Here is a 144179-nt window from a genome sequence, read left to right on the forward strand (position 1 = left end):
ACAGGCTTAGGTTTCTCCCAAGTTGTTTTGCTCTTTCTTTTCTTTTTGCTTTTCCATTTTTCTAATACCTTTTAAAAAAATACAGAGCAGAGATATGGAAATTATTTCTAATAGTGTCTAAACTAAAACAACTGATAACATACAAATATAAACGTTCATAAGAGACTACTATGAAGAATTACATGCCAATAAATTGGATAACTTAGGAAAAATGGATAAATTTCTAGAAAAATTCAACCTAAAACTGAATCATAAAGTAATAGAAAATCTGAACAGATTAATAATTAGTAAGAAGTATGGATCCATAATCAAAACATCCCCAAAAAGAAAGGGCCAGGACCAGATGGTTTCACTGGTGAATTCTACCAAACATTTAAAGAAGAATTAACACCAAAAAAAACTACAGGACACTTATCTCTGATGAATATAGATGCAAAAATTCTTAACAAAATACTAGCAAACGGTGGGATTTATTCCTGGGATGCAAGAATGATTCAAGATATGTAAATCAATAAATGTTATATACCACATTATTAAAATGAAAAATAAAACTAATATGATCATCTCAGTAGATACAGAAAAAGCATTTGACAAAACTCAGTATCCTTCCATGACAAAAACTCTCAATAAATTGGGTACAGAAGGAATGTACCTCAAAATAATAAAGGCCATATATATGATAAGCCCACAGCTAAAATCACACTCAGCAATGAAAGGCTGAAAGCTTTTCTTCTAAGATCAGGAAGAAGACTAGGGTGCCCACTGTCACCACTTTTATTCAACATAGTACTGGAAGTTCCAGCCAGAGCACTTAGGCAAGACAAAGAAAAGGCATCCAGATTGGAAAGGAAGAGGAAAAGTTACAGATGATATGATCTTGTATATAGAAAAATCCTAAAGACTCCATAAAAGTACTGTTAGAACTAATAAATAATTTCATAAAGTTGCAGGATACAAATTGACAGAGAAAGTCAGTTTGTTGTGTTCATATATGCTAAGAACTATCTGAAAAAGAAATAAAGAACACAGTCCCACTTACAATAGCATCAAAAACAATAAAATACTTAGCAATAAATTTAACCAAGGAGGTGAAGGATCTCTACTTTGAAAACTGTAAGACATTGATGAAAGAAACTGAATAAGACACAAATAATGGAAAGGTATCCTGTGTTCATGAGTTAGAAGAATATTGTTAAAATGTCCATGCTACCCAAAGTGTTCTACATATTCAGTGTGATCCCTATCAAAATTCCGGTGGCATTTTTCATAGAAATAGCACAGACAATGCTAAAATTCATGCGGAGTTGCAGAAGACTCCAAACCGCCAAAGCAATCCTGAGAAAGAGGAACAAAGCTGATGCATCCCACTTGCTGATTTCAAATTTATTACAAAGTCATAGTAATCAAAACAGTGGGGTACTGGCATAAAAATAGACACATAGATCAACGGAACAGAATCAAGAACCCAGAAATAAATCATGCATATACCATCAACTATAATGGAGCCAAGAATACAACTTTTTTAATAAATGTTGCTGGGAAAACTGGATAGTCACATGCAGAAGAACGAAATTCGACCCCTATCTTACAACATACACAAAAATTAACTTGAAACAAGTTAAAGACTCAAATGTGAGACCGAAAACCAAAAAAATTCCTAAAAGAAAACAGGGAAAATGTTCCTTGACATTGGTCTTGGCAATGAATTTTTGGATATGACACCAAGAGCACAGGCAACAGAAACGAAAATAAACCAGTGGGACTACATCACAGTAAAGGAAATAATTAACAAAATAAAAAGCAAACCTAAGGAATGGAAGAAAATATTTTCAAACCACTTATCTGATAAGGGGTTAATATCCAAAATATATATGGAACTCATAAAACTCAATAGCAAAAAACCAACAATTGAATTAAAAACTTGGCAGAAGGGGGCTTCCCTGGTGGCGCAGTGGTTGAGAGTCCGCCTGCCAATGCAGGGGACACGGCTTCGCGCCCCGGTCCGGGATTATCCCACATGCCGTGGAGCGGCTAGGCCCGTGAGCCATGGCCGCTGAGCCTGCGTGTCCGGAGCCTGTGCTCCGCAACGGGAGAGGCCACAGCAGTGAGAGGCCCGCGTACAGCAAAAATAAATAATTAATTAAATAAATAAAGATGGAAAGTTGGGGGAAAAAAAAAAAAAACCTTTGCAGAGGATCTGAATAGAAATTTTTCCAAAGAAGACATACAGATGGCCAAGAGTTACGTGAAAAGATGTTCAACATCACTAATCATCAGGCAAATGCAAATCAAAACCACAATGAGATCACCCCACACCTATTAGAATGGCTGTTATCAAAAAGGTAGGAGATAAGTGTTAGCAAGGATGTGGAGAAAAGGGAACCCTCATGCACCGTTGGTGGGGATGTAAATTGGTACAGCCACTATGGAAAACAGTATGGAGGTTCCACAAAAAATTAAAAATAGAACTACTGTATGATCCATCAATTCTACTTCTGGGTATATATCCATAGGAAATGTAATCACTATCTCGAAGAGATATCTGCACCCCCATGTTCACTGCAGCTTTATTCACAATAGCTAAGACATGGAAATAACCTAAATATCCATCAATGGATGAATGGATAAATAAGATGTGATATAGATACACAATGGAATATTATTCAGCCATAAAAAGGAAATACTACTATTTGCAACAACATGGATGGACCTTGAGGGCATTATGTTAAGTGAAATAAGTCAGACAAAGACACATACTATATCATCTCACTTACATGTGGAATCTAAAAAAAACTGAACTCATAGAAACAGAGAGTAGAATCGTGGTTGCCTGGGGTCTGAAGGTTGGGGGAAATGGTGAGATGTTGCTCAAATGGTATAAATTTCCAATTTTAAGTTGAATAACTCGTGGGGATCTAACATATAACCTAGTGACTATAGCTAACAATATTGTATAGTTGAAAGTTGCTAAGAGAGTAGATCCTAAACGTTCTCATAGCACATATACAAAAAAGGTAATTATACGAGTTTATAGAAATGTTAATTAACTCTACTGCAGTAATCATTTTGCAATATATACTCCTATCAAATCATCACATTATATACCTTAAACTTAGAATATGTTCTATACCAAAAAAATAAATCCAGCAATTCAACTTCTGGGTATAGAGAGAAATGAAAACATATGTCCACAAAAAAATTTGTACATAGATATTCATAGCAACATTACTCATAATAGCCAAAAAGTGGGAATAATACAAATATCCATCAACTTATAAATGGATAAATAAAATATGATATGTCCCTATAATATTATTTGGCAACAAAAAGGAATGACATACTAATACCTGCTACAACATGAATAAGCCTCAGAAACATTAGGCTAAGTGAAAGAAGTCAGACACCAAAGACCAGATATTATATGATTCCATTTATGTGAAATGTTTATAAAAGGCAAATCCATAGAGACAAAAAGTAGATTAGTGGTTGTCTATGCCTGTGGTGGGAATGGGGAGTACTAGAAATGGACAAGAAGTTTCTTTGGTGGATAATAGAAATGTTCAAAAATTAGATTTGGGTGATGGTTTAACAACTGTGAAAATATACTAACAACCATTGAATTGTATACTTTTAACAGATGAATTATATGGTTTGTAAAATCATATGTCAATAAAGCTATTTTAAAAATAAGGCAAAGGGGGCTTCCCTGGTGGTGCAGTGGAATCCACCTGCCAATGCAGGGGGCATGGGTTCGAGCCCTGGTCCGGGAGGATCCCACATGCCACGGAGCCACTGGGCCCGTGCGCCACGGCTGCTGAGCCTGCGCTCTGGAGCCCGTGAGCCACAGCTGCCAAGCCCACGTGCCACAACTACTGAAGCCTGCGTGCTTAGAGCCCGTGCTCCACAAGAAGAGAAGCCACCGCAATGAGAAGCCTGTGCACTGCAACAAAGAGTAGAAGCCAGCACACAGCAATGAAGACCCAATGCAGCCAAAAATAAATAAATTTAAAAAAAAAATAAGGCAAAGGTTTGGTGGAGGAGGCATATACGATATATAAGGACACTTTTTTTTTCTTAAAGGATGAGAGGAATATATGTGGTGATATGGCATGATAAGGAGGAAGGAACCAGAGTGGAGAGAGAAAAAATAATAAAATGCAAAGGAATAATAAGGCTGACAAGTCATAGACAACATACACCAGACTAAGGTCAAGAATTAATTTGGAGAAGGAGAGGCATGGACAAGAGTAAGGACTTCCTTCCTTCTGAGGCAATATATGGAGATGAGCTTGTAGATTAAAAAGGAAAGGGGAAGAAAAGTGAGAGTGTTTATATTTCATGGCCTATGATTTTGAGTCATTTAGAAGACCAAGTAACACATTTGAGTAATAAATTTGGTAACTTCAGGAGGATGGTGATGGGTCAGACAACAAATGGGAAGAATAAAAAGGAAAGCTGATGAAATGAGTAAACTGATTTTAGAGACATTAGGGCTTAGCTGAGTTTAAATAAAAACTTGTAAAGCACTTAATCATCAAAGTTATACATTTTTATCCAGCAGCTCTAGCTTTCCATGAAACAGAAGCAGAAAAAATTGATGGGTTAACTGCTTGTAAACCTGTATTTGAACTGGTAGAGTACAGGTGCCTACTAAGGTTAGATGTAAAAGTGCAGATTTAATCAGGTATAAAAAACTCAACCACTGTTTTGGATATGGTTATCACAAACTAAGGGCAAATCTGAAGATGTAAAACATATTTTAGAAAAAGGATTTCACTGTAGTTAATCAGGATTAGACTTAAGTCATTGAAATTCAATTTTTAAAGCTTACTGAGCCTCTCTGAGATCTTGGAAGTGGTGCTAAGCTTGGTAATGCTTCCTTCCTTATCAAATGGAAATCGCAGAAAAACTGGGAGCCACTTAGCGCTCTACCAAATGGATTCCAAGGAGGTACAGAAGGAAGTCTGGAGCAGTGCTTTCCTAAGCAGCACATCTGAACACAGGGATGGTTGCTGAATATGCATATTCCTGGGTCCTTACTCAGAAACATTGTGAAATCACACTCTGGGGGTACAGCCCAGACAGTCTATACATTTAACCAAGTATAAAGGTGATGCTGATGTTAGAATGGTGAAGTTTGTCCAACCTATTAAGAATTTAAGCTGAAAATGGTGATGATGGGAAAAAGATCAGTCAAATAATTTAAAGGGGGTGGCAGGGTGGAGAATAATCTTAAATGGTTTGGCAAAATGCTTAAGTTCCTGAAAGATGTTTTCTGGACTCCACTGTTTGGTATGATTAGCTCTTCAACTTCCTAATTCAAACGTTTTCTTCAAATGCATTAATAAACTGGTAATTCCACGAAAGAGAGTTTATTTACCGCATGGGAAAAACTAAAAGAGCTATAAACAGATGTGAAAGGAAGAGAATAACCAGATCTCACAGGAAACAAAATCGGGTAGTAAATGTCCGTCAAATGTCGTTGCTCCTTCTCTGCTTAAAGGAGGATGAAGTTGCACACTGAAGCCCTAATTACCTTGCCTTACCGGACCAGAGTCATGGAATGTCAAACTCTAACATCAGTTCATAATGCCACGGCGAACTTCGAACGTGACGATTAATGCTTTATTTTACAAAGATGGTCTCATAAGGCTTCCTAGGAAGCATTTTATCTGGGTTGTTTTATGTTAACTACGACTTTAGTTTTACCTTAAAACTAACATTCTCTCCTTCCTCTCACCCACCCCGCCCACCAAAATTTCAAACTGCAAAAGTTTCCTGTGGATTGTGTCCCTCCCCCTAACACGCACAGACTCACAGAAACTTTTGGACACACAGAAACTTTTGGACACTGCCCTCCTAGGCCCCCAAACTCTCCGCAAATCCAGCGAAGCCTCCCCAGGGCCATCCTTATACCCGGCTCTGCCCTCGAGTCCCGAGGCTCGGCCTCCTCCCCTTTCCCCAGCAGTCCCGAAAGTCCGGTCGGGTCGGGACTGGGCGGGGTAGGGCGGGACAGGCCTGCTCCATTGGGGCCAGGCACGTGGGGGGAAGCGGATAGGTCCGGTTCGGCTTGCTAAAAGGCCGCCGCGTTTCGACGCTGCCTCTGTTCCAGGAAGTATGTATCTACTTTACAAGCTAAGTTTGGCCCGAACTGGCGTTTGGAAGCAACAAGAAAAACTTTTCAAAACTTTTTTGTCCAGCTTCTTTTCCCCCGACGCCTAGTTCCCTGATGGTCCGCCCCAGGGCCAAGTTCCGGACGTCCCCTCCCCTTTTCCCTCCCCGCCTCCGGTGAGGCGTGCGGAGCCACCGCCCCCAGTGTCGGCTCGGACGCGTGGGTGGGCGAGCACCGGGTGGCCGTCTCGGCGGAAACCGTTGGCCTCCTCGGCGCCTGCCCGGCGGCAGCATGGACTACCTGACCACGTTCACGGGGAAGAGCGGGCGCCTTCTGCGAGGCACAGCCAACCGCCTGCGGGGGTTCGTGGGTGGCGGCGAAGCCCGGCAGGTGCGCTTCGAGGATTACCTGAGGGAGCCCGCACAAGGGGACCCCGGGTGCGGGTCCCCGCCCCACCGGCCCCCGGCGCCGTCCAGCCCGGAGGGACCCGGTGAGCCCAGCCTTCCTTCGCGTCCCGCGCGGCCGACCCGGGCTGAGGGCGGGGGGAGGCGGAGGTGTGGGCGCTGCGCTGGGGGCGCGGCCCCGCGGGCCGCCGGCGTGAACGGGGTGGGCGGGGGGCGGGGGGCGCAGGCCCGGCGTTGGCAGGTGTTCCGGGCCGGGATGGCTGCGGGACCGGGGCGAGGAGCGGAGGACTCGCTCTGCTCTGGGGACGGAAGACTTGCTCGTGTCTGCGTCGTAGCTCTTCCTGCTCTGCTCTTCCTGCTTTCTTCACCTATGCTCGACTTTCCTTACCCCGCCAACTGTTTCAAGGGTAGGATCCCTTCGTTTTTCCCTCCCCGTGAGAGGTGAATGTTGAACCAATTGTGACGCTCAAGTTTTCCCTCTTAGAAATCATTAAGAACGCTGTGCTTGACTTGGGTTTGGTTTGGGTCATTGTTTTTATTTGATATTTGCCAACTGTTAGAATTCACATAAGCACTTAATACGGCTTTGGAAAAGAAAATGTTTAGCGTACACGGGAACCCAGTGGATTTTTGTGTCGTGTATTTTGAAAGGTTGCGTGTTGTCTTGAGGTGGCAGACCCTGGAAACTTTCCTCAGTTATCATTCTACTGCCTGTTAAGTTTTCTTTCGTCATTGTGGCGTTGTACTGCCCTTTAAGAAACGAAATCAGTCATAATGACAGGATATTGATATCTTACGGAATTTTTAAAAGCACTTGCTGAAGCGGTATTTGCATCATGCATATGGTAACTTCTCCAATGTCGTTGGCTTCCCCTGAGTTAATAAGTGGCAGACCTCTCCTAATCATATTTTATTCTTGTTACCTTTTTTAATATGCATTTTGGTGTTATGAGAGTAAATTATGTGAGTATTAGTTTAGAAAATAAAGAAAAGTACAAAGAATATAAAATCTATCCATAACCCACATCCTAACATTCATTTTAAAGCACTGAAACTGTGAGGACATCTGTTGATTGTGTGTGTGTGTGTGTGTGTGTGTAATTTAAGCTTTGAAGAAACTTGAATATTAAAATGTAATTTTAGCATGGTCCCTTTTATTAATTTTTCTTCACTTTACGTAATATCTTTTCTTCACAACTCTTGTTTATGGAATTAGAAAAATGAAAAAGGGGATACTTGGTTTCTGCTTTGAAGGATATTAATCAGATGCAGAATCCTCTTAAAGGTGGGACCAGGGATGAGCACTAGAACTTTCAAGTGTTTGAATAAAGGATTTTTTTTTTTATGAGACCTCAGTTGACTAATTGCAAACAGTTGAAATGTGACCAGCCTCTAGGTAGATGAAGAACTGAGAAATATGTGGTGAACTTAACCTGGAAAGGGATATGATGAATAATTTAACAAATATGCCCAAATATATACATCTGATTCATTGATTCAGAAACATTTATTGAGCACACTGCTATATCAAACACTCTCCTTCAGAGTTACAGCTTCAAAATACTATACAAATTCCTCTTCTGTTGAAGCTGCCTTATGAGCTCATGGCACTTTCTTTAATATTCATGGTGCCCCCAAATCTCTGACACAAGTTAGAAAGGCCTTGTGATGTCAGTTTATGACCAAGGTCAGTGGACAGGCACTTCTAGCATTAACTAGCTGAAAGAATTTGTATAAATTACTTAATCTCTTTGGGTGTATATTTTCTTGTTTTAAATGAGGTTGATTGGATGATCTCAAAGGTTCTCAACTCTGGAGCTCTTTTTTTCATTTGGAACAGAATTAGTGAAAATGATAGATGGTAAAGCTACAAATTAAATAGCATTTGGGGTTAAAAACATTGTAAGTCTATAAAGTTATGCCTACAGAGTTCTGAAGGTAGTTCAAAAGATGAATGCCCCAGCAATAACTTGATTACCCCCTCCCACTCTTAGAATAAGTATAGCTTCCTCAGTTGACTCCTTTGAGAGGCAGCATGTATACATACAGGTAAAAAATAAATGGTTCTTCATTAATTTCTAGGCAGCCTTTGCTTAAAATGAGAACTCTTTTCTTGGCAGCTGCCTACCAGATAGGTTTTGGGTATAGGGTTTTTCTTTACATTTGTGTCCTTTGGAACGAGTATTTGTTAGTCTGTTTAAAGGATTTCTTCTACTCTTTCTGCTTGTGACTACCTTTATTTTAGATTTTTATAACAGCTGCTTAAGTTCCCTGTTATTTGTCACCCTTTCCTTCAGTTCTTTAAAATGTCCTGTGTGTTGTAGCAATATATATTGTGCAGACACTTCTACACTTGTAGATCGGCTACACTCCAGGACTCCATTTGTTGTTTGTGATCTTACCCCTCACCATTTCATGTTCAGTAAAGATGCTGATAAAATAGTTTTACCATTGACAGTTTAAGGATGGACCAGATAAAACTTTGGTCGTATGTTTCTGATTTTAACTTTCTATAAACAAACTGCTTACCTGACAGTGTTAACTGATGCCTTCACTCCTCTCCAAGGTGGCTGCTTTTGCTTTTACCAGTTTTCAGTGTTTGCTGACTCCAACATTATAGTCCTCTCAGGAAAATCTAATTGGGACTTAGACACATTAAGGAGCTTATCACACCATTGCTCTAGTTAATAACAATTACAAAGAAGACACACTATGACACAAGTTTTGCTCCTGCTTAAAGAGTGAATTATGTTTTGATTCAAAAAAATTTTTAGACCTTGAGTATAGATCAGCTTTGGAGGCATCACCATAAGCCTGTATTGGGTAACCTTTAAAAGTAGTCAGTTACTAGATCACATGGTAATAAGTGAAAAAATTTAACGTATTTAGAGTTTCAACTTAATTGTAGCATAGTTTTTATCATAAACTTCCCTGTTATGTCAACTCTATTCTCCCACTTGGTGACAGTATACTTTAAATACATCTCACTCCTATTTGAAGTTTCTTTTCATTTACTTTTACCAATTAAAACAGTATCTTTTGGGGAAATGACAAGAATAAGAGTGGCTAAGAACATTTTCTATGGAGCAGGCACTAGCAGATATTTTTATTTAATCCTAATAACAACTCTGTGAGATAGGTACTATTATTATCCCATTTTCCTGACAAAGAATCTGGGCCAGACAAAGAAATAAGGGATATAGAATACATTTGAGTGTTATCTTCCTATTTCTAAGAGTTATGTCAGACAGGAAAAGTGAGAAGAATGCAAAACTCTATCATGTGTGATGTTAAAGTTAAAACAAGTTAAATTAGCTAAAGGATAAGATGGATAGTCACTGAAATTTCTTTAGAATCAGAAGGATATTAAAATGAGATGAAAACATAAAATCCGAGTAAGGTGTAAGAAAACTTAGATATATTTTAGGTTGGAAATTGCAGATGCAGATTGTCTGGAAGAGTTAGATAATAGTTATCTTGAACCCAGAGAAGACCAAGTGCCTGTATAGGATTTGGAGTACCAGTTGTTACTATTAATAAAACAACTCATGGTGCTGGTCACTCATGGAAGAGGATAACCCTAGATGTCTGCAGTCTTAGTCTCATATCCTAAGGTGAGGGGGAGAAGAATCTCTTCTTGATAAACAACCTCAATCTGCTCTGATGGTAACTCCAACTAAGTTTGAGGTCTTAATATTGTTTCCTTTGTCCATTGGTTCTCAAGCATGAAGTAGATTTGTCCATTTTAGAATTGCTGCTCACCTCACAGGATGGCTGAACTCAAGGCTTTTATATTATGTGTGTTTTAGGACAAAACTGCCTCTGAGTAGTTGAGGCTACAATAAAGCAATGAGTCTCAGACTTTAATGTGCCTCAGAATGACCCAAAGGCTTGTTAAAAATGTTGGACCCCTCCTCTAGAGTTTCTGATGAGCCAGGACCCATTATTTGCATTTCTAACAACTTCTAAAGTAATGCCAATGCTGCTGATCTGGGGACCACACTTTGAGAATCACTGCTTTCTTTAGTGGGTAAGTCTTTTACCCTTGTTAAGGTTAGAAGTAAATATGGAAATGATGAAATTTGTTAAATGCTTAGTATTTTTGTATTAAGTTTAGGAATAATCAGTGTATTTGGTCTTTAAAATATTTGTCATATTTCAGAGAATTAGGCCTATTAGAGTACATACAAATTAGTCTAAGAATCTAATTGAAGATGAATACTTATGTAATTGTTTTTTGAGTGATTTTAAGTTAAAAGGTGCAAGTATTTGGCTAAATTTTGAAACTATTGGAATGTTTAAGAGAACTTAACATTCATTATATTTAAAACTTTATTGTAATATATTTACTAGAGTTAAGTTTTTAGAAAGGTTTTCTTGTTAGAGGCAATTAAAGTGTTTACGATAGTAGATGTATAAATACAATCTAGTATATATATGTGAGAGAATTTAATTACTCATTTGTATTTAAGGATATTTAGTTTGTTTTCTGTTTGAGTTGATTAACTATCAAAAGCACCTTAGAAAGAGTGTTAAATTTATTAGTTTTATAAATAGAATACACTTATAGTTGAAGGCTTAAAGGAAAACTAGATTTTTATATTTGTACTTCAATAAATCAAACATTAATTAAAAAGTAAAGTAACTGCAAATAGTTTTTTTCTGTATTTATAAAGACTCCTTAATGGCCATCAGCAAACTTACATTAAGAGACTCTTGATACATTTTTTTGAATGAATGAATATTAGTACAAAAAAGGGGCATGTTTTAAGACCAAATTAATGTATTAGAGAAAGGCCAAAAATTAGCCTTTGTTTTCTAGCAATCAGTGAAAAAGGGAAATGTGATCAGACATAAATCACAGTGTCACTAAGATAAAGATAAACCTGTTGCTTAGGCGGGTAAGAAAAACACAACTTTTCCTGATAGAATAAAGAGAAAAAATTATCATGGAATTCTAATATAGCAAAAAGTGTCCTCGTCATCTTTATAGTAAATACAGATTCTAATTTCAAAAAGCTATTTTTTAACACCATTCTTTAATGTGGTTCAGTGGTGTGACAACAAAATGCAAGATAGTAAAAACGGTTCTGTACAGGACGAAAACAGTTAACCCAAATATGCAGTTATCTGATGGTTTGTCTTAACTGAGGGGTAGGTGCTAGATTATAAACTTTGGTAAAACTAATGCATGCTAACTATGAAGAAGTCATACATAACAAAGATTAAAGCTTAAAAGCCACCTCCAATCCAACTATATAGTGATGTCATTAATGTTAGGGTAGGCGTTATTGTTAAGATCTGTTTTATGAATATATACGTATAAAATGATGGATAGATGGTTAGAGGGAAAGAGTGACTGAAAGATATTTGTTTGCCTTGAGAAAGTATTTCCTAAATGGTGTGTCTAAAGTTAAGCAGAATCTGCAAAAATATTAAGAGACTGGTATTATTGTTACATTCTTGTTTCAGTTTTAGGTGGGGTTTCTTTAACTCTTGGAGGTAACATGAGCAGTGTCATCTCCCATATTTCTTCTCCCCACCTCCTGATATTTATTACATTGTATTTACAATTCTCATACTTATATAGCGCTGTCATACTTACACCAGTCACAAATAGTTCTTCCACTACATAATTGTTGAGTACTCCCTGCTACTCCTTTGATCATTCCTAGAGTTTTTATTTTGATAATTCGGTATAATTTCATTCTTATGGCATTGAATAATGTTTCAGTAAAGAGGTCTTAAGCAAGCTAGACTGTTTTCTTTCTCCCCTAGTAGGTGATTTGCTTCTTATGCATGAATTCCTGAAGAACTTTTATTTTCCAAGCATTTTAATTTAACCAGGAGCAGAAACAGGAATGACTAGATGTGTGTGCACAGGTATGTGTATGTGTAATAGCCTTTTAGAGGGTAGTCACTATATGGAACAGCCCTGGTCTTGAGATAGAAGGAAAAAAGACCTTAGAAGTTTAATGTTGGGTCTTAACACTTCTACCTGAAAGACTCATGGTTTCTGTTCACGTTTCCTTGGGAAAAGCAAGTCACGTAGCCAAGTCTGACATCAGTGGGATGGTACAGTGTATTTTATATTCCTCCCCAGGGAGGAATACAGAGTATTTAGTAACTGTAAGGTAGTCTATCACAGTGACTACCTTAGAAAACAATTAGTTTGACAGAGATTTGAAGATGCTAGTGTTACTGTCACGGGTAGGGAATTGTATAAGGAAGCCTGTTTCTTCTGTCAGTTATTCAGTCTGCAAGTTTAATCCTTTCAAAAGCTCTACTAACAGTCCTTCTCAAATTTATTGTGGATGCAACAGTGAATCAGTAGTTATGGAGTGAAACCCGAGATCCTGCCTTCACAGTAAGCTCCCAGGTGATGCCAATGCTGCTGGTCCTTGGAACACAATTTTAAATAGCAAGGCTCTATAGCACTCTGTATCATGGATCTTTTCACTTAGAAGTGAGCCACACACAACACAAAAATTCCTTGGCTGGGTAGAGGAAAGGAGCATTAAAGGGGAACAAAAAACAGGTTAGAGACCAAGGAGTGTGAGATGTTACCAAATAAAAGGAAAGGTGAGCATTGATAAGGAATTAGTTGGGTGCTTCATAAAGTTCAAATAAAATAAAATTGAAAAAGACTATCAAATTTGCCCTTTAGTTTATTCTCCTTTGCAGGTTTAGGGAACTGGGAAGACAGAAGACATTGCAGTACATTGTGGAATCAGTAGGAGGTGATGGAGTAAAGACAGTGAAATTAGACTCTTATTTCCAAAAGTTTAACTATGAAAAGAAGCAGAAACATAGGCCGATATCTAGAGGAGGATGGTTACAAAGTTCAATAAAAATTGAGGGATATTTTTTAAAGTTTATTTTTGTTTTGACTATGGATAAGCAGTCAATGGCAAGTGAAAGGTTGAAAATACAGGCATTTTTTCCTGTACTACTTCACTATAGATGGGATCAGTTAATTAGAAAAACAGTAATCAGCATTTTTTTTAGTTTAGAAGATGCTTTTCAAAGTTTAAAATCTATATTATTGTGTTTGAAAATATTGACTCCCAGCTCAATATTTTTATTTATTTTTATTTTATTGTTTTAACATCTCTATTGGAGTATAATTGCTTTACAATGGTGGTTAGTTTCTGCTTTATAACAAAGTGAGTAAGCTATACATATGCATACATCCCCATACCTCCTCCATCTTGCGTCTCCCTCCCACCCTCCCTATTCCACCCCTCTAGGTGGTCACAAAGCACCGAACTGATCACCCTGTTCTATGCGGCTGCTTCCTACTACCTATCTGTTTTACATTTGGTATTATATATACGTCCATGTCACTCTCACTTCATCCCAGCTTGCCTTTCCCCCTCCCCATGTACTCAAGTCCATTCTCTACATCTGCGTCTTTGTTCCTGTCCTGCTCCTAGGTTCTTCAGAACCATTTTAAATTTTTTTTTAGATTCATATATGTGTGTTAGCATACGGTATTTGTTTCTCTCTTTCTGACTGACTTCACTCTGTATGACAGACTCTAGGTCCATCCACCTCAGTACAGATAACTCAATTTTGTTTCTTTCTATGGCTGAGTAATATTCCATTGTATATATGCGCCACATCTTCTTTATCCATTCATCTGTCGATGGACACTTAGGTTGCTTCCATGTCCTGGCTATTGTAAATAGAGCTGCAGTGAACATTGTGGTACATGACTCTTTATGAATTATGGTTTTCTCAGGGTATATGCCCAATACTGGGATTGCTGGGTATTATGGTAGTTCTATTTTTAGTTTTTTAAGGAACCTCCATACTGTTCTCCATAGTGACTGTATCAATTTACATTCCCACCAACAGTGCAAGAGGGTTGCCTTTTCTCCACACTCTCTCCGGCATTTATTGTTTCTGGATTGTCTGATGATGGCCATTCTGACAGGTGTGAGGTGATACCTCATTGTGGTCTGGATTTTTTAATGATGGCCATTCTAACTGGTGTGAGGTTTCCTCATTGTGGTTTTGCTTTGCATTTCTCTAATGATTAGTGATGTTGAGCATCCTTTCATGTGTTTGTTGGCAATCTGTATATCTTCTTTGGAGAAATGTCTATTTAGGTCTACTGCCCATTTTTGGATTGGGTTGTTTGTTTTTTTGATATTGAGTTGCATGAGCTGCTTGTAAATTTTGGAGATTAATCCTTTGTCAGTTGCTTCATTTGCAGATATTTTCTCCCATTCTGAGGGTTGTTTTTTCGTCTTGTTTATGGTTTCCTTTACTGTGCAAAAGCTTTTAAGTTTCATTAGGTCCCATTTGTTTATTTTTGGTTTTATTTCCATTTCTCTAGGAGGTGGGTCAAAAAGGATCTAGCTGTGATTTATGTCATAAAGTGTTCTGCCTGTGTTTTCCTCTGTGAGTTTTATAGTGTCTGGCCTTACATTTAGGTGTTTAATCCATTTTGAGTTTATTTTTGTGTATGGTGTTAGGGAGTGTTCTAATTTCACTCTTTTACATGTAGCTCTCCAGTTTTCCCAGCACCACTTATTGAAGAGGCTGTCTTTTCTCCATTGTATATTCTTGCCTCCTTTATCAAAAATAAGGTGACCATGTGTGTGTTGGGCTTATCTCTGGGCTTTCTATCCTGTTCCATTGATCTATATTTGTGTTTTTGTGCCAGTAACATACTGTCTTGATTACTGTAGCTTTGTAGTATACTCTGAAGTCCAGGAGCCTGATTCCTCCAGCTCTGTTTTTCTTCCTCAAGATTGCTTTGGCCATTCGGGGTCTTTTGTGTTGCCATACAAACTGTGAAACTTTTTTTTCTAGTTCTGTGAAAAATGCCATTGGTAGTTTGATAGGAATTGCATTGAATCTGTATATTGCTTTGGGTACTGTAGTCATTTTCACAATGTGGATTCTTCCAATCCAAGAACATGGTATATCTCTCCATCTGTCTGTATCATCTTTAATTTCTTTCGCGAGTGTCTTATAGTTTTCTGCATACAGGTCTTTTATCTCCTTAGGTAGGTTTATTCCTAGGTATTTTATTCTTTTTGTTGCAGTGGTAAATGGGAATGTTTCCTTCATTTCTCTTTCAGATTTTTCATCATTAGTGTACAGGAATGCAAGAGATTTCTGTGCATTCATTTTGTATCCTGCTCCTTTAACAAATTCATTGATTAGCTCTAGAGTTTTTCAGTAGAGTCTTTAGGATTCTCTATGTATAGTGTCATGTCATCTGCAAACAGTGACAGCTTTACATCTTCTTTTCTGATTTGGATTCCTTTTATTTCTTTTTCTTCTCTGATTGCTGTGGCTAAAATTTCCAAAACTGTGTTGAATAACCGTGGTGAGAGTGGGTAACCTTGTCTTGTTCCTGATCTTAGTGAAAATGATTTCAGTTTTTCACCATTGAGAATGATGTTGGCTGTGGGTTTATCATATATGGCCTTTATTATGTTGAGGTAAGTTCCCTCTATGCCTACTTTCTGGAGGGTTTTTATCATAAATGGGTGTTGAATTTTGTCAGGAGTTTTTTCTGCATCTATTGAGATGGTCATATGGTTTTTATCCTTCAGTTTGTTAATATGGTGTATTACATTGATTGAATTGCGTATACTGAGGAATCCTTGCATTCCTAGGATAAACCCCACTTGATCATGGTGTATGATCCTTTTAATGTGCTGTTGGATTCTGTTTCCTAGTATTTTGTTGAGGATCTTTGCATCTATGTTCATCAGTGATATTGGCCTGTAGTTTTCTTTCTTTGTGACATCCTTGCCTGGTTTTGGTATCAAGGTGATGGTGGCCTCGTAGAATGAGTTTGGGAGTGTTCCTCCCTCTGCTATATTTTGGAAGAATTTGAGAAGGATAGGTGTTAGCTCTTCTCTAAATGTTTGATAGAACTCACCTGTGAAGCCATCTGGTTCTGGGCTTTTGTTTGTTGGAAGATTTTTTTTATTTTTTTATTTTTTTATTTTTATTTTTTTTTGCGGTACGCAGGCCTCTCACTGCTGTGGCCTCTCCCGTTGCGGAGCACAGGCTCAGCGGCCATGGATCACGGGCCCAGCCACCCTGCGGCATGTGGAATCCTTCCGGACCAGGGTGTTGGAAGATTTTTAATCTCATTCTCAATTTCAGTGCTTGTGATTGGTCTGTTTATGTTTTCTGTTCCTTCCTGGTTCAGTCTTGGAAGATTACACCTTTCTAAGAATTTGTCCATTTCTTCCAGGTTGTCCATTTTATTGGCATAGAGTTGCTTGTAGTACTCTCTCATGATCCTTTGTGTTTCTGCAGTGTCAGTTGTTACTTCTGCTTTTTCATTTCTAACTCTATTGATTTGAGTCTTCTCCCTTTTTTTCTTGATGAGTCTGGCTAAAGGTTTATCAATTTTGTTTATCTTCTCAAAGAAGCAGCTTTTAGTTTTATTGATCTTTGCTATCGTTTCCTTCATTTCTTTTTCATTTATTTCTGATCTGATCTTTATAATTTCTTTCCTTCTGCTAACTTTGGGTGTTTTTTTTTGTTCTTCTTTCTCTAATTGCTTTAGGTGTAAGGTTAGGTTGTTTATGTGAGATTTTTCTTGTTTCTTGACGTAGGATTGTATTGCTATAAACTTCCCTCTTAGAACTGCTTTTGCTGCATCACATAGGTTTCGGGTCATCGTGTTTTCATTGGCATTTGTTTCTAGGTATTTTATGATTTCTTCTTTGATTTCTTCAGTGACCTCTTGGTTATTAAGTAATGTATTGTTTAGCCTCCATGTGTTCGTATTTTTTACAGATTTTTTTTTCCTGTAATTGACATCTAGTCTCATAGCATTGTGGCCAGAAAAGAGACTTGATACAATTTCAATTTTCTTAAATTTACCAAGGCTTCATTTCTGACCCAGGATGTCATCTATCCTGGAGAATGTTCCATGAGCACTTGAGCAGAAAGTGTATTCTGTTGATTTTGGATGGAATGTCCTTTATCAGTTAACTTCCATCTTATTTAATGTATCATTTAAAGCTTGTGTTTCCTTATTTATTTTCATTTTGGATGATCTGTCCATTGGTGAAAGTTAGATGGTAAAGTCCCCTACTATGGTTGTGTTACTGTCAATTTCCCCTTTTATGTCTGTTAGCATTTGTCTTATGTATTGAGGTGCTCCCATGTTGGGTGCATAAATATTTACAATTGTTATATCTTCTTCTTGCATTGATCCCTTGATCATTATGTAGTGTCCTTCTTTGTCTCTTGTAATACTCCTTATTTTAAAGTCGATTTTGTCTGATAAGAGAATTGCTACTCCAGCTTTCTTTTGATTTCCATTTGCATGGAGTATCTTTTCTATCCCCTCACTTTCAGTCTGTATGTGTCCCTAGGTCTGAAGTGGGCCTCTTGTAGACAGCATATATACGGGTCTTGTTTTTGTATCTGTTTAGCCAGTCTATGTCTTTTGGCTGGAGCATTTAATCCACTTACATTTAAGGTGGTTATCGATATGTATGTTCCTATTACCATTTTCTTAATTGTTTTGGGTTTGTTATTGTAGGTGTTTTCCTTCTCTTGTGTTTCCTGCCGAGAGAAGTTGCTTTAGCATTTGTTGTAAAGCTGGTTTGGTGGTGTTGAATTCTCTTAGCTTTTGCTTGTCTGTAAAGGTTTTAATTTCTCCATCGAATCTGAATGAGATCCTTGCTGGGTAGAGTAATCTTGGTTGTAGGTTTTTCCCTTTCATCACTTTAAATATGTCCTGCCACTCCCTTCTGGCTTGCAGAGTTTCTGCTGAAAGATCAGCTGTTAACCTTATGGGGATTCCCTTGTATGTTATTTGTTGTTTTTCCTTTGTTGCTTTTAATATTTGTTCTTTGTATTTAATTTTTGATAGTTTGATATTTTTTTTTGCGGTACACGGGCCTCTCACTGCCGTGGCCCCTCCCGTTGCGGAGCACAGGCTCCAGACGCGCAGGCCCAGCGGCCATGGCTCACAGGCCTAGCCGCTCCGCGGCATGTGGGATCCTCCCGGACCAGACCATGGTATGAACCCGTGTCCCCGGCATCAGCAGGCGTACTCTCAACCACTGCGCCACCAGGGAAGCCCCGATAGTTTGATTATTATGTGTCTTTGCATGTTTCTCCTTGGATTTATCCTGTACAGGATTCTCTGCGCTTCCTGGACCTGATCGACTCTTTCCTTTCCTATGTTAGGGAAGTTTTCACTATAATCTCTTCAAATATTTTCTCAGTTCCTTTCTTTTTCTCTTCTTCTTCTGGGACCCCTATAATTCAAATGTTGGCACGTGTAATGTTGTCCCAGAGGTGTCTGAGACTGTGCTCAATTCTTTTTTGTTTATTCTGCTCTGCAGTAGTTATTTCCATTATTTTATCTTCCAGTTCACTTTTCCATTCTTCTGCCTCAGTTATTCTGCTATTGATCCCTTCTAGAGAATTTTAAATTTCATTTATTGTGTGGTTCATCATTGTTTGCTCTTTAGTTCTTCTAGATACTTGTTCAGCGTTTCTTGTATTTTCTCCATTCTATTTCCAAGATTTTGGATCATCTTTACTATCCTTATGCTTAATTCTTTTTCAGGTAAACTGCCTATTTCCTCTTCATTTGTTTGGTCTGGTGGGTTTTTACCTTGCTCCTTCATCTGCTGTGTGTTTCTCCGTCTTCTCATTTTGCTTAACTTACTGTGTTTGGGGTTTCCTTTTTGCAACCTGCAGGTTCCTAGGTCCCGTTATTTTTGGTGTCTGCCCCCAGTGGGTAAGGTTGGTTCAGTAGGTTGTGTAGGCTTCCTGCTGGATGGGACTGGTGCCTGTGTTCAGGTGGACGAGGCTGGATCTTGTCTTTCTGGTGGGCAGGACTGCGTCTGGTGGTGTGTTTTGGGGTGTCTGCGAACTTGTTACGATTTTAGGCAGACTCTCTTCTAATGGGTGGAGTTGTGTTCCTGTGTTGCTAGTTGTTTGGCATAGGGTGTCCAGCACTGTAGCTTGCTGGTCGTTGAGTGGAGCTGGGTCTTCACGTTGAGATGGAGATCTCTGGGAGAGCTTTCACCATTTGATATTACGTGGAGCAGGGAGGTGTCTGGTGGACCAATGTCCTGAACTCAGCTCTCCCACCTCAGAGGCACAGGCCTGACACCTGGCCGGAGCACCAATACCCTATCAGCCACATGACTCAGAAGAAAAAGGAGGGAGGGAGGGAGAGAAAGAAAAAATGGAAGAAAGAGAAAAGAAAAAGTTATTTGAATAAAAAATATAAAATAATTATTAAAAGTAAAAAAATTAAAATGTAATAAAAAAAGAAAAAAAAAGAAAGAAGAGAGCAACCAAACCAAAAGACAAATCCACCAATAATAACAAGAGCTAAAAACTATACTAAGAAAACCCCCCAAAAATGGACAGACAGAACCCTAGGACAATTGGTAAGAGCAAAGCTATACAGACAGAATCACACAAAGAAGCATACACATACACAGTCACAAAAAGAGAAAAAGGAAAAAAATATATATATCATTGCTCCCAAAGTCCACCATCTCAATTTTGGGTTGATTCATTTTCTATTCAGGTACTCCACAGATGCAGGGTGCACATCAGGTTGATTGTGGAGATCTAATTCGCTGCTCCTGAGGCTGCATGGAGAGATTTCCCTTTCTCTTCTTTGTTCGCACAGCTCTTGGGGTTCAGCTTTGGATTTGGCCCTGCCTCTGCGTGTATGTCGCCTGAGGGTGTCTATTCTTCGTTCAGACCGGACGGGGTTAAAGTAGCAGCTGATTTAAGGGGCTCTGGCTCACTCAGGCTGGGGGGACTGAGGGGTACGGAGTGCGGGGTGAGCCTGCGGCGGCAGAGGCCAGCATGACGTTGCAGCAGCCTGAGGTGCACCATGTGTTCTCCCAGGGAAGTTGTCCCTGGATCACGGGACCCTGGCAGTGGCGGGCTGCACAGGCTCCCAGGAGGGAATGTGTGGATAGGGACCTGTGCTTGCACACAGGCTTCTTGGTGGCTGCAGCAGCAGCCTTAGCATTTCATGCCCATCTCTGGTGTCCATGCTGATAGCTGCAGCTCGCACCCATCTCTGGAGCTCATTTAGGTGGTGCTCTGAATCCCCTCTCCTTGTGCACCCCGAAACAATGGTCTCTTGCCTCTTAGGCAGGTGCAGACTTTTTCCCAGACTCCCTCCCAGCTAGCTGTGGCACACTAGCCCCCTTCAGGCTGTGTTCACGCAGCCAACCCCAGTCCTCTCCCTGGGATCCAACCAAAGCTGGAGCCTCAGCTCCCAGCCCCCTCCTGCCCCGGTAGGTGAGCAGACAAGCCTCTTGGGCTGGTGAGTGCTGGTTGTCACCGATCCTTTGTGCGTTGATCTCTTTGTTTTGCCCTCTGCACCCCTGTTGCTGTGCTCTCCTCCGTGGCTCCGAAGCTTCTCCCCACCGCCACCCCCCATCTCTGCCAGTGAAGGGGCTTCCTAGTGTGTGGAAACTTTTCCTCCTTCACAGCTCCCTCCCCGAGGTGCAGGTCCTGTCCCTATTCTGTTGTCTCTGTTTTTTCTTCTTTTTTTTTGCCCTTTCCAGGTACGTGCGAGTTTCTTTCCTTTGGGAGGTCTGAGGTCTTCTGCCAGCATTCCGTAGGTGTTCTGTAGGAGCTGTTCCACATGTAGATGTATTTCTGATGTATTTGTGTGGAGGAAGGTGATCACCACGTCTTACTCTTCTGCCATCTTGAATGTCTATGTCAGTTTTTTTTTTTTTTTTTTTTTTTTTTTTGCTGTACGCGGGCCTCTCACTGTTGTGGCCTCCCCCGTCGCGGAGCACAGGCTCCGGACGCGCAGGCCCAGCGGCCATGGCTCACGGGCCCAGCCGCTCCGCGGCACGCAGGATCCTTCCGGACCGGGGCACGAACCCGTGTCCCCTGCATCGGCAGGCGGACTCTCAACCACTGCGCCACCAGGGAAGCCCTATGTCAGATTTTTAAATCATCAAACTTTTTATCAGTAGCTACTACCAAAATTACAATATTCATTTATACTAGGTGTCTTTTCGTATATTAAAACCTCATACAGTTTTCATTGTTGGTTTTCAGCCTTGCTTTCTTCTTCCAGTTTGCCTTTCCCATTCTATTACCAACATGATTTTTAATTTAAAGTCTGATACTGCTTTCTCAGTTCTCTACTTAAAAATCTTTTGGGACTTCTCTGTCTGGTAATAGCAAGCTAGGTAATTCAGACTGTCCTGCTCAGAACAATTTAAAAAGCTGGGCCAGGGCTTCCCTGGTGGCGCAGTGGTTGAGAGTCCGCCTGCTGATGCAGGGGACACGGGTTCGTGCCCCGGTCTGGGAGGATCCCACATGCCGCGGAGCGGCTGGGCCCGTGAGCCATGGCCACTGAGCCTGCGCGTCCGGAGCCTGTGCCCCGCGACGGGAGAGGCCACAACAGTGAGAGGCCCGCGTACAGCAAAAAAAAAAAAAAAAAAAAGCTGGGCCAGTCATTAAAAAGTCTACAAATAACAAATCCTGGAGAGGATGTGGAGAAAAGGGAACTCTCCTATGCTGTTGGTGGGAGTGTAAATTGGTGCAGCCACTGTGGAAAACAGTATGACGTTTACTTAGTAAACTAAAAATAGAGTTGTCGTATGATCCAGCAATCTGACTCCTGGGCATATATCCGGTAAAAACACTAATTTTGAAAGATACATGCACCCCAGTGTTCACAGCAGCACTATTTACAATAGCCAAGACATGGAAGCAACATAAATGCCTATCGACAGATGAATGGATAAAGATGTGGTATATATGCCCAATAAAATACTACTAAGCCATAAAAAAGAATGAAATAATGCCATTTGCAGCAACTTGGATGGACCTAGAGATTATGATACTAAGTGAACTAAGTCAGAAAGAGAAAGACAAATACCATATGATATTGCTTATATGTGGAATCTAAAATATGATACAAATGAACTTATATACAAAACAGAGGCAGACTCATAGGCTTAGAAAACAAACGTATGGTTACCAAAGGGTAAGGGAAGTGGGGGAGGGACAAAGTAGGAGTTTGGGATTAGCAGACATAAACTACTATATATAAAATAGATAAACAAGGTCCTACTGTATAGCACAGGGAACTGTATTCAATATCCTGTAATAAACCACAATGGAAAAGAATATGAAAATGAATATGTATATATATGTATAACTAAAACACTTTCCTGTATATCAGAAACTAACACAATATTGTAAATAAACTATACTTCAATTATAAATAAATAAATAGCTGAGTGAAAACAAAACAAATTTTATTGAGGGTATTAGAATGCTAACTGATATGACTAGATTAGGATCTGAGTGCTGACAGAGGCCCAAGGAGGAGCAGCTCCAATTTGGGATTGCTTTTTTTCTCTGGGGGTTGTGTTGATTCCAGAAGCAGCAGCTGAGAGATTGAGGTGCTTTTGGTAGCCTGTTGGGTATAAGGAGACAGGGACAGAGTACAAGACCCACCACAGGAGAGGGGTGAGCTCCTCTCACTTAGGACCCCAAAATGCTGTACCTTAGGATACAGAAAAACTGAAGTGGCTAGGCTCTCATAGGATGGTAGCTCAGCTTTAAATTATCATTCCTGCAACTGCATTAGTAAGATCTCGTATTGCTAGTGTCCTCAAGTATTTGGCAGAAACAAACATCTTTTCTGGAGAAATACAGCTTTCTTTGTGTCAAATTCTGTCTATAGACCATTTTTCAAATTTAGTATCCACTATATAAAATATAATTAGGCACCTGACAAGATAGCAGAAAAAACAAGAAAATAGAAACAGACCCACAGGAACTCTGTATCTTGTAGTTATCAGATTTAAAATAGCTGTGTTGAGAATGTTGAGCTAATTAAGAGTTTTGTAGTGGTACAAACTATAAAAAAGAAAAATGGATATTCTAAAATTGAAAAATGTAATTTTTTAGATTAATGTAATTTAAAGGTCTTAATTAGGATCTTTGTGGATGAAGTTAACAGCAAATTAGCGACTACAGAAGAGAGAATTAGTGAATTGAAAGATAGGTCAGAAGAAAATATCCAGAATAAAGAGAGAGGGACAAAAAAATGGAAAATAAAGGAGGGGGCAAGCTTAATACAAAATATAATTAGAAGTTCTTGGGACTTCCCTGGTGGCACAACGCAGGGGATATGGGTTCAATCCCTGTCCGGGAAGATCCCACATGCCACGGAGCAACTAAGCCCATGCGCCACAACTACTGAGCCTCCGCTCTAGAGCCCATGAGCCACAACTGCTGAGCCCACACATCACAACTGCTGAGCCTGCACACCACAACCACTGAAGCCCGTGCACCCTAGAGCCCATGCACCACAACTACTGAGCTCACGCGCCGCAATTACTGAAGCCCGGTTGCTCTAGGGCCCACGTGCTGCAGCTACTGAGCCTACATGTCACTCCGCAACAAGAGAAGCCACTTCAATGAGAAGCCTGCGCACCACAACGAAGAGTAGCCCCTGCTTGCCACAACTGGAGAAAGCCCATGCCCAGCAATGAAGACCCAACACAGCCAAAAAAGAAAAAAATGATTTAATTAGAAGTTATAATGTGTGTATATTTGAGTCCCCAAATGAAAGGAGAGAAGGGGGGCAAAAGTATTATTTAATGAGAGAATGGCTGAAAACTCCAAGACTGATGAAATACTTTAATTCACAGATTCAAGCATCCCTACAGGCCCCTAGTGGAATCAATACAAATCTTACTAAAGATGAAAAATCTTAAAAGCAATCAGAACAAGTAGTCAGTGATGTAGTGATAAGATTGACAGTTGATTTCTCAACAGAAACAGTGGAAACTAAATGGCAGGGGAAAATACCTACCAGCTTAGAATCCATCCCCTGTGAAATTACCCAGAGCTGCAATTAAAATGGTAAATATGAGGGCAAAACTAAATGAATGTTGACTGTCTAGAAAAATAATAATGTCTCACAGTGTTTTTAAATACACATACATGTAATTAAAGTATGTAATAACAATTGCATATAAGTCTTGGTAAAGGCCCATAGTTTCTAACATCCTTACATTATCCAGAAAGATGATAAAAGTGCTAATTAATATTAGATAGTGAAAAATTAGTAATTTAGGCTGTAATCTATGGGATGACCACTAATATAATAGTTAAAGAGTATGTCAAACTTTAAGGCAAAAAATATTGTAAGAAAAGTTTCAATATACCGGGAAGATGGAATCTAAAACAATTAGTAGGTGTTCAGTTCTTAATTTGTATGAACCTAATACCACAGTTTCAAAATATAGAAAGCAAAGTAAGGAGACTTAGGAGGACCTGAATAACCCGCAATCATAGTGGGAGATTTTAACAGTAAGAATAAGCATGCAGAAGCAGACCAATATGGATGTAGAAGATTTGAACAACAAAATCAGCAAACTTAATCTCATGGATGTGGAGATAGGAGTGTGTGTGTGTATGTATGCATATCCACACATACACACAAACACGCATATAACACTACAGTACAGAATACACATTCTTTTCAAGCACGTATGGAGCATTTACTAAATTTATATGTGATTATAGAGCAAGTTGCAACGAATTTTATAGGTTTTAACTATTTAAGAGTATTTTTTTCACCACAGTACAATTAAGCTAGAAATCAGTAACCAAAATATAAAAATTTTAAATTGTCATAGATTGGCAAATTAAGCAATATTCTCTAAATAGCAAAAGAAGAAATAGGGTAAAAGCCATAAAATATTTTGGATGGAATTATTAAAATACAGTGTATCAAAACTTGTAGGATGCAGTCTAGATGGGAATTTCTTGTTTTAGATTACATATATTAAGTTTTTGCTTCTGGTAATGATGGAGTAAAATCTAACTCCCTGCTCTTTCCACTATACCAGATAATTATATCTCAGGGAAAGTCATATATATTCATTTATTTATCAGATATTTATTGAACACCTACTATATGTCATGCTTACTACTGTATTAGGTGCTGGGTATATAGCATTGTTTCTCAGCCTCAGCAGTGTTGACATTGTGACATTGTTATTTTTGGGGGGGGGACTGTTGTGTTCATTGTTTAGCACACAATGTTTAGCAGTATCCACAGCCTATACCCATTAGATGCCAGTAATACCCCTTCATTTTGATAACCAAAATTGTGCCTTGGTTTTCTCAGTTGTAAAATGGGGATAATAATGATACCCACTTTATAAGGTTGATTAATTAGGTAAGACAGTAAGTAAATATAAAGTCCTTAGAACAGTGCCTGGAATATGCTAGGCACTTGGTAAATGTTAACTATTATTTTGATTGTCAAATATCTATGCATTTCTAAACTGTAATAATTTTTGTAAAGAAGAAAAATAGGACCTCTCCTTTCCATACTCCCAATCTAGATTCATGTTTGCTGGCAACTGTCTTTAAAAGGGTATTATAAAGTTACCATGTAAGAGAGGGTATTATAAGGTTACCAAGTAAGAGACGGGACTAGGTAACAGCTGTGATCACTTTCAACTCTCAAGTATTGTGATTATATTTTCATATTGATAGAAAAGAATGATCAGAGTATTTCATTGTACTCTGGTACTTATATTTGTGAATACATGTTTTAATATTGGTTATTAAAATAATTTTAGAACTATTTTTATAATAAATATTATTACAATATATTTTACAATTTTAAATTATTAAAGTAAATACTTTCAATTTGTTTGAAACTTTAAACTGCAGAAAACTGGTATATTAGTTTTTTTGCTCTGAACTGCACTCCATGGCGAACTTTTGAAAATGGTAGTGCAGTTGCAAACTTAATTGTGATTAAATGTTTAATGAACTCTTTAACGGATTGAAAAACTACTGTTAGACAAATAAGTATAGACTAATGTTTACGCCTGAAATCAATTAAGAAGGGATATATATTACTAGTTAAAAGTAATCTGTAATTGTATTTTGCATTGCTTTTAAATTGCAAAATGAGGAAAGTGTTTTTGGCTCCTGCTGTTTATGAAATAGCAGAAATAAATTAATTTTTAAAATTTATTTAAAAGTAGTTTTAATGTTTTATCACAAAAAATCAAATTCACATATATGCTGTTCATTGGAGAAAATATTAGAATATAGTGATAAGCAAAAATATTGTCTTTCACTAAGAATTGTACCATTTTGCATTCTCACCATACCTTTAGAAAAATGCCTCTTTTTCTACAGCCAGACGGTATATATATATTTTTTTCCTTTGTCCACTTTTCTTTTAAAAAAAATGGCTATAAGAATTGTGGCAGTTCTAGGTACAGTTCAAGTTGTAGCTTCAAAACATTAGTTCATTCAAATGTGATGCTTACCTTGTGTCAGGCTCTTTGTTAGGCACTGAGAAGTCGTCGTAAACAAAGCAAGCACGGTGTTTTATAGGTTACAGTTTAGTGGGAGAGATTTAAAAAGAAACTTTAAACTGTGCCAGATGCTGTGAAGGAGACAAAGATGTTCTGTGACTAATAACAGAGATCTGGCTTAGCCTGGGTGATCAGGAAGGTTTTAGGACAGCCTTTTTAAATATTGCAGAGCTAACTGACTTCTTTCGGATTCAGACTTGATTATTAATACTATTTTTGTTATTGTTAATGCTTCATTAGAACCATTCACCCAACTGAGCTAATTAGATATATATAAGCAAACTCTAGTATGGTCAAAATGTCAATTAAGATTGGATAGGTGGGGCTTCCCTGGTGGCGCAGTGGTTGAGAGTCCACCTGCCGATGCAGGGGACACAGGTTCGTGCCCCGGTCCGGGAAGATCCCACATGCCGCAGAGCGGCTGGTCCCGTGAGCCATGGCCGCTGAGCCTGAGCGTCCGGAGCCTGTGCTCCGCAACGGGCGAGACCACAGCACTGAGAGGCCCGCGTACTGCAAAAAAAAAAAAAAAAAAGATTGGATAGGTGGAGAACAATGAAGTAGATATTTTCCAGATTCTTTAGGCTTAGGTAGAACTAATTTTTCTTTGAAAATTACTGTTTTAATCTTACAAAAATTGAGTGTGAGTATAGCATTTTGCTGTGTTTACTATCTTACTCAGTTTTGAGTTTTTTATTAGTTTTTTAGAGATTGATTTTATTTAAAATTGTTTAGATAGGAGTGGTATTTTATCAGTTCAGTGCAATCTGTTACATGAAGTATAGATGAGAAGATTAACATTAGTACAAAATTTAAACTAAAACAGATACCATAAACTTGGTAATGATGTGTTCAAGTGAAATGTCTTGATAAGCAAGTGAAAAATAGTTGGCACTCTATCTGAAATGAAGTGCATAAAAGTATGTTTGTATATGAAAGAGTATCTTAATCTACTTCATGGTATATGTAAGGAATTCAGTAATTTAATACAATTCCATAGAGACGACTCTGTCTTTTACTATGATTGTAGAAGTAGAGACACTGTGAAGATTAATGTTACATATTTCAGACTTGGTTTGGTTAAAATCTTCAAATATAGTTTTATTATAATCAGGTTAGATGTGTTGAAAGATATGGCCCTTAATTTACTTTTTAATACCTTCCTTTCAGCTGACAGTTACTTAGGTTTTGAATTGACTTCCAGTTATTAATAGTGTTTCATACTGGTCAGTTCGTAAAGCAAGCAGGAAGGAAGTACATTTGCTTATTTTGATACTCGGTTGTATTTTAGAGTGGAGAATCCTAAGTAGCAAGCTGTATTATTGGTGAATCCAGTAGATACCTGCCCAGTGAGCTCTATTTAGCAGTCCTTGACATTACTGTGAAAGGAAAATGAATTTAATAGGGTTTTGCATCATTTTTTTTTCAGACACTGGCCAAAAGAAGACCCTAGACAAGAAAGATGGGAGAAGAATGTCTTTTCAGAAACCCAAAGGGACTACTGAATATACTGTAAGTTATTTGTTTTGAAAAAGCTGATTTCTCTTTGTGATAGTCTTATTTGAGACATTCTTTGCTTATGCTGTAAATAAGACAAAGGTTCCTAATTGCCTTATTTTAAAAATCTGTACACCACTTTCGATAACTGTTTTACTAATAATAATGATACTTCAGTTCTTAACTGTATTTTAGGATTTTTTTTCCTTAAAGAAAAATGTTATTAAGTGTGATATAAACATAATTATTCTAGCAAATTTAACAAAATGATAATTTACTTGGAGTTAAAGTTCCTGTGGTACAATAATTTTTTATTAGGTTAGACTTTTAGGGAAATATTTACTTTTTTAGAAATGTGATCTTCATTATATTCCCAGCAGTGCTAACGATAATGAAAATGGCAGATAGAATATGGAAAAAACAAGTTGATATTAATTTTCCAGAATAACCTCTTACATTAGATTATTTGCACTGATTTATGGCTAAGTTTCTATGTTCTTGAAATGACCCTCAAATTTCCTTGCATTCAGCTTTCCACATTTCTGGTTACTATGGAAAACTGAAATGAGATATGTACTTTAGTCTGTGATGTGCTGCTTCTTTGATTGAATGTAAATGTTGTTAGATAATTTTAACATGTTAAAAATCTGTTATTTTAACTGAGCTTAATTTGTGTTATTTTATGTTTTTCTAATATGTTATTGTAACTGTATTAAGAAGAAAATAGCAAGTTGAAACAATTTATACATTTTTGTCATCATGAAGTCTTCCAATCTTGGTTTGAGTCTTGATTATTTTTCATAAATTCTAAAAATTGAACAAATTATCAAAACCTTGAGTTATACTTTATTTTCATATACTGTATAATTGACAGTTTGAGATTTTAAGTATTTTAAAAAGGTTTGAAACCAGATAATTTAAGGTAGAATTATATTTACTACTATCAAAAGAATCTCCTCTTAAATATATTATAAACTTGAGTGTGCTTGTACCTTCTCTGCATGATTGAGAAATTTGAGAATATAAATTCAGACAGTAAAATATTGAGTAATGTAGTTTGATGTATTCATTAGTGTTTATTAAGACATAAGAATGTAGGCATGAGGCATAAGATGTTATCTACATATGTAATCCTGTGGTTTTGAAGAATTACAAAAGTTTAGTTGGTTTTGAATTCAGGAGTTTACCAATTTTTTTCTTGTAATTCAATAAAACTTGTGTTATCGGTAGCAAATTTAAATTTAAATTAAGAACCATTATTTTGGGCAAAGGTTAATTGAAACTTGGCCATTTGTATCCTTGGGTTCTGCATCAACGGATTCAGCCAACCATGGATGGAAATATTTGGGGAAAAAAAATTCCAGAAAGTTCCGAAAAGCAAAACTTGAATTTCCCTTACTGGCCACTATTTGCATACATTGTATTAGGTATTATAAGTAATCTAGAGATGATTTAATGTATATGGAGGATGTGTGTAGGTTATATGCAAATAACTATGCCATTTTATATAAGGGACTTAAGCACCCATGGATTTTGATATCTGTGGGGATCCTGGAACAAATCCCCTGGGATACTGAGGAATTACTATATATTTTTTCTTATGTTATAAATGACCTTTGGGAAATAATCAGTTACTGATAAGAAAAGTTATAAAACATCCTCTAGGAGATCTTTGTTTTCATTTTTTATCCCTTTGTTTATTCCCAATGCCATATCCTAAAGAAAGAAACAGATGTGTTTCTAAAACTAAGATATTACTGTCTTCTATTCTTATTATAATTTGTAAAATCTTCGTATAATATCTTTATATAAGGTACATAACATGATTTTTGTATTTGGGAAAAATATATTTTTCTATATTTCTTTTGAAATCTTTTAATATCACAGTGTACTCTCAACATTTACTTATTCTAAAATATTTATGGTTTAGCTTAAATGTATTTCCAGACCACCTAAATATAGTATAAATTAGTCATTGTACCTTAGATAGCTTTAAAGTTAAAATCATACATATATATTACATATGTGTTTATATATGCACATACACGCCTAGTTTTTAACTATAAAATTACTTTCAGTAGGATCAAGTAGACCTTGAAAATGCTATACATAACCATTTTCTTCCTAGTTAATTTAATATCCCTGTACCATTCTACCGAAAGCCTTGTCCAAGGTCACTAATGATTTTCTAATTATCAAACCTGGTGGCTTTTTCTTTGTTGTTGCATAACACTTACTGTTCCTTCTTTCTGGTTTTACTTGCCTTCTCAATGTTCTTTAATGTATCTTTCAGTGAGGATCTGTGAATGGATAATCAGGCAGCGTCTGAAAAGTCTTCATTGCACCCTCATTCCTGGTAGTTGAGCTGCCTATAGATTATTAGGTTAACAGTTATTTTCTGTCAGCACTTTGAATGTAGTTATCTATTATCTTATGCCCTTCTGTTGCATTTTTATTTTTGTTCATTTCTAGGCAGTCTTCTTTTTTTAGATTGTTTTTTGAAGTTTACTTCTTGTCCTTACAGTTCTATAGTGCCACTGTGATGAGTCTAGATTCAGACAAATTTTTATCTTACTTATTGTGTTTCTTTACTCTAAGGAATCATGCCATTCATAAATTCTGGAAAATTATCAGCCATTATTTCTTTGATATATACTCTCCCTTCTCAATTTATTCTTGAAACTAATTGTACTACATTTTGCTATCATTATGCTTCATTGCCCTGTTCTTGCTAACATTTTGACTGTATCTTACACCTCTTTCACTGGTTGTTCTGCTCTTGTTGATTCCAAATGTGAGTAGTTCCTTGTATCTTTTCACTTTCCCATTTACATTCTGCAACTTGGAGAGCTTAAGAACTTTACTGTATGAAGTAAGACCCAAACTTTTTTCTATTTCTGCCTTTCTAGATGCTTACATTTCCTACCACCACTTCATATGTAACAAATTATAGCAAACCTTTTACCAATTTTTTCTTCATCCTTGCCTAATGCTTTATTTTCTTGTTTCCATTTTCCTTCAATCTGTTGTCCATCCAGGTTGGAATTTTTGGATTTAGCATCAGTTGATCATTAATGTTTGCACCTCTGACGTAATACAACTACTGCTCTATTACAACCTCATTCAATCCATTCCTGTCTTCTCTTGAGTCTTATCTGAAAATCTTATACCTTTATCTCTTTCTTTACATTTGTATGACCTTAAAGATGATCTGCTGCTGTAGTATTACATTGGTTTTTCTGCATCCATTCTCTTGTGTCATTAATCATAGACCTGTAGCCACTAATCGAAGATGCCACTCGGCCTAACTTCCTTGCTTCATATTGGTGTTTTTATTACTTTCATTACCACAACTGATAGGATCATTGTGAAGATGAAATGTGTGTTAATTAATATGAACTTTGTAAACTTCCAGATGTTTCTGCAAAGTAAAATTGGTTTATAGAGAGCTTTTACATACATTTTCTCAATGAGGTAGGTGACATACCATCTCATGTCATAGATGAGAAAGTGTGCATGGAAGAAGAGAGCAGAGCTGGATTATTAGTCTGTGTCTTTGGCATCAATTTGGTTTTACAAAACTATTAAAGAAAAAAAATATATTTATTGTTTTGGTTTTTTTTACCCCCACATACATATCTACTTTTCCTGATTTTCGAAGTCTTTTACAGTCTAATTCAAAATGCCCTTTCAATCTCATCCTTTTTTGAGATTTGGCTCTACTTACCTTCCTAAAATCCTAAATTCATGAGTGTACCCTGGATGGTTTAGGAGAAAGAGATAGTATCCCGCAAATGTGTTTTGTTCTTTTCTGTCTCCTGATATGTCAGTTCTGTTCTCTTCACTTTGAATGTTCTTCCCTTCTCTCTACTTCTCAAATTCCTGCCCCTTCTTCAAGATAGCTTTAGGGCTTCCCTGGTGGCGCAGTGGTTGAGAGTCCGCCTGCCGATGCAGGGGACACGGGTTCGTGCCCCGGTCTGGGAGGATCCCACGTGCCGCGGAGCGGCTGGGCCCGTGAGCCATGGCCGCTGGGCCTGTGCGTCCGGAGCCTGTGCTCCGCAACGGGAGAGGCCACAACAGTGAGAGGCCCACATAACGCAAAAAAAAAAAAAAAGATAGCTTTAAATCTTTTCCATAAAGTCTTTCTTGGACAATTTGGAGCAAATATGCTGTTGCTCTGTCTGCTCAGAGCTTCTGTTGCATTTGTTGTTTCATTTAAATTGCTCTTTATCTTTTATATAACCTTTTTTGTCTTTCTTATTTTCTAACTAGATTGTAAATCCCTTATGCACTAAAACCACTTTGTTGGACTTTATCATTCTCTACAGAGATGCTTTATGTATAGAGAACTCTGAAGGAATACATTGATCAAATGACTTTTTCTTTCAGGATAATTGACAATTAAATCCCATGATTTAAGATTTCTATAAATATGATCATTAAAATATACTGATTCAAAAACATATTCCTCAGCTTTGGTTCAAATATATTTTCTAATTTATCTATTTAAATGGCAGATTATGTAAAGATCATTAGAAACAGCACTTTAAGTTTAATACAGGCATACTTTGCTAAAGTAAAATTCGCTTCTAGAAGTTACATATGTTTTACAAACTATATTTTAAAATCTTTGTAAAATAAAAATCACTTATTTGTGTTTTGAAAATTATATTTTGTATTTTGAAATTGCTTGAAGTAGAGGCCTACATGTAATTGTGATGTATTATGATAAAGCATATACTCTGTATCATAATAGGTTGAGATCAGTTGCTAACAAACACAAAATTTGTCAAGTTATCCTATCTCTAAAGATGGAAATACCAGTTATTAGTCAAATGTAAAATTGGTCCATAGACATATTAATGATCATTAAATCTCATGGTTTAGTTTTTCTGTTTTAACAGATTTTCTTTTTCTCTTAAACAGGTTGAATCAAGGGATTCTTTGAATAGTATAGCCCTGAAATTTGATACAACGCCCAACGAACTTGTTCAGTTAAATAAGTTATTCTCCCGAGCAGTTGTTACTGGACAGGTATCTTTTTTTTAATGCATTGATGGTTAGAAGCAGCATCAGTTGTAAGACAAAAAGTATCCATTGCAATATAGTTAATTTAAGAAGAGTAATTTTATGCATACTTTGAACAAATCACATTGGTTCTAGGAACAGAAAATTAAATGTCACTTATATCCATGTGAATTTTTCTTAATACATATTGAAAATAACTGTTGTCTTTTCAAATATAGTTTTAAAGAGCTTTAAAAAATATTCAAAGCAGTACATGTACCTGATAAAAAATTCAAACTTTTTTAAAGGTAGTTTATCTCAGACTTACAGTTTCCTTTTCCAGAAGCAACCACAGTTACCAATATGTATCCCCTTCCAAAAATATTCTAGCCTTTCTTTCTTCTTTAAAAAAAAATAAATAACTTTGATTCTGGAAAAATGTTCTATTTAAGCATAACTCAATCTCAGATTTTTTCATGTATGTAAAGTATTGCACTCTATTAATATATAGGCATGCCTTGGATATATTTTGGATTTGGTTCCAGACCACTGCAGTAAAGCAGATATCACAATAAAGCGAGTCATAGAATTATTTAGTTTCCTAGTGTGTATAAAAGTTATATTTACACTACACTGTAGTCTGCTAAGTGTGCAATAGCATTATGTCTAAAAAAAGTACATACCTTGGGCTTCCCTGGTGGCACAGTAGTTGAGAGTCCACCTGCCGATGCAGGGGACACGGGTTCGTGCCCTGGTCCGGGAAGATCCCACATGCCGCGGAGCGGCTGGGCCCGTGAGCCATGGCCACTGAGCCTGCGCGTTGGAGCCTGTGGTCTGCAACGGGAGAGGCCACAACAGTAAGAGGCCCACATACCGCAAAAAAAAAAAAAAAAAAAAAAAAAGTACATACCTTAATTTAAAAGTACTTTATTGCTAAAAAATGGTAACCATCATCTGAGCTTTCAGAGAGTCATAATCTTTTTGCAGCAGTCACTAAGCACAGATCACCATAACAAATATAATAATAATGAAAAGTTTGAAATATTGGAAGAATCACCAAAATGTAACCCAGAGACAGGAAGTGAGCAAATGCAGTCGAAAAATGGCACTGATAGACTTGCTTGACACAGGGTTGCCACAATCTTTCAGTTTGTAAAAAACGCAGTAACTGCGAAGTCCAATAAGGTGACACAATAAAACGACGTGTGCCTGTATTATGGTTTGACCAAGCACAGTAAGCTTTAGACTTTCTACTTTGTTGCTATTGTAAACATTGCTCTAGGAAACACTCTTGTTTGTTTCTCTTTTTCTTTATATGCACGTATATCTATGAAGTCAAGTCCTAGAAGTAAAATGGTTCAGTTAAAGGATATGTGCATTTTAAGTTTTGCTGGCTGTTGACAAATTGTCCTTTAAGAGGAACACCCATAATTTATAAGAATTACTGTTTCCCTTCACTGTTGCCCACAGTCTGTGTTATCAAACTTATCTAAATTAAATATCTTTTTAAAAATTTTGTTAGTTATTTCAGTAATAAACATTCTTTTAATCTGAAGGTTTTAATTTTTAAAATTTATTTCTGAAGATCATTGTTAATGGTGCTTGCTTAGAGAATACCATCTGATGATTAATATTTTAGTTTGACTAAATCTTTATGTGAATATTTTCTTCCAGGTTTTATATGTTCCTGATCCTGAATATGTCTCCAGTGTTGAGAGCTCCCCGTCTCTAAGCCCCATAAGTCCTCTGTCACCAACATCATCCGAGGCAGAACTTGATAAGACCACTGTAAGTTTCCCTTCTTTTCAAAGCTATCAAGAAATGTCACAGTATTTGTATATATCATCATTTTTTTAATCCTACTTTGCCTATGGCTTGAACGAAATTTTACTTTTTTAGTTTGTTAATTAAATTTGTAAATCCCAGTTTTTAAAGTGAAACATTAAATCAGACAGCTTAAATTGATCACTGTTGGTGGTAGTAGTAATCCAATGATATTCATCAGCCCTTTTATAAATATATAATAATTTAACTAAGAAAGGAATTTTACTTAACAAACATGAGTGTATCATGATAGGAAGTCCATGTCCAATTTGATTTTTATTTGAGTTTCTGTGAATGTTTATATAATACTTAAAACTCTAGAGTTCATTTTTGGCACACTTTAAAAAAATAATTTATGGGGACTTCCCTGGCAGTCCAGTGGTTAAGGCTTCGCACTTCCACTGCAGGGGGCACGGGTTCGATCCCTGGTCGGGGAACTAAGATCCCACATCCCACTGCCAAAGAAAAAAAAAAAGAAAAAAAATTATTATCTTAGTTGTTCTTTAGAATATTAATTCGGAGTAACTAATAGTATATTAATCTATTATTTTCTATTATTTATTAATTTATCTAGCATTTTAAAGGAATAGATGTTCTATATGTTACATTTTACAAATGAATTCCAAGGAAAAAAACTTTATTTAATACTTTTGATTAAAATCCCTCTGACAGGAATTATGTTTTTTTGTGCCTTTCCTGTGTAAAGTAATACTAATCATAATTTCCCATTTTCATAATGACCCAGTGATTATGTTTACATGTAAAAGGTTATTTCTCCATTAACTGGCTAGACTCCTGTGAGAGATTCTTCTGTGTTGCTGTGCTGATTTTAGGAGACATCCTTTTCTCTGCCCTAATTTGCACTCAAAGTTTAGGATACCAAATGGCATACTGGTAACAAAACACAAATTATTAATGTTAATTTGCCTATAAATTATTAGGAATTATTAGTTCCTAAGCTCTAGTATTAGACTAGTTCCATTTCTCTCATGGAGTAAAGGACATGATATTATTAATAACTATTTGTTTCCTTGCCTAGGGACTTTTTTCTGTGCGTTTGTGGTGAGGGAGGGAGGGAGGGAGAAATGGGGTCTTTTTCAAATGTTTTATTTGTTGGCTATCTTATAAAAATGACAACTACTTTAGAATTCAGCTACATGAAAGGAATATATTACATTTATTCTCATCATCGACGAAAATGGAAGTCAGTTTCTAATGATACTGGACCAAACGATTACTGGACCTTTTTGAACATGGCCATGCCATTTTCCCATGGGACTTAACAAAGAGATATATTCATAAGGGGCAATGACAAAGGAGAGCAGTGTAGCCTTTGGTTAATTTAGCTTGTGTTCCATACCCTAAAGCAAAATTGTGAAAAGCTAGACTACTTACCTGAATTAGGATTCCAACACGGATAGTCTGAGTCCAGAGCCCATGTTTTTTTACTAGCACTTTATAGCTAGAAATTGATAGCTCAGAAACTACTATTGATTAGTAAATAATTGGACCCAACCCAAAAAGATAAGTAATATTCAATCATTGTGAGTGTAGTAAAACCTGTCACTTTTGCACTATCATCATCTTGTAAAATTTTTTTAATCTAACATTCTTTTGTAAATATAAAAACCTTTTTTGTTTGTTTACCTCCTTTGATTTCTCCTCTCTGCATCTTAAATTTATTTATTATGCTAATGCTATTTTAGGCTAGAACTACTAGTGTGATATATTTAGGATGGAATTCAGAGGAAAAAAATTTTAAATAAATAATATGGAAAAGTGAAATGGTTTTAAATACTTTTAAATTTCTGCTTATGTTACTATACTCCACTGAAAGATGGGCTAGCAGTTGTATTCTCTTTAATATAAAACACTCTTTAGTATACTCTAATAAATCTAAACGATAATAAAAGTAGAGTACTTATAATGTGGTAAGAAAATATAATTTTGAAATTATATTTCATGGTAGTAAGAAAATATAATTTTGAAAACAAATACTACTAAGAGATTCTATGGAAGGCCTAGAAGGTCTTACAGGAGAAAATATATAGAGCATTAATAGAGTTTAGGCACATTAAAAGCTTCTTTTTAAGCATAGGCAATTATTCTGCTACAGTTACTATTAACATTAAAAAATACTTACTATGCATTTATTAATGAGGAAACTAAGGCATAGAGAGAATGAGTAATTTACACAAGGTCACATACTTAATGAGTGGTAGAGCTGAGATTTAAACCCTGACAGTCTACATCCAGGTTTTGTGTTATATTCTTAACCACTTTTTGAACTAATTGATGAAAGGGTAAGGATTAGCAGTACAGATTCTCTGTGACTGAGACATACAATCTAAAATTAAAATATATGTGTCCCAAATTGTAGAAACTAGAAAGTTTGTAGTAAAGAGCTATGTGGAAGTAATGTAGCACATTTTTGCTTACCAAAGCAAAAATAAAAGTAAAGCAGATAATCGGAAGTATTGCTTAAAATGATTAAAAGGTGAACAAAAGCATTGCTTTTTTTTTCTCAATATTTAAGATTCTCTGGACTTTTTAATATGTTGTTCTTCTGTTTATGTAACTTAAAAAAATATTATTTGCCTGTATTAATTTCCTAGGATTGCTGTAACAAAGGATTACAAAATGGGTGGTTTAAATCAGAAACTTACCTCACAGTTCTGGAGGCTAGGTGTCTGGAATCAAGATGTTGGCAAGCACCTTGTGGGGAAGGATCCTTCCTTGCCTCTTCTAGCATCTGGTGTTGGCCCACAGTCCTTGTCATTCCTTGTCTTGTTGGACAGATTACTCCAGTTTCTGCCTTTGTAGTCACATGGCTGTCTTCTTGTGTGTTTGTGTCTTCACATAGTGGTCTCCTCTTCAGATAAGGAAACCAATTAAATTGGATTAAGGGTCCACTCTACTCCTCCTGTGTGACTTCAGCTTAACTCACTTCATCTGTGAAAAGCTGATTTCCAAATAAGATCGCATTCTGAGGTGTAGGGGGTTAGGACTTCAGCATATCTTCTTGGGTGACACAGTGAAGTGTCATAACGTTGCCTTTTATAAAATTTCAAGAGAACCACATTGTTTAGTCAGGGAACTTTAGAAGATTTTCTAACTCTAGTCAAATAAGGTTTTTTTTAAAAAGACATTCAGTGACTATTCTCTGTACATATAGATGAGAAAATATATAAAAGAGTGATGTTAATTTCTTACAGGCTTTTGGGGATCTTGAGAATATTTGTGAAATCTAATAAAATAAACCTCCCTCTATTTTAATCATACTAATCACATAATTCATTGACATCCTGAACTTATATACCTAAAAACAGACACTAAAGTAATAGCACACATGCAAGAAGTTAAAAAAATTTTAGTTAGAAATATCAGTATAGTTTGAAGAGATTAAATATAGCATATGCTTCAGAAATTGTTCTCACATGTGCCATCCTTAAACTAGTCACAAACATGCCTCTCCCCTCTTTCCCTTCTTCCTTACTTCCACCTCCTTCCTCTCTCTCTCTGTGTATAATATTATATATTTAAACTTAAAATAAATTTAAAATCACTAAAATATATAATATATAAAATATATTTTATCTGATATATAACATATAAATTATAATTTTAAATTTCATGCTTTTAAACCTAAATTTTCATATGTGATTGTATATACTTTATTATATAATAAACATAAGCTTATATATTACATATTATATTAAAATAAAGTTAAACAACTATAAATGCCGTATGTATAAATAACACATGAATTATATGTTACCTATATATCGTATAATATAATTTAGCTTTGGTGCTTTTAAACTTAAATACCAGCAGTTTATTAGGGAATTATAATTTTTTAATATGTGCTTTTTAAATGATGGTGCTATAATTATACCTTAGTTTTACATTCTTAGAACAAAATTTTATATTTGAAATATGTGAAAATATAAAACTTCATAGTAGGACTTTGTATTTATATAGATTTTAGGAAAGCATTTCTTTATATAGAAGAAATTTCTATATTTGTAACATCACAAATAAATAGTTAAATTACTGGGTGAGAGTTTTCTTCTAGATTCTGAAAGCAAGCATTGTTCTCATAATTAGAATTTAAAAATTGATCCTTCTTTGCTTTTTAACCTGGTTGCTAAAAAGCTGAGTGCCAGATCCAAAACTCCAAGTACAACACTTAAAATTGCATTTTATTTTTTCTTCACTCTGATATTTTTATTTTTTATTTGTATTGTATTTTATTCTGTATGTTTGTTTTAAGAGCCTCAAATTCTTAAGAAGTGGAGTTTAAATAAATTCTGAGAGTGATAGTTAAACATAACAATTTATAGGAAGTAAATGGTACCCATCATATTTATTGGATTGAGTGAAGAAACATAATATATATTGCTTTAAAAATAAACATTTTATTTTAGATTATATATTATATATGTTGTATGAAATAAATATAAATGTTGGTATTTCTGTGCCTGTATGGTTTTTCCTCCTCAAATTTTGTATGCCTTACCTACATGTTACCAAAGAACATTTCTACATATTTTCAATCACTAAAGAACAAAAACTCCATAAAGCCAAGGCAACATGGGAAAAGGAGAGTTTGGAGTTGCTAATTAGCTTATGGTAATGATTTATAATAATACTCTACAAATTATATAATATTTAATCATATTGTACAAAAAAGATGACCATAAGTCAACCGTTTTTGGGTCACTTGTCATAGCATTGCTTTCCTTTTGCACATTTGAACAATTGAGGTGACAATTGAGGCTTGGTAAATAAATGTTTATAATCCTATGTTTTTAAGGACCTTTCCATCCCTAGTGGCTAAAACAAAATTGCACAAAGAAGCTTCAGAAAGCACTCAAATAAGCTTATTCAAATCACCTTAAGAAACAGAATCTGTAAATTCAGAGAGATACAGAGATACTGATACTTTGGATCATGTACATGTATGTAAGTTAAAATGAGGTCTGATTTCTCTGAACAACTTTGATCTTTTTTAAAGAAATACTCTTTTGTGCTATACTTTGAGCATTCATTAAGCTAATCTCATGTATTCTTTTTTTTTTTTTTTTTTAATTAGTTTCTGCTTTATAACAAAGTGAATCAGTCATACATATACATCTGTTCCCACATCCCCTCCCTCATGCATCTCCCTCCCTCCCACCCTCCCCATCCCACCCCTCCAGGCGGTCACAAAGCACCGAGCTGATCTCCCTGTGCTCTGCGGCTGCTTCCCACTATCTATCTACCTTACGTTTGGTAGTGTATATATGTCCATGCCTCTCTTTCCCTTTGTCACAGCTTCCCCTTCCCCTTCCCCATATCCTCAAGTCCATTCTCAAGTAGGTCTGTGTCTTTATTCCCGTTTTACCCCTAGGTTCTTCATGACATTTTTTTTTTTTTAATTCCATATATATGTGTTAGCATACGGTATTTGTCTTTCTCTTTCTGACTTACTTCACTCTGTATGACAGACTCTAGGTCTATCCACCTCATTACAAATAGCTCAGTTTCGTTTCTTTTTATGGCTGAGTAATATTCCATTGTATATATGTGCCACATCTTCTTTATCCATTCATCCGATGATGGACACTTAGGTTGTTTCCAGCTCCGGGCTATTGTGAATAGAGCTGCAATGAACATTTTGGTACATGTCTCTTTTTGAATTATGGTTTTCTCAGGGTATATGCCTAGTAGTGGGATTGCTGGGTCATATGGTAGTTCTATTTTTAGTTTTTTAAGGAACCTCCATACTGTTCTCCATAGTGGCTGTACCAATTCACATTCCCACCAGCAGTGCAAGAGTGTTCCCTTTTCTCCACACCCTCTCCAGCATTTATTGTTTCTAGATTTCTTGATGATGGCCATTCTGACTGGTGTGAGATGATATCTCATTGTAGTTTTGATTTGCATTTCTCTAATGATTAATGATGTTGAGCATTCTTTCATGTGTTTGTTGGCAGTCTGTATATCTTCTTTGGAGAAATGCGTATTTAAGTCTTCTGCCCATTTTTGGATTGGGTTGTTTGTTTTTTTGCTATTGAGCTGCATGAGCTGTTTATAAATTTTGGAGATTAATCCTTTGTCAGTTGCTTCATTTGCAAATATTTTCTCCCATTCTGAGGGTTGTCTTTTGGTCTTGTTTATGGTTTCCTTTGCTGTGCAAAAGCTTTGAAGTTTCATTAGGTCCCATTTGTTTATCTTTGTTTTTATTTCCATTTCTCTAGGAGGTGGGTCCAAAAGGATCTTGCTGTGATTTATGTCATAGAGTGTTCTACCTATGTTTTCCTCTAAGAGTTTGATAGTGTCTGGCCTTACATTTAGGTCTTTAATCCATTTTGAGCTTATTTTTGTGTATGGTGTTAGGGAATGATCTAATCTCATACTTTTACATGTCCCTGTCCAGTTTTCCCAGCACCACTTATTGAAGAGGCTGTCCTTTCTCCACTGTACATTCCTGCCTCCTTTATCAAAGATAAGTTGGCCATATGTGCGTGGGTTTATCTCTGGGCTTTCTATCCTGATCCACTGATCTATCTTTCTGTTTTTATGCCAGTACCACACTGTCTTAATTACTGTAGCTTTGTAGTATAGTCTGAAGTCAGGCAGCCTGATTCCTCCAGCTCCGTTTTTCGTTCTCAAAATTGCTTTGGCTATTCGGGGTCTTTTGTTTTTCCAAACAAATTTTGAAATTTTTTGTTCTACTTCTGTGAAAAATGCCAGTGGTAGTTTGATAGGGATTGCATTGAATCTGTAGATTGCTTTGGGTAGTAGAGTCATTTTCACAATATTGATTCTTCCAATCCAGGAGCATGGTATATCTCTCCATCTATTTATATCATCTTTAATTTCTTTCATCAGTGTCTTATAATTTTCTGCATACAGGTCTTTTGTCTCCTTAGGTACGTTTATTCCTAGATATTTTATTCTTTTTGTTGCAATGGTAAATGGGAGTGTTTTCTTGATTTCATTTTCAGATTTTTCGTCATTAGTGTACAGGAATGCCAGAGATTTCTGTGCATTAATTTTGTATCCTGCTACTTTACCAAATTCATTGATTAGCTCTAGTAGTTTTTCGGTAGCATCTTTAGGATTCTCTATGTATAGTATCATGTCATCTGCAAACAGTGACAGCTTTACTTCTTCTTTTCCAATTTGGATTCCTTTTATTTCCTTTTCTTCTCTGATTGCTGTGGCTAAAACTTCCAAAACTATGTTGAATAAGAGTGGTGAGAGTGGGCAGCCTTGTCTTGTTCCTGATCTTAGTGGAAATGGTTTCAGTTTTTCACCATTGAGGACAATGTTGGCTGTGGGTTTGTCATATATGGCCTTTATTATGTTGAGGAAAGTTCCCTCTATGCCTACTTTCTGCAGGGTTTTTATCATAAATGGGTGTTGAATTTTGTCGAAAGCTTTCTCTGCATCTATTGAGATGATCATATGGTTTTTCTCCTTCAACTTGTTAATATGGTGTATCACATTGATTGATTTGCGTATATTGAAGAATCCTTGCATTCCTGGAATAAACCCCACTTGATCATGGTGTATGATCCTTTTAATGTGCTGTTGGATTCTGTTTGCTAGTATTTTGTTGAGGATTTTTGCATCTATGTTCATCAGTGATATTGGCCTGTAGTTTTCTTTCTTTGTGACATCCTTGCCTGGTTTTGGTATCAAGGTGATGGTGGCCTCGTAGAATGAGTTTGGGAGTGTTCCTTCCTCTGATATTGTTTGGAAGAGCTTGAGAAGGATGGGTGTTAGCTCTTCTCTAAATGTTTGATAGAATTCGCCTGTGAAGCCATCTGGTCCTGGGCTTTTGTTTGATGGAAGATTTTTAATCACAGTTTCAATTTCAGTGCTTGTGATTGGTCTATTCATATTTTCTATTTCTTTCTGAGTCAGTCTTGGTAGGTTGTGCATTTCTAAGAATTTGTCCATTTCTTCCAGGTTGTCCATTTTATTGGCATAGAGTTGCTTATAGTAATCTCTCATGATCTTTTGTATTTCTGCAGTGTCAGTTGTTACTTCTCCTTTTTCATTTCTAATTCTACTGATTTGAGTCTTCTCCCTTCTTTTCTTGATGAGTCTGGCTAATGGTTTGTCAATTTTGTTTATCTTCTCAAAGAACCAGCTTTTAGTTTGGTTGATCTTTGCTATCGTTTCCTTCATTTCTTTTTCATTTATTTCTGATCTGATCTTTATGATTTCTTTCCTTCTGCTAACTTTGGGGGTTTTTTGTTCTTCTTTCTCTAATTGCTTTAGGTGCAGGGTCAGGTTGTTTACTCGAAATGTTTCCTGTTTCTTAAGGTGGGATTGTATTGCTATAAACTTCCCCCTTAGAACTGCTTTTGCTGCGTCCCATAGGTTTTGGGTCGTCGTGTCTCCATTGTCATTTGTTTCTAAGTATTTCTTAATTTCCTCTTTGATTTCTTCAGTGATCACTTCATTATTGAGTAGTGTATTGTTTAGCCTCCATGTGTTTGTATTTTTTACAGATCTTTTCCTGTAATTGATGTCTAGTCTCATAGCATTGTGGTCGGAAAAGATACTTGATACAATTTCAATTTTCTTAAATTTACCAAGGCTTGATTTGTGACCCAAGATATGATCTATCCTGGAGAATGTTCCATGAGCACTTGAGAAAAATGTGTATTCTATTGTTTTTGGGTGGAATGTCCTATAAATATCAATTAAGTCCATCTTGTTTAATGTATCATTTAAAGCTTGTGTTTCCTTATTTATTTTCATTTTGGATGATCTGTCCATTGGTGAAAGTGGGGTGTTAAAGTCCCCTACTATGATTGTGTTACTGTCGATTTCCCCTTTTATGGCTGTTAGTATTTGCCTTATGTATTGAGGTGCTCCTATGTTGGGTACATGAATATTTACAATTGTTATATCTTCTTCTTGGATCGATCCCTTTATCGTTATGTAGTTCTTTGTCTCTTCTAATAGTCTTTATTTTAAAGTCTATTTTGTCTGATATAAGAATTGCTACTCCAGCTTTCTTTTGATTTCCATTTGCATGGAATATCTTTTTCCATCCCCTTACTTTCAATCTGTATGTGTCTCTAGGTCTGAAGTGGGTCTCTTGTAGACAGCATATATATGGGTCTTGTTTTTGTATCCATTCAGCCACTCTGTGTCTTTTGGTGGGAGCATTTAGTCCATTTACATTTAAGGTAATTATTGATATGTATGTTCCTATTCCCATTTCCTTAATGGCTTTGGGTTCGTTATTGTAGGTATAGTCCTTCTGTTGTGTTTCTCATGTATTCTTTTTAATAGGATTACTTTGACAAGTTGGGATTGCTATTGATACTGAGTTGTAGAATTTGAGACTTTGAGGGAACCTCAGAGATCATGTTGTTTTATGAGGTATATGTTTAAGGAAAATATTTGACAATGTACCCTGATACAGTTTCTGTGAGTAATATGGTTATTTAGTAGATACTGTTGTCACCTGATTTGGGAGTGACTGAACAGCCATAGACAAAATTTGTGTATTGCTTTGTGCCAGCTTGCAGGGGGCCCTCTGATGGCTCTGTATTGGCTTTTTTTTTTTTCCCCTCTGCACGCAATCATTTAGAAGAATGTTTGAAATGGAAAGCATATAGTAGTGCAGTTAAGCTCACTAGTTCATGTGTTGGCAACATGGGTTTTCATCTCAGCTTTATCTTACTCATTGGGCAAGTTACTGAATTTGGCCAAGCATACGTTTCCTTAAAAATTAAGGTAATAGTATATACCTTATGAGTGATTTGAAAATGAAATGGTCTTTATTAATATACTTAAATATAAAGGTATTCATAAATATCAATTAATATTATTATTAATGTCCCTTATTTAATTATCTGTACTAAATGAATTTATATATGATATAAAACTCTTAGATACAGTAACTACCAGAGACCACAGGATGAATGTAAAGTTATTAGTTTGCATCACAAAATGAAAAGATTGATAATGCTATAACAGTGTCATGCAGCTGTTAAAATATAATTCCATTTTAGGTTTTTTAAAAATATAATTATATCAAATGTAGCTATTTTGCAGTGTTCTGAACTGGTCTACCTTCAAAAAATGTCTGTTGAGTATCTGCCCAAGTGCTTGGGATTCAGCCCTATGTTTTAGGAAGGGTATATGAAATTTAGAAAGGAAGTCTAAAAATTCTGTCCTATATAGGACAGTATTTAAGGAATTAGATCCATTTATTAGAGTAGAAAAAGTTATGTTAAAATTTGATAGTTCTTTTCAAGTATCTCAAAGTCTGTGAGACTGAAGAGGGAGCAGTCTTGTTTATTATTTCAAAAGGCCAAATCATAACTATTAGGTATTAATTACAAAGTGGCAGATTTTAGTTCAAAGCTCTGAAGAACCTTGCTACTATGAAAACTATTATATAAGGCATTGTACATTTACTTATAAGGTATGAAATGCCTCTGTGGAGGTATTTAAAACAAAGATTAAAAGGCATCTGTCTAACCTTCCTACATTTGTACAGAATATTGAACTTTGGGAAAACTATGAGAACTTGGATAGAAAAAATTTTAAGTGAAATCTAACATTTTTAAAGATTAAGAATATAAGCAGCAAACTATAGAAAAGCACCAGGGATACCTGTGACTTTGTCCCCAATAGAACTCACATATTTTCAAATCAATTTAGAGTTGTTGTAGATATCACAGAATGTTGTTTATGGCCATGTACTTCAAAATTATCGTTATGAGTCATCACTAATCTTGTTATTTAATGTATTAATAAAGAAGCATATATATCTATAAATAAATATATCTCTGATTAAAAAGTGTTTTGATAATTGTTTCAATATAATTGTTTTTCTTTGTAATTCTATATTTATTTTGAGTATTCAAAAAAAAACATTCTGAAAAGGAGGTCTGTAGGCTTCACTGTGGGAATGGTCCATGGCATCAAAAAAGTTAAGAACCTATGATCTAACTAATTAATACTTTGTAAAATGGTACTGATAAATTCTTTATAGCTTGAGATTTTAACAGGCTCTTCAATGAGTGGATTCTGCTGAATTCCTAGGTTTCACAGACAAGCACTCACCTTTTCTCTGCTCCCAGCACCTGAGGGATATATTAAATGATCAGGACCAGTGATTTGATTCAGGAGCAACTGAATGCGTATGTGTGTGTGTACATACACACACAAACACACACACACACACATATATTATAACCAGTATATATATATTCCCATTAAAAAAATCATTGAAAATGTAAGTGTAAGCTGTATTAGAGGTCTTTACCAAATGTGAAAGAAGTGACATTCTTTCCCATATTTTTTTACATAAAAATGTTTTGAGCTGATCTACAGAATGTGATGAGAAGGAAAAACACTTACTGGGGAGAGCTATTCATTTGCATTTAAAAGTGTGCTTAGTTTTATTTGGTTCTCTGAAGTGTCTTTATCTTTTTTTTTTTTTTTTTTTAAAGAATCCTGATGTAGTCCACCCAAAAGAAGAAACTCTCTCATCTGCTTTTACTGGTATTCGACCTGCACGAGTTGTATCTTCAGCTTCTGAGGAGGAAGAAGCATTTACTGAGAAATTTCTTAAAATTAATTGCAGATATATTACCAGTGGCAAGGTAATGGATAAAACTTTAGAAAAAACTTTTAATCATTTTTTATTTATTACTAAAATATGACAGTTTTGCATTTACATTTTTAGTCATCAGCATCAGCACATGATGATCAATTTAAAATAATCTTGTGAAATAGGCAGTCCTATTCCTTCTTCACAGGAAAAAAAAAAAACTTTCAGAAAAGGTTAATGAGTCCAGGGTTTCTCTATCCTGGCTAGAATTCAAACCCAGTTTGAATCTGTGTTTTATCTACCACATGTTGCTACTTTTCTAAAGCAGAGAACTTCTAGTCTGCAAAGGGAATTATAGTAAAGTACAATAGTGTTCAAAATAAACTCCAGGTGTTGCTAAGAAAGTAATTATAGTATGATACCCACTTGAGAAGTCACACGTGAGAACCATTTCTTTATAGTCGTAATTCATAAATTATGGGTATTTGAAATAGGTGTTTAGTGCTATAAATTTCCCCCTATGTACTGTTTTAACTGAATCCACAGTCTTGATATGTTGTATTTTCATTTTCTTTCAGTTCATAATACTTTCTCTTTATTTCTTTTTTGGCCCATGGAATATTTAGAAGTTTTTTAGTTTCCAAATATTTGGTATTTTTCAAGATATCTTTCTGTTACTGATTTCTAATGTTTTTCCATGTGGTTAGAGAACATACTACTATTTGTAGGCTTAACGTTTATGGTGCAAAATGTATTATATCTTGATACATGTTACATGTGCACTTGGAAAGAATGTGTATTCTGCTGTTGTTGGGAGAAATAGTTTATAAATGTCAATTAAACCAAGTTGAGTGTTACTATTGATTTTCTGTCTTTTTGTTCTATCAATTATTGACAGAAGGATGTTGAAATACCTCTATAATTGTGGTTTTGTCTATTTCCCCTTCTAGTTCTGTCAGGTTTTTTTTGTGTATTTTGAAACTCTGTGGTTAGGTATAAAAATGTTTTGGATTCTTATATTGTCTTGATGAATTGACTTGTTTAATTATGAATGACTATTCTTGGTAAAACTCTTTGCTATGAAATCTGCTTTGATGGATACAAATGTAGTCACTTAGCTTCTGTTCAGTTAGTGTTAACTTGATTTATCTCTTCCATTTTTTTACTTTTAGACTGTGTCTTATACTTAAAGTGGGTTTCCATAGTTTACATCAGAACTTACTCTTTGTGTCGTACATTCTATGGGTTTTGAGGAATGTATGATGACATGTATCCAACATTACAGTATCATGCAAAATAGTTTCATTGTCTCCCAAATCCTCTGTGCTCTGTCTGTTCATCCATCCCTTCCTCCGGACTCCTGGAAACTACTGATCTTTTTGCTGTCTCCATAGTTTTGCCTTTTACACAGTGTCATGCAGTTAGAATCATAAAGTATGATTGAATGATTTCAGAGTGGTTTCTTTCACTTAGCAGTATGCATTTAAGAGCCTTCCATATCTTTCATGGCTTGACAGCTCATTTGTTTTTTATCGCTGTGGATGTACAGTACAACAGTTTATCTATTCACCTACTGAAGGGCATCTTGGTTGCTTCCAAGTTTGGACACTTATGAAGATAGCTGCTATAGACATTAATATGCAGGTTTTGTATAAGTTTTTATTTCCTTTGGTTGAATACTAAGGCATGTGATGGTTAGGTCGTGTGGTAAGACTGTGTTTAGCTCTGTAAGAAACTACCAAACTGCCTTCCAAAAGTGGCTGTGTTATTTTCCATTCCTGCCAGCAGTCACTGAGAGTTGCTGTTTCTCCACATCCTCACCAGCATTCACTGTGGTCAGTGTTTTAGATTTTAGTTATGCTTATTGGTCTTTAGTGGTAACTCATTTAATTTACATTTCCCTAATGACTTATGATACTGAGCATCTTTTCATTTGCTTATTTGCTATTCATATAGCTTTGGCATTTTCTTTAATTTTTAAAGATATTTTCACAGGGCATAGAATTTTAGGTTGACAGGGTTTTCTTTTCCTTTCAGAACTTTAAAGATGTTTCTTTCAAATCTCTACTGTTTTCTGGCTTGCACTGTTTCTGAAGAGAAGTCTTCTATTATTTTTGTATTTGGTGTGCTGTATAAAATATATTTTTTTCTTTGTTTGCATTTAAGATGATGTCTTTATCACTGATTTTGAGCAAGTTGATTATTTTTTTAAATTTTATTATTATTTTTTTACATATATATTCTTTTTACAATTCTTTTCCCATTTAGGTTATTACAGAATATTGAGCAGAGTTCCCTGTGGTATACAGTGTTGGTTATCTATTTTAAATATAGTACAGATCACTTCCAAACTCCCAGTCTATCCCTCCCTCCCCACCTTTCCCCCCTGGTAACCATAAGTTTGTTCTCTGTGTCTGTGAGTCTGTTCTGTTTTGTAAATAAGTTCATTTGTATCTTTTTTTTTTTTTAGATTCCGCATATAAGCAATATATATTTGTCTTTCTCTGTCTGACTTACTTCACTTAGTATGATAATCTCCAGGTCCATCCATGTTGCTGCAGACGGCATTATTTCATTCTTTTTAATGGCTGAGTAATATTCCATTGTATATGAGTACCACATCTTCTTTATCCGTTCATCTGTTGATGCACATTTAGGTTGCTTCCATGTCTTGGCTGTTGTAAACAGTGCTGCAGTGATCATTGGGGTGCTGCATGTATCTTTTCAAACCATGTTTTTCTCCAGATATATGCCCAGTAGTGGGATTGCTGGATCATATAGTAGCTCTGTTTTTACTTTTTTGAGGAACCTCCATACTGTTCTCCATAGTGCCAATTTACATTCCCACCAACAGTGTAGGAGGGTTCCCTTTTCTCCACACCCTCTCCAGCATTTACTGTTTGTAGATTTTTTTGGTGATGGCCATTCTGACTGGTGTGAGGAGATATCTCACTGTAGTTTTGATTTGCATTTCTCTAATAATTAGCAATGTTGAGCATCTTTTCACGTGCCTTTGACCATCTCTATGTCTTCTTTGGAGAAATGTCTGTTTAGGTCTTCTGCCCATTTTTTGATTGGGTTGTTTTTGTTTTTTTGATATTGTGGAGCAGTTTAATTATGATGTGCCTTGGTGTGTGTTTCATATTTGTTTTCCTTGGGGTTCGTTCAGCTTCTTGGATCTGTAGGTTTATAGTTTTCATCAAATTTGAAAAAATTTTGGCCATATTTCTTCAAATGTTTTTTCTCCCCCATTCTCTCCTCTTCTTTGGAAACTCCAGTTACGCATATTTTAGGTTGCTTGATGTTGTGCTTCATAGCTTACTGATACTCTGCTCTTTTTTTTTCCTCTCTCTCCATTTTGGACAATTTCAATTGCTGTATCTTGAAGTTCAGTAATTTATTTTTCTGCCAAATCTAATCTGGTATTCTATCCAGTGTATTTTTCACCTCTAAGTTTAAACTGGGTCGCTTATGTCTCCCACGTCCCTACTTACCATGCAAAATCTTTCTTCTGTATTCTTGAATATATGGACTATAGTTAAAATAATTGTTTTAATGTCTTTTTCTGCCAATTCTTTTCTCTCTTCCACTTTTGGGTTTGTTTCAGTTAATTGATTTTTGTTATTGCTGTGAGCCATATTTTCCTGTTTGTTTGCATGCCTAGTAATTTTTAATTGGATACCAGATATTATGGATTTTATCTTGTTGGGTGCTGGATATTTTTGTATTTCTATACATATTCTTGCACATTTTTCTGTGACACGGTTGTTTCTTGGAAACAGCTTCATCGTATCATGGCTTGCTTTTAAGTTTTGTTAGGCATGACCAGAGCAGCTTTTAAGTCTTTAACTAGTTTTCCCCTTACTGAGACAATACCCTTCTGAGTATTGAGGTGCTGTAAATTACAAGGGTTTTTTCTCTGGTTGGTGAGAACACAAACTATTTCTGACTCTGTGGACTCTAGGGAGTGTTTTCTCAGCTTCTTTGAGTGCTTTTTTTCTCATCCTTGGATAGTTCCTTTCACACAGGTAGCAATCAGTCCTCAGCTGGAACCTTGGAAAAGGATCCTCTGTAGATCTCCAAAGCTTTCTCAGTAGGGAGTGTTCTCTCCTTTCCTGTCTCTATCTGTGGCCAGGAAACTCCACCCAGTGTGCTGGGGCATTTGTAGATCTGATCTTATTTGTTTCCCCTTATTCAGCATTATAGTATCAGAAAAGAGTTATTTCATTTATTTTATGTGTTTTAGTAGCTTTAGGCAGAATTAGTTCTTGGCTAGAAGCAAAATTTTAGTTGGAAGTATTTGAATAACAATTTTGTTTAAGAATCAAAGAAAAGATAAAGTCATTGGCAGGGTTAGAAATGGCTTGCACTGGTGTTCTTGAAACATAATCTGTTGTAAGAAAGTAAGCAGGAAAAGATGCTTTCTCATACAAGTCATCTTGTTTCTTCTTCTTACAGGTTGATTGTAGTAAAGATTATTTATAGAAAATTATGGAAATTTATCAACAATTATTGTAATGGTTAAATTACTGTGGACTTAAGACTGGAAAAAAAATCAGTACAAGCTTTTATTTCTCCTGGGATGAGTTCCCAAATCATAGTCTTTTATCTTTTAGTATTTACAGAAATATTGTAATGTAAGTGGTAACTTTTCTTTTAGAAATAAACTTTATTTTCTAATAGAAATAATTCCTTCTTGGAAGATTTGTCAAGTAATTGCACATAAGGAATTGGAAGTTACTAATACTAAAGGGAAGTAGGTGCTTAAAGTTTCTGAAGGCCATGTGGATTAAGATATGCTAATTGGAAATCTCTTACTTACAGTATGCTCTTGCTCCTGAAAATATGTCTACATTTATGAAACAGTGTTTAAAAAGAATGAAATGTTAATGGTTTAGTGTGAGTTTATGATTTCAGACTTGATCTTGGCCAAATGAATTTGAGAGGCTACTTTCTGAAGAGACTTTTGTGAATTTTGTGTTGTAATGTTTCTCATGGCTGTCTCTTTTGATTTATGGAGACACCTGACATCTCACAGAATACCTCAAAGAGCTCCAGCTAAAGGCAGAGGGAAAGAAGCTTGAAGAATATATCAGTGCATCCTTCAGTAGTAGCAAATAAGGGTGAATTCCTGGAATATAACATTAGCAGATTGATCATTCCAGTGTTAAGCTACAGGGCTTCAAGCCCCTTGTAATCCAAGTAGTAGAAGTACAGTTTTGAGAGACTTTTCAAATGGCTTCTATAATTACACTACTAAGATTATAGTATTCATATGTATAGTGAATTAAAGTATTATTATTACACTGGGCCTTTTCTATAATACCTAGTAATCATTGTCTTTAATGAAAATCCTCTAAAGCAAAAGATGTAGGGTTATGCCAGTGAACCAAATATTATATCATCATTTAAAACTAATGCTCAGATGAAATTTATGAAATCAAGAATGACCTGAAGTCTTTCAGAGAACCTGAAGTTTGCTTTCCTTAATCCTTACTGATTGTTTGGTTTCATTTCTCAAATAACTTGCTTGTAGACGTGGTGAGATAGAGGAAGGTATTAAAGATTGGAAATCTTTCAGCTTTTTTATATTGTATATACTCTACCCTTGATTATTTATTTCTTGGATTATCCCTGGCAGAGTAAATGTCCCTGCAACATACTTTATCATCACTCATTGATTTCAGTTGGCATGTGAGCCAGGAATATATAATGAATATGAATCTGTTTAAAGTATTGATCAAGGGGTGGAATAGGGAGGGTGGGAGGGAAATGCAAAAGGGGGGCAGTATGGGGATATATGTATACATCTAGCTGATTCACTTTGTTATGCAGCAGAAACTAACACAACATTGTAAAGCAATTATACTCCAATAAAGATATTAAAAAATAATAAAATAAAATGTTGATCAAAAGATGATTAGGCTATGGTTTACATAAAGTTCCTCCTTATTTAGGAGGTCCATAGTCTGAACTAAAAGAAATGCTAGTCAGAGTTTGAGATTGATTCCCTTTCCCCCACCAAAATGCATACACACACATATTCTTCTCTCCAGTATTGCATGCAGTTACTGTAAATAATAAGCGTATTTTATAATCTTGAACATTGGCAATAACTTTTTTTCATTTGTGATTGGGTGACCATTTTTAGTAGGATTTTTCTTCTTATTTTTTTGTTTCTAAAGTTAGTGTCTGTCATAACTTAAGTTTTACATTCTTAAAGTTAAATCAGATAAATTCACAGAGCTGAATATGGACTTGGAAGGTGGGTGTGATACCAAATCAAGCAAGATTTAAGTTTTTCTATTGATAGCTTCAGAAAAAAAAGACAACTTTGAAGTAATTATTTGGTTTAGTTTCAGAATTCTGTCTGGCTCTTTATTTTTATTCTTACAGGATGTAGTGGAATGGGAGTTTGAAAATGGGATTAAGAAAGAATGTATACATAACTGAATCACTTTACTGTACAGCAAAAATTAACACAACATTGTAAATTAACTATACTTCAATAAAAATAAATAAAATAAATAGGATTAAAGAATATTTGGTACTTGAGTTGAAGTGATTATTGTTTGTAACTCAGGTGTGAAAAGATTATAGTAAAAAGCATGGACTGCTTGGATTTTGGATCTTGGTCCTGCCACTTATTAGCTAGCTATGTTATTTATTATTTAGGACAAATTGCCTAGCCTCTCTCAATTTTAATTTCCCCACCTGTATTCTCATCTCAGAGCTATAATTGAACAATAATATATATAAATGAACAATAATACATAGAAAGCATGGTACATACAAAGCATTCAAGAAACATTAGCTAATATTAGTGGGATCAGCTTCCTACATACTTCATTTTGCTCATTTGTAAGATGAGAGGGTTGGACTCTTTATATTTTTATCACTATTTGTATAAGTATATTTAAAATTTCATAGCTTTTCATGATTAAAATAATTACTGTATGCCTTAGAAGTAATCTAATCTACCTAATTTTACAGATGAAGAAACAACCCCAGAGGCTTTGCTTGCCAGAGGTCACATAACTAGGCAGTAGCAGAATTGAGTGAAACAGATTTTTTTTTAAAGATATTTTAAACAGATTATACTATTTTCCTTTTATAATGGATTGAGTTATCAGCACATTATTTATTAAACCTGCAGTGTGTGCATGAAACTATTTAATACCTGTAGTGACGGAAGAACACAGGAGGCTGTATGCAAGTTAATGTAAAACATGGCTCATGCCTTGAAGGACTTTACAATCCTTCTTATATTACTGAAGTTATCTTGCTGATATAACTCAGCATTTTACTGAGGCTGCAAATTTTAATTCCTGACTTGATTGATTGAAGGTGAATATGATATTCTTTGTATTTTGCTTCTGCTAACAAGGAGAATTTACTGGGAAAATATGGGTGTTATTAAAAACATTTTCATGAGAATGCCATAGTGCTTGACTATACTACTTTTATATGTGGTAGGTGGCCTAACATCGGAGATAAAAATATCTAGAATGATTTTTGAAAATTTAAACTTTGAAGATTAAACATTATTTTCTTTTTTCATCTTAGGGCACAGTCAGTGGTGTGTTGCTAGTTACACCAAATAATATAATGTTTGATCCACATAAAACTGACCCCTTGGTTCAAGAGAATGGCTGTGAGGAATATGGCATCATGTGTCCAATGGAAGAGGTGATGTCAGCTGCAATGTACAAAGAAATTTTCGATAGCAAAATAAAGGAATCCTTACCCATGTAAGAGTGATAATTATACTCCTTTGCAATTTTATTTCATCTAGATAGTTGACCCTGGTCTAATAACTCTGAAGTATTTTTTAATAGTTTTATTATAGCTGCTTTTCATTTTATCATCAATGAAACAGAAATATATGTAGTATTGAAAAGATTATTCTTACTGCACTAGAATAGTTAGGAATTGTTTTAGATTTATACTTGTATATTTGGTCAGAGAACCTGATATTTAAAAGTAACCTATAGTACTCATTTAATTCAATGTTTACCAGCCCATTTTATTCAGGTAAATTCAAATTATTTTTATTAGTAATTTAAGGTAATATAAGTAATCAAGGGTAGCTTTCAGATTTTCCTTAGAAGAGCCTGAAGAGTTGGGTGTGGGGTTTGAGGGAGGTCACATAAGCAAAGACCTGACATTAATAAAGCCAAAGCAGCTTTGTCTTTTATTGATTTATATGTTTGCACCCTTCTCTCAGAAAAGTATAAAACACAGGGAAGAAGACCCACAGATTGCACAAATTTAAAGAGTTAACCTTGGAATATACTGGTTAGAGGATTTGTGTGTTTCAGGTAACATAGATGTGTGGCTACAGATCAGCATAGCCTTTGAAAGTAATGTGTTTAACTAAAGGAATAACAGAGAAAAGGGAAGGATAAGAAATAAAAGGAGGGCTTCCCTGGTGGCACAGTGGTTGAGAGTCCACCTACCGATGCAGGGGACACGGGTTCGTGCCCCGGTCCGGGAAGATCCCACATGCCGTGGAGCGGCTGGGCCTGTGAGCCATGGCCGCTGAGCCTGCGCGTCCGGAGCCTGTGCTCCGCAACAGGAGAGGCCACAACAGTGAGAGGCCCGCGTACCGCAATCAATCAATCAGTCAAATAAATAAAAGGCATACAAACAAAGGAAGGGAAGGACAAAAGAAGAAAATTGATATGTAATAGAAAAGAACTCCCCCATTCCTCCATACATGACTTTGTCAGCAGTTTAAAAACTGGCTTCACTTTAACTGATACTGAGATTTCTATCCCTATAGTAGCCCACAGGGATGATAATGGTTGTTTTAAAATTAACCCCTGTGAGACAGAACTACTTACAAAAGAGACGGAGAGCAAATTATTTTTGTTTCTGAGGCAGACTACATGAGTTGTTAGAATACCTATGGTAGAATAAAATCTTTTATTTAAACAGTCTCCATTATAATGGCCCCCCAGTAGATACTGTTTTGGCTTGGTAAACTCATCCTTAGAGGTGCAGATTATTCCTAGGATTGCCTCTACTGTTAGCTATTTAATATATCATCATCCAAAACCAGTCTCAGCAAATAAAGATTATCGTGGCAGGTGGAGGGGTAAGACAAAGGTGAAGGAGTGAAGGATTAGATTAAAAGAGAAACAAGAAGATTATATGTATGTATATGTTGCCAGTCATTGGTGAGATCCATTTTATCTTGCCCTGCTTTTCCATTTGTATTAGGATGCCTTGGGATTCTATTATGCTGAATGATCCATAACTATTCTACACGGATGCTATAGGGCCCTTCCTCTTGTAAATCACTGTTTTATCATTCACAACATCACCTGGAAAGACCATCTATTTGATCCAAACCTTTAAAAAAGTTACTCCAAAAGAAATATCTTTCAGTGCTGCCTTATGAATTGATTAAAAACAATATTTGGCAACAACTCAGATAATGTCATGTATGGTAAAAATGAGGTGTAAGATTTGATTGGTTTTCTTCTGTCTTACACTGCTTGGGAAGTTAATTGCAGAGGTTGTTCAGGAACTGTATTGAACAATAGCAGCATCATTGACATAAAAAGATAAGGTTACAACACTTATCTAAATCTGTATACTGTTAGGTTTACTTTATCTCACACCTAAGGGTCTTATTAAATCTACAGGTACAGTTTCTCAAAACTTTTGCCAAGTTCCAAGACCCTATATATGCAGTGTTAGGGGCTCACCAGTAGATGACACTATTACACATTTAATAACACAGATTAGATGCTTACATACATTTCTTAAGGTGAATCAGTCAGTACAAGGGAAGCAGAGATAGGGACTGGACTTCAACTAATTAATACTTTTTTAAAAATAAATTTTACCTATCCTATGCACAATGAAAATTATGCATATCATTATAAAAAATATCAAGTACTAGAATAAGAGGGAAAGAGTTACCCAACTTCACCATCCAAAGGTAGCCAATAAATTGTGTGTCGGCTTACTTCCAGTCTTTCCTATTCTCAGACTTGCATAAATGTTAATACTTTTTCCAAAGAACTCATGCAATTTCCATTTATCAGAAACTACTTTTAGCCATCATTTTGAATTGCTGACTTGTATTTCATATAGTGTTTACACTGTCTCCTTCCAGAACTTAAACTGTCTAACCATTGAACATTAGTGCTTGCATATACAAATGCCATTAAACATGGAAATCTAGAAGTAATGATGAACCATTCAGCTAGTTAATATCTAACCTCTAAGCACTTTTGCCTCAGTTCTATTCAGGTTGGTTTTTAGCTTTGCATTTGAGTCATTTATTTTAGTTTAATTTCTATTTAAATGTAAATAAGCACTGTGTGTGTGTGTGTAATATCAGTCAGTGTATTTTTATTAAGACATTTAAAATTTTAATCAAAATTTTATTTGCATATTTCATCAGTGAATAAATTTTAGTTTAGAATTATAGCTTCACCCAGAACTTGTATCTTCAACTTCTCTTCAGGTAGATCAGTTCAGGAAATCTTACATTGATATATCCCAGATCTTAAGCAGTTGATGCAAAACTTGACTTAATTACATGGTCTATAGGAATCAATCAAATTTTTGATATGCTGTTAAGAGATATATGCTACATCCTTTTAGGAAAGCCTTTTTAGTGATATTAATTCAGTGTTAAGTTTGTGGAAAATAAAATTCTGCAATTTAAAAAGTAATAACTTTAAATTTTGTTTACTGACAGAGAGATAGATCAGTTATCAGGAAGCGACTTCTGCCATTTAAAGAAAATGACAAGAAATAATACTGATGAAATAGACTCAAGAATTCGCGATGCAGGTAATGATAGTGCCAGCACTGCTCCTAGGAGCACCGAGGAGTCTCTTTCTGAAGATGTGTTCACGGAATCAGAACTCTCTCCTATACGAGAGGAGCTTATTTCTTCAGATGAGCTGCGACAGGATAAATCATCTGGTGCGTCATCAGAATCTGTGCAAACCGTCAGTCAGCGTGGAGTAGAATGTTTGAAAGTCGTAACAGAGGCTGCTAGTGCTCCTGACCACTTAAAATCCGATTCTGGACATACTACCAATGAAGTTGGGACTCTTTCTCTTAAAACTGATTTAAATAATCTTGAAATGGCTACTAAGGAAGGAGATCAGACTACAGATAATCTTCAAGAAATATCAGGTCCTAAAGGACAAAGCACAGGTATAAAAGGTAATGCAGACCAGGATTTTCTTCTTAATGAGAATTCATTACACCACGAAGAAGGTGAAAAAGAAAGTATGCCCTGTGGGGAAGCAATAGAATTTAAACAAAAGCCAATTGTCAACAAAGGAAAACAAGGAAAGGAGCAAAATCAGGACTCAGAGACAGAGGTAGAAGAGCTACGGAAACTCTGGAAAACCCATACAATGCAACAAACTAAACAGCAAAGGGAAAATATTCAACAGGTGTCACAAAAAGAGATTAACCATAAAATAGCAACAACCAATATAGAAGGTAAGTGTTAAGGAATATATAAAGTTAGTTTATCTTACTGCATATTGTATCCGTCTTTCCTCACTGACTCAAACGCTACTGTATCTTAGGCCACTCTGAAGGATGATCTAGTAGCCCTTGACTGATGTTTCTCTGGGCACAAGTACATAGTCTCTGGTTTCTCCTGTCTTATCTCACAGTGGGTTGTACACATAATGAGCATCTTTTCCACCATGTTTAAACATTCCTCACACACTGCATTCTGTCTTTAAACAATTTATTTCTTGAAAGTGCACACAAGTTCCTTAATACCTCTGATTTCTCCATTTCTCTTTAGTTCTTGATACGTCTCATCATTAAAATACCTTTTAGGGCTTCCCTGGTGGCGCAGTGGTTGAGAGTCCGCCTGCCGATGCAGGGGACACGGGTTCGTGCCCCAGTCCAGGAAGATCCCACATGCCGTGGAGCGGCTAGGCCCGTGAGCCATGGCCACTGAGCCTGCGCGTCCGGAGCCTGTGCTCCGCAACGGAAGAGACCACAACAATGAGAGGCCCACATACCGCAAAAAAAAATAATAATAAAATAAAATACCTTTTTAAATTGCATATATAATATCCTAATTGCAACTTGCAATTGCCGAAGTTGTAATCCCATCATTTTTAAAAAGTGCAATTAGACATAAAAATCTATTTCTGAAATTCTTTCAAGTATCCACAAGTTCCATCATTGTCTGATTAAATGTTTTCCTTTAAAAAGCAGTACTAAGGATAAATTAAAACACCATTTTGTTTTTTCATACTATCTACTTAGGAAAATTATAGTAATAGTTTGTCTTTTATTTCTAATATACAGTGCTTCCACCTAGTACATTATGGGTTAAAAGGTGTATAACTCAAGTATCTTAGCTAACATTTCTCATATTCTATTGGAGTATTGATTCTAGATTAATCAATACTAGATTTCAGTTTTTTAATTAAAAAAATTTAATCGTTAAAATATACATAAAATAAAAATTACCAGTTTAACCATTTTTACTGTAAAATTTAGTGGCATTAAGTACATTCAACATTGTTGTACAACCATCGCCACCATCCATTTCCAGAACTTTTCCATCTTCCTGAACTGAAGCTCTGTACCCATTAAACTTCCATTCTCTCCTCCCTACATTCCCTGACAACCACCATTCTACTTTTTGTTTCTGTGAATTTGTGTCTCTATCCTAAGTACCTCATATAAGTGGAATTATACCATATTTTCCCTTTTGTGTGTGGCTTATTTCCCTTAGCGTAATGCCTTCAAGTTTCGTCTGTGTTGTACTGTGTCAGAAATTTCTTCCTATTTAAAGCTGAGTAATATTCTACTGTACACAGCACATTTTCTTTATATGTTCATTTGTTGATGGACATTTGGGTTGTTTCCACCTTTGGGCCATTGAGAATAATGCTGCTATGAACATTGGTGTACAAATAATCTGTTCAATTTCCTTCTTTCAATTTTTTGGATATATACCAGAAGTGGATTTGCTGGATCCTGTGGTAATTCTGTGTTTAATTTTTTGATGAACAATTGAGATGTTTTCCACAATGGCTGCACCATTTTACATTCCTACCAGCAACACAAAGGTTTGATTCAGTTTTTAAAAACACTGAATTTTCTTTGCATTGCCAAATTTAGGTATACTGAAGACCTAAGGATTATATTCACTAGATGTTAAGGAATTCATTTACTCAAAGCAAGTTCTATAAAAGATTGAATATTTTTTCTTTTGTAATTTTTTTCTTTATTCAGAACTAATGTTCATTAAAGAACATTTGATAAATATAGGAAGTTTTTAGAAAATTTATAAAAATTACTTTGAGTTCATCACCTAGAAATGATCATTGTTAGTATTTGGTGTATTTATCTTTGCTCTTTAGTGTGTATGTGTATATACATACACACAGACACATACAATTTTGCTAGTTTTTGTATGTATCTTTACTTACGTGTATTTTTCATATAAAATCGGGATTATATGTAGTGTTGTTTCTTGCTTTTTTTTACTTAGTATATTATGTAATAAACATTTTCCCATGTCATTATACAGTTGACCTTTGAACGACTCAGGGGTTAAGGGGTGACACATACCCCTCTCCCACATTCGAAAATCTATGTATAAGTTTACAGTCAGCCCTCCATATCTGTGGTTCTGCATACATGGATTCAACCAACCACGTATTGTAGTATTATAGTATGTATTATTTGAAGGAGATCTGCATATAAGTGGACCTGTGCAGTTCAAACCTGTGTTGTTCAAGGCTTAACTTGAACCCATATAATACTTTCATGGTTTTTAATGGCCCTGTAATTTAGCCATTTCTGTATTAAGACATTCAGTTATTAACAATTCATATTATTAAGATATTTCTTTGATGTTATAAAGAATGCTGGCATAAATATCTTTATTTGATATATTTGTGTCTGATAGTTGTCTTATATTTTGAAACTTTGAAAAAGATAAAATGAGGCATTTCCATTTGACCCAATAATATAGTAGACTGCTTTTATTTTATTGGGTTTGTTTGGGTGCAGGGTTTGATGGGAGGGACATCTCACTATGACAAAATACTAAAAGGAGAAAAATTGGTAGATAGTTTAGATAGGTATTCCTGGATTGTTACCATTTGGTTTCTTCTTTTTGTACCTGTGTATGGAGGGGGGACAAGAAACTTAGTTTTAAGTAACTAATTTTAAGTAACTTGAGATCCTATAATAGGGAAATATTTAAAGTTTCTGATCTTTAGTGACTTTATAATACCATAAAACTTATAGAACTGTAAATATATAAATATAAAAATGTACAAATATAATTGTGGGAAAAATGGTAAAAGTTCACTCTTTTAACCTGATGCAAATGTTGGGACTCAGATAGATTATGTACCTTGCGCAGTATTACACAGAAAAAAAGCCATGACTAGTACCCAGATCTCCTGACTATAACTAAGTGCTTTTTCTTCACAGTATGCCACCTTCGTAAGTTAATTAATGTCTAGATTGCTGAATTGAACCATGTTGTCAGACTCTCAGTGTGTCATATGTCAGCATCTGGGGTTGGACGAGTTAGAGATAACTCAGGCTGTCCAAACTGATGGCTGAATCTAGCATATTGTTGTTTTTATCACACCTTCATATGCATATAAAAGCTTCACAAGATTTTTTACTAAATTTTTGTCTGTAACAATCATATTACAGTAAACCTTTGAAAATTCTACAGACTTATTTAGATATTGTTCTAGAAGGCTGATAAAGAACATGCAGAAAATTGCACATGTGTATGTGATTACTTTAGTGCGGTTGTCACAAACAGAAATTTGACAACGGTTCCTGGATCTTTCGCCTTTTCCCTAATGCTTAGACATAACGTCAGCTCATACTTTGCCTGTTAGTTCATTAGTCCTGCTGTACTTGTCACTTTGCCTCTGATGGGAAAAAATACAAGCTACTTAAGAGAATTCAGTAAGTTGACGTTTTATTCTGTAATTATTTGTCAGAAGTTTGGAGATAAGCATTACTTAATCTAAATTATTTTAAATCATTCAAGCATGGTGTATGAGAATTGAATAAACACTGTTTGTGTCTCAATTCTAGGTTCTGCACTTTTAAAAGAAAAGAGGAGGCATCGATTACATAAGTTCTTATGTCTCAGAGTTGGAAAACCTATGAGGAAAACATTTGTATCTCAAGCAAGTGCAACGATGCAACAGTATGCACAGAGAGATAAGAAACATGAATATTGGTTTGCTGTGCCACAAGAAAGGTAAAACAACAACAGAATCTTCAAAACATTATTGAGGTTCCTTGAATTGAAATTATTTTGTATAATACATCCCACCAGTAGCAAAGTATTGAAATAGTTTATGATTAAAACCTGACATTAAATCTATTCAAAATCGTTTAGCTCCTCTTTTACACTCTTTAATTTACCCCATTTCTAATTTTAGTCCCTTTCATGGTTTGATGCAAAAAATGTGAACATATACCTAGTTTTAGTAGTAAAGAAACTTATTTAAAATGTCTTAGATCAAGAAGGTTCATCAAAATACTAACTGGTACAGCCCCTACCTCAAGGCAGGTAATGATGTATAATTTCCTTCTTAAAAATTTCATCAAATGCTTACTGAATGCCTACTATAGAATACATAGCACTAAATTAGCTACTAAAAGGATGTGGTCCTCAAACTATTTTTTATACCCACTACACAGTAAAATTTTTCATCTTAAGTTTAAGCAATTCTAAAGGATGTCTGTCACCACTGCATTGTAAATATTGACATTTTAAGTTAAAACTTGCATTTATACTTTAAATATACTCAGTAGGATCTAAACATTGTTATCAGTTTGCCCTCTACCATTATCCATTTAAACACCACTTGAATGTGCTCTTTAACAGTTAGAATTTGCATCGTTACTTTTTCTCTTTGAATTTGTATTTCAATTATACCTCCTCATAGAATCTTACTCTAAGGTACTATATTTTTATTCCCTTTTACATTTTTTGCAACAAATTACCTATACTTATACATTTATCTGTATGTGTTTGTGTGTGTACTGGAATTACATTTATTTAAAAATTTTCTGTGATTATTGTCAAAAGAGTAAAGGATCTAAAGCCTACCCTACCTTGCTAACAAGTTGGCCTGCCTCAGTTTAATGCATGCTGGCAGAAAACAGAGTCACAATGGCAGCAGTCACAGTACCAGCACTTGTATGAGTTCTTTGAGCTTCAGTCGCCACAGTTGGATGTGAAGAAGGCCAAGTGACAGCTACATGTGCCATGGGTTATGTTAAAGAAGAGGAACCATAAGTTTAGGGAACTTAAACCTTTTATAATGTACAGTAAGCATGGTTACCCTTTGCTCCAGAGTAAGGTACTATTTCTGCCTTCTAAAACTATGCTATGCTTTGTTTCCTGTTCTAACATACTTGAAAAGGTAGTGCTGAACAAATATACACAATGCCTCTGCTCACAATACATGTGGAAATCAAAGAGAAAATTGTCTATCAACAACTGCATTATTCCAAATGTTAATTAAACACAAGAAAATTTTATCATTACAATTATTACTAATAAACAACTCATCAAAGCAACATAAATTATAAATTGTCATAATTATTACATGTAAAAAAGTAAAATATAGGAAATGCCTTAATGAAATATTTAGGGCTTTCCTCCAATTAGTTTATGTATCCATTGATGATATTGTTCATTGAAATGATGAGATAGGATTCAGCCCCTCAGTTCTACCCCCTCCCTTTTTTCTTTTTATTACAAGTATTGAGAAGCTTTGTTCATAAAAAAGTCTATGAGACTGAAAATTTTTATTATAATAATGTCACTCAATTCTTTAAACATGTTTCTATTTATATTCCAAAATTACCTTTCATCAAAATTATTTTTAGTGACCATTAGTGAACAACTTCATTAAAAACTCCTCCAGTTTTATGGAAATCAGTGAATTAGAAACCACCTGATATGCCAAAGGACTTGTTGTCCAGTCTTTTAAAGCTTTTCCCCATCTCAGTACCAACTTTGGGCAACCAGGAAGTTTTTACAGTTTATGGCATGTAAAATTGTGGATGACTGATGATAGTGCTTTAGTGAAAGCAGAGAACAGGCAATCTGTAAGATATCTTGACCACACTGTTCTCAGGCAGCTTAGTATAAGATTAACATATGGAAGCAGAATATAAGAGATTACTTCCCTTAGGACTATCTTATGTGTCTGTGTACCTCTTGGAAAGTCTTTATATGTTGCTCTGAAGACTGTTGCTTTCAGGAATATAATAATAAAATTCTTCTCTCTCCCCCCTCACCTAAATATACAGTACAGTCTGTGCATTCAACAAACTGTGATTAGAATAATTTAAAAATATGGTATGATTTGCATAATTCATGAGCACATGAAAGGCAAAGAGCCAGATACTCAGATCTGCCAACGATACCAAGATGTTACAATGAAATATTCAACCCTATTATATCTTTAGTTAAAAATAATTTAAGGATTTGTTTCTCTCATTACTGTTGGTTTTATTTTAATTTTTGCATGGAATTTTCCATTTTAATGTTGTCCTTGCACCTTGGCTAATGTTCATTAAAAATTAGTTTTATTAGAATTTTGAACTGTATTGTATCTAAGTAATTTATGAAAAAACAATTGCTTGTTTTCGTAGAGACAAACTATCTGAAAGATGATACTTAATACCTTTTTAAAGTGTTAGTTGCCACATAAGAAATGACATTATTAAAAAATTTTATTAAATTAGAAACAATTTCCAGAACAGTGGTTATTGATTGGTATGTGCTAGTGGAGAGTTTTGTAATCACTTTCCAATTATCCATGCTAATTAAAGCCAACAAAACATACATATTTGAAATGTGTTGCTGACCCTCAAATAATGTTTGTCAGGGATTTAGGCTTTACTCTAGTAAACAAAATTGAAAAGGGGAACAAGAGAGTTAAAAGGTTGGATCATCCCTGAGCCAATAATACACTGTGTGTTCCTGGTATTTAAAAGTTAAACATACTAAATTTCTGTTAACTTGGAAAAAATCTGTATAATGTCCAGGTTTCAAAATAGGTAATTAGTTAGTTGTTTACTTATATTTTAGATAATTAGATCATTTGGTGTGAATGAGGTCAAAATGGTGGGTTCAGTTTTCCTTCCCATTACTAAGTTCCTTTAAAGAAAAGAAACATTACTGTGGACAGCATCTGAGCTTGTCAAAACCATGCTAAAGAAAATCCTAATGTAGTTTTCTCAGAGCTTGACAGAACACAGCCAAAAAATTTTAAGTTAATGTCTTCCTGGTAGTGGGCTTTGTTTTATTTTTAAATAAAGCATGGTATATATTTTGTATATTTTAAGTCTTCGAGTTTTGTGAAAATATTTAACAAATATAGTTTTTAAATTCTAGCTAACAGCACAGATACTAGGTCTATTATTAATAATCGCTTGTTCTAACAGGACAGACCACTTGTATGCCTTCTTCATTCAGTGGAGTCCAGAAATATATGCAGAAGATACTGGTGAATATACCAGAGAACCTGGATTTATAGTAGTAAAAAAGATTGAAGAATCTGAAACAAATGAGGATTCTACTAATGAAGCAGCAGCTAGAGAATGGGAGGTAAGGGGAAAAATGTGAAGATTTCATTTACCTTTTTGCTTTGTGTGATTTTATAGTTTTATAGTAGTTACAGGCAAAGTACAAGTGATCTTTGTACAAAAGAGTAATTTTTTAAAGGTTCACTGTCCATGTATATACATGTTTATTGAATAAATCTGATTAGTAACTTTGGTTTATTCCTATTTGTCATTTTCCTTTTGCTTTAAAATACTAGAGAAGCAACCTGTAGCAATAAAATGCCTTTTTTTGAGTAAACTTTAGAATAATATTAACTGTTGTTATACTAATTTTCATAACATACTTATTTCAGATCTGATTTGATTTTTGTTTTTTTTTCTGATTTGTTTTAATGTTATCTCCTGCATGGAGTCAGTACAGCAGTTATTTAACTCATTCATGCAAATTAGCACTCCTTTCTAATAAGCTCATAAAGCATTATCTTGGCATCAGTTTAGCAGTAATGCTAGGGAAATAAGCTGATGCTAATTTTACTAAGTAATGAAAGTTTTATGTGCTCAAATTTACTGAGCTTGTCTAAATGGTCAGATTAACACTAATCAACTTTTTATAACCCCTCTTAGATCCATCTTTTAATATTACATAGTATGTTTTTACATGCTTTGTCTCATGGGATTGATAGGATGACAGTATCCGGTTTCTCTCTTGTTATGGTTGCCTGGATTAATCTCTTTGTGCATTAGAAAATACAAAGCAGATGCTAAAATGTGATAATAAACTGAATCAAATTTTGTTATCCATGTGGTGTTAATGTTTGCAGTCGTTTCTGTGATGAATGTATTGTGTATGTACTTAACATGTATAATGATTGAAGGTATACATGGCATGTCTTTTGTTTAAAATGCAAACGTGATTTTGTATGTGCCTAAGTCCATTCTGTGTGGTATATACAGCATCAGTTTCTACTGTGACTACAACATAATGGAGGAAAAGAGTTTAACATATTTTGAGCATTTATTTTGAGTTATTTTAATATTTAAACCAACATTATTAATCTTCTTACCAGCTTTATTCACAATAGCTGCAAACTGGAAACAATCTGAATGCCTGTCAGCAGGAGACTGGATAAATAAATTTCAGAATTTTATATAATTCCAAATAATATAGCAATAAAAGGTTCTATTGGTAACAACAACATGGATGAGTCTCAAAGATAACAGTTTAATAAAAGAAGCCAAGCCAGACATAAAAGACTATATACTGTATAATTCCATTTACATAAAATTCATAAGGGCAAAACTAGTCAAAAGTCCACCAGACTACCTGTTTCTGGGAGTTCAGGGCTTGGCTAGGGGCAGGAGGGAACTTTATATAGAGTACTGGAAATGGTCTGTATTTTATTCTTGGTGATGATTTACATGGATGTTCACATGTACAAAATAATCCCTATGTATTTAAAATTAGCTTTAGGATACTTTTTAAATAGCCCAGGTGATCAAAGGCAGTAACAATAGAAGGAAGGTAGAGTGGAAGGGGATAAAATAAAGTTTTTAAAAAATGTATTACCTAGCTAATAAGACAGGATTTAGTGGCAGTTAGGTAATGGTAAAGTTTCTAACTTGGGTGGCAAGGTGGATGGCAATATTTTCAATCAAGTAAGGGAGCTGAGAGTTTTCTCTCCTTTGGGATTGGAATACTTAACTTTGGAAATAATAGACTTATTATTATTTTGTTGAGTATTGACATTTTGATTCAAAGGAACTGCCTCAGTTCTTGTGGAAGACTCTGCAGGTTATGATTTCTAAAGAAAAAAAGTCTCCTCACTTGTTTTCAACTGGAATTGATTCAAATAAAAAGAAGATGGATGATAAAAAATTTAATTTTAAAAACTTCTTTTGCTGCATTGTCTAGAAACGTTTTGTTGCACTATCTAAATAGTAGCCACTAGTGACGTGGCTATCGAGTACTTGAAACGTGGCTAATGCAACTAAGGAATTGAAGTTTTAATTCTATTTACTTTTAAATAATTTAAATGTAAAAACTGATACTTGATTCAGTATTGGACGACGTTTAAATATGTTTGGAACAACTTGGATATATGAATCTATTCTTTCAACTATAAATTTCATGAAATCTAAATATGATCTAAGTAAGTTCAGGTATTTTCTATGAAATTTGATGTCTGCATTGAGATGTAGTTAAAATATACTAATTCCTGTAGATACAGTAGCCCCTAGCCTCTTGTAGCTGTAGAGCACGTGAAATGTGGCTAGTCCAAATAGAGATAATCTGTAAATATAAAATATATACTGGATTTTAAAGATTTAGAATTGAAAGAAAAAATGTAAGATATCATTAATTTTTATATTGATTATGTTGAAATGATATTTTGGATATATTGGGTGAAGTAAATATATTAAAATTGATTTAACTTTTTTTTCCCTTTTTTCATATGTCCACTAAAAAATTTGTAATTGCATATGTCTTGCATTGTATTTCTCTTGTATAGTGTTGCTCTAGTGCCTGATAGCTACTAAGTACCTAAAAAGTTGTTGTTGCTTTTTTTTTTCCATCAAAAGTCTGTTGTTTACCTTAGGGCTCACTCTTGGTGTTGTACATTCTATGGGTTTGAAGAAATGTAAAATGACATAAAAAGTATTTTAAGTGTTAAAAGGATGTTTTTTAAAAAAGGAATTTGACTAGAGACATATATAAAATAAGAGTAATTCAAAATTTCTACCTACGACCGGAGAAGAGGTGACTTAGAATTTAGGATGAATTTATTATGAATTTATTTCATGCTAACATGAAATTTATACATTGGGGAAACTTTTGCATATGATAAACTCACCTCCTCTACTACTTCTCTTCTGTTTCCTTCCTGTCCCCCTACCTCTGTAAGTGGCATGAGGGCAGGGTTTTATGGGTTTCATACACTATCTGCAGAGCTAAGAGCAGTACAGGCATATAATTCATCCTCGATAAATACTTACAGCATTAATGAATAAATTTGGACATAAATTAAAATAAATAATGAAACTTGTACTTATTAAAAATTGATCTGTATCCTAAAATAAGTTCTTACGTCACTTGTAGTAAATATTTTGTCATAAAGCCATGGACTCTGGAAGTTGGAAGTTGGAAGTTGACATTTCAGCCTCTCTCATTTTACATTTTACACTATTCTTGGTTCTGCTGTAACATATTTAGTGATAAGAAACTTACTACCTCAAAGGGCAGTACTTTTCAGTTTAGGACAGTTCTGTTAGAAAGTTCTTTCTCTTAGTGAGTTTAAAGAAACATACCTTTGTAAGTTTAATCCATTTGTCTTTGTTCTTCCTTCCAGTGCACATTAGTAACAACATATTTTTTCTATATACTATGATAATATGAAAATTTATTATCAGATATTAATAGTTAAATATAATTAAATATTATTATTTATTATTATTATCTTCCTTTTTAATCCTCTACCAGGATTATTTTCCCTGGTACTTCTGTTTGACTTTAGTAACTCTTCTTTGATCTTACACTATCCTCATCATTACCCTAAAAGGATTCATTAACTGTGGCACCCCAAATTACTAAAATGTGCACCTTTTATAGCAAGAAAAATTCTATAATACTTGAAACAATTTCAGATCCCAAATGTGCACATTGAAAGTCAGTTCTACTGAAGATAATTAGAAAAGGTTGGAATTCAAGAATTAGAAATGATGAGAAAAGGAAAAAAAGGAGAGCAGTATTAGAGATTTGTACAGTGAATTCCAGAGAGAAGTGAGAGCAGCAGAAACCTACCTTTACTAGCAAAGAGGAAAGATAGCTAAACTTTAAGATTGTCAGGAGTAAGAACCCCTTAAGGTGCATTAGAACTAAGATTTCTGAATATTGGGAGAAAGAATCTAAAAATACTATACATGTAACTCAGGATGTGTAACAGATTGATGTTATTTAATATGTACTCTCTATTGTTCTAGTTTAGTCATTAGTCAATATAAATATAGTTAGCATAAAACATCAGCTTACCTCAACGTTGTTTCTTTTTTAACCATACTGTCTTGAGTTTCTTAATTATGAATTCTTCTGCTATTGGTAGTTTAAAACCCTACCTTGCGACTGAAAAGGAACAATTGTAGAGTCTTCTGGTTTCTGCCCGTATTCAGTGCAAGAAGTCAGTAGAGCATTTTTACTGAGGATAATATTTTATGTGGGCCTTTTCAGTTTTGTGAGAAATATTACTTGCTCTTTTGATGGGGAGTGTTTTTATGGATGTTCACTGAAAAGGAAAGTACACTAATGGCATTTCAGCAGTGTCAGGTAAAGGTGGGAAAAGATGCCTATTTTGACCCCTACTGTTTGCTGATGATTGTGCTTTGATTTGATTAATACACAATATAGAGATTTAATAGTATAGTGAATTTGCATGTGCCACTCAGCTTTCTCAACTTATTTTATCTGTAATCCTTCCTTTTCCCCAGTTCACATTTCTTCAAATGTGATAAAACTTTAAAATACACGTAATATGAATGTATTTTTACTGTTTGCTGTTTGAATCGGCATCCAACTAAGGTTTAGATGTTTCGATTAGTTAAAACGTCTCTTAATTCTCTGTAGATGTAGGTTCTCCCTCCATTTGTTTTGCTCGCTTTGCTTTTTTACCTTGTAATTTTAGCTTTTAAGAAATCATATTTTTCCTGTAGAATGTCCCATAGTCTGGATTTTGCTGATCACATCCCAACAGTCTTACTGACATGTTCTTCTGCCTTGAATTTCCTATAAATCAATATTTAGATCTAGTGCAACCCACCTAATCATAGACTATTATCTTTATTTTACAGATAATTTCTCTAAGCTTGTTTCTTAAGCTTAATTTTAGCTAAAATCCTCAAAGTGGTTAATCTGTAATTCAGAGACTATACTCTTTTACCACACCAAGTTCTCAACCTAGGCAGAACCTTTGAATCATCTGGGGGAGCTTTCAAAAATCTTAATACTCAGGGTCACCTCGGAGCAGTTAAATCAGAACCCCTGGGGTGGGACCTACTTATCAGTATTCTTTTAAAGCTCCTCAGGTGATTACATTGTACAGTAGAGGTGGAATAACTATTGTACTACCCCAAGCCACCACTTTGGGTGTTGTGTTAAACATATATAATGCTAAGACAAAAGATACTTTCAGACTATATTGGTCATAATATACTTTAATTTTCAAGTGTCTGTCATGCAAATTACAATGTATAAAACATTTTCAAAATATTCCCCTTATTTTGGTGTTGCATCTGCACACCAAAAACATAAGCTTGCTTCACTGTAGAGAAAGTTTCTTTAATCATTTTATGCTTTGATTTTTTAAAATATTTCTTATCAATAGTAGCAATCCTGACATAGTTACTTCAGGCATAGCTCCCTTACATACCAAAGGACTCCTATCACCTTATGTACTCAGAGGCACTACAAGGAAAGGGAAATCAAGAAATATACCAGGCCTTCCATACTTTTTTTTTAAATTGATCTATGCCTCTTGAACGTATCTATCAAATGCGCTTTCAAGTTTGATGTACTTGACAAGTACCCAGGTGTCCAATGGTATAGTCTAAAGCAGTGCCTACCACAGTAAGCCTGAAATATCTTTGAAGCCTGTTTTATTTTTAAGGTTCATGTGAATTTTGCATTTATCTTCTTAATTTATCTGATGTACCTAAAAAACTTTAAAAATTCTTATCATGAAATAAAAATGATGCTACAGTAATACAGATCAGTTTTATCCTATCACCAGGTACCATGGCACATAACTGCACCCCTCAGGCTTTATTACCCTCGACCCCAAATACCAGCTTCAATAGGCACTCTACTAGAATCCTCTGAAAGTTTTAGGTTTCACCTTGTCACATGTGTTGAGTATACCAGTCTTGCTGCTTGATGACATGCCTCAAAATTAGAACTTTTGAAGTTAAAATTGCTTGTTGTACCACTTCCTTTGGGTTGACATTCCACTCCTTTTGGGATAAGAGCTGGCAGAAAAAATTTTCAATTTTTTTTCATCTCTAAAGTTAATTTTATACCACTTGTAGTGCAGTATCTCTCATACTCCAGACCTACTAATTAAAACATCTAGTGGTCAAAACAACTAAGAAATTGACTTTATTAAATTAGCTTTAATTGATTTATTTAAAAGTTTACCTCCCAGGCTTATGTTTGTTGGTTAAATTTTAAAATACAAGTTTACTAAGATTGTATCCCCAGGTTTATCCTTGTTGATTAAATTTTAAAATATGGATTTACTAAAATTATATGCCCATAGTAAATTATATAATGTATTAGTGCTTTTCATTCTTAAAAGCATTGATTGATATTAGAAGATTACTCTGGTTTACTTCTTCTTACACTTGCCAAAGTATTGATAAAAATATGTTCCATTCAGTGTTTGGTTTCTGATACAACTTGTTTATTTTTAGGTGCTTGACATTACTCACATTTTCTCAAATAATCAAAGCTTTCATTTAAGTGAGAGTAAATATAAATATATTGACTGCTTATTAAATAAACCTGTACAAAGGTTTTGTAGTTATTCCAAGTATTTTAGAATCTGCTTTCTGGCATAGATAATTTTGTAAATCATTTATAGGATATTCCCATTTTGACATTAATTTTTAGTGTTCTCCATTTTAATTATATAAATTTAATATATTTAACCTAATCTTAGCAATTTAGGCTATAAAATTTATCATATTATATCCTTATTGATTTGGTTTTCCACTAGGATATGGTAATCATCATGTGGAATCAGTTCTGTTTTCTTAGTTGTCACTAATTAAGTAGAGTCATTACCGTGGTTGTTTATTAGGTTTCTCAGAGAGGACTAACAGTTTGGTATTGCTGCAACTTCTAAGAAGCACCAGTATCAGGAGGCTTCAATTGTTTGGTTAATGTTTTACTTCTTAAGCTGCCAGACAATGAATATTCTGGTGTTCATTTTCTTAAACACATGGGTTGTTTTTTTGTTTTGTTTTGTTTTTTAAATTAAAGCACAAGTAACGCCAAAATTAAAATTGAGTCAATATATAAAACAAAATTCCTGATCTCTTAGCCTAGCCTGCAAAATCCATACAGAATTGATTTTGTTCAAAATGAAAGTAGTCTCTATCTCTAAGTCACTAAGTAGAGGTCACATTTCTCAGATAAAAGCAATTAAAGAAGAATATACTTTTTTTTTACATTGATCTAATCACATAGGATTACAAATCATAATGCCAAAGAAATTTAGTAAATCTGAAAGATTCATAAATCAAAAGCATTAAAAACAATTAGAATTTATGAGTTAATACAAATTGTCTTATATAATATTTCTATATTGAGTATTTTTAAACCTCTTTACTGAGGTATGATTGATATACAAAAAGCTGTGCATATTTAATATATACAACTTGATGAGTTTGGAGACAAGTATATATCCATGCAGCCATCACCACAATCTATGCTGTGAACATTCATCATCTCCAGAAGTTTCTTCTCCCCTCTTTATAGTTATTATTTTGTAATAAGAACACTTAACATAAGATTTACCTTCTCAGCAAATTTTCAAGTATACAGTACAGTATTATTATAGGCACTGTGCTGTAAAGTAGGTCTCTAGTTCTAGGCTATTACGTTTTTTCATATTAGCATTTAGCACCCAAGAGTCATTATGGTCTGTTTTGACTATTACTGATGTTAATTACCTGAGGAAAGTATTGAACCAATGCTTTGCTTTCCCTATTAATAATCTATCTCAGTTACTAGCCAAAAGCTATAGACTATAAAATTTCTATTAAAGCACAAAATGTCTAATTGATATTGTGAGAAGGGATGAATGAATGACAGACTATTTTATGATTTTAAAAATTAAAATATTACTTTAAATATTGAGTAGGGTAGATAATGTATTATTGCTTCTAGTAGACCACTCCAACTTAGAGGATATCAGATATAAGGTAATTCAGTAATTTCAGCCCTGATAAAGAAAGTAAAGGAAAAAACATTAAGTTGAATATGTGAATTATGAGAACAGATTATGTTCGACCTTAATTAAGCTGGTTATGTTTTTAAAAGTGCTTTATTTTATAGCCTGTCATTTTACATTTTTAATGCTAAATTGACATCTGCTTCAAGCCCTGGGGTGTCTAGACAAATTTAAATGACCTAGCATTATGTTTTCTGAGTATTATGAAAAAAGAAAGGGCAAGAAGGAGATTTACTGAGTTCATTTTATGTCTGCTAGGTAGGTATTGTATTTATTAAATGGAAACATTTGGCTTCAAGAAACAGAAAATCACACTTAAAATAGCTTAGACCAGTTGATTTTTCTTTTTCAATTGAGGTATAAATAACATATAACATACTAGTTTCAGGTGTACAGCATTATGATTTGATATTTGTATATATTGTGAAGTGATCACCACAGTAAGTCTAGTTAATCTTTTTTGTGATAAAGACTTTTAAGATCTATTTATTCTCTTAGCAGCTTTCAAATATGTAATGCAGTATTATTAACTATATTCACCATGCTATATATTATATCCTCATGACTTATTTTATAATTGGAGGTTTGTACCTTTGAACCCCCCTTCACTCATTTTGCCCTCCCCAATGCCACCCCCACCCCCCACCCCCGGCAACCACCAATCTGTTTTCTGTATCTGTGAGCTTCATTTTTTGTTGTTGTTTTAAATTCCGCATATAAATGAGGTCATATGATATTTGTCTTTCTCTGTCTGACTTATTTCACTTAGCTAATGAACTCAGGGTCCGTCCATGTTGTCTCAGATGGCAAGATTTCAATCTTTTCCTTTTTTTTTTTTTTTTTGCCTACGTAGTATTCCACTGTGTATCTATACCACATTTTCTTCATCCATTCATCCATTGATGGACACTTAGGTTGTTCCCATATCTTGGCTATTGTAAATAATGCTGCAGTGAACATGGCAGTGCATGTATCTTTTAAAATTTGTGTTTTCATTCTTCAGATAAATACCCAGGAGTGGAATTGCTAGATCATATGGTAGTTCTATTTTTAATTTTGGGGGGAACCTCAAAAAATATACTGTTTTCCATGGTAGTTATACCTATTTACAATCCCACCAATAGTGCACAAGGGTTTCCCTTTTCTCCATATTCTCGCCAATGCTTGTTATATCTTGTCTTTTTGATAATAGCCATTCTGACCAGTGTGAAGTGATATCTCATTGTAGTTTAGTTGTTTTTCAAAGTGTGGTCCCTAGACCACAACCAGCAGCAATAGTATCTATGAATTTGTTTAAAAAGTACAGGGAATTCCCTGATGGTCCAGTGGTTGGGACTCTGTGCTCTCACTGCCAAGGGCCCAGGTTCGATCCCTGCTCAGGAAACTAAAATACCACAAGCTGCAGCGCAGCCAAAACAAAAAAACATTAAAAAATACACATTCTCAGGCTCCATTGCAGTCTGCTTATCAGAAACTGGTTTTGGAGCCCAGTATTCTGTTTTAATAAATGTTCCAAGTGATTCTGGTGTAGGCTAAAATTTTAGAGTCACTGGTTTAGATCTTTAAGAACCCATCCTGTCTAGGCATGGAGCCAGCCTTCTCAGAAACACATGGCTGAAAAGATACCTTAGCAAAATCAAAACTGTATTAGGAAGAAGGTGTGGAGATGTATGCTGAGTAAGATAACCAGTGAAATAGGCTGTCCTTTGTGTGGTGCATGTGTGTATATTTTTTTAAATCTCATTTAAACCACATTTTGGTACGCATATAATATTTCTAATTCTAGAAAGTCCGGCTGGAAGTAATGATAGGTTTTCAAAAGAGCGCCCCACCACCACCAGATTATTTAATGCTGTTGGTGTGTGCAGAGGGAGTGCAGGGATGGGGGTTGGTGACCACAGTTCACTATGTATATAATTGAACCCTGTATTGTAAAGCTGGTGTGGAGATGGGTATAGTGTGCCTACGAGGGACTGTGAGAGAGAGATCTTAGGGTAAGTGTGGTGGAGCTGGTGGGGGAGTTAGGGGGGTGACTGGTATGAGTGGCATGGCAGGGTGGATATTCATCAGGGGGTGTGCTGTGTCTTGTGCATACACATGCTGGAATGTGCAGGAAGGAGATGGGGGTGTGTGGGTATGGTGCAGCGTTGTGTATACTAGAAAGGTAGCTGTGTGTGTGTGAAGCGTGGCATTGTGTGCACAGCTTTGTGCGTACACACAACAAGGTAAAGGGGGAGGAGCAGTCTTAGCTTAAAATGGAAGAAATAGTCAGTGTATCATATGGCATTCATATTCTAGTTAAAATTGAGGTAATCTAGGTATTTATAGTCATAATAATATTTAATCTTAAAAATTCACTTATATTCAGGATACCCCTGGTTAGTGAAGTATATACATAGGCATAGTAAATATAAGTACTTTTTCAAGAAACTAGATGTTAGAAAATGCAGTTTAAAAATGGACTGTGTAAATACTAAAAGGAATTTTCAGGTCACACTGAATATCTGTATAGGATTTATTTGTAGTAGATTGGCTTCATTTTTACATAGTCATTCTAAAAGTTTGAGGATTGAAGGGTCCTCAAAGGATGTTTTACTGCTTAAAAAATACATGTAAGATGAAATTTTATAGAACTCTTAGATGTAAATGAGGAGCAGAATTTTATGACTGTATGAGCAAATAGTAATATGTTAATTGAAATCATTTGTGTCCTTTGGGAGGGACTCTGGAAACTGTACTAATTACTTTTTTATGACTGGGTTATTTTTAGTATATTTCTTAGTGTAGTGGTATTTGGAAATACATGCTCTGTATCTTTAAGTTTTTGAGTCCTTTCTCTGCACATTTGGGTACAGTGCAACCAAACTTAAACATGGGAAATCCTCTCTTCCCTCCCCAGCTTTACAGTCTCCACTCAGGACTGTCTTTGCAATGGATACTACTTAGTGATTAGCTCTCTGTCTTGTCAATCAAATCTTTGTCTCCAGCAAACTGTTTTGTCACTGTAGTAGGGCTCTTGTGCTAGAAATGTATTTTTGACAGAGGAAGAATGCTTTTTAAAACAGTTCTTAGGAGATTTGATGTAACTTAATTTGCCCTGGAAAGGAAATGTCTCGTCTCTGGTATGGGAAAAAGGGGAGAAGACATCAACCAATTAATCAAAAATATACTCTGGTAAATCTTAGTCGATGATTTCAATTTCTATATTTATTAGTCTTTTTATGGTGACATTCTGCAAAATTGTATAATTTAAAAGTTTAAGTATAGAGAATATTTATAGAATACAAAATTGTATGATTATAAAAGCGTACCTTAGTTTAAGCTATTTCTGCTAATCATAAATATCTTCAAAAAGGAAATGAATAAGGGACTGTAATTTTGGTTTGTGAAAGTGTTTTGGTTTTCCTGTTCTACATCAACAGCAAGTTATCAAACCTTTATTACTGCCTTAATTTTTAATTTAACTTTGTAGGAAAATATTTGGAATTTTTGTTTTGCTTAAAAATAAGTTTAGTAGAACTATCTTAGTGAATTAACTTTAATTTTTATTGACTGGATCCCAGACTAAATACATTTATAATTTTGTGTTTTAAGACTATTATTTTAGCAATCCAAGAAAAGTCTTTCTTAAGCTATCTGAAAAGTTTCAAGCATTTTTGCCTAATACAGAACTTTAAATGATATTCTAATAAAGAAATATCTTACTCGACCTTACTATTTTAAGAATCCTAGATATTTTTCAGTATAAGTATGTATGCATTATTTGTTAGAAAATGCATTGCCAGTTGTTTTTTCTTTGGTAATTTAAGATTATATCTTGCCTTATGAATATTAATTTTATTTTTACTGAGATTATAGATGATTTAAATGAGACTAGACACATACTTAGAACCGGGAGTGACTTTGGAAGATGCCTCCAAAGCAGCTTGCCACCCTTAAATGTTAAACATGTAAAAATATCAAAATGATTTCCGTTGCTGGTGGTGTAATTTGGCTCGAGAGTACTTTGTTATGTCTTGTTATTTTTAAGTTGAATGATTTCAAGTTTTTGTTTATGAAACATCAGCACAGAGGCATCTGAAATGATTGGATTTGTTAAAATTCTGATCAGGTTATCAGATTAGCCAATTAACATAGTTTGTTTTTTTTTTAAACCAAGAACAGCGATGCTATGCATGTTTTTTTTGATTTGCTGTTTGAATGAACATTTATCATTAGTTTGCTAATACTGTAATATAGTTCAGTTTATTACAAATACAGGCAAAATGTGGATATTTTGAACTTTATAGGTCATTATAATGTACATCACACACTTACAGTCACCAATTCCTTTTTAACCTCATAGGAAGCTGTTATGTGATTTTTCAGATAAGAGAGCATGCTTCTCACTGGTCCTCAGCTCTGCACATAGAGTTTATGTATGTTGTCTCACTTAACCTTCACAATAACCTTGCAAAGTCAGTAGTATTACTTCCCATTTTAAAGGTGAAAATTCATATGGAGTGGTTTACTGAACTAAGTTGTCATGGAGCACAGAGACAGCTAGACCCTAGCATATTCATTACCTCGCCAGGACGTCTTTGAGAGTTTTATAAAATGGTACAATACATTATGATGTGCTTTGGTGTGTAGACAAGCTCAAGTCCCAGTTTTCTAGCCATTTTCCTTGCTTTGGAGTAGAAATCCTAGAAGCTGTAGGGTAGGAGAAAGGCTTAAGAAAATACGAATTAAAATGATAGCAGTTCTTTTACTTGTTTTGTAGATTGAAATTTCCTCTAAGATTCTGCCAGAGAGGGAGCTCTTCCACTTTAAAACTGAAAATAAAAAATAATTTTTCCAGGAGTATAACAAATATTTTAGAACAAATAAAATTTCTCATTTTTGGACTTCGTATTTTGTAACTTCTTACAGTTCTACATAACTTTACTCAACTGATTAGTAGAATGGTATTACTTAAGTAATAAATAGTCTTATAGTTAGTATTGATATGGCCATATATTTATGTAAACTAGGACAGTTTTCTAAATGCTCAGTAACTGTGTGTTAACCAGAGATAGATTATTTTCATTTTGTAAATGAATTAAAGTCTCAAAGATAATAACTAATAGGACTGATAGTTAAATATGCTCCAAAATATATGGAATAAAGTTAAACCTTTGCCAGTTAGCTTGGGTGAGAACGATGTTGATCAAACATGCTTAACTTTATCTTTTCCTTATACATTTTTTATTGAGGTATAGTTGACTTACAGTATTATATTATTTTCAGGTGTACAACATAGTGATTCAAAATTTTTGTAGATTATAATCCATTGATAATTATTATAAAATACCAGCTACGTTCCCTGTGCTATACAATATATACTTGTAGCCTATTTATTTTTTACATAGTAGTTTCTGCATCCTAAACCCCTACCCCTGTATCACCTCTTTCCACTGATAACCATTAGTTTGTTCTCTATATCTGTGAGTCTGTTTCTTTTTTTATTATATTCACTAGTTTATTTTTTAGATTCCACCTATAAGTGATAACATACAGTATTCGTTTGTCTCTGACTTATTTCACTAAGCATAATACCCTCTAGGTTCATCCATGTTGTTGCAAATGGCAAATTTGTTTGTTTGTTTTTTATGGCTGAGTAGTAGTAGTCTGTTGTATATGTATATACACCACATGTTTAGGCATTCATCTGTTGACGGACACTTAGGTAACTTCCATATCTTGGCTAAATTGTAAATAATTGTAAATAATGCTGTTAGGAAAATTGGAGTGCACATATCTTTTCTAAGTGTTTTTGTTTTCTTTGGGTATATACCCAGGAATAGAATTGCAGTTCTCTTTTTAGTTCTCTGAGGAACCTCCATTCTGTTTTCCACAATGGCTGCACCAACTTATATTCCCACCAAAAGTGTGCCAGGGTTCCCTTTTCTCCACATCCTCGCCAGCATTTGTTAATTTGTGTTCTTTTTGACGATACCCATTTTGACAGGTGTGAGGTGATATCTCATTGTGGTTTTGACTTTCATTTCCCTGATGATTAGCAATGTTGAGCATCTTCTCATGTGCCTGTTGGCCATCTCTAGGTCTTCTGTGGAAAAATGTCTATTCTGGACTTCTGTCCATATTTTAATTGGGTTTTTTGATACTGAGTTATATGAGTTGTTCATGTATTTTGGGTATTAACCACTTATCAGTCATATTATTTGCAAGTGTTTTCTCCCATTCAGTAGGCTGTCTTGGTTTTATCAATGGTTTCCTCTGCTGTGCCAAAGCTTTAAGTTTAGTTAGGTCCTGTGTGTTTATTTTTGCTTTTGTTTCCTTTGCCTGAGGAGATGGATCCAAAAAAATAATGCTAAGATTTATGTCAAATAGTGTTCTGCCTAGTAGTTTTCTTCTAGTAATTTTATGGTTTCTGGTCTTACATTTAGTTCTTTAATCCATTTTGAGTTTATTTTTGTATATGGTGTAAGAAAATATTCTAATTTCGTTCTTTTACATGCAGATATCTAGTTTTCCCAGTACCATTAACTGAAGAGACTGTCTATTCCCCATTGTATATTCTTGCCTTCTTTGTCATAGATAAATTGACCATATGTGGGTTAATATTTGGGTTCTCTGTTCTGTTCCATTGATCTATGTGTCTGTTTTTGTGCCACTACCATACTGTATTGATTACTGTAGCTTTTTAGTATAATCTGAAATCAGGGAGTGTGACACCGCCAACTCTGTTCTTCTTTCTCAAGATTGTTTTGGCTATTTGGGGTCTTTGGTGTTTCCATACAAATTTTTTAAATATTTGTTCTATTTCTCTGAAAAATGCCATTGGAATTTTGATAGGAATTGCATTGAATCTGTAGATTGCCTTGGGTAGTATAGTCATTTTAACAATATTAATTCTTTCAATCCATGAACTCAGTGTATCTTTCCATCTGTTTGTGTCATCTTCAATTTCTTTCATCAGTGTACTACAGTTTTTCAAGTATAGGACCATTACCTCCTTAGGTAAGGTCATTCCTAGGTATTTTATTATTTTTGATGTGATGGTAAATGAGATTGTTTCCTTAATTTCTCTTTCTGATAGCTTGTTGTTGGTGTATAGAAATGAAATAGATTTCTGTATATTAATTTAGTATCCTGCAACTTTACCAAATTCATTGATCATCTATAGTAGTCTTTTGGTGGCGTCTTAAGGATTTTCTATGTATAGTATCATACCATCTGCAAATAGTGACAGTTTTACTTCTTCCTTTCCAATTTGTATCTTTTTTTTTCTCCTTGTTTAATTGCTATAGTTAAGATTTCCAGTACTGTGTTCAGTAAGTGGCAAGATTGGGCATCCTTGTCTTATTCCTTATCTTAGAGGAAGTGCTTTCAGCTTTTCACCATTGAGTATAATATTAGCTGTGAGCTTCTCGTACATGGCCTTTATTATGTTGAGGTATGTTCCCTCTATACCCACTTTCTGGAGTGTTTTTATCATAAATGGATGTTGAATTTTGTCAAAAGCTTTTTCTGCATCTATCAAGATGGTCATATGGGTTTTATTCTTCAATTTGTTAATGTGGTATATCACACTGATTGATTTACAGATATTGAGCCATCCTTTCATCCCTGGGATAAATCCCACTTACTCATGGTGTATGATCCTTTTAATGTTTTGTTGGATTCGGTTTTCTAATATTTTGTTGAGGATTTTTGTACCTATGTTTATCAGTGATATTGGCCTGTAATTTTTTGTGTGTGTGTGATATCTTTCGTTTCAGTATCAGGGTAATGCTGGCCTCATAGAATGAATTCAGAAGTGTTCTTTTCTCTGCAGTGTTTTGGAATAGTTTGAGAAGGATGGGTGTTAACTCTTTGCTAAATGTTTGGTACAATTCACCTGTTAAGCCGTCTGGTCCTAGACTTTTGTTTGATGGGAACTTTTATTACTAACTCAGTTTCATTACTGTTATTTGGTCTGTTCACATTTTCTCTTTCTTCCTGGTTTATGCTTGGGAGATTGTACATTTGTAGGAATTTGTCCATTTCTTCTAGGTTGTCCATTTTATTGTCATATAGCTGTCCACAGTAATCTGTTATGATTTCTCTTCCTTTTTCATTTCTGATTTTATTGAATTGGGCCTTCTCTCTTTTTTCCTTGATGAGTCAGGCTAAAGGTTCATCAGTTTTGTTTATCTTTTCAAAGAACCATCTCTTAGTTTCACTAATCTTTTCTATTTTTTTTTAGTCTCCATTTCATTTATTTCTGCTTCTATCTTTATGATTTCTTTCCTTCTACTAACTTTGTGTTTTGTTTGTTCTTTTTCTAGTTCTTTTAGGTGTAAGGTTAGGTTGTTTATTGGAGATTTTTCTTGTTTCCTGAGGTAAGCTTGTATCGCTATATACTTCCCTCTTTTAACTGCTTTTGCATCCTATAGATTTTGGGTCATTGTGTTTCATATTCATCTGTCTCCAGGTATTTTTTGATTTCTTCAGTGATCCATTGTTTGTTTAGTAGGGTATTGTTTAGCCTCCATATATTTGTGTTTTTTGCAGCTTTTTTTCTTGTAGTCGATTTCTAGTCTCATATCACTCTGGTCAGATAAGATGCGTGATATGATTTCAATTTTCTTAAATTTACTGAGGCTTGTTTTGTGGCCTAGCATGTGATGTATCTTGGAAAATGTTTCATGTGCACTTGAAAAGAATGTATACTCTGCTGCTTTTGGATGCAGTATTTCATATATATCTATTAACTTCATCTGGTCTAATGTGTCATTTAAGGCCAGTGTTTCCTTATTGATTTTCTGTCGGGATGATGTAAGTGGGGTGTTAATGGCCTGTGCTATTATTGTGTTACTGTCAGTTTCTTCCTTTATTTCTGTTAATATTTTCTGTGTTAGGTGGTCCTATGTTGGGTGCATATATATTTACAGTTGCTGTATCTTCTTCCTGGATTGATCCCTTGATCATTATGTAAGGCCCTTCTTTGTGTCTTGTAACAGCCTTGTGTTAAAGTATTTTGTCTGATAGAAGTGGTGCTACCCTGACTTTCTTTTGATTTCCTTTTGCATGGCATATGTTTTTCTATCTCCTCATTTTCAGTCTGTGTGTGTCTGACTTCTTAAGACAGCATATATACAGGTCTTGTTTTTGTATGCATTCAACCACTCCATGACTTTCGATTGGAGCATTTAGTCCATTTACACTTAAAGTAATTATTGATCTGTATGTACTTATTGCCATTTTGTTAATTGTTTGTACAGTTCTTTTTTGTTCCTTTCTTCTCTTCCCTTGTGATTTGATAACTATCTTTAGTGTTACATGCAGATGCCCTTCTCATTTTTGTGTGTGTATCTGTTATAGATTTTTGGTTTGTGGTTACCATGAGGTTTTTATGCACACACACACACACACACACACACACACACACACACACAGAGCGAGCAAGCAATCTATATGTGTATGTGATTATTTTAAATTGCTGTTCTCTTAATTTCAAACGCATTTCAACAACCCTGCATTTTTACTCTTCTCTCCTCACGTTTACTGTTTTTGACATATTTAACACTTTTCTCTTTTGAGTGTCCCTTAAGTGTTTATCATGGATATAGATGGTTTTACTACTTTTGTCTTTTAACCTTCCTACTAGCTTTTACACAGTTGATTTACTACCTATTTGCCTTTACCAATGAGCTTTTTTCTTTAGTAATTTTCATGTTTCTAGTTGTGGCCTTTTCTTTTTCACTTAGAGAAGCCCGTTTAACATTTCTTGTAAAGCTGATTTGGTGAACACTTTTACGTTTTGTTTGTCTGTAAAACTTTCAATGTCTCCATCAAATCTGATTGAGAGCCTTGCAAGGTAAAGTATTCTCAGTTGTAGGTTTTTCCCTTTCATCATTTAAAATATATCGTGCTACTTCCTTCTGTCCTGCAGTGTTTCTACTAAAAATTCAGCTCATAGTCTTATGGGAGTTCCTTGTATACAAGTTGTTGCTTTTACCTTGCTGCCTTTAATATTCTCTTTATTTAAAATTTTTGCCATTTTAATTACAGTGTGTCTTGCTGTGGTCCTCTTTGGGTTGATCATGTTTTGAACTCTGTGTGTCTTAGACCTGGATGTCTGTTTCCTTTCCTAGGTTAGGGAAGTCTTCAATGATTACCTAATCATTACCAAAATTCAGGTATTTTCTCTGCCCCTTTCTCTCTTCTTCTGTGACTCCTAGAATGCGAATGTTAGCACACTTGATGTTGTCCTGGAGATCGCTTAGTGTCCTCATTTCTTTTTATCCTTTCTCTCTTTTTCTGTTCCACTTATGTGATTTCCACTACCCTGTCTTCCAGCTTGCTTATCCATTCCTCTGTATCATTTAGTCTAATGTTGATTCCTTCTAGTGTATTTTTCATTTTACTTTCTGGATTCTTCACCTCTGTTTGGTTGTTCTTTTATATTTTCTAACTCTTTGTTAAACACTTATGATTTCTCACTCTGTTCATCCGTTTTTCTCCTGAGTTCTTTGATCATATCATGATCATTACCTTGGTCCCAAGTCTAGTGCCTGTGTACTGGTTGGTGGGCCCTCTGGTAGGCTGTGCAATGTACAGGGGAGGCTGTGGGCTCAGGGGTTCTTAAGGCAGCCTGTCTGCTGTTGGGTGGCACTGTGTCCCTGCTCAGTTAGTTGCTTGGCCTGAGGCACCTGGTACTGGTGCCTATAGGTTGGTGGGCAGGGCTGCGTTCAGGTGCTAATAAGGTAATGGGAAGATTCCAAATGGCACTTGCCAGCATCAGTGTCCCCATGGTAGAACAAGCTCCCAAAGATGGCTTCTGCCAGTGTATGTGTCCCCAAGGTAAACTCCTTTTGCCTCCTGCCTCTCCAGGAGACTCTCCAAGATCAACAGGCAGGTCTAACTCAGGCTCCTTTCAAATTACTGCTTCTGTCCCCAGTCCCAGTGTGTGTACGCCCTCTTAAGAGTGAAGTCTCTATTTCCTACAACCCTCTGGGTCTCCCAAAAGGAAGCCCCACTTGCCTTCAAAGTCGAACATTCTGGGGGCTTGTCTTTCTAGCCCAATACCCCTGGGTTTGGGAGCCTGATGTGGGGCTCAGACTCCTTGGGGAGAACTTCTGCAATAATTATTCTTCTGTTTCTGGTTCACCTACCAGAGGTATGGTCTTGACTGTACCATGACTCCACCCCTGCTGCCCATCTTCATTATATCTATAGTTGTAAAAGATCTTTTCTGATAGGTTCTGGTCTGTTTCACTGATACTTGTTCTGTAAATAGTTGTAATTTTGGTGTGCTCATGTGCTCAGGGTCTTTCTGCTCAGCCATCTTGCTATGTTTTCTTTATTTTTAAAGGCTGTTTTAGAGTTTATTCTGATAAATAACCTAAACTTTAATCTCTAATCATTTACTTGAAGCTGTTTATATATTTGATATACCCATATACTATATCCTGCCTTTTTAGTGTCTGTCAATAAATTGTAATTCATGTGAAGGTTATAAGCTCATTTTATAAGGGTATAAGTTTAATCAGATTAAAGTCACAAAATATTAAATAACATCATTTTTTTCTATCAATACTTCACTGAATTTTCTCATCTTTTCCTTTTTTTGTTGTTTTTAGGCCCTCATATATGACAAGATGAATTTTTTTTTGTATTTTAGGTTTTTATATTTGAAAACACATGACATGATGAATTACTTACATCTGTATAGAAATTAGCCCACAGGTAGAATTTTAAGAAGAACAAATTTAAATGTAAAACTCTTTCCAGTGACCTCAGCTAATGATCATAACACTGATTAAAATATTAATAATTACTTATACTAACACTATACACTTACCATGAGTTTTTTACTTAATCCTCAACCTGTGAAATATTGCTGCTTTCACCTTCATTTTACAAAACAGAGGCATATAACAGCCATACTCTGACCAATAAAGGTCAGAGCTGTGGTTTGAATTCAGGCATTCTATTCTGGCTATAAGCTGTGCCCTTAAATTCTTTGCTATACGTGCTCTCAAAATCTTCAGACTATAACTAGGAGAAGGGGATTAACATTTATTTTGTACATTTGCTGTATCATTTTCTACTTTATATATATCTTACACATACTATTATTTATTCCTCATAAAGTGCCTAAGATATGATTATTATTTCCATTTGAAAGACCAGAAATTGAGAGATTAAGTACGGTTGCTCAAGTTCACAAAACTAATATAATCAGACTTCCTTATCCACCAGTTCTGCATTCGATGGTTCTGTGTTTGCAGATTCAACCAACCACAGATTAACAATATTTGGGAAAAAAATCCCAGAAAGTTCCAAAAGGCAAAACTTGAAGTTGCCACAATGCTGACAGCTATTTACATAGCATTTACATTGTATTAGGTATTATAAGTAATATATAGATGATTTAAGGAGAGGATATGCATAGATTGTATGCAAATACTGTGTCATTTTCTATAAGGGATCTGAGCATCCATGGGTTTTGGTTTTTGTGAAGGTTTCTGGAGCCAATCCCTCAGGCATATGTAGGAACGACTATTATACAGAATCAGAATTAAGACAGAGTTCTACAGCTAAACCTACTATACTATGTTGCCTACCTATAGTACATATTCATGGGAAGTTTTTTAACTAGTGTTTATGCCTTATTGTATAAAACACCTTACTAATTATGTCACAACATAATTGAAAAAAGGACATATACACATATATTCAGTGTAGAATATTTTTTCTTTATGTATTTGACTTGGTAGTTGAAAAGCATATTTATTACATATGTAAGTTGTGAGACATAATGATAAAATGAGTATTTGTGATCCCACTCACTCATTCACTACCCAACTTAAGAACTAGAACGTTACCAATGAAAGTGCATCATCCTATGTGTTCTTTCTCTATCTCATCTCATGTCACCTCCAAATTGGTAACTACCTCCCTGAATTTTGTGTTTGCCTGTTTTTTTTCCTGTTTTTCTTTAATTAATAGATTTTATTTTTTAGAGATTTTAGATTTACAGAAGAATTGAATGGAAAGTACAGAGAGCTCCCATATACCCCTTTCTCTCCAAACACAGTACCCCTGTTATTTACATCTTGTATTATATATATATAATATATATATATTATATTATTATATATAACATGTGGTATGTGTTATAATTTATGAGCTAATATACATTATTATCACCCAAAGTCTGTAGTTTACATTAGGGTTCACTCTTTGTGTTACACATTCTGTGGAATGACATGTATCTGCCATTACAGGATGATACAGTGTAGTTTCATTGCCTTCAAAATGCCTTGTGCTCCATCTGTTCATCCCTCCTTCCCTCCACCTGAGAACCACTGATGGTTTTTGGGGGGGGGTTGGTTTTTTGGGGGGGGGGTTGTTTTTGTGGTATGCGGGCCTCTCACTGTTGTGGCCTCTCCCGTTGTGGAGCAGTAGGCTCCGGACGCGCAGGCTCAGTGGCCATGGCTCACGGGCCCAGCCGCTCCGCGGCATGTGGGATCTTCCCGGACCGGGGCACGAACCCGTGTCCCCTGCATCGGCAGGTGGACTCTCAACCACTGCGCCACCAGGGAAGCCCACCACTGATGTTTTTAATCTTTCTATAGTTTTGCCTTTGCCAGAGTATCATCTAGTTGGAATCGTATCACATGTAGCTTTTTCATATTGGCTTCTTTCAGTTAGTAAAATGCATTTAAGGTTCCTCCCTGTCTTTTCATGGCTTGATAGCTCATTTCTTTTTAGTGCTGACATTTAATATTCCATTTTCTCAGTGTACCACAGTTATCTTTTCACCTATAGAAGGACATTTTGGTTACTTCCAAGTTTTGACACTTATACTAAATAAAAGGTTGTTATAAACATTCATGTGCAGATTTTATGTGGACCTAAGTTTTCAGCTCATTTAGGTAAATACTAAGGAGTGTGACTTTTTCTTGTTTTACTGCATTAGCTATGTCTTCCAGTACAATGTTGAATAGGAGTGGGAAAGTATTTCATTTTTCACCATTATGTATGATGTTAGTTGTAGGATTTTTTCGTTAGATGTTTGCAGGAGTTACCCTTTATTTCTAGGTTGCCGGGAGTTTTTATAATGAATGTTAGATTTTGACTAATGCTTTTTCTGCATCTATTTATGTGTAATGGATTATATCAGCTGATTTTCAAATGTTGAAATACCTTGAATATCCGTTGCATACCTGGAATTAAATCCCACTTGGTCACTGTATAGATATCTTTTTTATACATTGTTGGATTCAATTTGGTAATATTTTGTTGAGGTTTTTTTGCATGTATGTTCATGATAGATATTGGTCTGTAGTTTGTCTTTCTTACAATGTCTTTGTTTATTTTTTATTAGGGTAGTGCTGGCCTCATAGAATGAATTGGGAAGTATTTTTTCTGCTTCTGTTTTTCTGGAAGAGATTGTAGAGAATTAGTATAATTTCTTCCTTAAATGTTTAATTAAATTCACTAGTGAATCTATCTGGATTCACTGAAGATGCTCCAGAGCTAGAGATCATACCACTTTGGGTTCCTTTGTAAGTACAAAATCAGCTGCCGTGGTGTATGCCTTTCTGCTTTGCAAAAGTCAATATAATTATATTGGCCAGAATGAAAATCTGTTCAGTTTTTCCTTTTTTCTATTATCGTGTTTGTCATAGCGCTCAACAAGTTTGCATAGCTTTTCATAGGTTTACCTTGATGTTTACTGGTAGCTAATTCATTTTAGTTGGCTAGAACTGGGCCTGGTACTTTCTGTTTTGCAAGGCTATTAACTACTAATTCAATTTATTTAGTAGATATAGGGCTGTTCAGATGATTTGTTTCTTCTGTGTGAGTTTAGTGGTTTGTGTCTTTCAAGGAATTGGTCCATTTCATCTAGGTTTTCAGATTTGTAGGTACAGAGTTGTTTATAATATTCCTTTATTTTTCTTTATTATCAGTAATGATGGCCTGTCTTCATTTATGATATAATTTATTTGTGTGTTCTTTTTCTTATTTTAGTTAGCCTGGCTAGAGGTTTATCAATTTTATTGATCTTTCCAAAGAACTGGTTTTTGGTTTTGTTGAGTTTTCTCTGTTGATTTTCTGTTTTCAGTTTCACTGATTTCTACTCTGATTTTTTTCTATTATTTCTTTTCTTCGACTTCAGATTTAATTTGCTCTTCTTTTTCTAGTTTCCTAAAATGGAAGCTGAGATTATTGATTTTAGATCTTTCTCTTTTCTTACATATGCATTCAGTGCTATAAATTTTCCTCTTAATTCCTGCTTTCACTGTATCCCAAAAGTTTGGTAAGTTATATTTTTTTTTAGTTCAGAATGTTTTAAATTTCTCCCAAGACTTTAATGATTATGTGTTAATTAGCAGTGTGTTGTTCTAAAGTAATTTGGGATTTTTGTACTATTTCTCTGTTACTGATTTCTAGTTTAATTTCATTGTGGTCTGAGAGCATACTTTATGATTTATATTTGTTAAGGTATGTTTAATGTTCCAGAATGTGTTCTATCTGAGTGAATGTTCCATGTGAGCTTGAGAAGAATATGTATTCAGCTGTTGTTAGATGGAGTATTCTATACATGTCAATTGGATCCAACTAATTGAGAATACTGTTCAGTTCAGCTATGTCCTTACTGATTTTCTGTCGGATTTGCAAATTACTGATAGAGGAGTTTTGAAGTCTCCAACTATAATAGTGAATTAATATATCTCAAGATTATGTAATGAGTGTTCTTTTCCCTTGATATGCTGTGGGGAAAACAAGATTATTCCCTTTTTGTGAAATTCACTTCTTACGTTTATTGTTCCATGAGGCTAGTATAATATATACATATTGTAATTGAATGGTTTTGAGTAGTTAACAGGTTTCTTTTTGACTAAAAGAACAGTGACTATATCTGCCTTCTTATGAAATTCTATGTGAGTCATTTGCAGATATACTTAACAGGATGTAATTTTAAATATAAAAGATTTCTTCAAATCAAAACTTAAGTAATGTGTTCTGTTTTGTATTCATTCTGGATTTAATCCTTTTTTCCCTCTATTAATTCTACTTTCTAGTTACCTAATTTATGGTTCTCTATTTGCTCCTTTTATATTTTATTTAAGTTACGGAAGTGTATTTTGAAAACAGTAGTTTTAATTTAAGGCAAAAAGGAGTAAAGTTTTAACATAATCCAGGTCTTATTTTGTGATAAGACTTTGTCATATATTATGAAATATAGAACAGAATGTTATGTAACTTCAGGATGCTGTTGTATGCCCTTTTTTGTTAGCTACAACAGCTCAACTTTAATTTCCTCCTTTTAAAAAATATTTTTGGATTCCAAAGTAAAATATAAGTGGCATTGTTAAGTAACATTTTTCTTTCTACCCCATCTTCCTTTACTAAGGAATAAAAGTAAGGCATAAGTGAGAAATAAAAATTGCACATTCACAGATACCTTTTTTAGTCTGCAAGGCAGTTGGGGGAAGGGAGGTTTTTGGCTTGTTTATGGTGTAATCTTAGCGGGGAATACTGGAATATCCTGGAAGAAGGACTCTTAGACCGATGTTAGACTGAAGCTCTTTTCTTTTTAGGACAGCACGTTCTTATTCATGGGATTTTCAGCAACTATACATTTCCTCTATTTTCAGCTTCTGTTCTGGTTGTTGTTGTTATTAGTCTCTTTGTAATAGAGATGGGTAGATTTAATTCTGCCTTTACATTTGTAATTTGTTGAAAATAAACCCTCTCACTTTGTGAGAGTCCTTTGTCAAAAACTGAAGAGACTAGAGAATAGCACTTAATTCTGCGGAGGGTAGTTCATAGTACTTAGTTTCTGCAGATGGGATATAGCAGTATAGGCAAACCACTTTGCTCCTCAGGAAATGACTTTTTAGCCAGACAGTGAATACAGTTTTAGTTAGAAGGTCTTGATTTCCTCAACTGTGTGCCTTTAATAATTGGAAGTGTGATACAGGACATTTTGTAGCAATCTGGAAAATGGTTCCACTTAGGTTTAATCTTTTGGATAAAGTAATACATTCTGTATATGGAGTATGATTTACCAAGGGGTTAAAAATTAATTTGAGACTAATTCCAGATCCACCATATATACTAGGAATCTATATCTCTTTATTCATTTATTTTGAGAGGAGGAAGTATATTTCTCTAGTTGAGGCAGGAGATAGATGGGCCCCAGGCTGAGCAGCTGGAGTTTATCCCCTGTGGTCAGACTCTCCAAGATGAATACAATAGCAGGAGGAAGGAGAAGCTAAGCTCTGCCCAGATGAAAGATAAAGGGACCACATATTTCTCATTCTCAGAGTCAAGGAGACCTTTCCCACTACACATGCGCAGAAAGGCTCCACAGAGGTCAAAAAGGGAGGGGGCGTCACCCCATAGTAAGTGATGTCAACCTACCCATAGGCCTCTTTAGAATTCCATCCTGGCTAAGAGACGCATGCGCACACGTGGGAGGACCCTGAGATAAACCAATTACAGACTCAGAACCAGGCAAAGCAAGATAATTGGCCAAAGGGAACCCAGAAGAAATGCCCCATACGAGTGAGGTAAACTACTATGAGCACACGACTCTTGACTCTCTGAGTCTGCCCATGTGAGTCTATTCATACATACGCTTTTTCCTCCTAATAAACACTTTACTTTTTTCACTACTTTTCATCTCTGGGAACTCATTTCTACAAAGCCGACGAGCCAGGGACCTTGTCACTGGCCACTGTCCCTGGTGGTCTAGTGGCTTGGATTCAGCGCTCTCACTGCTGAGGCCTGACTTCAGTCTCTGGCCGGGGAACCGAAATCCTGCTTGAAGCTGCTGCAGGCTGAGGCCACCCAAGATCATAGTCATTTGATTTCAAATCCTTTTTCTTTATTAGTTCACCTACTCTTTTGACAATACTGTATATCATCATTCATCACAGCATGAGTAAATATTTAAAGGTAAGGAAGTGGTGAGTTTATAAGTTCCAGAAAGGAATACAGTTCAAAAAAAAAAAATGAATGAGGAAAGTAGATTTGTGACATTAAGGAAACTATGACTACCAGATGTTATAAGCTTATACTTATGATGGCAGTTTATGGTTCCCTCACTGATGATTTCTACTCTAAGTGATGTTGATACAATTAGATTATAACTGATCCGTTTTGTGAGCAAATTCAATTTTACTTTCATCCAGGAACTGTGTTTTATATGGTAAAAGGAAGAGCTTTCAGTGTAAAATCAGTGTTGAGTAGAGGAATAGAAAGAATGCAGAGGAATAGTTAAGTCATATAATTTGAAAATTCTTGTCTAGGAAACTCTCGATTAGACTGAGTGCCATAGGAAAAAGGAAGAAAGATATAACTTGTCATTAAATATTTTGTAGAGATTTCTTTTGCTGGTCTTAGAAAAGCAAGCTGTGATTTTTATTTTTTTACTTTTAGTACCTAATTTTTCTTTCATCTTTATTGAAAATTCTGTTGTTCTTAATTGAAAAATCTTTAATATTTTTAAATTAAACTTTCAGAATAAACAGTGTACAAAATAGTTGAGTTCTTAAAACTGAAATACTTTAATATCAAAAATAAAAACCAAAAATAACTATGGAGACTCTTCAACATTATCCTTTAGTCCTTAGGGTAATTGATGGAAAATTAAGTAAAAGTAGTGTTAACCCCTATTTAGTCTATGGTGGGCACTATACTCAGTCCTTAATGTGCATTTCATTTCTTTGTTTTATTTACACAAAAACCCTATTTAGTATGTACTATTATTATTTCCACTGTTTTATGGAGAAATAGATAAGGAAGGGGGAAAACCTAGGTCCATCTGATTCCCCAGAGCTTGAAATCATAACTACTTTGGGTTTCTTTGTAAGTAGAGAGTCAGCTATCATATTGCAAGCATTCTTGCTTTTCAAAAGTCAATCTAATAATAATGGCCAGAATGGAAAATCTGTTCAGTTTCTTTTCCTTTTTTCTATCATCATGTCTTTCATTGCTTTCAACGAGTTTACAGCTCTTCATAGAAGTAGCTAATTCGTTTTAGTTGACTGGAACAAGAACCTTTTAAAACCTAGGTTAGTTTAAAAATCTAAACCTTTTATGGGTCAATTGGTTTAACTGCATTTTGTGGCCAGAACCTCTACACATGATTGATCACAAGAGGAATTTGTCATAGGTCAGGAGAATTCAGCACATATTTATAGCACCACCAGAGTTCACTATATTATGCTTACTGTTTTGGGAATTATGTCATGATCTGAAAAAGCTGTAGCTGTTGTGTCAGTCTGAGGAAACTTGTCTGTTTTCGTGGGCTTTTTATAATAATATTTATCTGTCAGACGTGGCTTTCAAATTCAGCACTGTGCAAGAGACTGGTCTAGGCAATTACAGAAGATATAGAATTTCCCTTAGAAATTTAGAATGTAGGAAAGTCATTATGTTTTAGTCACAAATAACTGCTACAGTACCAACTACAAAGAATTACTGTAGAGGAAAGGCAAAAACTTTCAGTTCAGGATCATTTAGAAAGACTAAGTGGACATGCTTGAGAATGCTATTAGATATGCTTTTAAAAATCTAATTTTCTATTTCTGGAGCTTATTTTTCTTACTGTCTTAGGTTTTAAAATGTACTTCGTATCTTTTTCTTGCTCCCCCACTTCTCTGTTCTGATACAGATCATATAGCACGGGTGTGTTTGTTACCTTTGCCTAGAAGAAATTTTTCCAGCATTGCCATTAGGATGTAACGTTTGAGTTAAACTGATTTGAAGGGGAGAGTTGAAACTACCATTTTCTTTGTAAACTGCAAGACAGTTAGATTTTAGTTGTTATCTTTGATGTTAGCAAAGCATGTTATGTTTTATATAGCGTTTCTTTTATAAACGACTGTAATTCTATTTATTCAGTCAAATTCTGTCTATATGAACCTTAAGTTGTGTACTAGTAGTTAGTTGGATGTAGTAGTTAATAAATTAAATTCATTCATGTGTATTTCACTGTAGTTTAATATATAAATATCTTGGATTTTCAGCATGGAGTGGGGAAAGAAATCCTGATTACAGTTCTCTTTCCCATTTAAATTTCTCCAATTTTTGTTTTGTTTTGGCTGTTTTTCTCAACTGTCAGTGGAATTATTGTCTTCCTGTCTCCATATTCAGGTAGTGTCAGTGGCTGAGTATCACCGCAGGATCGATGCTCTAAATACTGAAGAACTGCGCACACTCTGCAGACGTCTCCAGGTGCCCCCTTCAGTAGTTTAAACCCCTCCAGAGATTGAATATTCCCTGTTCTCAGTGTCTTTTGTCAGGGCAAATCTCTCTTTTGAAGGATTCGTTTTGACTGCAGCACTAAAATACCCCATCAGAAAATTCCTTTTGTGTTAAAGAGTACAGTATTGCCTTGAAGAGCTGTAGGGATATCTTTTCTGGCATCTTTTCATTTGAAAAATGTTCAGAGGAATTTTCTGTTATTTTAGAACTGTTCTCAGTACTGTATTTCTTAGATTGATGAGGAGTTTTCATTTTACATTGGAAGAATGTCTTGGGTTTGAGGTTGAATCTTTACTAAATGGAATCCGAAAGATGTGGTACTGTGGGAAAATGTTTAAAAATTTAACGGATAGCAAGGTTCTCTTCTTTGAGGCTATTTCAGTTGTATCAACCCTACATCAAATATATAATGAGATGAGTTGTTTTTCTCATTAGGTTTTAGGTTTTCCTGATTGGTATTAGAAATACTTTGGAATAGTATAGATTAGGCACTACAACTAGGTAAATTATTTAAAATTCTGTGAAATAATCTTTGTGATTTTTCAGGAATAAGAACTATATATTTGACCTCATTTTTCAGCTTTGTGTATTATTGTATGTTTTCCTGTTAATGAGATATGCTTTCATGGCTTTGCTAGAACTCCTGAATTTTTTTCTTTTAATGCTTTTCATGCTGCCTTGGATTTTTTTTTAACCTTTCACATCATCAAAATAAGGGTAAAACATGATGATGTGAAAGAATTAATATAGTTTTCATCAAAAAACAATACAGTTCTAGAACATGTATTGGTTGAAAATATATGTTGTTTAGGTTTGGTAAGAAATCTGTTAAAGGAACAAAATAATTTAGCAAGATTTCATTCCTGCGTGGAATCACAGTCGTCGAGAATTGCTGCATTTTAGTTATCTGCTGCAATAGAATTCTGTTTTCCAATTTAAAAGTTTCATCAACAGTAGTTTCATATATTTTATTTTCTAATATTACTGCATTTTATATATTAAAATAAAATTAATATGAAAAAGTGCCAACAGAATAAATTGTACAGGAATTTAAGTTAATCATCGTTTCTGTTACTTTAAGAATATCACTGTTGTTTCATATATTTTATTTTCTAATATTATTCCATTTTACATATGAAAATAAAATTAATAGGAGAAAGTACCAACAGAATAAATTGTGTAAGAATTTGTTTTGATTTAATCAACATTTTTATCATTTTAAGAATATCAGTGAGATCATTTCCATCAAGCAAAAGCATACATACTTTTTAGTGCATCAGATTGTTCTAATTTAAAAAATAAGTTTGTGAAAAAGTTAACTTTTAAATGTATTGTTTGGTTCAGCTAGATAAAAAATTTCATGTTTAGAAAGTAAAAATTAAAAAGGCATTTCTAAAAATAATGGTAACCTTTTCAATGAAGCAGATAAATTCACATACACATGCACACCAATGAAACATTATACTTTTTTTTGTACTACTTTTTTAATTAAAATTTTGGCACCCAGGAATTTTTCTTAATTACTTTTGGCAAATTTTATGTTTACCATGAAAAAATAATCTCACATATTTTAAATAGCACAGATAAAAAGTAAGCTAGCTGGCTCATTTTTTGCCGTTGAACAGAAAAATTAAAGTTTCCACGCAACTTACCTCTTTTTACCAGCATTGTGGAGTTGATCATTCAATACCTGTCCTTCCTCATGTAGTAGATGAGAAAAATGTCTGCTTATAAAAAAACTTTTTCTGCATTGGACATGCCATTGTTATTAGATGGAGCATCTTTTGCCTATTCTAAAATCCTAAATTAAAGCTTTAGACACCTTTTTAAGGTATAAGGTTTTATTTCTCTCAAAATGCTAAAGTTTTTGAGGGTTGGTTGCCATTCTGTATTAATATGTTGTTGCTGTTTACTTCTTTAGATTACTACAAGGGAAGATATAAATTCAAAGCAGGTTACTCCAGTGAAAGCAGACCTGGAATCTGAATCTTTTCGACCAAACCTAAGTGATCCCAGTGAACTCTTACTGCCAGATCAAATTGAAAAGGTATGACATACCCACCACATATGTGCATTTCTGAGTATGTGCCATGAGAATAAAATAGCCTGTTTTCAGTTGTTTTGAAAACTGAAGAAGCAGGGCTGTTGTTCCTAGTCTTAGTCTTCAATGCAGAGAAAGTAAACAAAATATAGCAACTACTGTAATAGAAGATATTAGGAGATTTGGGTAAGCAGACATTAAAATAAATTACAGTAGCAATTTAGGTGAGACAGTATAATGGCCAGTATTTAATTTCTTATTGTGTGCCAGTCACTTACTTTATATGGGCAATCTAATGTAGTTGTTGCAGCCCCTGTAGGAGTTGGATGCTCTTATTGTCACATTTTGTAAGTGAAGAAACTTGAGTGCAGAGAGGTTATGTAAATGTTCAAAGCCATACAGTTACAGCATATTGAAGCTTGATTTCTAATTCTGATAGTCTGCCTCTGGATTTGAGAGGTTATTAATAATCAAGCTAACAGTTCATCACATATTTGTGTTAATTTGATACAGAGGATGCAAACAATAAGTAATCCATGTTTCTTGCCTCTATTCTAATCTGTATATTGTTTGGTATGACTGTTTCTTTTCCTAATGAACAATTAATATTTCATACTGAGAAATTTACAGTTATTCTTCAAGCATCTCAGTATCTTTGACAATGATATTTTCTACTGTTATTTTTGTAAGCTGCATTTTATAAAGTACTATTAAATTCCAACTGGATTAGTATCGTACAGATTAACAATAAGCAACTATTGAGTATGTGTTAACAATTTATTTTTCAAAGCTTACCAAGCATCTTCCACCAAGAACAATTGGCTATCCATGGACTCTTGTTTATGGTACTGGGAAGCATGGTACAAGCTTGAAGACCCTTTATCGAACAATGACAGGTTTAGACACTCCAGTGCTGATGGTGATTAAAGACAGTGATGGGCAGGTATGAAAAATAACAACCTTACCTTTTAAGAGATGGTAGTAACAGTAATGTTAGCATATTCTTTTGATAAAAATTTTCATTAGTACATTTTATTAAGCTTCACTGGTAATTATTGAGTGCTTTTGATATGCAAGGCAATGCTGAGTCCTACAGAGGTATAGATATGAGCATGAATAATTAAACAGTTCCTGCCTTCAAAGGAATTATAATCTGGTAGAAGAGAATACTAAAGTATGCGAGTATCTCTAAAGCCAAGCAAAATATGCCTAGTATAGTTAGAATCTATAAAAAGTAAAAGATTGTTCATTCTATCTGAGGGAGATAAGAATGAGGTTCAGGGAAATAGTGGAAATTGACAGTCTTGAAATGTGGGTAAATTTTAGAAAGTTAAAGATAATTGTGAGAGATAGCTTCTAGATGGCAGAGGAGTAAGACGTTGAGATCACCTTCCTCCCCACAAATACATCTACATGAGGAACAGCTCCTACAGAACACCTACTGAACTCTGGCAGAAGATCTCAGACTTCCCAAAAGGCAAGAAACTCCCCACGTACCTGGGTGGGGCAAAAGAGAAAAAAAAAAAAAACATAGACAAAAGAATAGGGACGGGTGAAGGAGGAAAAGTTTCCACACACTAGGAAGCCCCTTCACTGGCAGATATGGCAAGTGGGTGGGGGGAATCTTCAGAGACACAGAGGAGAGCACAGCAACAGGGGTGCGGAGGGCACAGCGGAGAGATTCCCACACAGAGCATCGCTGCCGACCAGCACTCACCAGCCTGAGAGGCTTGTCTGCTCACCGGCCAGGGCGGGTGGGGGCTGGGAGCTGAGGCTCTGGCTTCACAGGTCAGACCCCAGACAGAGGACTGGGGTTCGCTGCGTGAACACAGCCTGAAGGGGACTAGTGCGCCACAGCTAGCCGGGAGGAAGTCTGGGAAAAAGTCTGGACCTGCCTAAGAGGCAAGAGACCATTGTTTCGGGGTGCACAAGGAGAGGGGATTCAGAACACCGCCTAAACAAGCTCCAGAGACAGGCGTGAGACGCAGCTATCAGCGCGGACCACAGAGACGGGTATGAAATGCTAAGGCTGCTGCTGCAGCCACCAAGAAGCCTGTGTGCAAGCACAGGTCACTATCCACACCTCCCCTCCTGAGAGCCTATGCAGCCCACCACTACCAGGGTCCCATGATCCAGGGACAACTTCCCCAGGAGAACTCACAGCGTGCCTCAGGCTGTTGCAACATCATGCTGGCCTCTGCCGCCGCAGGCTCACCCCACATTCCGAACCCCACCCTCCCCCCTGGCCTGAGTGAGCCAGAGCCCCCTAATCAGCTGCTACTTTAACCCCATCCTGTCTGGGTGGGGAACAGATGCCTTCAGGCAACCTACACGCAGAGGCGGAGCCGTATCCAAAGCTGAGCCCCAGGAGCTGTGCGAACAAAGAAGAGAAAGGGAAATCTCTCCATGCAGCCTCAGGAGCAGTGGATTAAATCTCCACAGTCAAATTGATATACCCTGCATCTGTGGAATACCTGAATAGGCAATGAATCATCCCAAAATTGACGAGGTGGACTTTGGGAGCAACTGTAGACTCAGGGTTGGATTTCTGCATGTAATTTGTTTCTGGTTTTATGTTTACCTTAGTTTAGTATTTAGAGCTTATTATCATTGGTAGATTTGTTTATTGATTTGGTGCTCTCTTCCTTTTCTTTTATATATATATTTTTTTCTTTTCTCCTTTCGTGAGTGTGTATGTATATGCTTCTTTGTGTTATTTTGTCTGTATAGCTTTGATTTTACCATTTGACCTAGGGTTCTGACTTTTTTTCACTTTGTTTTGTTTTTTTTTCAGTATAGTTTTTAGCACTTGTTATCATTGGTGGATTTGTTTTTTGGTTTGGTTGCTCTCTTTCTTTTTTTTAATTTTTAATTTTTTTAATATATTTTTTATTTTAATAACTTTATTTTAGTCTTTCTTTCTTTCCTTCTTTCCTTCCTTCCTTTCTTTTCTTTCTTTTCTTTCTTTTTTTTTTCTCCCTTTTCTTCTGAGCCATGTGGCTAACAGGGTCTTGGTGCTCCGGCCAAGTGTCAGGCCTGAGCCTCTGAGGTTAGAGAGCCGAGTTCAGGCCATTGGTCCACCAGAGACCTCCCGGCCCCACATTATATCAAACAGCGAAAGGTCTCCCAGAGATCTCCATCTCAGCGCAAAGACCCAGCTCCACTCAATGACCACCAGGCTACAGTGCTGGACACCCTATGCCAAACAACTAGCAAGACAGGAACACAACCCCAGCCATTAGCGAGAGGCTGCCTAAAATAACAAGTTTACAGACAGCCCAAAACACACCACCGGATGCGGTCCTGCCCATCAGAAAGACAAGATGCAGCCTCATCTACAAGAACACAGGCATTAGTCCCCTTCACCAGGAAGCCTGCAAAACCCACTGAACCAACCTCACCCACTGGGGGCAGACACCAAAAATAACAGGAACTATGAACCTGCAGGCTGCGAAAAGGAGACCTCTAACACAGTAAGTTAAGTAAAATGAGAAGACAGAGAAATACACAGCAGATGAAGCAGCAAGGTAAAACCCCACCAGACCAAAGAAATGAAGAGGAAATAGGCAGTCTACGTGAAAAGGAATTCCAAGTAATGATAGTAAAGATGATCCAAAATCTTGGAAATAGACTGGAGAAAATACAAGAAACATTTAACAAGGACCCAGAAGAACTAAAGAGCAAACAAACAATAATGAACAAAACAGCAAATGGAATTAAAAATTCTCTAGAAGGAATCAATAGCAGAATAACTGAGGCAGAAGAACGGAGAAGTGACCTGGAAGACAAAACAGAGGAAATAACTACCACAGAGCAGAATAAAAAAAAAAGAAAAGAATTGAGGACAGTGTCAGAGACCTTTGAGACAATATTAAGTGCACCAACTTTTGAATTATAGGGGTCCCAGAAGAAGAAGAGGAGGAAAAAAGGGGCTGAGAAGATATTTAAAGAGATTATACTTGAAAACTTCCCTAATATAGGAAAGGAAATAGTCAGGTCCAGGAAGCGCAGAGAGTCCCATACAGGATAAAACCAAGGAGAAACACGCCAAGACACGTATTAATCAAACTATCAAAAATTAAGTACAAAGAAAAATATTGAAAGCAGCAAGGGAAAAGCAACAAATAACATACAAGGGAATCCCCATAAGGTTAACAGCTGATCTTTCAGCAGAAACTCTGCAAGCCAGAAGGGAGTGGCAGGACATATTTAAAGTGATGAAAGGGAAAAATCTACAACCAAGATTACTCTACCCAGCAAGGATCTCATTCAGATTCGATGGAGAAATTAAAACCTTTACAGACAAGCAAAAGCTAAGAGAATTCAGCACCGCCAAACCAGCTTTACAACAAATGCTAAAGGAACTTCTCTAGGCAGGAAACACAAGAGAAGGAAAACACCTACAATAACAGACCCAAAACAATTAAGGAAATGGTAATAGGAACATACATATCGATAACTACCTTAAATGTAAGTGGATTAAATGCTCCAGCCAAAAGACATAGACTGGCTAAACAGATACAAAAACAAGACCCGTATATGTGCTGTCCACAAGAGACCCACTTCAGACCTAGGGACACATACAGACTGAAAGTGAGGGGATGGAAAAAGATACTCCATGCAAATGGAAATCAAAAGAAAGCTGGAGTAGCAATTCTCATATCAGACAAAATAGACTTTAAAACAAAGACTATGACAAGAGACAAAGAAGGACACTACATAATGATCAAGGGATCAATCCAAGAAGAAGATGTAACAATTGTAAATATTTATGCACCCAACATAGAAGCACCTCAATACATAAGGCAAATGCTAACAGCCATAAAAGGGGTGATCGACAGTAACACAGTCATAGCAAGGGACTTCAACACACCACTTTCACCAATGGACAGATCATCCAAAATGAAAATAACTAAGGAAACACAAGCTTTAAATGATACATTAAACAAGATGGACTTAATTGATATTTATAGGACATTCGATCCAAAAACAACACAATACACTTTCTTCTCAAGTGCTCATGGACGTTCTTCAGGATAGATCATATGTTGGGCCACAAATCAAGCCTTGGTAAATTTAAGAAAATTGAAATCGTATCAAGTATCTTTTCCGACCACAACACTATGAAACTAGATATCAATTACAGGAAAAAAATCTGTGAGAAATACAAACACATGGAGGCTGAACAGTACACTCTTAAATAACCAAGAGATCACTGAAGAAATCAGAGAGGAAATCAGAAAATACCTAGAAACAAATGACAATGAAAACACGACGACCCAAAACCTATGGGATGCAGCAAAAGCAGTTCTAAGAGGGAAGTCTATAGCAATACAGTCGTACGTCAAGAAACAAGAAACATCTGAAATAAACAACCTAGCCTTACAGCTAAAGCAATTAGAGAAAGAAGAACAAAAAAACCCCTAAAATTAGCAGAAGGAAAGAAATCATAAAGATCAGATCAGAAATAAATGAAAAAGAAATGAAGCAAACAGTAGCAAAGATCAATAAAAGTAAAAGCTGGTTCTTTGAGAAGATAAACAAAATTGATAAACCACTAGCCAGACTCATCAAGGAAAAAAGGGAGAAGACTCAAATCAATAGAATTAGAAATTAAAAAGGAGAAGTAACAACTGACACTGCAGGAATACAAAGAATCATGAGAGATTACTACAAGCAGCTATATGCCAATAAAATGGACAACCTGGAAGAAATGGACATATTCTTAGAAAAGCACAACCTCCCGAGACTGAACCAGGAAGAAATAGAAAATATAAACAGACCAATCACAAGCACTGAAATTGAGAATGTGATTAAAAATCTTCCAACAAACAAAAGCCCAGAACCAGATGGCTTCACAGGCAAATTCTATCAACATTTAGAGAAGAGCTAACACCTATCCTTCTCAAACTCTTACAAAATATAGCAGAGGGAGGAACTCTCCCAAACTCAGTCTACGAGGCCACCATCACCCTGATACCAAAACCAGACAAAGATGTCACAAAAAAAGAAAACTGCAGACCAATATCACTGATGAACATCGATGCAAAAATCCTCAACGGAATACTAGGAAACAGAATCCAACAGCGCATTAAAAGGATCATACACCATGATCAAGTGGGGTTTATCCCAGGAATGCAAGGATTCTTCAATATATGCATCTCAATCAATGTGATAAACCATATTAACACATTGAAGGAGAAAAACCATATGATCATCTCAATAGATGACAAAATTCAGCACCCATGATAAAAACTCTCCAGAAAGTAGGCATAGAGGGAACTTACCTCAACATAATAAAGGCCATATATGACAAACCTACAGCCAATATTGTTCTCAGTGGTGAAAAACTGAAACCATTTCCACTAAGATCAGGAACAAGACAGGAACAAGACTCTCACCACTGTTATTCAGCATAGTTTTGCAAGTTTTAGCCACAGCAATCAGAGAAGAAAAAGAAGTAAAAGGAATCCAAATTGGAAAAGAAGAAGTAAAGCTGTCACTGTTTGCAGATGACATGATACTATACGTAGAGAATCCTGAAGATACTACCAGAAAACTACTAGAGCTAATCAATGAATTTGGTAAAGTAGCAGGATGCAAAATTAATGCACAGAAATCTCTGGCATTCCTATACACTAATGATGAAAAATCTGAAAGAGAAATTAAGGAAGCACTCCCATTTACCACTGCAACAAAAAGAATAAAATACCTAGGAGTAAACCTACCTAATGAGACAAAAGACCTGTATGCAGAACACTGTAAGACACTGATGAGAGAAATTAAAGAAGATACAAATAGATGGAGAGATATACTATGTTCTTGGATTGGAAGAATCAACATTGTGAAAATGACTATACTCCCCAAAGCAATCTACAGATCTATTGCAATCCCTATCAAACTACCAATGGCATTTTTCACAGAACTAGAACAAAAAATGTCACAATTTGTATGGAAACACAAAACACCCCGAATAGCCAAAGCAATCTTGAGAAAGAAAAACAGAGCTGGAGGAATCAGACTCCCTGACTTCAGACTATACTACAGAGCTGCAGTAATCAAGACAGTATGGTAGTGGTAGAAAAACAGAAATATAGATCAGTGGAACAGGATAGAAAGCCCAGAGATAAACCCACACACACATGGTCACCTTATCTTTGATAAAGGAGGCAAGAATATACAATGGAGAAAAGACAGCCTCTTCAGTAAGTGGTGCTGGGAAAACTGGACAGCTACATGTAAAAGAATGAAATTAGAACACTTCCTAACACCATACACAAAAAAAAATTCAAAATGGATTGCAGACCTAAATGTAAGGCCATACAGTACAAAACTCTTAGAGGAAAACATAGGCAGAACACTCTATGACATAAGTCACAGCAAGATCCTTTTTGACCCACCTCCTAGAGAAATGGAAATAAAAACACAAACAAGTGGGACCTAATGAAACTTTTAAAAGCTTTTGCACAGCAAAGGAAAACATACACAAGACGAAAAGACAACTCTTATAATGGGAGAAAATATTTTTAAATGAAGCAACTGACAAAGGATTAAAAATTTACAAGCAGCTCATGCAGCTCAATATCAAAAAAACAAACAACCCAATCCAAAAATGGGCAGAAGACCTAAACAGACGTTACTCCAAAGAAGATATACAGATTGCCAACAAACACATGAAAGGATGCTCAACATCACTAATCATTAGAGAAATGCAAATCAAAACTGCAAGGAGGTATCACCTGACACCAGTCAGAATGGCCATCATCAAAAAATCTGTAGACGATAATTGCTGGAGAGGGTGTGGAGAAAAGGGACCCCTCTTGCACTGTTGGTGGGAATGTAAATTGATACAGCCACTATGGAGAATCGTATGGAGGTTCCTTAAAAAACTAAAAATAGAACTACCATATGACCCAGCAATACCACTCCTGGGCATATACCCTGAGAAAACCATAATTCAAAAAGAGACATGTACCAAAATGTTCACTGCAGCTCTGTTTACAGTAGCCAGGTCATGGAAGCAACCTAAATGCCCATCGACAGATGAATGGATAAAGAAGATGTGGCACATATATACAATGGAATATTACTCAGCCATAAAAAGAAACAAAATTGAGTTATTTGTAGTGAGGTGGAGGGACCTAGAGACTGTCATACAGAGTGAAGTAAGTCAGAAAGAGAAAAACAAATACCGTATGGTAACACATATATATGGAATCTAAAAAAAAAAAAAGAAAAAATGGTTCTGAAGAACCTAGGGGCAGGACAGGAATAAAGATGCAGACGTAGAGAATGGACTTGAGGACACAGGGAGGGGGAAGGGTAAGCTGGGATGAAGTGAGAGAGTGGCATGGACATATATACACTACCAAATGTAAAATAGATAGCTAGTGGGAAGGAGCTGCATAGCACAGGGAGATCAGCTCGGTGCTTTGTGACCACCTAGAGGGGTGGGATAGGGAGGGTGGGAGGGAGGGAGATGCAAGAGGGAGGAGATATGAGGATATATGTATATGTATAGCTGATTCAATTTGTTATACAGCAGAAACTAACACCATTGTAAAGCAATTATACTTCAATAAAGATGTTTTTTTAAAAAATAGCAAAAAAATAAATAAAATTTTCAAAATAAATAAAGATAATTGTGTGAGGATGAGACCAAGAACAAAGTCCCAGATAAGGAAGAGAAAGTTTGGTTATTCCTGAAACAGCAAGTTCATAAATGGGTAAAACACGTCTTTGCTATTGTCAGACCTAGTAGCTTCCTTTTGGGAGGTCGAGGTGGTGGTACAGTGTTTCTGGGGGTGCTGGTAATGTCCTGTTTCTAGGTCTGCATGAAGGCTAAATGGGACTTTGCTTTGTGATGATTCCAAATTGAGCTGTATGATTACATTATATATATATATATATATATATATATATGTATGTATGTATATATACATACACACCTTACAATAAGAAAAGTCTATTTTAAAAATTGAGTCTAGAAGTAGAATATCAGGAGAGATAGTGACTGTAGAGATCATCGAACTCTACTTTGCCATTTCATGACCTGGAACCTTAGACCCACAACATTGAAATGACTTGTCCAGGCCTCTTGTTCATTTATTCATCCTTTTTTTAGGGTATCTACTGTGTGTCGTGTACTGTGTAAAGCCAAGGCGTTACAGGACCAAACAATTCAGACTGAAATTCTGTCCTCATGGAATTTAGTGTCTAATGAAGAGGAAACTGGCAAAGCTTTTTAGTAGTAGAATGTTTACCCATACTGAAGGGTTTTTGCTGTCATAAGTGCTACAGTACCACAACAGCATGTTGTCCTCACTGTGTGTACATTGTCATGCTGAAATGTGGCTACCACTTTTTTAGATTATCTTTTTGTTACAATAGACATGTTTTTAGATTTCAAAACTAGGAAAAAACTGTTTTTTTCCCACTGAGAAACTGATATGCTTTGTACCTGACAATAATATGAATTGTTTGACAACTGGTCATGTTTCACTTTTTAAGTACAAGTAGACAAAACTATGCTAAATTAAACTTTTTGCATTTTACTTAAACATGTATAATGGGACAGTGCTTACCGAAAGAAATTAATAGTCATGTCATTGAACATGCCTTTTTTATCCTTAGGTTTTTGGTGCATTGGCATCTGAGCCATTTAAAGTAAGTGATGGCTTTTATGGTACTGGAGAGACCTTTGTTTTTACATTCTGTCCACAATTTGAGGTAAGAACAGTTATTCCAGTTATATTCAGTTTGTGGAGAGGTGGCATCTTGAACAGAACATTCACTTTGGAGTCCTGCATACTTGCATTTGACTCTCAATCTCTGCCTTTTACTAACTGATAACCAAGCACTTTTTTGACCATTGTGAGCTTCAACTTTCCAGTGGTTAGAATGGAGATCATAAAATGTAACAAGGTTGTTTAAAAATTAAATGAGAATCATATATGTGTAATACTTGGCGTGGTACCAGAAAGACATCATGGTCTCAGTAAGGAGTATACATCATTATTACTGTTTTGTTTATTAATTATCATTGTAAAATTTCTAGAAACTTTTAATGACCAAATAAGTTTAATGATGTCAATCTTGAAAACTTAAAAAAATTATTTGGGGTTAAATCAAAAGTGATTACCTGATTTCATTTTCTTTATTGTGACTTGACTAAAATTAGATACATTCTAATGCCAATGAGATCTGAAATTTAATACATGAATTTTAGTGAATGTGTAACTCTGTTTAAAGCATTGAGTGCAATCTCAGAGTCTCTGGTACAGTCAGGTTCAACATGTCAGACAGTACCTAAGAGATGAAATTATAACCTTGAAAATAGGAATCAACACAGTTGGTTTTTTAAAAAATTGTCTTTAGGAACAGTTTCTATAATGAACAAAATAGGATTTGATAACATAGTAGGAACGAACTCTCTTAACAAATTTGGGTTTAAGTGGCTCACCAGATTAACTAGTGCTTTCCATTCCTTCCATAAAACATATCAACTGATGCCTACAGCTACCTGGAAGCTTGTAGTTGTTACAGATATTTGAAGTTTCAGTTATACTTGTTTCCAATCCTTTTTTATGATGCTGTTTCTATCTGGTAACTAATAATGTAATTAAATAAATGTTGTATATCTATGAAAAAGTGAGTGCTAAAGTTTATTTTATTGAAAACTATAATGAGTACTTCAGAAAACTTTTATAAAGGTGAGGTGCTAGAAATTGATGTTGTATTAGGTTTAGGTAGAACTTCCATGATAGGTTAAAAATATTTAAGAATGTTAACATCTAGAAGTTTTACCCTTGAATTTCTCAAGTGTTTTTATGTTCACTCCTCTTTAAAGAAATTGAAACTGGAAAGCATAAACACGTGCTATAGGCTTCTGTGAGAATAATGATAGGCAAATTCATACCCAAAGAAAAGACCTTGGCCCTATATCAAAATGTTAAAACATCAAATTAATGTATATTTATATTTGATGGTAAAATAAAAGTTAATGACATCTACTCAGTTTTTAACTAATTTTCTACTTTCTTTAACTTTTCTCATTAACCATCAAACTCTTGTAGTCAGAAAAGAGAAATTCACATAGATAGTGATATTTTCATCTACATATTTAAAGCTTTTGTCATTTTTGTAGGTCTTTAAGTGGACAGGAGATAATATGTTTTTTATCAAAGGAGACATGGATTCACTAGCTTTTGGTGGTGGAGGGTAAGTCTCTTGAACATTTGACTGTGAGATTTTGAAAGAAACTTTAAAAATTCATTTGTGGGGCTTCCCTGGTGGCGCAGTGGTTGAGAGTCCGCCTGTCGATGCAGGGGACACGGGTTCGTGCCACGGTCCAGGAGGATCCCACATGCCACGGAGCGGCTGGGCCCGTGAGCCATGGCCGCTGAGCCTGCGCGTCCGGAGCCTGTGCTCCACAACGGGAGAGGCCACAACAGTGAGAGGCCCGCGTATCGCAAAAAAAAAAAAAAAAATTCATTTGTGTTATTTATAAAATCAGCTATCTTTGGAAAGTTTTGACATTAGAATCCTAATTTATATATTATGACTAAGAAAGTATAATATTTGCAAGAAGGTGCTTGAGTGTAGTATTTGAAACTCTTGGTAGAATATTACTCTCAAAATGCTGTTTAGTTGATTCATCACCCTTTTGATTAACCCTTTTGATTAAAACCCTTCTTTTAAAGTCTAGTGGCTTCTTGATAGTTGAAAGAGAAATACACTAATCCCTTAGAACTTCTCAAATTTTCAAAAAACCATGGTGGTATGTTCTTTCTCTCAATTTATAAAAAAGGTACAAAGTTTTTCATGTTATTCTACCCTGGAGACTACTTGGATTGATATTTTAGACAATAGAAATCTGTTTTCCTGTTAAAAATGTTAGTGACCCACCCCCCAATTTTTCAGGGCTTGTTTTCTTTTTTTTTTTTTTTAACAGTATGAGTAATCAGCAGTTTGATTTGATTCTTTTGGCATAGCAAGCATTGTGAGAAACTTTGTTTTTTTGTTCTGGTATTCCAACTTCATTTAGTCTTCATGGTGTTTGCGGGTAGCTTGCTCTACTGCCTCCTAGCCTAGACTTGTCAACTAGCCCTTAGCAAACACGACCTCCTTCATTTGTTATTTCTCTCTATCCTTCAGGAAGAGAATAATGTATGCTAAATAATTCCCAAATTTATAGAAGTGTTATTTGTTTCCCACATTTGAGGATATATAATAATAATTCATTCAGGTCACAGAATCTTGTTAGCCTGAATATTCATCATCCTGAGTGATTCTAACAAATTCTCTTACAACTTCTCTGTAGATAGGTGTTTGGAAGACATGATTTCAGTGATTAAAAATTAACCATGGTTATGATAGCCTTCTCTGAAGGACATAACCAGGTAACTAAAAACCATGTTATTTTTGGTTGTTGGAATTAGCTTATAATGTTTATATGTTCCAATTACACCTTTTATATTTGGGGAGAAGGCAGAGTCATTTGTCCCTACTCCAGTGGTGGTCTTACATGTGATTCAGTTAGCTCTCCAGGAAAGCCTCACAAGCAAGTGGCTTATAATTTCAAGCTGTTAAGGGTGCCTTCAGTCTTTGAAAGTAATGTACACAATGTCATTAGATATTTGCTGCAACTTAGTGTTAATGATGCAACATGATTCCAGCAAGCTGAACTAACCATTGGGTCAGTTGATAACAAATTAAGACAAGTTTACAGTCTTTGAAGGTGAGTACGGTCTCAGAAAATGGGAGCTAGAAGGACTTGATATTCCAGAATTCCAAACAGGAGCCCCAATGAAATCAAAATCATGTGATGGACTGAATATAGGCTTTGGAGTCAGATAGACCTGATTCAAATTCCAGCTTCAACATAAATCACATGTGGGACCTTGAACAACTCAAGTCTAAAGTTTCCTCAGCTGTGAGTTAGAGATTGAACCCTTAACATTAACCACACATTTTATTTTAGATGATAGGGAGTTTTCATGTCTCTAAGAAACTCATGTTAAATATATTAAAACCAAACAGCAAAGAGAAATTCATAATACCAGGCAAAGAATAACAGAGTAGTACCCGCCTCAAAAGCTAATTCTATAATTTTAGAGGGTTCATCTTACTCCTTGATCTATATGTTAAGTGATTTTATAATGGGATATGAACAAAACAAAGTTGCCTTGTGCCACTTTGTGTGGAAAGGAGTAGGGAATGGTTTTGAAAAAAAGATTTTTAGAGTTGTTTAATATTGAAATGTCTCGTTAAATTAATATTTTACAACCTCTGCAATTATTCTTTTACACCTTAGGGCATAAGTATTAAAAGATTTTTGTTAGAACTATTTTCTTCTATGTATTACAGGGGAGAATTTGCCCTGTGGCTTGATGGAGATCTCTACCACGGAAGAAGCCATTCTTGTAAAACATTTGGAAATCATACACTTTCTAAGAAGGAAGACTTCTTTATCCAAGACATTGAAATCTGGGCTTTTGAATGAATATAGTGCTCTCTCTCTTAGCAGGATAATGGCCCAAACCTGACATGGACAAACAAGCATTGTTTGGAAAGTTAAGAAGCAATACAATGTAACATGTAACTCATGCTTTAAAAATAGTTCATATCACCATTACTTACAGCTATAATTTTGGAATTTATTTTTAAAATCATGTTTTTGTCCCAGAGGTCTTTAGGGTTAGACCGTGGCGTGGGTCCCTGCAGTGTAACAGCTTAGGTTTTGTCAGAATTTTGGTAGCATTTTGATCATAGTGACCACCTCATCTATAATCCATGTTTTCTCAGTCTCCTAATAGGATGGTGCTCTTTTGTTGAACCTATTTTGGTTTATTATTTTTTAAACTATATTGATTGTTTTAGTAGAGTAGTCTAACCTGGGATATTGAGGGAATGAAGACTAGGTACTGCTGTATCTGTGAGGTTGGCACAGGTGACTTTTGGACATGCTCAGCTTAGTTATTCTTATAAAGGAAAAAACACATGCCAAAACAATGCATACTTCATAGACCACTGAGTTCTAGTTTTAATTCACAGTACAACATTCTCTTTATTAATTTTGCCTGTATTCTCAATTTCATTTTAATAAAAATGAAATTTGAGGAGAATTCTGATTGTAATAGACCACAGTGCACATGATCTGCAGGTTTGGGCATATGCTTTCATTGTTGAATTATCTTATAAAGAGTTATAAAATGACAAAGGAGAATGAGAACTTGATGATTCTACTGAATTTAATATATCAAGCAAGAAAATATACTATTTACATATTTGTAGCTTAGCAGGGCATTATCATAACTACAAAAACTAAGAAACAGATGCATATTTCGTCAACATATTGTGTTAGGTATACTGTTTTATAGTTCTGTTGTTTTAGCCTTGTTGCACACCAACTCCCAAAATAAGGTTCCTATTCAAAAGAAAAAAAAACAAAAAGCCTTGTGATTTTTTTTTGAGTGGTATATGTTATTAATCACCATTAGCATTTGCTGTTATAAAAGGGCAATGATTATAGTAGAATATTGTAACTCAGTAGACTTGTTGAATATGCAAACTTACTGTCAAGTGACCTCAAAAAAACAAAAAAGAAAAGATAAAATATATCAGTAGTTCTTATCCTCTTTTGTAGGAAACCAATAATAAGCCGTTGTGGCAATAATTCATCAGTTAATTTCAAAGCTTCGTGTAATGCAAAAAAAATCCTGCCGTTATACATGTGACAGTGACCTTGTGCTGAAATTTCAGCTATTCCAGGTAAACATTGTATATTATCTTGTAAATTAATGTTTAAAGGTAGTTTTGTTCTTATAGAAAGTGTTGATTGCCAGGTTGCTTATAGCACTTTAAATTATTCTAAAAATGAAATTATAAGCCAAATATGTTGGCTTAAGTAGATTTAGTTGTATAGTACTTGGATATATTTAGATCTTTTGAAAGTTTAGATAATTATCTAAAGAAAGCATAATGCTAATGAAAAAGAAAATCTGATAATCTATTTAATATGCTATTGCCGAATATGAATAGAAATACAGGGCATCGGTTCCTTGTTTATGTAAAGCTCTCATTAAAAGTTACTAACTGTATAGATTAAATGTTTACAATATAGGGAACTGTAAATAAATATATCAGTTTTTTTCCCCCTTTGGTCTTCCACAGCAGTATTATTGTCTTTGTGGAGTTGACTAATCATAAAAAAATCCTGTATTGGATTTCAATTACAATAAGGTCATAGTGGTGTATACCAAATAAAATTAAATACATAAATATAAATTTGAGTTTGGATTTATTGAATAATCAAGTTATTTTTATATTTAAGAAGTCTGATTAAATGTACTACTGTCTTTTATATGTGAAAAATGGTTCTAGGAGCTATGGTGGTGGTGTGGTGGTGGTAATAGTAATAATGATGGAAGGATGCATTCAGACAGAGGGAACAGCACAGTTTAAAAAATGGGGATGTACTTGGGTACTTGGCACATGAGGAAATGCAAGTCATTTGTTATCTTTAAATTGTGTCCCTGGTTTTCTTGGTGGGGAGTGCATAGCAAGGTAAGACTAATTTCATAAAGAGCTCTGTTGTTGTGCAGTGTCAACAAATTTAGATATTTTTAATCTCATAGGAGCGATTAAGAAAATTTGAGTGCAAGAATGTTATGATCAGATTTCCACTTTAGAAAGATGTCTGTGAAAAGTAGATTAGTAGAGAAACAAATTAGAGACAAGGAGACTAATAAGACTGTTGAAAAGGCCAGAGAGAAAATGTTGAGGTCTGAACAAGAATAGTAGCAATAGTGATAAGAAAGGAGGCATGGATTTGAAAGAGATACAGGAATTAGGATTAACAAGATATGGTTATTAATTGGATGTCAGAAAGAGTTAAGGATAGCTCTCAGGTTTTTTTGTTAGGAATATATTATTCATCGAGATGGGTGATGTACAAAGAGTAGAAACAAGCAGCAGATAGGGAAGTTAGGTTAGTTGTGGACCTTATTATAGTATGATATGAGAAACTGGAGAACAGATTCGGGGCAGGGGGGAATTAATATTCTATTCTGATAGATTAAAAAATTTTTAAATCAACAACATATAGGTAGATGTTGAAGCCATAACCTGTGGATGAGATGCCCTTGGAGATTATAGACTGAGTGAAAAGAGAATTCTTGAGATAGGTTTTGGGGGTATAGTAATATTAAGTGACAGGCAGAAGAAAAGGCAGTAAGCTTCCATCTCAAGCAGCTAGAAGAACAGTAACAAATTTAACCTAATGAAAATAGAAGGAAAAACGAAATAAAGGTGTGAGCAAAAATCAATAAAATTTAAAACAAGCATACAGAACAGAAAATCTGAGAATAATAAAATTGTAAACCTCCAGCAAGATTAAGAAAAAGACAAATCACTGTTAAGAATTTAAAGGGAGACATCACTGGAGCCATTGAACCTTAAAGAGATAAGATATTGTGAAGAACTTTGCATCAATAAATTTGACAATGTAAATGAAACAGAAAAATGTTTTGGAAAACAATTTATTAAAAATGACCCAAGAAGAAATAAAAATTTTATATTAAAGAAACTGAATCTCTTAATTTAAAAAAAAATCCTTCCCACAAAAAACTCAGGTCTGTATGCTTCCACTGGGTAATCCTTTTAAGTATTTAAGGAAAAATAAAGTATCAGTCTTACATGAACTCTTCCAGGGTACTGAGAAAAGGGAGAACTTATGTTATTGAGGCTAGTACCACCTTGATACCAAAACTTTATAATACTTACCAAAAAAATTACAGAACTGCATGGTATGAGCATAGATACAAAATCCTACATAAAATATTCACAAATCAAATTTAGCAATGTATAAAAGAATAATATATTACAACCAAATTGAGTTTATTCCAGGAAAGCAACAGTAGTTATTTTTAAATTGGTATTATTTTCCACATTTAAAGAAGAAAAATCCATGATCATCTCTACAGAAGCAAAAGAAGCATTTGATCAATTTCAGTGCCTGTTTATGGTAAAAACTTAGCAAATTAGGAAAGAAGGGATCTTCCTCAATCTGATAAAAAATTATCCTTGAAAAATGTACAGGAAGCATCATCTTTAATGGTGAATTATTGAAAGTTTCCTCCCAGAAGTAGGAAACGTAACAATAATAACTGCTTTCACCACTTCTATTCAACATTATGCTGGAAGTTCCAACCAGTTCAATAAAGCAAGATAAAGAAAAGGCATAAGGACTGGGAAGAAAAGACTTTAAATGTCATTTGTATAGGACACAATTGTGGACATAGAAAATTCCAAAAAGATCAAACTATTGAAATCAGTTGATTTACCAAGGTCACTAAAGACAAGTTCAATATTTTAAAAAAAGAGTAAAAACCCTTCTTTTTATTCTTTCTAAACCAACAGTTAGAAAATGAAGCTTAAAATACTGTCATTTTGCAATACCATTGAAAAAATCAGATATATAACAAAAAGACATAAGTAGGAAGGATATACCATGCTCATGATATGAAGACAAAATTGAAAGATGTCAGTTCTCTAAAATCAATCTGTATTGTCAGGGAAAATCTCAGCCAGGTTTATTTGTGGAAATTAAGCTGGTCTATAATTTATATGGAAATGTAAAGGCAAAGAACAGCTGAGGCAACAGTGAAGAATGAGGCTGTGGTCTTAAATACTAGATGATCAGGATCTATTAAAAAGTTGTTTAAAACAATGTGGTATTGGTCAAAGGATGTACAAAAGAATGGATTAAAGTCAAGAGTCTAGAAACAGACTGATTTTTTTAAAAGATAATGCTGCTGCTTAGTGGAGAGAATGGTCTTTTCAATAAATGATGCTGGATTAATTGGATATCTGTATGGAACAAAAAATCTTGACCCATCTCATGCCACATACAAAAATTAATTACAGATTGTAGATCTAAATGTTAAAGGTAAAAAAATAATGCTATAGGAGAATATCATCATGACTTTAGGATACACATACATTGGACAGAAAAGGAAAAGGAAAGGAAAAAAATGGTAAATTATACTACATTAAAATTTTAAGAGCTTTTCATCAAAAGACATCATTAAAAATGAAAAGGCAACCAACAGAGTAGAAGGTTTTGTAATACACAGATCTAATGAAGGTCTCATATACACAATATACAAATGACTACGACTCAAAAGACAAAAAAGGCAGAAGACTTTGGCAATTCCTAAAAGTATTAAAACAGCCAATAAGCGCTGTTTTAAAAAGGAATGTGAAGTGGAATAACTTTGGAAAACATTTTTTGGCGGTATTCTACTAAAGCTCAATTTGGCCAGCAAATTTCATTCCTTGCTATGTACCCAACAGTAATTGTGTATATTTGTTTACCAAAATATATGTACTAGAGTGTTTACAAAAGAACTATTTGCTTTCTTTCTCCTCTCCTGACCATCGCCCTGCTCCCTCCATACATTCACCCATTCACCTGTTTTACTGAGTCTAATTTACTGCTTCCTCTGGCTTGTTCCTGGAAGTAATCAAGCACGTGGGCACTGTTCACTAGCAGAGTCTCGGTTCTTACAGCCCTCTGGTAAGGCGCACTGGTTTTCAAACCAGCTAAAGGGGCTCATCTTCCCAGTGTCGGACTCCAGGTCTGGGGGGTGCCCAATATGTGTCTCGAACCCCTCACTCCCCGGGCAGGATCCCCAAGCTTGTGATATATCCCCCTCCTCTTTGTGTTCCCTGCTCAGGGCGCAGGCCCTGATCTGACAGCTTCTCCTCCCTTCCTACCTGGCTCTGTGTGAATCTTTCTTTAGAGCCTTCGTTGTAGAATAGCCTTTCTGCCAGTCTCCAGTTTGTTTTCAGTGAGAATTGTTCCACGTGAAGTTGTACTTTTGATGTGTTCCTGGGGTGAGGTGAGCTCAGCATTCTCCTACTCTCTGCCATCTTAATCTCCCCTGCAACCTTTTCCTTACTTTTTTCAGAGCTGCATCCATGTGTATGTACCATGCTTTTTTCAGCCATTTTCCTATATGTATTAGGTTATTGCATTATTTTACAATTAAAAATAGTACACTATGTTATGCATATGTATTTTCATATTGTTTGAGTTGTATCTTAAAAGGAAATTTGGGGATTGGAATTTATTGGTCAAAAAGTAAATGCAATGTGATTTTGTTAGATACAGGGGTGCCCCCCAAATCTGGGCATACAGTGCCATGAGATCATCCTTGCTGGGATGATATTGAACCACAGCACTCTGAAAACCTCCAGGCCAAAAAGTTAGGTCATACGGCGCATTTATACATTAAATACTTCTGCAGACATTGTGTTCTTACTGTGCATCGAGAAACACCCTCAGTACTGGGAATGAAAATGCATATTCTAGGAGGCATCTGCATTAAGAGGCCACTTTAACATGGGCCAGATGGTTCCCTGCTTCTGTAATCCCTGAAAATAGTGACAATAAAGTACAGCGATACTGTCTCTAGTATGAGTTCCCATTGAAACGAAATTCTACTTTACACAGAATTATTCCCATATCGTGTGAAAAACAGTACCTAATATATCTGTTGGTAGTATTTAAAAAGGGGGGGGGGGCTTCCCGGTGGAGCAGTGGTTAAGAATCCGCCTGCCAATGCAGGGGACACGGGTTCGAGCCCTGGTCTGGGAAGATCCCACATCCCATGGAGCAGCTAAGCCCGTGCACCACAACTACTGAGCCTGCGCTCTAGAGCCCACAAGCCACAACTGCTGAACCTGCGTTCCACAACTACTGAAGCCCGTGCACCTAGAGCCTGTGCTCCTCAACAAGAGAAGCCACCGCAATGAGAAGCCCACGCACCACAACAAAGAATAGCCCCTGCTCGCCACAGCTAGAGAAAGCCCGCGTACAGCAACGAAGACCCAACGCAGCCAAAAATAAATAAATAAATTTATTTAAAAATATATATATCAAAAATAAAAATTCATTGAAAAAAAGGAATTTGGGGAAGGAAAGTAAAAGCAGAAGTAAAAATATAGGTGCAGCCTCATTTTCCAACACAGTGTTGGCGAGAAAGAAAATCTGAGTGTAGACTTCCCTCCTGTTGATGTAAGTGGGCAAAGTGATAAGAAGGTGAACTTGGGAATCAAGAAGTCATAAAACTTCAAGTTAAAGAAATTAAAAGGCATCAAACATTTGGAGGCCCATACAGAAAAGGTTAAAAAAGCAAAAATGTACCTTTCAGTAACCCCAAGCTCTTTAAACATCTGATTGAAAGTTTGGGAAAAAAATCCTGAAGATTTGGAAACCAACTGTACACTTATCCGTTACTGGGAATTTAGAATTGCCAAAAGTAAAGTGCTATTGATAGTATATTTACTTTATATAGAATTATTTCATATGTTATTTGGTGACTATGAAAATATGAGGAGTTTCATTAACATGTTTGCCACCTGAGTTCTACTCATCTTTTTTTGTCTAAAAGCCTTAAGGTTTTCAACCATGGATTTTTCCTGTCATGGAGTTTTTTTAAGATAAAAATCTGTCATATAGCAGGCATTTTCCTCTAAGAAAACTTTCTGATTTTACAGTCACACCTTATTCAGAAGAGTGTTAATGTAAGCTCTCTGAGAAGAAGACTTTTAAATTCCATCCTCAAATTCAGACAAACTGAACTTTGAATGATCTGCATCGATGCTTGCATAAACTGTTACTGTCCAGAGTTGAATATGTGCTCTTTGTCTAAATATTCCACTGATTCTAGAAGTAACCCGAGTTGCACTCTATAATTTTGTATTTCAAACACCAGAAAGTGGTATTGTGGAATATAACTTCAAAATAGTAATATAAAAACAAGAACATAAAATACAAGAAAGTATCTTTTATTCTTGTGCCATGTTTTTAAATTTTGACATAGGTTTCACTGTTGTGATAAAAGTATACATCTTATATGAAATCCTACTTAGAAATATTAGTCATTAGTTTGTAATTTAACAAATCTATTATGGAAACAAAAATGTATAAACCTTCTTTAAGAAGATTTTTGGAACTTTCAGTTTGAAAGAGAATCATACATGAAAACAAGGATAACTCTTATGGTAGTTTAATCCATGCTTTATATTAAACCTAACACCTAACAATTATAAGCGTCTATTACTTTGAGGTATTGTGCTTTGACATTAATTTCTGTATCTAACACTGAAGTGCTATAATATCATTTAGTAACTTCCATTGAATTCTGTAAGAATTGTAATCTCACAATTTTTATTCAGTTTGTTTTTAAAATTATACAAGGCACATTAAATCTAATTGAGAACAATTGACAAGTAACAGATTAGTGCCAAATAAATGTGTCTGTCATCATTAAGCTATACTTTTTTCACTTTGGCAGGACTCATGTTGCTGCTTTAGGACTTTCAGATATTTCAAAAAATTTGTTACAGCATGAAGTAAATTAAAATGTCTCAAGTCTGTTTCTGATCTACCCATGATTCTATCAGATTCTTCTACACTCAACATTCCAATTCATTGTAGCATTTTCTGTATTTCTACTTCAAACAGCATGACTCACTAAGGTTTTGAGAAAAAATAAAACTTCCCCAAGAAGTCCTGCAAAGGCAGGTAAATCTAAATGTCTTACCTTTGCTCTGCTTTCATAGGGAAAGTGAACAAAAACCGCCTTCTCTGCTGGCTCTAAGACCACCAGCAATGTCTTTTTATGTGATTTGTGCAAATCACATCAGAGAAGGGTAGCTAATTTCTGTTGGAAACCTATTAAATTCAAAGTCCACAGAGAAATTTCAGCATCTTATTTGAATACAACTTTTTATTTGTGTGCTTATTTTGTGTGCTTGTTTTTTAAGGGATAAAAATAATGGTACAAAGTCAAGCTTCCTAGAAAATTTTAAATTTAGTTTTGCCAAACTTGCTGGATTTTTTTTTTCCTGAACAATGACACATTGTAATAGTTTTGCTGATATTTCCCTGAAGTCAGCATTTTTCTTAGATATAATTGTTTATTTAAAGATTTATAGTAGTTTTGCAAAGAATAGCCAAACATTTTTGCCTAAAAGGGTAAATGGAATTTCAAATATTTATACTATTGTATACGAATAGTCCTCGATGTGCTTTCTGAAATGCTTTGTGTGTGCTTAAATAGAGTGCCAAAAGAGTCAATCATGTAAAAATTGTTTAATATTTACCAACTTATTACAGAGCAGTTTGCATTTTACTTTTCACTACATCCGCATTTAGCATTAAGACAAGAGTGGGTCAAGTTTGGCTCGTGCAGTTGAAGGTTCACTCAGTAGAGTAATCACAACGTGGTCATCTCGACCTTGCCATAACATCTCTCCTTCGAAGTCAACCAGTCCACGCTTCCTGGCACGCATGAGAATGCCCACAACTTTATCTGAAATACGAACGTATCTGTCAAAGAGATCTCCAAAAGTAACCTGGATCTTGCCGTCCTGTCTGTGGTGAGCCATCGTTCGGATAATGAAGCACATGTCCATGATTTCTCTGTAGATGTGCTCCTCGGCTCTCTTGGCCCTTTCGGCAGTTTTGGTTCCTTCCTTGGGACGGCCGTAGCCTTCATCTCCTTTGTGCAGGCAGGTGGACATGGCCAACTCATAATCAAACTCTTCACTGAAAGGATTGAGCTTCTGAGATTGTCTGTGTTCATCAGCCCAGTGTTGCCATCTTTCTTTCAGGTTGCCCACTTGGCTGTATTTTTGCTGGACTTTGCAGTTGAGTTTCTCTGTGAATCTATTTGCCCTAAAAGAGAGAGAGAGGATGAAGAATCAAAATATTGATATTTTAACACCCAAGTGTTGCTTTCTGTTTGTACTTCTTGTACATATGCATCTTAATGTAACTCTATAATTGTTTCATTATCAAAGAAATACGAACAATTCAAAAAAATAAGAAGAAAGAAGAAAAGTCATGTACAAGGCCACCATTGTTCTTAGTTTGAGGTCTCTCCTTCTAGATTATTTTCTCTCTAAATAACAATAATGTTTTAAGCTCCGTAAAATAATCATATTAAACTATTTCAAGAAAAAAGCTTCCTTACACAAATGTAATGCAAATATGTGCATCTTTTTTTTTTTTTTAAAGAAGATGTTGGGGGTAAGAGTTTATTAATTATTTATTTTTGCTGTGTTGGGTCTTCGTTTCTGTGTGAGGGCTTTCTCTAGTTGTGGTAAGCAGGGGCCGCTCTTCATCGCGGTGCGCGGGCCTCTCACTATCGCGGCCTCTCGTTGCAGAGCACAGGCTCCAGACGCGCAGGCTCAGTAGTTGTGGCTCACGGGCCTAGTTGCTCCGTGACATGTGGGATCCTCCCAGACCAGGGCTTGAACCCGTGTCACCTGCGTTAGCAGGCAGATTCTCAACCACTGCACCACCAGGGAAGCCCCAAATATGTGTATCTTAAAGTTGCATATTAGTAACATTTAGAACTGGACTCGAATGAGTGTATTAAGAGAATCCACTTTACATAGGACATCAAGAAACAGTTATTTGCCCAAAATAAGCCTTATATCAGCACACATACTCTAATATTCACTCATGTATAGATTTTTATATATGGATTTTTTTTTTGGCTGCACTGCACAACATACGAATCTTCTTTCCCCAACTTGGGATGGAACCCGTGCCCCCTGCAGTGGAAGTGCAGAGTCTTAAGCACTGGACCGCCAGGGAAGTCCCTATATATGGATCTTTAATGAAGCATATCTATACTAGTATCTATGATGTGCCACAAATTTTGAAAAATCAAGCTGTATATGTAGGAGACACCAGCTAGCAATAGTAATATTTATTGAACACAGTGTGCTGGCATTCTTCTAAACACTTTCTACTAATGTTTCCACAACCATTTCATGAGATAGGTACTGTTAATCTCACCTCACAGATGAGGAAACTGAGGCCAGAGGGGTTAAGTAACTTGGCTTAAAGTCACAAAGCTGTTAAGTGATGGAGCTGGGACTTGCACCAAAGTTAAGCCGGCTCCAGAACCTGTGTATAACTTCTGTGAAATGCTGCCCTAACCCAGTGGAAGAGGCAGGATTCAAACCCAAACTGTCTTAGGCAGAGTCAGTGCTCTTCCCTCTGTCCGATGGTGCCACTCAGCCTGCCAGGACAGTATCTAATATGTGGATGAGCTGTGTCTCAAATGTGTGTGTCTGCCCTTGCAGTTTGGAATGCATTTCTTATTAAAACAAAAGCCAGCATTGGAAAGTGTAGACCAATAATGTCATGAGGATGCAGATCTAATTTTAAAATGGCAAAATTTGTCTTTAACAGCCTTTCCTGTCATTTCCGTATCGCCAATCTCCTAGACTTTTTTTCGAGGTCTCTTTGCCTTCATGAGTAAAGCATGAACTCTTGGACTACCTAAAAGTCAGAAATTTGTATTCCTCATCCGTACAAGTGACTCACCATCCTTCTCCCCAGCTCCGAGTGGCTTCATGTGTGGAAGCATTGGAAGTGGGAGGTGTAGAGCAGGATTGAATTTGCTTATGGCAATGGCGTGCCCGAACTCAGTAGCCCCTGCTATCTTAACTCTCACCATTTGCTGTTCAAAACCCAGGAACGGGTCAGATGTGAGTCTTCCTCACTATCCAAACTCACTTCCTGCAGTCTGGTCATTCAGATGCAGGAGGCTAACACTGGATAGAGAGGCAAGCATACTTGCATCAGCATTGTTTTCTTCGAAGAGGAAGGACATCCAGTAGATGGCGACCTTTCACTAATTCCCGTGGTTTGTGTCCTACACTTGCTGCATTGTTTCACCACTGCAGGAGAGTTCAAACTACGAGTACATTGCTGAATATAACAGTGCTATTCTTTGTAACGACACGGACAAAAGTATATGACAAAGTTAATTGGTAAAAAGCAGCATACAAAAACTGTTTACACAATTATCACAACTTAAAAAAATCATACATGTGTGGAAAAGTGCTTGGAGCTACAGCCCTGAAGTGGAATGCATTTCTCTCAACCCTGCTGGTGGTCCTTGTCTTCATCTGCATCTCAATAGACTGACCCTGTTCAGCTGCATAGATTATGGGCTGCTTGATCTCATGATCAAAGGAGAGGAAACACCTAGTGCCCTTGGAATGATGGCAATCCATGGCAGACATAGTCTTCAATAACAAGCCCAGGGTCATCCTGGCAAAACCCAAAGCTCAGCCTCATTTGAGGCTGGAACATCTTGCTGGAGAAGCGACTTGAAACATCTCAGAAGAAAGAGAAAAGAATAGCATGATTTATTAACTCATACTTTTTGTCTCCTGAGCACCACCTGTGGTTCTGTCCTATAGTATAATACATCCTCCCTTTAAGGAGCTTCTGGGCACTTTGACATTCCTTCCATCCTCTATTAAAGTATTTATGACAACTACTGTGTGCCAGACACTCTTAGGTACTAGTTGAATACTCAATAATGAAAAAAGAATGACGAATAACCACTAAAAGACATTCATGAAAATCATCAGAGTAAACCAAATTTGAGTATATATGGTACAATTCTAACCATGTAAAATGTGTATACACCAGGCTGAAGAAATCAAGAGCATGTGCACAATTGAAAATAATTATATTGGTATCTAGATGACAGTTGATTTTTTTTTCTTTTCCAAAATTCTCTTTCATGCTGGTATTACAGTTGACCCTTGAACAACACAGGCTTGAACTGCACAGGTCCACTTATACATGGATTTTTTTTTTTTTTTTTAGTAAATACTACAGGATCCTCATCGGGTTGTTCAAGGGAACAATGGTGGGGAAGGAGTTCTGATCTTTCAAGCACTTGAAAATCCGAGTATAACTCTACTCTTATACTGTATCCATGGTTCCACCTCCATAGATTCAACCAACCCTGGATTGTGTAATACTGTTGCAAGCATTTATTTGAAAAATCCGCTTATAAATGGACCCACACAGTTCAAACCCATGTTGTTTTGCGTCAACTGTATTGATTTTAAAATTTACAAGCAGCAGAAAAATAGAAAAATATTCAAATTATCATCCAGAGGTAATTTGTTTAAACTGTATGTTTATATGGGTCTCTCATTCATTGATGTAGTATTTTTTCTTCTAATTTTAATTAGGAACTTAAATTCCCTGAGTGTTGACACTCTATGTCATTTGGGATAAGGGTTGGGGTTGGTGAGGTAATAACTCTGTGAAGAAGAGAAATATCTAAAAAAGCACCTACTAAATCTTAATTTCCATTTGTTATATGGCCAAACTGTAATTCCCAGTAATAAGAGAAAAGGAAAGCAAAAGAATTGATCCTATTAGCAAGAATTAGAAAATAGACAAGGTTGTTTTAAAGAAGTACTAGAAGAAAATATATCTTAATGAGTATTTAATTTTCTCTATCTTATAAACGTTCTATATTGTCAGTATTTCCAGTTTTTTAAAAGTATGGAAGTTTCAGGTTTAAATCAGGATTAGAAAGTCTTATACCCTGAGTATCCTCCTGATCAGTGAACGTAAGACTTAATATATCAGCTTGTCCTGTTTTTCTAAATTTCAAGTACAAATGTGAATAATAGTTTAGATTGAGCTTTAGAAAGACACTCTCATATACATTTATAGAAGCAAAGCGATATTCAAAGACTGGCACCACATCCATATCTTAGGCTAGAACACTTCTCTGTCAGTAAACTGAAGAACTTCTGCCACCCTTTCCAACTTCTCAGGGAAGTTCTGGGGAGAATCTGCTCCTCTGTCCACTGGTTTGCTTGCCCTTCACCTATACAGGAAGTATAGCCAATTTGGTTAATGGGAGATTGATATCTGCGGGGTCACACTTATCAGAAGCAGAGTGACTGAATTCAAACCTGTGCTCTCCTTTCTGTTATCAGCCAGGTTTGGGAGCCAAGCCTGTGCTTCTCCTTGCAGATTGGCAGCTGTCCTCAGAGTCCATGGAAAGGGTTCCAAGCTCGAGAATTGGCGGCAAATATTAGAAAGCCATACTTTCCCCTTCATTTCTAGCAAATATCTTCAATATAGTTGTACCAAAACACTACAGTTTGGGAGTTATTGGGATTCCACTAATTAAGCTGATGCTTTGATCTCCATGTGATTTTTTGAGTCCATTCTGTCCTCAGAGAATCAGTCTAACACAGTGGTTAAGAATGCAAGCTCTGGCATCAGCCTTCCCAGCGTCATCACTTACTAGCTCTGTGACTTGTATACATCTCTGCGCTCAGTTCCCTTTTCTATAAAACGCTCAACCATTAGTATTTTTGCCAAACAGAACTTGGAGGAGAGGATGGATGAGTGATTGTCATTTCAATATTGCATCATTACTGTGTGGGAGATAAAATTTCCTTTGTCTAAAGGAGCTGGACCAAACAAGTCACATAGCTATACAATCAAAAGACTGAATATTTTAAAAATAAAGCATAAAATAGAAATCACTTTCATAGTAAAGCCCCAGGTAGTAAAACTCTACTGGTGAAGAATATTTCTACTTTCTGCCAAACCTGACTTGTCTCTGTTATCCATAGAACATCTTAACCACCAAGACGACTTTTTTTCTACTTAAATATTCGTGACACATAATTTTCTCCCTGTTAGTGGATATGGGGAAAGAATGGTGCTTAGAATTAAAAATAAATGAACAAAACCCCCTTTCACATAGGCCTCCTCAATAATGCCACATTCATTTCTCAAGCAGTATGTGAGAGTCCCATCAGGTAAAAAGTCCCATTGGGCTTCTGCTGAAGCTTCCTGAGCATAGCTAGGATTACTGCTGACATTCAGAGCTGCTGTTGCTGTGTACAACATTCTGGTACCCTACGTATTCTAAGACCAAGGGAAAGGAGCCAAAGAAGGAAGGAAGGGATTTCATTCCCATTCTCCTCCCCAAATCCTGAGAGCCAATCTCCTAGCATCTCGTAGTGTTAGGATCACCAGGGCTGGCCCCTTGCATTATAATGAGTACAACTTATTAAGTAGCTTTCCTGGGTCTGTTGCTTTACATAATTAACACCAAAATAACTCTGGATTATCACATCTATTTTTTTCAGATGAGTACAGAGAAATTTAGGATTTGCCAGAGTGACCATGATTCAAATCTATCTCTCATTCAAAGGTATCTCTCTATCACATTAAGAAGGTGTCCAGGTACATGTCTGTTTGGGGGAACCAACAGAAGGGTCCGGTATGCAAGTTCTCACTTCCACGTGAGACAGTTTAGAGTAGTGGTCAAGAGGGTGGGCTCTGGATCCAGAGTGCCTGGGTTCAAACCCCATGGGCTGTACAATCTTATACAAATTCCCTAATACTTCTTTGTCTCATGTTCCCATCTATCCAATGAGGCTAATGACTGTGCCTACCCCATGAGAATGTTTTGAGGATTAAATGAATAAATACTTAGACAAGTGCCAAAGAAGAGTACATGCGTTGGAGATTGGTCCCAGCTGTCACCTCCCTACCTCTGGCCAATTCAAAACATGCTGACAGGAAGATCGTCATTGTGCCACCCTTAGTCTTTATTCCATTGGGTTTATTCTGTTCTATTGTTTCCTTTTGTAGCACACACACCCCGCCCCAAATTCACAAGGCCAAAACTTAGTCTATGGTTCCATATGGTCTGGTAGAATAGTGATTTCTGATTATGAATTCCTATGTGAATGTAAGTAGAGCACGAATCTAGATCTCTGAATGTATCCTCAAGGTGCTGCATGAGAAGTAGCATCATGTCTGGTTTCAAAGCATTACATTTGGAGACAGGCATACACATCTGAGGTCACTAACTTGCTGAGTGAAATTTCCCTCTGAGCTTCAGTGCTCTCATCCCTAAAATGGGATATTACCTACCTCATTGTGAGAGTTCTAAGGACAAAGCACATAAAATACCCATAGCACACGCTAAATGCACACAGAATTATGATTATCTTAGTTTGCCATTTCATTTTTCTTGAAAGCTTTCAATATAATAGTGCTAATTCTTTCAAAACATCTTTAAAGTCACAAACTGTGACAGCTTTTTGTCAAATAAGGTAATCAGTTTTGTTCTTTCTATTTCATAAAAGTTGAAAAACACACCTACACATCTAACCGTTCCCAGAAGGAGTCAGTTTATAAACATTCGCCACATCTGAGACTTTTCCTACATTCTGATATCCTGTGGTTGTTGAGTGAGAAATCCTGACTCTCTGTTATGTGGAGGCAGTTACTGTCTTGAAACAAAACACGAGTTTCTTGTCAGACTAAAGTATCAGTTTGAGTAAGTGTGTGTGTGCATTTAATTGTTTTCGGATTGTGATATTTTAATTACCTAGCTTAAATAGCATTTCTATCTTTGTTTATAAGCAGAACAAAGTTTTCTGAAAGTTTGAAAAATTGCTAAATAATAAAATCTATATGAGGAGTAATAACTTTCATATAGCGAGCTTATGTGCAGGCACTGTGCTAAGTTCTCATCTCCTCCCAGTACAACAGAATTTATTCCAAAAGGTTACTGTTGCCATTGTTTTACAAAGGAGGAAATGGGTTTAGAAGAATAAGCAGGTTTTTTTTTTGGTTTTTTTTTTTTGTGGTGAGAACATTTAAGAGATATTCTCTTAGCAACTTTCAAGTGCATAATACAGTATTGTTAGCTATAGTCAGGGCAGAGCTGGAATTTGAACTTGGGTCTGTCTGACTTCAGAGCCTGCTTTCACGTCAGACAGCAGCTTCCCACCTGTATACAGGCTCACAGAAATCCGTGTTCCAGGGGCACTATTTGGGTAGATGTGTCTCTTGAAAATATTGTAGACTGATTTTGGACAAGGGAAAGGTTTCTCCACTCAGTCTACCAGCAAATACTTGTCTCTGCAGAAAAATAAGCCAATTTGTTACTCATTATAGAATTGACTTAAAAAATTTACCCAAAGCAGATACCCCTCTCCGGTGGCTTCATCTTTGTTGTGGCTAAACCTGGAGTGTTCAAAACAGAAAGGAGAAACCAAATAGTGCAGGCCCCTGGCCCAAAGGTCCATGACTGAGCTTGGTACTGCCCTCTTAGCCCAGGGGCGTGCCTTTCCCCAGACCTTGCTGCCTGCCCGATCTGTGAGATTCTCACTCTGACTTTGGTAGTCCTTCCCTGCTCTCTGGGATTCCCCCAGCTGCCTGGGGCTCAAGAGCGGGATAAGGAGTTGGGAGATGCATTTACTTACTGGAAGGGCAAAGGGCGTTTGATTCTGGCAGCGGCCACCTGCTCTCCATCCTGCTCCAGCCTCCCCTCCATCTCCCCTCCGTAGCCGCTGTCCTCTGTGTCTACGCTGCTGCTCCTGCGCTTAGGCCCGTCCTGTTCCTCCTGTCCCATCTCTTTCCAGCCTTCGGTCAGCTCAGATACCAGGCTGGCACATTTTCTCCTCCTCGTCGGGGAGCCATGGCCGCGGAGGATTCTGTCCATTTCACTCTCTGGCTGCCCAGCTTCAGGCGTGTCCCCATCCTTCTCGAATCTGTGGCTGAGGTGGCCCACATCCCCTCCTCTCTCATAAGCCTTGCTGACAACTGTTTTGGTCACCTCTTTCCTTTTGATCTGAGATACCTCGGTAGCTTCCTCTGAGCTTGGTCCATCTCCATGTCCCTCTGGCTTTGGGGAGGAAGACTTTGGGGCACTCTGAGCTTTCCGGTGGGTGGTGGGGTGGATCACTGGTCCAGAAGCTTGGGATGGGTTCTGGGTCCCTCCTGGCATCCAGCCTGTGGGCTCCTGGGCCTGCCTGATGCTGTTCTCATTGGCCCACTGCTGCCAACCTCGGGCCAAGCTGATAACCAGGGTGGCTGTGCGTACCTTCCGGAGGGCACTCTTGGCTGGCCCCTCCTCCCTTTCCTTTTCCCCCGGAGCCATGCCACCTTTCTCTTCTCTGCTGCCAGCCTGGGCACTGGCTAAAATGAGTGTGGGCCGGTGGAGGGCCTGGGATTTAAATAGAAGTGGGATGTAGGGTGGGAAGAGAATTTGGTGACAGTGGAAGCTATGTTAAGCACTTCTTGCCAAGATGCAGTGCCTTCCCTGTGATGGTGTGCTTTTTTTAAACCCTGACAGCTCCAGTTTCATCAGAGCAGAGGGACATCTCTGTTGGTAAAGGACAGTGATAGGATCACGCCCTTTCTTCTCCAAGTGCCAGAATGGAAATTACTAGGTCCTATCATGTGCTCAGCCTTAGGTTTTTCCTGACCTTAAAATATGGTCCTACCATTTATAGGAGCATAAAATACATGCACAAGTTGTGCTGGGAACATTATAGGCTTGTTTCCATTGAAACCTCAACAGCTTTCAATATAGCTCTTAGTTAGTCCCCATTTTATAGCTGAATACAATGACACATAACTTCCTATAGTGAATAATATCTGAGACAAACCCAGATGTCTGATGTAAGGCATGTGCCTCTTTTCACTCATCAAAGGTCCTAAGTTGCCTTTTTCTTTTGTCTTCAACTCTATTCGATACAGACTTTAGAAGTCACCTCATCCAACCTCCATTTACCAGATGAGAAAATTGAGGCCCAGATAAGGGGGGAGACAAGGGCCTGGTGTTTTAGTCCCACGTTTGAATTATTTTATAGACAAATCCTATTAATACACAAGACGATAGTCAAAATTCTGGTCCAATTATTTTTTTTTAAATCTTTAAATTGAGACGTACACACACACTGAATTTCAGAGATTATTACAACAAATCTTTTCAAATATTTTGTTAAAGTAGGCTATTTAAAGACAAAATAAGTGAATGCTATCGAAGCAACCCCTACCCGAACTTTTGTTTTTAATAACACAACCTTCCTTAGCAGAACTTCAAGTTCATGAAGAAAAACCATTTTTTCAATTCTCAGAACAAAGACTGAAATATAGTTTTTAAAAAAGGACTGGATAGATAGGTCACTTGGACAGGAAAAGAACCATCTATTAAGTGTCCTAAACCAGGTAAAAATGCTCAGGGCTCAACACTGAGTAATTACCTAAAGTAAGACAAATAGAATTTTTTCTTCATCTAACAGTTCTATAGATTTTTAAACTTATACTTTCCTCCAATCTTGACATGCGGTTAACCACACTGATTGAAAACTGCTGTCTAAGAGCATAAAAAAGGTAAGAACTTTAATTACTTCTGATTGTGAGACAAATTTATTTAAAAAAATACGTTGATGTCAGTTTTCCATCCTGTAGGTCATTTGCCTCCCAGGATTAAGACAGCTGGGGAGACGATTTACTGCTCTATCTAGAAATCTGTCAGATGTGTTCTTAGAGTTCAACAGCATCTGATAATTTTAACTGTGGTCCGACAATGCAGAGACAAAACCCCTCTTGATTAAGAGGAAATTGGATCACAAGAAAAGAAAACTATGACAAAGATTTCAATCTGAGTCTGAAATTTCTGGCATTCTTTCTTAGAATGTAGACACACTGCAGACTGTTTGGTTCCTGTTAGATTCCCTTCATCTACTTGGAATGCCTTGGGAAGGAATGGGGTTCCTCAGAGATGCCCATGAACTCAACCCAGGACCAGGCTAATTTATAACTCTCCAAGGGACTTTTCTGCTTTCCTGCCCACACCTGTTCCACATTCAATTCTTATAGGGAGAGAATGGAAACAGCAAAATGTTACTAGTCTTTCACATATTAACAGGCATTGCAGTCAGCTGCCTGGGGCTTAGGGCTATCAGCAGATAGTCTTGGCAAAAAAACAGGCAGCTACTAAAAGAATGTGGTCATTCCTTCTGAGATTTTGCTTCCACGGCAACTGTGGTCCTTCACTCATGCTTCTTCGGAAGAGAGTGTGAACTCCTTTTCCTCCTCGTGTCTGCTTTGGGCATTCCTTCCCTAAAGAAAGGTCTGGATGCTACCTACTGTGCATCTTATAAGAAATATCTTCTTTCTCAACCTCGATCTAGATTCTTAAGAGTTCAGCATTCTTCTGCTTTAATAGAAGGTGTAAAAGAAATGAAAGTAAAGTCTCAAAGAAAGATATAGTGAACTAAGTAGTTTGCAATGTGTTTCCTGTGAGACCGTGAGATTAGAAACTGTAAGTGAAGATGCAGACCTGATTAATGAAGTATTTACCACCTAAGAAATTTGTCGTAAGTGTGAAAGTGTTTTGTAAAAAATATTAGTTATTATTTGATCATATGGGCAATATTAGGGAAGGGAGGGAGTTATACAATTCTCTGCATGATACACTTAGAAGCCAGGTGGAGCCAGCTCTCATCACCAGCTATATAATCTTACTAAAGAGACTTTAGAAACGGACGTTTGCTCAAGGCTTATATGAAACAGTAATTTCATTGATCCTTTCTGCATAAATGAATACGTTTTTTACTCGTTCATTCACAGAAAAGTGGGAATGAAAAGACTGTAATGGGCAGCAAAAAATGGCTTTCGATTTCAAGTGAATTTACTTAACTCAGTGCTCATGGAATGAATACAATGGGTGAGGCCTGATGGTAGACAGTGTCGGGGAGAGTGTAAAGCTGAACAAAGCAGAACCTACTTTCAAGGTCTTCCCATCTAGCCAGGAGAGGACATGCATAAAACTGCCCTTAATAGTTCGGGGAGAACTACATTAGAAATAGAAATAAAGCTTTATGGGCTCATTGAGCACAGGTGACTGATTTTAGTGGAAGGACTTCACAGCAGTGGTGGTCCTTTATCTGATCCTTAAAAGGTACAACTCTACCAGGTGGAGAAAGGGTGCTCTAATCTGAAGAAACACCGTGAACAAAGATACGAAGGCATGAAGATGCACGGTACACCTAGAGACCTTCTAATGGCCCAGCGTAGAGATCACAACCTCAAATGCCTACAGGATCATGCAGGTCATTTAAACCCATGAGGTGAGTTGGGTTGGGGCACAATATGGGGTGGTGAGGACTGTGGGCAACTGGCGAAGCAATGTCACAAGAGAAGTAAGAGATCTGGATTTTTACATGAACTCGCCCAATTCTTTAAATGGTGACAGTTAATACACACACACACACACACACACGTGCACGCTCACACACAATAGTACTGGGTGAACCTACACAGTTCTTGGACCAGATTCTGTGGGCTCCCAGTTTACAAGCTTTAGAGAAAAGCGTACAGTGTTTATGGGGTAAGAACAAGGGGCCTGGGAGCAGTAGGACAGGCCTTTGAAGAAGTCAGTTGGAGCTATATTACGAAGAACGCCTTGCTAAGGAATCAGTGTTTTATCAAATGGGACTCACTGCATCACTAAAAATTTTTAAACCTCAATGTGTTACCAAATTTGCGTCACCAAATGATCAAATCAAAAACCAGTGAAGTGGGGTTTGGATTTGAAAAAGATAGGACTAGGATAGGGAAACTCTTTATAGGGGTTACAAAATTAATCTTGGAAAGAACCCAGTGAGGATCTGAAAGCAGAGCGGAAGGTTTGAGAGCCATTGAGGGTCACATCAGACCCGCTAGTTGCCAAGGGTGATGGGTATCGGGGGTGGTCTAGAGGTTTCAATTTAAGTGACAGGTGTGAGGGGGTGACATTAGCTGGAAAAGGATAGAAGGGACGATTTGTGGTGAGAAGGAGGAGTTTCCCCTTGAGCTGCGGAAGTGCTGGGGTGCCCGTGGAGCCCTGGAGCCCTGAGAGGAACCAAGAACATGGACCCGGTGGTCGGGCAGAACCAGGTGAAGATCCAGGCTCTGCAGGTTAGCAGGGTGACCTAGATCATGTTACCTAATTTCTCTAAGATTCAGTTTTTTCATCTGTAAGATGAGTATTATCAGAGCGTCTACCTCATAGGGTCAGTGTGAGAATCAAATGAGTAATACATGTGAAGCACTGAACAGCATGCCTGGCCCATGGAAGGTCGTTAAGTGGTTTTTATTATTAATATCTGGGTGTTGAGTCATGGCGTTAGAGAATTAAAGCTCCTTAGATAATTCTGTCTGACCAAGGACAGGACTGATACCAAACCCACGGCAGGGTGCGTCTTCAGGTGGGAGGGTCAAGTGGGGTGATTTGTAGGGACTGGTGGCTGCAAGGGAACACTTATTTATAGTGTTTCATGGTAAGGTAATTTATAGTGAGGCCTTTAAAGCAGTGTTTGAAAGGTTTCCCTCAGCCGGGTGCAGGTCAGATGAGGTCTCAGTTACTTGGTAGGGATAACCAAAGAGTTGAGCACAGGTGCTTTCCTGGAACCTCCTGGCATATGGAGCTTAGTGGTTTCCAATCACTGAGGCTCACATTAGAATCTTAAATCACATTGGGATCACCTGTGGAGCTTTGAAAACTACCCCTGGTGCTAAACTGTCTCTGGACACAGGTCTTGGGTAAGGTCCCAGCACCATCTTAACCTAACACACCATCGGGGCTGACAACCCTTGTTCTAGATTCTAGAGGCTTCCAGCAGACATTTCACATGCAGGTCTCAAGAGTGTCATGACCAGTAGCCCAGGTATGGGTTCAGGCAGATTGATTTTGCATTCTGGCTCTCCTTTCAGAATCTGTGTACCAGAAGAGTTAACTCCTCTGAGACTCAGTTGCCTTGTCTGATGGCAATAACATGACTTTCCCCACTGTTGTTTGCGTGTGTACATGAGGTGATGTTTGTGCAGCAATTAGCACAATGCCCAATACCTGGATAAGAGCACCACGTGGAAGCTCTTCACATTGTTCTTTATACTGTTACTGAGGATAATGATGCCACCTTCTACATAAATGACCTCAGTTCACAGCACATCGAACCTCAATATGTATAATACAACATCAACTTTTACATCATAAACGATAATAATTTGCATACATTGCCAGAGACCAAAGGAAATTTCAGAGAACAAATGTCACACAAACCATTATCAATCTATAGTCACATTAATTTAATTCAGGAAACAAACAGATAAATGCTTATGATATTTAATTAAATCTGAACAATGGTGTCTCAGAAACTGATGTTGTAATCATGACTGAAACTCACTCTTCTTTGAATAACAGTTGTTCAGTCTTCACTATGTTATTAACACTAACTTGGTTCAATTCATGTTTAATCGATTAACTCCAAACTGCACAATTTAGAAGTGTACCTCATTAACACCCTAAACTGACAATAACCATTAAAGTATCGTGTTCCTAACTCCTGATCATTGAATAGTATAGTATAGCACACCTAGGATGGTGTCAACCTATAGTTCAATGAAAAAAAAGTGAAACCAACAGCTGGTTTGGGCTGATCACGCCCACTTAATTAGTGCGATAGCTCCTTGATACACTTTGCTACTTTTCATTTGGCTCTATGCAAATCCATCTGTACACATCTCCCATGTTTACCTGAAAACTCAAAGTTCATGTACTCGCTCAGCTGATCAAAACCCTTTAACCACTCCCCAATATCATCTAGATAAAGTTAAAATGTCTTAGCCTCATAGTCAAAGCTTGCTATCATTTGCCTTCACTTTTCACTCCTTGCCTTTATAATTTGGTAACTCTGTGGAATTTCACCTAAAAAAGCCTTTTTCTTCCTATTTTGGAGGATGTATGGCTGAAACAACAGTGCACATAGAGAAGCTTTGTGTGTGCTGAGACAAATCATTTAATTTTTGCTCCTGTTTCTTCCTGCAAAAATCTTCTTTGTCCTGGACTTGGTGTGAGTGTCAATAATGTAGACCAAAGTGTTTCATAAACTGTAAAGAACGGTAGCAGCCCGTCACCATGCTCGGACTTCTCTTTTTTCCTTCACCACTGGGGCTGTGTTACAGCTCTGCACCAGCTGTAGTTTTTAAAGCTCCACAGGTGATCCTAATGTGGTTTAAGATCCTAATATGATCCTCAGTGATTGTAAACCACTGAGCTCTGTAATACCCCCGTCTCTGGGTTCCATTGGTGCCACCTACTTTTACCTTACTACCTGATGTCTTGTATACCCATGTAGTCACTAAGCACCACCTGTGGGCTATGGAGGAGACGGGTGACAAAAGAGATGAGTCTGACCAGTGTCTGCCCTAATGAAGCTCACAGTAGAACATGGAGAAAGAAAGAAAGTGATCAGGTGTTACTGGGTTATGATATACGGGTCAGAATAGGGGCATATCTGAGGTCAGAATCAGTTATATCTTTGGGGTTAGGGAAGGCCTCAAAAATGAAGGTGCTGATTTAACTGAGCATTATGGGTTGCTGTCCAGTCGAAGGTGGTTGGGGAGAGGAAGCCCCAGAGAGAGGCTTAACGACTCAAGGTACGGAGGAGGAAACAGCATGTCTTACTGGAGCATAAGCTGAGTTTCCCTACATACTACAGCCTGATGGGGTCCCCATTCTTTTTTTTTTAATTTTTTTAATATAAATTTATTTTTGGCTGCATTGGGTCTTCGTTGCTGCGCGCAGGCTTTCTCTAGCTGTGGAGAGTGAGGGTTACTCTTTCTTGCGGTGCGTGGGCTTCTCATTGCAGTGGCTTCTCTTGTTGCAGAGCACAGGCTCTAGGCACACGGGCTTCAGTAGTTGCAGCACACAGGCTCAGTAGTTGTGGCTCGCGGGCTCTAGAGCGCAGGCTCAGTAGTTGTGGTGCACAGGCTTAGTTGCTCTGCAGCATGTGGGATCTTCCTGGACCAGGGCTCGAACCCGTGTCCCCTGCATTGGCAGGCCGATTCTTAACCACTGCGCCATCAGGGAAGCCCCCCTTTCTTTTAATAACCCAAGAAAACGACTTACATCCCCCTCCACTCAGTGTAAACGGAAAGAGTCTAGTGGCTATCTTAGAAGTCTTTTCAAATATGAGTGTGCATGGAAGTATCTAGAATTTGACCACTTCTCACCATCTTTGTTGACATTGACCTGCCCGCCCCTTCTCACCTGGACCATGGGCAGCTCAAGCCGCCATCAGCATTTTTGTGGATTATTACATCGTCTCCTTAACTGGTCTCCCTACTCTTAATCTTGTCCAATCTATTCCCAACATTATATCCTTTAAAACTTAACTCAAATTTCTCTCTATGTTTTCTGCCTCAGAGTAAAAGCCAAAATCCTCACAATGGTCTGCAAAGTCTTACCACACTCTCCCCATTTAGGGCCCTGACTGCTTTCCCTGTGGCTCTCCCCTACCCCGTTCTTCACCCTGCCTGGGCCACAGGGATCTCCAAGCTCTCACCTGCCCCGGGGCTTCTGCACTATAGCTCCCTTTGTCTTAATCTCCTGATTCCCCACCAGCCGCCGGCGCCATTGCCTCTGCATATTCCAGAGACCCAAAGTCTCTCTAAACAAAAGAGGTTCTCATCTTAAGAGCAGTGCTGCATCCTTCTGCAGTGGAAACCGAGGAAGGAAGTGCAGTGAAGTTTGGAGCTGGTCAGGTAAATAAGTAAGACCAGGTAGTGGAGGAACTTTAAAGCCCTGATAAGAAATACAGATTTTATCCAAACCTCGTAAAGTTTTAACCTGAAGAATGGCATGATCAGAATTGCATTTTAATAAATTCATTTTGTCAAGGGCTTCCCTGGTGGCACAGTGGTTGAGAGTCTGCCTGCCGATGCAGGGGACATGGGTTCGTGCCCCGGTCCGGGAAGATCCCACATGCCGCGGAGCGGCTGGGCCCGTGAGCCATGGCCGCTGAGCCTGCGCGTCCGGAGCCTGTGCTCCGCAACGGGAGAGGCCGCAACAGTGAGAGGCCCGCGTACCGCAAAAACAAAAACAAAAACATTTTGTCAGTAGTGTGGAGAATGGACTCAAGGATGGTGAGTGGGCAAGAGTAGAGGCTGAGATAATTTTTGTTTTCTTTTATCCAGAGGCACCCCCCGCCAAGGGCAGGATGTTTGGGGGTCTCTGTAGGCTCTCTGGTCTCTTTCCCACCCCCTTTATAAAGGCTCTTCTAAAGTAGAAATTCCAGTCAATTCTTTCCCCTACCAGTTCACCAATTAGACCAAAATTGTTTCCACCGCTGGAGGTGGGAGAGTGGAGAGGCGGCCCCACCCACTAAGTTTCGTTACTATGGTAACAGCGGGGCGGAGGCGTGGGGGAACATAAGTGCTTCTCCCACCCTCCTCCCAAACCGAGAAAGATAGTGGGCCCTGCTGACCGCGCCAAATTCTAGCCAACGGGCGGCTGCTCCTGCTTTCCTCCAGTTCTCCCCACCCCCGTCGGCCTCGCCCCCAGGAATCGGATTCAAGAATCTGGACTAGGGATTTACAGTTCCAGACCGGGTGCGAGGGTGCTGGGCGGAGGAGCGCAGAAATCTAGGTAAGAGATGATGAAAACCTACTCAAAGATGGTAGTGGTAAAGTCGGAAAGGAGGGAATAAGCACTACAGGTGTAATTAAGAGGTGGAATTGATAGGAGTTGGCCACAATGAGATATTAGGTGTGAAAGAAATGAAGGGGGCTTCCCTGGTGGTGCAGTGGTTGAGAGTCCGCCTGCCGATGCAGGGGACGCGGGTTCGTGCCCCGGTCTGGGAAGATCCCACATGCCGCGGAGCGGCTGGGCCCGTGAGCCATGGCCGCTGAGCCTGCGCGTCCGGAGCCTGTGCTCCGCAGCGGGAGAGGCCACGACAGTGAGAGGCCCGCGTACCGCAAAAAAAAAAAAAAAGAAAGAAAAAGAAATGAAGGCATTTGGGACGAACAGAGGCTTTTTGTCTTGGGTTGATAGGTGGATGGTGGTTTCATTCACAAAGAATAAAAATACGAAGGGAATACTAAGCTTGGGGATTGGACAAATATTAAATTTTGGACATACTAACTTGGAGATACCTGTAAGACCTCCAGGGTAAGTTATCTAGTAGATGGGGATTGGAGCTCAGGAGAAAGGTCTGGGCTCTTATTTAGATTAAGGCATCATTTTGGATCATGGAGGCTAAGTCATGCCAAGTCACAGAGCTAACGAGAGTTAACACCGGGATCAAAGTCAGACACTTTGACTCCAGAGTCAGGGCTGCTGATGACTGTGGTAGGACACAAATTCCTTTCCTCCTCCTTGCTTTGCGCCCTCCCCCACCTTGAAGGATGGGCTTCAGAAGCTTGTGACACCGCTCTCGAACACAGCTTCTTAAGAAGATCGAAACATAGAGTTTTTTAGCCCTGACTTTCTATCTGATCCTGTAAAACTTTCCTTTCCTTAATGCCAAGCGTCTTTGTGTGACCTGATGGAGGTGTTAGCTAACTCTATAGTGGTAATAATTTTGCAATATATAAGTATCACATCAACACATTATACACCTTAAACTTACACATTGTTACATGTCAGTTATATCTCAATAAAGCTAGAAAAAAGGTATGTTTAAAAAGTAGTCTTCACTTCTTAATTTGCGACCTCCTGTTCACTTCTCAACCCACAGTTCTGGTTTCTGCCTACAAACTCAATTTAGTCAAGGCACAGATGACTTCCTCATTGCCAAACCCAAGGGAGATTTTTAGTTCTAAGTTATTTAAACTTTCTATAGCATCTTGTATACACCCCCTTCCATATGTGTATGTGTGTGTGTGAATATGTGTATGTGTTGAGGGAAAGAGAGAAAGTCCTGACAGAAAGATAAAGTTTGGAAAACCAAGAAGGAATAGCCAGTCCTAATTATACTCATGCAACTTATCATAGGCCAGCATGAATGTAACATACAGAGTTACAATTTATTCCAAATCCTGAAACCTTGGTTGTGCTAGAATTATTCCTTTCAGTGCAGGGCTGTCATTTTGCGAAAAAAAAAATGCTGAAATAGCCCATTGAACATAGCTTTGTACACCAGATGTTTCCGCTCTTTTCCTGGAAATCATTTAAAAGCAACAGGTACAATTTTTTTTTTTTAAAAAAACCTCTCGGACTCTATCTTCTGTTAAGTAGGACACAGGTAATGTACAGACTCTGACATAAGTGTAATAATTGCTAAAATTAGCTGAGATTGGTTAGAATCTATGTAGCAGAAAGTCAAGAGGGATACTGAGAAGGCGTGCAGGGGTGGGTTGCAGAAGGATTTTGCAAAAACGCATTTTCTGAAAGGAAGCAATTCACCGTGTAGTAAAAAAGCTGCATGGCATGTTTGCTGTAGTGAGTGTAGAAATCTGGTGTCAGGTCTGGCAATCAAAATCCGCCTAAACTTCGACTTTGAAAAGCAGGTTTTTTTCGTTGTTTTTTTTTTTTTTTTAACATCTTCACTGGAGTATACTTGCTTTACTTGTGATAGTTTCTGCTGTACAACAAAGTGGATCAGCTTTATGTATACATATATCCCCATATCCCCTCCCTCTTGAGTCTTCCTCCCACCCTCCCTATCCCAACCCTCTAGGTGGTCACAAAGCACCAAGCTGATCTCCCTGTGCGATACAGCTGCTTCCCACTAGCTATCTACTTTACATTTGGTAGTATATATATGTCAGTGCTACTCTCTCACTTCGTCCCAGTTTCCCCTTCCCCCTGTCCTCAAGTCCATTCTCTATGTCTGCATCTTCATTCCTATCCTGCCCCTAGGTTCATCAGAACCATTTTTTTGTTTGTTTTAGATTCCATATATATATGTGTTAGCATACGGCATTTGTTTTTCTCTTTCTGACTTACTTCACTCTGTATGACAGACTCTAGGTCCATCCACCTCACTACAAATAGTTCAATTTCGTTTCTTTTTACGGCTGAGTAATATTCCAGTGTATATATGTGCCAAATCTTCTTTATACAAACAACCCAATCCAGAAGACCTAAATAGACATTTCTCCAAAGAAGATATACAGATTGCCAACAAACACATGAAATGTTGCTCAACATCATTAATCGTTAGAGAAGTGCAAAGCAAAACTACAAAGAGGTATCACCTCACACCCGTCAGAATGACCATCATCAAAAAATCTAAAAACAATAAATGCTGGAGGGGGTGTGGAGAAAAGGAAACCCTCTTGCACTGTTGGTGGGAATGTAAATTGATACAGCCACTATGCAGAACAGTCTGGAGGTTCCTTAAAACACTAAAAATAGAACTACCATATGACCAAGCAATCCCTCTACTGGGCATATACCCTGAGAAAACCATAATTCGAAGAGCAGTTGATTTAAAGAGGCAGAATCAGTAAGGGTACACAAAGAATTAAATGGATGCATCATATCTGCAGGAAGCAGTCAGATCTCTAAGGTGGCTATAGAAAGTTCTTTGGATTGAAACACCTGGAAGCTACTCTGGTCCATCCTCTTTCTTTACAGGAACTTTCTGAAATGCCTAGTCCAGAAAAATTCAACGCATTTAGTGATGTAAAAAAAGTTTTAAAATGGTACAGTAGCAACCCAAAGACACTTTAAGAAAAATATGTGGAAAAGAACAATAAACGTACCAACAAAGACCACTCACCAGAAAAAAGCTACCACAGAACAGGTGAAAAATGTGAACCTTCAGCCAAAACTTTAAAGACAGAAAACATGACCTCTGTGAAGAAGAAGGGAGCACACAAAGCAGATATAATTCATGGGAGAGATGGCAAGACACCAATCAAGGACAAAAAAGACTAGAGAAAAGATATTGGAGGTAGAAGAGTGGGACCAGATGAGAGAAATCTGGTATTTTTCTCAAAGAATTTGAATGTATACTTGGAAAACATGAGAGGAGCACACATGGAAGGTGCTCAACAAATGTTTGGTCAGTGAAGGAATGGGTGATGGGGGAGGGAGAAGGTCCTGAATCCCACTGCATAGCTTAACAATGAATCTGTTTTAAAGGTGAATTAAAAAGAAAACGACAGAAGAGTGAATGATAGAAGGGCCTCAGATTTATTCTTATTTTCTCCAGTTGTTATGTCCTCCAGTTCAGAACTTACAGGAGTCTGTCTCCATTTCCATGACTGTGTTTTGATTCAATGAGGGATGAAAACATTTGGTTACTCTGAATTTCATGGGGCCTCCTCTGTATCCCCCCAGATGAGGGCCGGCTTCCTGGTCCTCCTTCTCAGTCCTGCGGAAGAGCCACACAGGCGATTCCAGTCTGATCTGCCCTTGGGAAGGGACTGACTTGTCACAGCCTCCTCTGCCTGCTCTCAGATGATTCCAGGCTTGCTGTCTCTATAGGTTCCGCTTGCCAGACCCTCAATTATTTCCATGGCCCAAGTCAACAAACATTCATTGAGCTACAGGTTAGTATCATGGTTGTAAGAGGTACCAAGACACACGAGGTGGTGTCTCAGGGTTTGCACCCGTCAGGGATTCAGGTGCACATGATAATTACAGGGGCCTCGACAAGTTGTAAACTAAGGATTTGTTTTGTCTAAGTCTGTATTATTTTGCTAGGGCTGCTGTCACAAACTGCTACAAACTTGGTGGTTTAAAACAGAAATTTATTCTCTCACGGTTCTGGTGTCCAGAAGTCAGAAATCAAGATGGTGGTTTGGCTGTGCTCGCTGTGAAGGCTCCAGGGGAGAACGCTTCCTTGCCTCTCCCAGCTCCTGGTGGCTCCAGGCTTCCTCAGCTGGTGGCTGCACCACTCTAGTCTCTGCCTCTGTCTTTACATGGTTCTCTCCTCTGTGTCCGTGTCTTTTTCTCTTCTTTCTGTGTCAAATTGCCCTCTGCCTTTCTCTTATATAAGGACATGTGTCATTGGATTTAGGGCCCACCCAGATAAGCCAGTATGATCTCAAGTTCCTCAAATTAATTACATCTGCCAAGACCCCTTTTCCAAATAATATCATATTCACAGATTCCAGGGGGTTAGGATGTGGACATATCTTTTGGGGGGCCACCATTCAACCCACCACAGTCTTCTTGCAGAGTGTTTTTCTACTTTCCTTTGGCATCCTATTGTGCTTTTAGGCTTCTCTGTTTGTATTATATAGGCTGACTTTGGATCAGATTAAGCCCCATTGCCAGCTAGCTGTGTGACCTTTGGGCATGTTACCTAGCTTCTCTCTGCCTGAGTTCTCTATTCAAACAGGAAGTGCAAATGTGCTTTTGACAGGATTATTATAAGGAGAAATTGGGCATGGAATGTAAAGCTGTTAGCCCAGCTCAGTAAATATGGGAAGAGGTGATTGCACTGTGGTTAGCAGCTGTGACACTAGGGGCTGGGAGGACGTCAGCTCTTCAATGTGTAGTTTTACAAGGAGGCCTTTATCTCTCCTTTATTTCCTTCTGCCTTAATTTTCCCAGCGCCAAGGTAAACACTGCAGACTTGCTCCAACCTCAGAACGGGGGCTTTACTTTGAAAGCCTTGCAGCTAGCTGGCAGACAGCTGGAAATTCACTATTTTAAGTTTTAGGACACTGGCGGGAGGTCTGAGTTATGTTAATTTCAGAACCCTCTGACAGGCTTATCTTCAGATTTCTTTTTTTGTTTTTTAAATAGAGATTAGAGCTTACTCAAAGAGGCAAAGGCAGCTGTGTGGGGAGGTATCTTGTTTAACGACTGTCATTTAACACCACTTGTACCCCACAGGGAGGAAGGAGAGGCTGCCTGAGAGCTAAATTTAAGCTGTAAGGGTCTAAGCATCATTTTTAAAAGAAGATAGATAACAGCTTCCTGTCTGGGAGAGATTACCAAAAAAGGAAACTTTAATTCAACCATTTTTATGCTTTTGGTGAGAATGGTTCCCCCACTACAAAGTCCAGGGAGAATTATTTGTAGTTAGTTAAGTAAGATGTTTTAAATCCTTGTAAGTCTTTTCTTCCAAGTAAATATTTATTCTCTTAAAACACCAAGGAGTGTTCAAAACCTGTACTATCTTTCCTTTTCTTGAAAAGGAAAATCTTTTCTGATAAAACATTTGGTCAAGTAAAAATATCCATGGAGGCCCAATTTATAAAACAAGTTAAGAAGAAACTTCTCCCGTTTAGAGAGGGCAGGTGATGGTTGAGAATCTAGGGGAACGCTTATCCAACACTCCTCTGCAAGCTGAAAAGGGAGCAGGCAAAATCCCCTCCCCAGGGGTGTCACCCTTAGCCAGGGCAGACTGTCACCTGGCTGAGGAAGGGGATGGAGGACACTAGGGCCAACTAGCAGGTGTCTGAAGCTTTGATTTAAAGGTTAGCTTGCCCGTGGTAAAGCTTTGTTCTGTAAACCACATATATGCAATAAGAGGTAATCAGATGTCAACTACAATGAACACCTTAGGGTTCCGAGAATAAATGCGCAGCAAAAATAAAAGTAGACCTATTGTTGCCAACAACCTTATGTCCAGTCCTGGGAGATTTAACAGGTATAGTGAAGTGGTTTACAGGGTCTCGGTGGTCCCCAGACTGTCAGTAGCACCAGCATCACCTGGGACCTTGTTGGAAATGCAGACGCTCAGGCCCCTCCCAAACTTACTAAACCAGAATCTGCATTTAACAAGATCACCAGCTGATTTGTATGTACACTGAAGTTTGAGAAGCACTGGCAGGCAGACCCTGGGGTGACCCCCCAGTAGTTCCTCCCTCCTGTTGTTCATGCCTTTGTGTAATCCCCTCCCTTGAGTGTGGGTGGGGCAGGTAGCCTCCAGGACCAGAGGGTGGCCTCCAACCAGAAGCCAGATAAAAGGGACACCCTCCATCATACAGCTGCAAGGAGATGATTCCTACTAACCACCTAAATGACCTTGGATGTAGATTCTTCCCCTGCTGAGCCTCGGGATGACAACGCAGCCCAGCTGACACACCTTGATTGCAGCCTTGCAAGATGCTGAACAAAGGACTGTTAATTCAGGCCTGGACTCTTGACCAACAGAAACTATGAGTGAATAAATGTGTGTGTGTGTGTGGTTTTTTTTTTTTTTTTTTTTTTTTTGCTGTACGCGGGCCTCTCACTGTTGTGGCCTCTCCCGTTGCGGAGCACAGGCTCCGGACGCGCAGGCTCAGTGGCCATGGCTCACGGGCCCAGCCGCTCTGCGGCATGAGGGATCCTCCCAGAGCGGGGCACGAACCCGTGTCCTCTGCATCGGCAGGCGGACTCTCAACCACTGCGCCACCAGGGAAGCCCAATATGTGTTGTTTTAAGCTGTTCAGTTTGTGGTATTTTGTTACACAGCAATAGAAAACCAGTACATCTAAGGCAATTTATCCACTCTGTTTGCCTAAATATGAAAAGGCGATAAAAACAGTATTAGCCATGGGGTTACTGTGCAGATTAATGAGTAATAAGTGCAAAGTGCTTGAAACCGAGCTTGGTAAAACATGTTAAGTGCTAAAAAATTGTATTATATAGCATATAACTGAAATGTGGTTATAATTCCCTACTTTTTGAAAACTGCTTTTTAATGGGGCTGAAGCAGGGTGGACAAAGCGAGTGATGGTCAAGGAATTAAGTTGTATCTTGGGTATATGAGCTTCCAGGACACCCCAAGTGTGTCTTTTGAACTTGCTTCAGTGATAATATAGGTAAATGCTGCTGGAGTCTATGTTGCTTCTTGTGTTAGGTTTATGCACCTAAGAGAATCTATCTAAGCACCTCCTGGTTATAACTCAAAGTGGGAAAACGTGTGCCTTATCTTCATTTTACAGACAGGTAAGTGAAGCTGTGGAGGAAATACACGATGCTAGAATTGAAGTCTGGCATCTTGATTCAAGCTCAGATAGTCAAAACAGCATGAGCTATTTGCTATGTGGATCAAGACAGGTTCAAGTAGAAGATGGGCTATATAAACGGACATTTCCCAGTGTAAATCTCAACCCTTGCTTCTCTCTTCTGTGTCTGCTCTTCCTAACCTGCCAATCAGTAAACTGTCCAGTTTTTCCCTTTGACTGAAACTTTGTTTTGGGACTTGCAAAATGTTACTTCCGATTATACACCATCTCTTGCAGGTATAAGCAATGCAAAAGCAATAGCAGGTCTCTGAGCCTTTGAGTGGCAGCCTGCCTCCTGTCATGACAGTAAAATTAGAATGGGAGATGAATTATACCCTTCCTTCTGACACAATTTGTTAAAGCCCCTACGTGAAACTTCATGTGCAGTGTAATTTCCAAGCACTTGCTTTCTGAGAATCCTTGTCATTCTTTGTCAATGCCTGTGTTACCTTCTTATTGGAATGTCCTTGTATATTGTATTTAAAAACTATTCAGGTATTTTTAATTATAATGCCCTTTCAGGAGACTTGTATCTGGCAGCCACCCATTATATTGCTCTTTTGTTTTGAAGGTCAGTATGCGTTCAGGGCTGTTTTTTTTTTGTTCTACTTTACCAAAGACACTCACATTTGGTCCTTGGCAAATACCACAGATGGGGTCACACTATAATTGAACTTTCATAAATCATCCTCTGCCACGTGCAACCAAATTCCCACAACCTTTTCTTCCCTCAGAAACATTTTCAAGCTGCTAAAGGATGAGATAAAGAAACAGGTCTATCTCCCTCAGTACATGTTTTACTTTTCATTCCTTTATCAACTAAGGGTTCGGGTCTTGTGGCTAATGCAAACGTGCTATTCTCAAGTCAGCTGCTGAGGAAGTGGCTGAGTTGTGAAAATTGTATGTGTCCTTAGATATTCATGATAATATTGTAGACGATATACATATATATTTTATATATACATGTTAATCATTTTAATATGCCAGTCTTGATGTTTACAAGTAATGTCTCAATTAGTATACAGGTATCTGAATACATATAAATATTTATGTCCTAGTAGTAGAAGTCCTTGGATTTGTAATATACTCTAACCCTAAGATGCCCACATCATAATTATTATTTTTTTATTGTGGTAAAAAACATGAGGAGAGTATATTTTTAACCCAATCAAAAATATTTGACTTAAGGATAGTGGAAAAAAGTGAACATAAACTTCCCTTTAGAACATCATTAGGCGCTGAAAATATCTAAATAATGTCAACACAGCACACCAGTGATGATGATGATGCGTCACCTAGCTAAAACAGTATGTATGCGATTTTAATGACCGTGTTAGGAAAGTTACAGGACAAAAATTCTTTAAGAATATTTCAAAGACAGACAGTGCTAGAGAGTAATAAAGAGCTTTTTGATGACAGATTTCCCTGCAGAAAGCTTTCACAATCTCTGTGTTTTCATGATGACTGAGGTTAGAAAAACTATTTTACACAAGAAAACTAAGACAATGAGATTAATCACACAGTTGCCTAAGAAACACAGCGAAGGTTCAAATCTGGATCATACCATGTTTTCTGATGTATCTCCTAATGAACAATTTGGAGTGGCATAAAACAGGAATAACATGATGCAGGTGTACATAGACACAGCTAGTACGGTTGCTAGAATGTTGAAATACTCATGTAAACAGCAGTTATGCTTTCCCACCTCACCTCTGACCCAGGGACCTCTAGACACCCCCAGTCCAGCAACCAAGGGATTAACACCTGGCACATAGTGGGACTTTGAAGACCCAAGTTTAATTCAGTGCTCAGGCTGTCCAAGTGGTTCAAGTGTTACCCATCGATAAAGTTTAGTAAGTCATTTTTTTAAATTAAATTTAATTTTTTTTACATTTTTTACATCTTTATTGGAGTATAATTGCTTTACAGTGGTGTGTTAGTTTCTGCTTTATAACAAAGTGAATCAGTTATACATATACATATGTTCCCATATCTCTTCCCTCTTGCATCTCCCTCCCTCCCACCCTCCCTATCCCACCCCTCTAGGTGGTCACAAAGGACCGAGCTGATCTCCCTGTGCTATGCAGCTGCTTCCCACTAGCTA

The 144179-nt window shown here is 36.5% G+C and overlaps 2 protein-coding genes across 7 annotated transcripts; one reads left to right on the forward strand and one right to left on the reverse strand.

Moving 5' to 3' along the window:
* Positions 1-6403: 6403 nt before the first annotated feature.
* On the forward strand, positions 6404-109180 carry OXR1 (oxidation resistance 1; the record flags this gene model as incomplete). Of its 6 annotated transcripts, XM_079722381.1 has the most annotated exons (15): positions 6404-6602; positions 28315-28397; positions 33309-33416; positions 35064-35177; positions 46691-46843; positions 54358-54542; positions 57512-58278; positions 61879-62047; positions 65257-65419; positions 93525-93605; positions 95557-95682; positions 96467-96619; positions 105310-105405; positions 106823-106896; positions 109045-109180. In XM_079722381.1, the coding sequence occupies 15 exons, from the start codon at positions 6404-6406 to the stop codon at positions 109178-109180; spliced, it is 2607 nt and encodes an 868-aa protein (XP_079578507.1). The 6 variants fall into 6 exon arrangements, with proteins under 6 accessions (XP_079578507.1, XP_079578509.1, XP_079578508.1 ...); XM_079722383.1 differs by lacking the exon at positions 93525-93605; XM_079722382.1 differs by lacking the exon at positions 93525-93605 and having other exon boundaries at positions 57512-58272.
* Positions 109181-117906: 8726 nt separating this feature from the next.
* Positions 117907-126583, reverse strand: ABRA (actin binding Rho activating protein; the record flags this gene model as incomplete). The annotated part of the gene is made up of 2 exons (XM_079722157.1): positions 125830-126583; positions 117907-118426 (listed from the first exon to the last, which is right to left on the reverse strand). The coding sequence occupies exons 1-2, from the start codon at positions 126504-126506 to the stop codon at positions 117907-117909; spliced, it is 1197 nt and encodes a 398-aa protein (XP_079578283.1). The 5' UTR covers positions 126507-126583.
* Positions 126584-144179: the final 17596 nt, after the last annotated feature.

The sequence above is a fragment of the Hyperoodon ampullatus genome (genome assembly GCF_949752795.1).
Source record: "Hyperoodon ampullatus genome assembly, chromosome: 17".
Lineage (NCBI taxonomy): Eukaryota > Metazoa > Chordata > Mammalia > Artiodactyla > Ziphiidae > Hyperoodon > Hyperoodon ampullatus.